The sequence below is a fragment of the Drosophila sulfurigaster genome, chromosome X, assembly GCF_023558435.1.
Source record: "Drosophila sulfurigaster albostrigata strain 15112-1811.04 chromosome X, ASM2355843v2, whole genome shotgun sequence".
Lineage (NCBI taxonomy): Eukaryota > Metazoa > Arthropoda > Insecta > Diptera > Drosophilidae > Drosophila > Drosophila sulfurigaster.
This window is the reverse complement of record NC_084885.1, coordinates 10,181,073-10,284,529: the sequence shown is the minus strand read 5'-3', so window position 1 is coordinate 10,284,529 and position 103,457 is coordinate 10,181,073. Positions and strand designations below refer to the sequence as shown.

General features: G+C 40.3%; 15 protein-coding genes across 25 annotated transcripts in view; 6 read left to right on the top strand and 9 right to left on the bottom strand.

Moving 5' to 3' along the window:
- Positions 1-3,801: 3,801 nt before the first annotated feature.
- Positions 3,802-41,463, top strand: LOC133849355 (mucin-2). Of its 4 annotated transcripts, none has more exons than XM_062285380.1 (4): positions 3,802-4,316; positions 32,583-32,883; positions 32,973-33,290; positions 37,073-41,463. In XM_062285380.1, the coding sequence occupies exons 2-4, from the start codon at positions 32,826-32,828 to the stop codon at positions 40,645-40,647; spliced, it is 3,951 nt and encodes a 1,316-aa protein (XP_062141364.1). In that variant the 5' UTR covers positions 3,802-4,316; positions 32,583-32,825; the 3' UTR covers positions 40,648-41,463. The 4 variants fall into 4 exon arrangements, with proteins under 4 accessions (XP_062141364.1, XP_062141367.1, XP_062141366.1 ...); XM_062285383.1 differs by lacking the exon at positions 3,802-4,316 and adding an exon at positions 25,138-25,252; XM_062285382.1 differs by lacking the exon at positions 3,802-4,316 and adding an exon at positions 25,766-25,908.
- LOC133848951 (probable protein phosphatase 2C T23F11.1) lies at positions 34,457-35,706 on the bottom strand. The gene is made up of 3 exons (XM_062284711.1): positions 35,574-35,706; positions 35,232-35,513; positions 34,457-35,170 (listed from the first exon to the last, which is right to left on the bottom strand). The coding sequence occupies exons 2-3, from the start codon at positions 35,511-35,513 to the stop codon at positions 34,574-34,576; spliced, it is 879 nt and encodes a 292-aa protein (XP_062140695.1). The 5' UTR covers positions 35,574-35,706; the 3' UTR covers positions 34,457-34,573.
- Positions 41,464-41,848: 385 nt separating the features above from the next.
- On the top strand, positions 41,849-43,631 carry LOC133849358 (large ribosomal subunit protein uL14m). The gene has a single exon (XM_062285386.1). It carries the CDS (start codon positions 41,909-41,911, stop codon positions 42,434-42,436), a length of 528 nt encoding a protein of 175 aa, XP_062141370.1. The 5' UTR covers positions 41,849-41,908; the 3' UTR covers positions 42,437-43,631.
- On the bottom strand, positions 42,491-46,537 carry LOC133849357 (raf homolog serine/threonine-protein kinase Raf). The gene is made up of 5 exons (XM_062285384.1): positions 45,849-46,537; positions 44,738-45,765; positions 44,181-44,321; positions 43,737-44,110; positions 42,491-43,667 (listed from the first exon to the last, which is right to left on the bottom strand). The coding sequence occupies exons 1-5, from the start codon at positions 46,009-46,011 to the stop codon at positions 43,085-43,087; spliced, it is 2,289 nt and encodes a 762-aa protein (XP_062141368.1). The 5' UTR covers positions 46,012-46,537; the 3' UTR covers positions 42,491-43,084.
- A 901-nt stretch (positions 46,538-47,438) lies between these two features.
- Positions 47,439-50,678, top strand: LOC133848133 (pre-mRNA-splicing factor 38B). 5 transcript variants are annotated; one of them, XM_062283560.1, is made up of 6 exons: positions 47,439-47,600; positions 47,772-47,924; positions 48,003-48,127; positions 48,223-48,358; positions 49,282-49,399; positions 49,511-49,686. In XM_062283560.1, the coding sequence occupies exons 1-6, from the start codon at positions 47,591-47,593 to the stop codon at positions 49,545-49,547; spliced, it is 579 nt and encodes a 192-aa protein (XP_062139544.1). In that variant the 5' UTR covers positions 47,439-47,590; the 3' UTR covers positions 49,548-49,686. The 5 variants fall into 5 exon arrangements, with proteins under 5 accessions (XP_062139544.1, XP_062139540.1, XP_062139542.1 ...); XM_062283556.1 differs by having other exon boundaries at positions 47,440-47,600; positions 49,282-49,388; positions 49,511-50,678; XM_062283558.1 differs by lacking the exons at positions 47,439-47,600; positions 47,772-47,924 and having other exon boundaries at positions 48,025-48,142; positions 48,223-48,368; positions 49,282-49,388; positions 49,511-50,678.
- Positions 50,679-51,558: 880 nt separating this feature from the next.
- LOC133847282 (putative vitellogenin receptor) lies at positions 51,559-59,525 on the bottom strand. 2 transcript variants are annotated; one of them, XM_062282218.1, is made up of 7 exons: positions 59,384-59,525; positions 59,032-59,282; positions 58,368-58,766; positions 55,733-58,303; positions 52,677-54,837; positions 52,406-52,618; positions 51,559-52,349 (listed from the first exon to the last, which is right to left on the bottom strand). In XM_062282218.1, the coding sequence occupies exons 1-7, from the start codon at positions 59,440-59,442 to the stop codon at positions 52,196-52,198; spliced, it is 5,808 nt and encodes a 1,935-aa protein (XP_062138202.1). In that variant the 5' UTR covers positions 59,443-59,525; the 3' UTR covers positions 51,559-52,195. The 2 variants fall into 2 exon arrangements, with proteins under 2 accessions (XP_062138202.1, XP_062138201.1); XM_062282217.1 differs by having other exon boundaries at positions 52,406-54,837.
- Positions 59,526-59,702: 177 nt separating this feature from the next.
- On the bottom strand, positions 59,703-60,322 carry LOC133847283 (moonshiner). The gene has a single exon (XM_062282219.1). The coding sequence runs from the start codon at positions 60,247-60,249 to the stop codon at positions 59,722-59,724; it is 528 nt and encodes a 175-aa protein (XP_062138203.1). The 5' UTR covers positions 60,250-60,322; the 3' UTR covers positions 59,703-59,721.
- A 920-nt stretch (positions 60,323-61,242) lies between these two features.
- Positions 61,243-62,441, top strand: LOC133848109 (heterogeneous nuclear ribonucleoprotein A/B). The gene is made up of 2 exons (XM_062283504.1): positions 61,243-61,353; positions 61,889-62,441. The coding sequence occupies exons 1-2, from the start codon at positions 61,351-61,353 to the stop codon at positions 62,246-62,248; spliced, it is 363 nt and encodes a 120-aa protein (XP_062139488.1). The 5' UTR covers positions 61,243-61,350; the 3' UTR covers positions 62,249-62,441.
- Positions 62,442-63,344: 903 nt separating this feature from the next.
- LOC133847779 (ice-structuring glycoprotein) lies at positions 63,345-70,034 on the bottom strand. Its single transcript, XM_062283000.1, has 4 exons — positions 69,934-70,034; positions 68,911-69,856; positions 64,555-64,607; positions 63,345-64,474 (listed from the first exon to the last, which is right to left on the bottom strand). The coding sequence occupies exons 1-4, from the start codon at positions 69,934-69,936 to the stop codon at positions 63,482-63,484; spliced, it is 1,995 nt and encodes a 664-aa protein (XP_062138984.1). The 5' UTR covers positions 69,937-70,034; the 3' UTR covers positions 63,345-63,481.
- Positions 67,837-68,441, top strand: LOC133847206 (uncharacterized). The gene has a single exon (XM_062282086.1). The coding sequence runs from the start codon at positions 67,919-67,921 to the stop codon at positions 68,267-68,269; it is 351 nt and encodes a 116-aa protein (XP_062138070.1). The 5' UTR covers positions 67,837-67,918; the 3' UTR covers positions 68,270-68,441.
- A 1,156-nt stretch (positions 70,035-71,190) lies between the features above and the next one.
- On the bottom strand, positions 71,191-97,743 carry LOC133847203 (calphotin). 3 transcript variants are annotated; one of them, XM_062282082.1, is made up of 5 exons: positions 97,632-97,743; positions 73,562-73,855; positions 73,055-73,426; positions 72,802-73,002; positions 71,191-72,752 (listed from the first exon to the last, which is right to left on the bottom strand). In XM_062282082.1, exons 2-5 carry the CDS (start codon positions 73,646-73,648, stop codon positions 71,361-71,363), a joined length of 2,052 nt encoding a protein of 683 aa, XP_062138066.1. In that variant the 5' UTR covers positions 73,649-73,855; positions 97,632-97,743; the 3' UTR covers positions 71,191-71,360. The 3 variants fall into 3 exon arrangements, with proteins under 3 accessions (XP_062138066.1, XP_062138063.1, XP_062138064.1); XM_062282079.1 differs by lacking the exon at positions 97,632-97,743 and adding an exon at positions 74,411-74,503 and having other exon boundaries at positions 71,770-73,426; XM_062282080.1 differs by lacking the exon at positions 97,632-97,743 and adding an exon at positions 74,006-74,333 and having other exon boundaries at positions 71,770-73,426.
- LOC133847202 (basic proline-rich protein) lies at positions 77,922-79,554 on the bottom strand. The gene has a single exon (XM_062282078.1). The coding sequence runs from the start codon at positions 79,287-79,289 to the stop codon at positions 78,006-78,008; it is 1,284 nt and encodes a 427-aa protein (XP_062138062.1). The 5' UTR covers positions 79,290-79,554; the 3' UTR covers positions 77,922-78,005.
- LOC133847204 (cuticle protein 16.5-like) lies at positions 80,690-82,287 on the bottom strand. The gene is made up of 2 exons (XM_062282083.1): positions 82,182-82,287; positions 80,690-81,995 (listed from the first exon to the last, which is right to left on the bottom strand). The coding sequence occupies exons 1-2, from the start codon at positions 82,182-82,184 to the stop codon at positions 81,210-81,212; spliced, it is 789 nt and encodes a 262-aa protein (XP_062138067.1). The 5' UTR covers positions 82,185-82,287; the 3' UTR covers positions 80,690-81,209.
- Positions 84,523-86,241, bottom strand: LOC133847200 (uncharacterized). The gene is made up of 2 exons (XM_062282077.1): positions 85,959-86,241; positions 84,523-85,890 (listed from the first exon to the last, which is right to left on the bottom strand). Exons 1-2 carry the CDS (start codon positions 85,959-85,961, stop codon positions 84,583-84,585), a joined length of 1,311 nt encoding a protein of 436 aa, XP_062138061.1. The 5' UTR covers positions 85,962-86,241; the 3' UTR covers positions 84,523-84,582.
- Positions 97,744-103,158: 5,415 nt separating the features above from the next.
- LOC133848850 (MICOS complex subunit Mic10) overlaps positions 103,159-103,457 on the top strand; it is a 685-nt gene continuing 386 nt past the window's right edge. The window contains exon 1 of the mRNA XM_062284550.1: positions 103,159-103,457. This exon is cut by the window's right edge and continues 386 nt beyond it. Within this exon, the coding sequence (XP_062140534.1) occupies positions 103,333-103,457 (125 nt within the window). The 5' untranslated portion in view covers positions 103,159-103,332.

Genomic DNA, 103,457 nt, shown 5'->3' with positions numbered 1-103,457 from the left:
AATCAAATTGAAATTTTGACATTGACAACAACATTTAAAAACACACATCTAGGATGTTGGTTTTTTTTTTAATATTATATTTTTTTTATTAGTGCATTAGATTGTAAAATTAATAAACTTAGCAAAATGAATTTTCCTCTTGAAATTCAACACTAAATTCAATTATTTGAGTGAACAAAAAAAAAATAAACAAAACATCAAAAGAAAACACTAAATTCAAAATAAATTCAAGTCAGAAATTAACCAAAATTTTGTTTGCACTTAACAATCAATCTATTACATTTCAGCCAAAACGTCAACGAACTACAAAATATGATATACGACTATATAAATAGAATATCCTCAATTAATAATTAATTTCCCCAATAATTACCCGCGAAGGATATTATCCCTAGAGCAGGATTCCCAACGCCATTGCTCTCATAGCTTCTTTGTTTTTGTAATTGCTATTTGCTATACAACGAGCTATCGCCAGACATACATACATATGAACATACACATAGATATGTATACACACATGTAAGGCATGGAATGAATGCTTCTCCCTGAAAAAGCAAAAACAATTCTGCTGCTTACTGCCTGTACAAAGCAAACTACAAGAACAATTTTGCGCTTTCTTTCTTTACCTCTGCATATGGATTGAGCCAAGCAACAACACTTGCGTAGGTTTAACCGTTACTTCACAAATACGCATGCAAATTGTGGGTTTGTCGAAAAATTTGCAGTTGTGTCTTTAGTTATATTATATATGTATGTATGTATGTGTTTAGTTAGTGTTATGAGTTTGATTGCATTAATAATGAATTGCAATGGATCGATATTTGAAGTTCTTTAATCTAATAGTTATTGATAAAAAGAGTTAGAACAAGTTCAACAAACAGGCTAGTATTGAAATCCTTTCTAACTTCCCAAAGTCCAATCGCCACACATGCATACATACACACATATTTATATGTTTTTACATACAGTAGCGTGCAAGTGTGAGTACATGTTTGCAACTACTGACTTTGGGTTCGCATAAAAAAGTTATTAGTAAAGTAAATGAGTCCAAATTTTTTGTGTTTATTCTTTGAATATTTATTAACAAAATCTTATACAAAATATACCAAAAAAATCTAATTGGTTTATTTACGAAATAAAAACCAAAAAAAACTCGCATGTACTCAGTTATGCTCATTTTGAACACTTTTCACCAAACGTTTTTTTTTAATATTTGGTCCAAATTTGTAATTGTGATATTTATTCATTTTGGTATATTTTCTACCAAATTTGGTATAATTTATTTTAGAACAGCTCTCCATTCTTACTGGACTCGGCGCTGCATCTCGCGCTAGCTTGCTGGTACTGATTCGTAGAGTTCAATCGATTTTCATTATCGACCAAAATTTTCGATCGGATTGAGATCAGGACTCTGTGCTGGCCACTCCTTTAACTTAAAATGTTGTTTTGCGATCCATATTTTGAAGATTTTGGACGTGTGTTTTGGATCTCCGTTTTGTTGAAATGTGATGTCTCTCTCCTTATATGCACATTTGTCAACCAAATCGCAAATATGGGTTTGCAAAATATCTAGAAAGTCTTCCTTTTGCATAGTATCATCTATTTTCACAATTGGTCCAACGCTCTACCAAGTAGAACAGCTCCAGGCCATGACATTTCCACCTCAGTGTTTCGCAGTTCCTTGTACGTGGCGTCCCTGCAACGACTCTTCAGGCTTCTTCCAACAATATTGTTTACAATCCGACTGGAATCGATTCAATTTCGTTTCATCAGACCATATAAGTATTTTCCAGTCGTCCAGTTCCCAAGTTTTATGGAAGAAGCCTGAAAAGTCGTTGCAGATAGGCCACGTACAAGGAACTGCGAAACACTGAGGTGGAAATGTTCTACTTGGTAGAGCGTTGGACCAATTGTGAAAATAGATGATACTATGCAAAAGGAAGACTTTCTAGATATTTTGCAAACCTATATTTGCGATTTGGTTGACAAATGTGCATATAAGGAGAGAGACATCACATTTCAACAAAACGGAGATCCAAAACACACGTCCAAAATCTTCAAAATATGGATCGCAAAACAACATTTTAAGTTAAAGGAGTGGCCAGCACAGAGTCCTGATCTCAATCCGATCGAAAATTTTGGTCGATAATGAAAAATCGATTGAACTCTACGAATCAGTACCAGCAAGCTAGCGCGAGATGCAGCGCCGAGTCCAGTAAGAATGGAGAGCTGTTCTAAAATAAATTATACCAAATTTGGTAGAAAATATACCAAAATGAATAAATATCACAATTACAAATATCGGTCTTTGGACCAAATATTAAAAAAAAAACGTTTGGTGAAAAGTGTTCAAAATGAGCATAACTGAGTACATGCGAGTTTTTTTTGTTTTTTATTTCGTAAATAAACCAATTAGATTTTTTTGGTATATTTTGTATAAGATTTTGTTAATAAATATTCAAAGAATAAACACAAAAAATTTGGACTCATTTACTTTACTAATAACTTTTTTATGCGAACCCAAAGTCAGTAGTTGCAAACATGTACTCACACTTGCACGCCACTGTTTGTATGTATGTAAAAGATGGAATAAATGCTTCTCACCGAAAAACCAAAAACAATTTTGCTGCTCACTGCATTGACAAAGCAAAATACAAAAACAATTTTGTGTTTTCTTTCTTTCTCTTTGCCCATTTCATAGGCTTAACCGTTACTTCTCTAATACGCATGCAAATTGTTGGCTTGTCGAAAATTTGTATTTGCGTTTTCAGTTATGTGTAGTGGTGAGTGTTCTGATTTTGGCACCTAGTCTTGGAGAGAGAGTGAGAGAGACAGAGCTACAAATTGCATGTTTGAATTGGAAACTTTGCAACAACACACAGCATGTCGAAGGTAATGGGAATCAAACAATTTTTGCACACATTTAAGCTTTGTTGCTTCCATTGATCGATTGTGTCCCCCTTGTCACTCGAGTGCATTAATGATCGTATCCGGCTCCACATGCAAGTCAAATAAACAACAGTAAACTATGTACATAGACTCATATACATACATCTATGTTCACATGTATGTATTAAACGACTCACATACATGTATGTATGTTTGTATGTATGTATGTGTATAGTTCTGATTACACATCGCATGGATGGCTTCGAATAAAATAGCAGCAGCAACAACAACAATGCCAAAATGTGAAATGTAAATAATGTTCAACTGAAAAATTCTTTGTATGTATGTATATAACTCTCAGTATAAGCTAAAGGTGCCTTGAATGTTTATTAGCGAAAATAGACTTGAAAAAAGTGATATCATAAACATTTTAAATTAATGAAAGTAATGTGAAAATATTCGACATTGCAGTAAAGGTTTCAAATACATTTAAAATCAATGCCCTTTTAAACATTTTCCATCGTTGCTGCCCATAAAACAACAACAACAACAACCACAAGCAAATTAATTGCCAAGACCAAGCGCAGGCTGCAGCCTAGACCTCAGTCACTGTCGCAGTCGCAGTCGCAATCGCGGCCGTTGTCGTCGCAGCCAGCGTGTCGCTTTATAGCTGGCTGCGTGAGAAGAGTGAAATGCAGTTTCAAAAACCATGCCGAAATAGTGAGAGAGGGGAGAGAGAGTCAGAGTCTACCATTTAGTAGCGGGCGCTCTCTTTGGGGTGTCGCTCAGCTGCTGGCGCAGTAGCTGTGTTGTTGCTGCGCGCTTTGAGAGCAGCTGTTTTGGCTACTGAGCTTTGGCCGGCTCAAAGCTGTAGCTCCCGCTGTCGCTCAGCTGTGCACGACGCGCTCAGTGTGTAAACGAGTTTCGTGGCGAACGGTCGATCAGCGCCAGTCGTTGTCGTAGTCGTAGTCGCAGTCCGTGGCCCTAAAGAATTTCGACGCAGCCTCTTGCTGTGTGTGTGTGTGCGAGTGTGCATTTGCATTCGTATGTGTGTGTCTGCATTGTTTATTTACATACCTACCGAGTACATTACATATTTTCCATTTGGCGTTTTTAATTGGGCAGCAAGTGCAAGTGTATGTGTGCCGTGTGTGCTGTGGGCAGCCGCTTAGTAAATATTAGTTTCTTTTCGTCTCCGTCTTTTACTATTTTTTTTTTTTATTTTTTTTGTGCTTTCCCAAAAAATCAAATAAAAGAGAAACAAAACTGCACTTGTGTGTCTGTGTGTGTGTATGTGCTTGTGAACTAACAGGAAACAACGAGCAATTAAACAAACGACGCCGTCGCCATCGTCGTCGTCGTCGTCGCAGTTGCAGTTGCAGTTAGAACCATGGAGCCCAAGACACGCTAATTGAGGTCGTTGCTAGGTAAGTTGTGATCTGGCCCATTGTTGTTGCTGGCGCTGCTTCCGTTTGGCAGCGCCGCAACATTGAAATTCACTTACAGCGCCAAACATAACTAAGATAGCCAAGTGCGCCTCACTTACACAGAGATACTGCGATGCGAAGATAGAAAGATACGCAGATATGTATTCCATACATACATAGATAGTTATATACGCAGATGTGAGCTGGCTCTCTGCACCACGTACAACATACAAACGGTAAATAATGCCGGTGCTCGCACTCGCATTCGCATTCGCACTCCGCCCCGTATCCCCCTCCCCCTCTTACCGATACAACTTGCTGCGAAATTGCACCACGCACAGTGGCACAAATGCAGTTGTTTCCCCATTGTCATTATCACTAGCGAGAAGAATTCATCTAATCAATATTTTAGAAAGAAACTTGCCATCTTTAATTTAAAGTTGTTTTTACATATATTCTTTGTTTTCATTTCAAAGTCAGTGAATCAGTTTTTTATCACTAAACAAAACAACAAACGACAAAAATTCATTGTTAAATATATCAATATTGAGCTGGGAGCAAAAAACAATTTATTTTGTATATTTCTGCCCATATTTAATATACTTTCTTAATATTATCTATTTAATTATAAAATTTTCCAATTTGACTCAAAAGTTGTTTCGTCATTTGATATTACTAATGAAAATAGCATTCTCTAATTCAAAAACAGTTCGTTGAAATTTTATTTTCATGCAACTGCAAATGTTGAAAGCCTAATTACTGATTGCTCAATATTTTAGTAAATTACAAACAAAATTTGTCATTTTTTATTTCTTTGACAATGTTTTATATTCTCCAAGTAAGCATAATTCAATAAAATTGACTTGTAGAATTGCTAGATCATAAACAAAATTATTTCAAATATTTTATAGTGCACTTTCATTTCAACGGTTTACACAAAATGCAAAAAAAACGGCTTACAAATTTTGTTTTTTTTTCTGTTAATTTTGTACGTTTTTCGAAAGGTATTTCTATTAAAGTTACAACAAAATATGACACAATTCTCTTAATACTATTTTGGCTAAAAAGTTGTAGTTCTTTTATGTGTTAAATATGAAAAATATAGAACTCATTCTATACTTTTCTTATGGTTTTGGCTACTCCTTTGCCTTAATTTAATGTTGCCCCACTGTGCGTGGCAAATGCGGCAAATCAAAATGACAGATAGACGTTGCAACTGCAGCTGTGTCTAGTGTGAGTTGTTGCAAGTATGCATGTAAAGCTTTTTGTAGCTACCGCTGAAACGCCAGTGAAAGCAGCATCGAATCTCAGTATCTGTATCTGTATCTGTATCTCCATCTATATCTGTTTCTGTTTCTGTTTGCTGTTTGCTGTGTCTGTGTTTCTGTAACTATAGCTGTTGCTGTAGCTGTAGCTGTATCAACAGCTGTATCTGTATATTTATATCTATTATAGTTGTTGCCAGCTGAAGTTTTAGCTGAGAACTTGGCCGCTGGCATTCCATCATTCCTCATCATCGGAGAGTCATCAACGATAATAATTATCTAACAATCTGGCCGCATAACAATCTATCTATCCATCTATCTATCCAGTTGAGGCTGAGCGTTGAGGCTGTTGCTGTTGCTGATGCTGATGCTGTGGTGTGTGGTTATTATGATGCCTCACAAAAACCGCAACGGAAACGCGCCACTTGCTTTCAGATCGTTTTGGGCTTTATCTTTTTGCTGTTTTGCTGACTGATTTTTTGCCGTTTTGTATCTCTAACACTCAATCAGCTGGCTTAAGGTCAAAATACAGCTGCTGAAATGCATATTAAGCATTAATCTATGCCGCCGAAAGATACACGCGCTACACTTGCAGATACAAATGTATCTGCGAATGTATCTGTGTGTTTCCTTTGCGAAATAATTCACAACAAGTTTCGGCTCGAAACGGCAAGTGCAAAAATTTGTTGCGAAAATTGATTAACATCAAACTGGTTGGCTCTATAGAGCCCACCCTGCTCTCTCTCTCTCTTTTCCCCCTTCCTCCCCTCTCCACGCCTCCTCTTTAAGATGTTTAAATTTTATAAAATTGCTGCTCAACCATTTTTTTTATTATCATATCTTTTTCCTCGTTTTTTCTTTTAATTGAATCTCTTATAAAAATCAAACGCAAAAGGCAACGCAACGCAAAACGAAAACAACAACAAAAAAGTCGTGTAAAAAAGTGTGCTCGACTGTGAAATACCCGCTATGCATTTTTATTAAAAACAGAGCAGTATTGAATTAAAATAGTTCATAAATATTCAATATCATACTGTTATCCACTTTTAATAAAAACAAATGTTGAAATATAAATCTATCAAAAATACAAGAATATACCAAAAGCTATCGATCTTATATTTATAAACTGCTTTCAAAATTTAAAACAGAATTGAAATTGCAGTTCCGAATTAAAGTAAATAAAAATTAATCTACCAAAAAATACTAAATATATACCAAAACCTTTATTCCGTATATCAATGAAATGCTTTCAAAATATATACCACAGAGTATAAACATAGAAAACAACTTCCATCGTAATAGTTGATCAAGAATATATACACCAAAATATACCAAAAGCTATATTTCGCAATAAACAGCTTTCAAAATATACCACAGAATTCTAATATAGATTATCAACCAATTTTTCCAATGTAAAAAGATTTCTAAACTAACTTTCATCATTTCCGTTGATCAAGAATATATATAACAAAATACTTGATTGCCTGGTACAAAGATTTTTTGATAATACCCTTCAATTCAACTCGATGGATAGCGAGTATAAAAAGTGAAGAAAAAATGCGACCGACAAAACAATAATGATGATGATTATGATAGGGAGCTGTTGATGAGGATGATCATTGGAACTTGAAAAACCTGGGAATGGTAAATACGTTTTGCTGCTGTTGTTGTGTGTTGATTTGTTTTTATTTATTTCTTTTTTGCTTTTGGCAACATTTCACTCAACTCAACTGAACTGAACTGAACTGATAAACTGGTTTGTTGTCAGTTTATTATTGAATTTGATTTCTGTTTTTATCCATTTGCATCGGCACGCAAAAGCGCTTCAAATTGTCGCTGCTACTTTATTTTATACACTTTTATTATTATTTCTTTCTCATTTTTTCATTCGTTTTCGTTAAATACAAATATATTTCTTCATCGGGTTCTCGTTTTGTGTCAACAACAACAACAACAACAACAACAACGACAACAAAAAGATGCCCGCTTTATTCTCCGGGCATGCTCATAAAACTGCTCAAGGTATTTGACCCAACAGAATACGACGCAAAAGCTCACACACAATGTGCGTATTAGAGTAAGAATATGAATGCGAGGATTTAACGAGCTCGAGGTTCAACCCCCAACCCTAACCCTAACCCTAAAAGTGGCAGCTGTCGCAGAGCTTAAGATCCCCGACCAGGCAATTCATCTGCCGAGTTTCCTATGAGCTGACGATCTGCGTTTCAGTCTGTATTTGTATCTGTATCTTTGTGTCTTTGTATCTGTATCTTTGTATCTGTATCTGTATGAGTGTGTATTCTGGCTGAGGGCCATTCTGATTGCCCATTCACCTGGTGCCCAGTGCCGCATTTCCCATTCACATCAAGCAAAGCTCAGCCGCAGCCCAGTTCAGGTTGCCCGTTCACTCACTTTCATCAATCTGTCCACATGCAGTCCAACAGATATTTTGTTGTACCTTTCTAATTTGAATGAATCGCTGTTGTTGCTGTTGTTGTTGTTGCTGTTCCATTTGCTTCTGCTGCTGCTGTGTGATAACATTTTACAACTCATTCCAATTGGCGAGCATCCGCTAATTGATTGGGATTTTCCTCCTTAACCCAGAAATGCAGCAAAACACACACACACACACACAATGCGATTGTCTTAATCCCTCGCAACGACACAACTCAGTTGGCATTGTTCGACATTATTATCACTATTATGATTGTATATTATTACAATGATCTTTGCTCATTGTATACTTAAGTGTGTTTTGTCCACAGTTGGATCCAACATCGAATCTGTTTAAACTTTAAACACATTCATATTCAGTTTGTGCAATAACATTTGATTCATTTTCATTTGTTTAATTGTTTTCATGTTGTGTTTTTCTTTTATCAAACTGCAGTTGTGCCATGCTCTTGTAATCTGCCATCTTTATAAGCTTGATTAATCATTTGCTTTTGCCTTCCCAAACCCCGTTTTGAAGCAGATCAATCAACAAGATCGTTTATGGGAACTACTATATTCAGCTATATGTCGAAATATCTTTGGACTTATTTGAACAATTTATGTGTTTGTTATAGTCATACATACATATTTTCTGTTGCTTGGATTTATCTATTCATATTATCTATTATTTTATTCATATCGTATATATTGCAAATATCTGCTGCTGATAGATTAACGATCGCAGTTCTTATGAGCATAATCAAGAACAAGAAGTTGTAAATAAAACTTCACATATGTATGTGTGTGTGTGTGTGTGTGTGTGTGTGTATGTGTGTGTGTGGGTACGCTTCAGATCGCGCTTAATGCCTTTCAGGGTACTTGAACTTCTGTCTTGGCTCGCTCCCCCCGCTGCCACAGAGCTTGCTACCTCTGTTGCCCCTGCCACAGCAACACGAACAATGGAACCCCACAGCGGTGGTGACGATAGAAGAGCACAGACTGCTCTTTGCTTGTTTGCTCGCCTTGCTTCTTGCTTGCCCATGCTTCTGCATTGTCTCGAGCCACACAAAGCTTATGCCATACCATACATAATAATTAGAATCATGCATAGCTCTATCACTGTGTGCATGTGTGTGTGTGTGTGCGTGTGTGTGAGTTCGCTGACTGACTGACTGACTGAGTGTGACTGTGACGGTGACGGTGACTAGAACCGTAGCTAGTGGGCTGCAAAACTTAGAAGAGCTCAGCTGAGCAGGGCTGCCAACTTGCTCATAATCACATGCCACAGTCACAGCAGAAGAGTCGCCTCATACACTGGGCAAAAAAGTCGATACACTTTGTCAAAGAACAGCTGGCAAATACAATGAAGAGCATTTAACTCATAAATAATAGCAAATATGATAAATAATATCAAAAGTTCATAATTGACTTCATTTTTATCCCAAAATTTAGCTTCAGGTTAGATGAAGAATTCTTGAAGAGCATCTAACCCATATCAGTATTATTTTTATGACATAACATTTCCGATAATAAGAAAAATTACACTTCAAAAAGAAATATCACAATATTAATATTACTTGACATAATTTTCGTATATTTTGTTGAAAAGTTGTTCCCAAAATTTGATTTGCCCATTTCAATAATATTTTCATTTTAAATTAATGATGCAACATAATATTTAATACTTATGACTTTTTTTTTAATTTTTTCTATATATTCCATAAGTAACGATCGTTTCTAATTATTCAAATATAATTTTCTTTTAAAGAGAAATTCAAATTTGTAATGAGTTTTGTTTTTATTTTTAAAACATTAAATCAAATTTACCAAAAACTCAAATTTCAGTGAATTTGATTAATATATTATAAATACAATAAAATATTTTTAGAAGTCAGCACCGAAGTAAACAAATAATATTCGAAATTAATCTTCCTTATTCAAATTCAAATTGATTTACCATCAATTTTGTGCAGTGTAGCGAGTTTGACTCTTTGGCTCTTTGGGCTCATTAAACATGGCTGCGTTTGTGTTGGGCAATTACAGCAAAGATTAGAAGAGGCAAAGAATTAAAAGAACCTAAAGCCAAAAACAAATGATGCCAAAGTAAAAGAGTTCTTCTTGTCATTTTTGGCAACGAGCAAGGGAGAGGGAAACAGAAAGAGGGAGAGAGAGAGATCGTTACAAAATTGATTGCCGACAAAGCGGCGATTACTCTCGAAGCTCAGCGATCTCAGTAGTTTGATAGTCCGCAGTCCCAATCGAATGTCCGATTCTCGATTCTCAATTCCCGATGCCAGATGAGCGATGTCTGATGTCTGATGTCTGATGCCATTAATCACAGCTCGGCAAATTGAATTCTGTGCATGTATTGTCCAAAAGCAGCAAAAGTCGACAAATTAACGTGTTTTTAATTGGCCACAGCCATAACTGGGGAGCACTAAAAAAGTAACAGCTAAAAGCTAAAAGCTGAAAGCCAGCAGCAACTCGATGCGAAGCATGCCACGACAGCAGCAGCCACAGCCACAGCCACAGCTGAGAGTGGGGCAGACAGAGAGATGACAGCGGCAACAATGGGGCAATTGTCATGTGGAGTCATTGAACTCAGCAGCAGCAGCAGCAGCGGTAACTCTATTTGCCAAGTTAATTATGATAAAACGTTAAACGGTCACACTCTTTTTTGTTCTTCGTTTGAGATTCGAGAAGCGAAGAATCCATCTCGTAATTAATTCTTAATGAGATCTGCTTTGACAGCGTTCCCAATTGCAGCAGGCGTCGACACGTACTGCGCCCTGACCTTGACAAGGGCACACACTTCATGTGTATGTGTGTGTGTGATAAACGTGTTTCACAAAAAAACAGGTTAGAGATGCGTCTGCTCTTCTCCTCCCATCGGAAAGTGTCGCCTAACCAAACGCTGCGACTGCGACTGCGGCTGCTGTTATTTTAGACTCTCTGGCAACGCTTCACAGATTTCCATTTGACACTGTCAAATGTTGAATGTTGAATGTTCGTGACTGTTAAATGTGGAAATGTGGAAATGTTGGGCGTGCCACGTGCCGTGGGGAATTGAGTTGCGACGCGCCGCATCGCTGCCAACTTCATTCAATTGTTGTTCAACTCGAAACGCAGTCAACCAAATATGCGATCATATGCGATCATATGATCAACTTGACAAAGTTCTAGAGCATTTGGCGCTTAAATAAATCAAAGGTCGATCTGATAATGTTTCCTTCATTTCTCAATATTTTCTGAAGCATTACAAATTAGTTGCAACTTGATTTTTGAATTGAAATTTTTGTAAATTTTCGATTTCTACATCTCTTATAATATTATTTATGCTCGTTGAATTGTCAATTTATTATTCAGCTATTCATTTCGAAATGGAATTCATATCTTTGAAAATCAATTAATTTGTTGAGTAAATTCAAATTCATATTATTATACTGTTCAAATAAATACATATTAAGTTTGCTTATCTAGATTGCTAGAATATTTCATAATAAACAGTTTAAATCAAGAGAGAGAGAGAGAGAAGAGACTTAGAAGAAGATGAGAGATACATTAATTGAGAAGAGATTCTTTCCATGATTAATTCTTAAGCCCAAAGCCTGAATCGATTATAGCATTATCTTGCAATTTCGTTTATCTACTCGATTCTAAATTACAACGCGCAGCTCATTTGGCAGCACTTTTCAACAGCAAAATCACTTGGCAGCACTGGCCCAACACAACTTACACTGAGGCAACATTTCGAGTGTTGCGAATGCTCTTCAAATCACTGAGTTTGGCTTAAACGATGCATTTAAGCGGAATTATTGCCATGGCCCTATGCTAGGGGAGTTTTTGTGGTTGTATTTTACACTACTTTTATTTTTATTAGTTTTTTTGATATTGTTTTTTTTTTTCTGTTTTTTTGGTGCTCTGCGAGCCGTGGCGATTGTTGATCGTTGATTTCTTTTGTTGCTCTCTTGCATAATTTTTGTTGTGTTGTGGTTTTTTAGTCTGGAGTTTTGCTGTTTTGTCTGCCATTTGATTTGTATTATTACTTAATTGCTTTGAACCTGAAAACTATAGAAAAATCAAAAATAAATAACAACAGCAACAACAACAACCACAACACCCATTTACCATTTACCATTCAGTATTGTATCATTCACGGCCCATATGGAAATGAGCCGAAAATATTTACATAAATTTTGGTCTGTGTAAATTCTGTTTGTTTTTGTTGTTGACGGAACGAAACACGCGCCTCGAAACACAAAAAAAACCCAAATAAAGAAAGAGAAGAGAAAGAAAGAGAGAGAGAGAGAGAGAGAGAGAGAGAGAAAGAAGCAGAAGTCGAAAATAAAGCTTACAATTCAAGTTGACTTCAGTGTCACCCCAAAAGCGCTGACATTGAAAATTGGGCAGACGAAAAAAGGAAAAAAAAAAAAGCAGCTGGAACGAATGAACTAAACGTGTAACAAAAACACACAAAACAAAAAGCGGGTAAAGGTAGAGAAGATAGAAGAAGCAGTGAGAAAAATAAGAAGAAGAAGAAGAAGAAGAAGAAGAAGAAGAAGAAGAAGACGAGCATTTGTTGCTGAAATGTGAGCGGCATTCGCATTGAGGCAAATGGGTCAGAGACTCTGAGTACGCGATCGAGTTCGAGTTCGAGATCGAGTTCGAGTTCGACTTTCGAGTGTGTGAGTGTGAGTACTACGAGTGCGTCCATGTTGGGCAAGGGCCACTTGAAACGTGCGTGAAATACCCGCGACAGATGTGCCACAAAAAAGCACAAAAAAACACACGAAAACTCGACGACATCAATTCAATATCAAAACCAAAACCAAAACCAAAACATTGCGATCATTGTATAATCCCAGCGTCTGCTATGCTACGTGCTGTGATTGACAACTTTGCGGCGACAGGAATTCTAGATGCATAATTACAGAATGTACTCAAAGTACTCAAAGTACTCACATTCGCATTCGCAATTATTCGCAAAGTAGTTGTCGTAATCGCACTCATCTCTCATCTAGATGACATCAAATTTTAAACTGGTTTTATCTTAATATTATTAACCTAGCTTTGACGAGAACTTAACCTCCTTATAGCCACATATAACAGCTAAAGTGAGCTAAAGAAATGACAAACAACTGCTAGTTGATATCATTTATGAACTCTATGTAGAACGTTATACTTATTAAACGAATGTCAAAAAAGAGCAAGCTCTTCTTTAATAGTGCAATCAGAGTTTTTGTTTGCCAAGATCGAGCTACTTTATAACAGATATGGTTAAAAATTTGGTAATTTAGCGAAATGGGTAAAAAGTTGTTAATACCTCAGTGAAATGTTTTGTGGTGATTTATATTTCATATTAAAAGGTAGGTTGCGATCGAATAGAAATTGTATAAGTAATTAAAAAACAATTTTATATAACACAACAGCTGCTCTTAGTGGTTTTAGTTAGGGTTTAATTTCTAGTCTGGTATATTTGAAATGTATTAGTATATCGATATACCATATGTAGATTTTTGGGATATTGTATTGTATTTTTCAGCATATTAATTTGGTATATGTTAAGAATACATTAATTTGGTATATTTTAAGAATAATATCGCATTGTTTTGCTTTTATTAAAAATGATTCTGTTTTTATTTTGAATTTTACTTAATCGGTTTTTTCTTATTCCGTTTCAAAAAGCAAGTTGATATTGCAGTTAAATGCACAAATTTATTTCTTTAACAACATTTAAATTTTAATGTCTGTACAAATTATAAACATATTTTTTCGCATCCTTAATATCTTTTCAAATAAATAAAAAACCAATTACTCATTAAAGTTGACATTGCAATTGAATTAACACATTATTGACTTTTAATATTAAAAGAATAAAGAATTTCTTAAACAAGACTTTGATATTTGAGCAATTATAAACATATTTTTTGAAGTCTTCTATATGTTTTGATTTAAAAAAAAAGTGTACAACGTGTTTAAGATCAAAACATCTATTGATAAATTGTATATTTGTGCAAATTATAAAACTTTGTTTACTCGTTTTCAACATCTTTTAAATTCTTAAAAAAATTGTTAACGACTTAAAAAGTTCTATTGAATGCTTACATTTAATGTTTACATATCTAAGAAATTTAAGCACTAAATGACTTTTTACTTTTAAAGTTGAAACAACTGCTGTCAGATCAATCGAAAATGAAATTCAAGATTTAAATGATGTAATTAAAAACACCCACGCACGACAAGTGGAGAATAGAAATGATGTCAAATGGCAAACTTATTTTCAAAAGTCTTTAGGGTAAGGCAAATTTGTATAATCGACAACCTACATAAAGCAGATATATGTACATACAAGTATGTATATATTTTTTGAGGCTAATGTGAAGCTGCAACTGTAAGATTGTTGAGCAAGACGCCGCGTAGCCGTAGAAGACGTGCTTAAAATACGGATATATAATATTAAGCGAATATATCGAAGACGCACCCAAAATCGAGTTTACTTCAGTTTTGCTGTCTCCGGATGGGTTGTTGTATAATAATAGTCGGACTAATGAGCTCAATACGATACGATACAATACGATACGATACTTAACGACTGCTTACGATACTCTGCGATGCGATGGTCGACGTGACATGCCTGAGTTATGGGCTAAGTTAAAGCAATGCTAGAAGTGGGAGCTTCAGCTTCAGCGTCAGCTTCAGAGCTTAACTTGCATTGCTTTATATAAGTTTATAAGTTGAGTTTGCGGGTTGCGAATTCCATTAGCCGAATAGTCGAATAGTCGACTCAAATCATGCGGCTTGCGTGTTGCAAGTGCTTCCTGCTTCACATTCACATGCAACACGCACTGGACACACTGCAATGCAATAGATGCAGCCAAAGAGAGAGACGGACAGAGAGAGAGGGAGAGAGAGAGGCGGATAGAGGAAGACAGAGACAGAGAGAGAAGAGACTCGTTTGGCCAGTATATTTTATACTGCGATACTGGATAAACAAAAATTTTTGTTGTTTTTTTTCTTTTTTTTGGGGCAGCAGAAAGTAAAACTTGCAACTCGCCGTTTCGTTTCGTTTCGTTGTTGCAGCTGTTTTTTTCTGCTTGTTTTTTGTGGTGGTGTTGTTGTTGGGGAGGCAGCTTTTCGGCCAGCTGCAGGTGACATACTTTTTTCGGCAACATGTCCTAAAATAATTTTACTTTTTCCTCGCTTGGCAACTCGTTTGGCAGCGCAAAGCTCGCTGGCCACTTTCTCTGCCCTGGCCAAAAATGAAAAATGAAACAACAACAATAACAGCAACGATGAGAATAATCATCGTGAATTGGCTTCAGGTTTTTCTAGTTAGCATTTTAGCACTTTGTGGGGGTCCAATTCAAGGTCAACACAGCAAACATACACAAACATTTCACAGCTGTCAACCTACAACTCCCCCCTGCTCTCTCTCTCTCTCTCTCTTTCTGTGGTTCTCAATGAATAGCTTTGCTCTGGCCAGCTGACAGTTCTCAAGACACAATCCAACAATCAAGTGCTGAATAACAAATTTCCAATACACACTCGCTTGCCCATTTATTGTTGCTTCCAAATCCGATTTCAAATCCGTGTCCGTGTCCAAGTCCGGGACAGTCAATGACATTTGCATCCAAACGTATTCACACAATGCATTCACCTTCCCAAATGGATCGTCCAACGTGTTGTTGTTGTTGTTGTCTGATGATGTTTCCTCAGGCGAGTCCGAAGCTGAATCCAAGTAATGTGATATCCAGCAGCAAAAGCAAAGCACTTGTCCAGTATCAGGTGTACTTGCCACGTTTCGTGGCAGTTGCAGTTGCAGTTGTAGTTGTTGTTGGTAATCGATACAGCAGGGTCATCAGAGCAGAGCGCACAGCTCGCGGATGCAATTTCTTTTTAAAGACTAGTTCCGTTTTCAGATGTTTTAAAAACTTTGCTGAAGGATTAGATCGATTTCACTTCCATTTCTGTTTCTGAGTGCGATGCAAAATTGATGTCAATCTAAAATATAATAAATATTAAAATTCCAACCACTACATTTCCTTTAAAATATTTACATAGACATAGATTACTCCCACTTTTAGTATATCTTCAAAGCTAGTTCAAATTAAAAATATGTTATCGTATATTTTGAAAGCAATAGTATGTTCACATTATTCATTAATTTTATATGGCAACAAACTCAATCTACTCTACTTTGATTGACAATCTAGTATATTTTTAATACACAATGGTATATTTTGCAAGAAATAGTATATTTCATTCATTAAATTTATATGGCAAAAAAATAAAATCTGCTCTGCTTTGGTTGACAATCTGGTATATTTTGTATATTCAATGGCATATATTAGCAAGAAATACTATATTCACAAAATATATTTAGCTTTTGGTATATTTTAGTATTTTTCGGTTCATTTATTTGGTATATTATAAGGATAATACACATTAAAACATTTTAAGATGTGAAAAGAAATCGGAAATTAAAAGTAGATTAATTCAGAATAGACAAATATGGTAGATAAAAAAAAATGTTATGGGAAGAACTATGTCAAATTAATGATTTGTTATGGTATATTATGCAAGAAGTAGTATATTCATATAAGAAATAGAACCCTTAGTATGTGTTAGTATTCTTTAGTAGATTTTTAAGGTATATTATAACTGTGATCCACATTAAAACATTTTAGGATTTTGGTTTACTTAATTTCATTCGATGGTATAAATACAAAAAACTACATAACAAACTATAAATAAAGTTCATATTTGTGTTACACAATTCAACATTAATTTAATTTAATTTACTATAATGTATTTATATATTTCTAATATGCCTTTAGAAAAATGGAATCAAATTTGTTATTATTACTTGTGGCTTAAAATTTGTAAAGTATATGCTGATTTTCATAATTAGTTTCATTTGAAATCAACCACGATGTTTTATTTGCAATCATCTCTTGGCTTTGCCAGGGCTGGCTTGCCATCAGGGCTGACGAAGCTATTTGAACTAAGCCAGGCAAGCAGTGTGCAAACAAAGTAACTTCGAATTTGTAAACTTTAAGCTGATTTTCATGATTGCTTTCATTGAAAATCAAACACCAAGAGACGAGTGCATAACATTGCCAGGGCTGGCTGGCTATCAGGGCTGAAGCTATTTAAACTATGCCAGGCAAACAAAATAACTTCGAAGTTGTAAAGAAATTTGCAGGTTGTAGGTTTTCCTAATTGTTTTCACTGAAAATCAAACACAAAGTCATAACTTAACATTGCCAGGGCTGGCTTTGCCATCAGGGCTAACGCAGCTATTTAGAGTATTCAAGCAGGCAGAGTGCAAAGAGTAGGTTGGTCAGGTTAATCAACCCGAAGCCGAAGCCAAAGCCGAACCCGATGCCAGAATGCTTGTAGCATATTAATGCTAATTGATGTTTGGTATGCAATCAGCCAAGTGCCACCTGGCTGCCCATTCAGTTGTCCGTTTTCATTGATGAAGTTGCCGCTGTGCCCCACCCACCACAGAAGGCAAACAATTGCAGCAGCAGCAGCAACAGCAGCAACAACAACAACAACAGCCGCAGAAATTCATATCTGACTTGGCAGCCAAGGTGAGCCACATTTGGCGGCTCAAAAGATACAAAAAAAATAAAAATAAAAATAATGCACAGGCAAATGACCAAATCGCCAAATGAATTTGGGGGGGCTGCACATTTTTCGTGTTCATTTAGGTATTTTTTTGAGGGAGGGCAGACCCAATGCGACAGCAGCAGCAGCCACAGCCACAGATGCAGCGACAAGATACAGATACATTTGAAAAAGATACAAATACAAAGTATTTCTAAGGCTTGGAATGGCAATTGTTCAACTGTAGCTGTTGGCAACCGGTTGGCTGTGAGAGTGCGAGTGTGAGTACCCAGACGAGTACCCATTGCGAGTGTGAGTACCCAGACGAGTGTACTCACACTTGTAATTGTAATTGTAATTAAAAAGCGCGGCCAGGCAAAGCCAAAGACAAGCCACATAAATAAGGCGAAGCTGCTCATCTGTGTGTGGGACTTGGGATTGGATTTGATTTGATTGGATTGGATTGGATTGCTTTGGATTGGATTGGAATGGAATGGATTGCAATGAATTTGGATTGCTTTGACTTCGACTAGTCTTAGCTTTGCTTTGCTTTGCTTGGCTTGGATGAGCGCGCCACTTGTCGGCGATTTCCTGTCATTAGTTTTGCGCCATGTCAAGGTTGTGTGGCAAGCCCAGCAGCCAGCAGCCAACGACCATGAGCCGCATCTCTTATGTTACTTGCAGTTTCAACTTGTATCGTGTTGTTGTGTGTTGGCGCTGCCCAGTTTTCTAGTTTTCTAGTTTTCCACGCGCAATTAAGGCAACGCGCTAAACGTCTTTTCAAATGAAATGCAAGCCAGTTATTATCCACGTAAGTGCATAAGAAAGCAAGTGGCAACTGGCAACTGGCAAGCTGCAAGTGCCAAGTGGCAAGTGGCAGCAACATTTCATTTCTCTTCACTTTCTTCCATGGCAACACACACAACCCAACACAACACAACATGCAACAGCACACAAGCTGGCTAAACTTGTTGTGGAAAATGTGCGCTCTCTAACAAATTTATGAGCGCCACTTGCAACGCCGCTGCTGCAATTGATGTGGATGTTAGGTTGCAATTGCCAGTTGCAACACACACCAACCGCAGCTGCCGCCAAGCTCTTAACTTGTTTTTTTCGATTTTTGTGTCTGTATTTATTTTTTGGGAGGCTGTGACAGGTTGCCCCTGGTTGTCGTCGGATTGGGCGACATACCATGTGGCATGTGGCATGCCGCATGCGGCAAACGGAATTCGGAATTCAATGTTCAACACTCGCAGCTGGGTTGCAGCTTGTTTGCTCTGTTGCTTTGTTGCTTTGTTGCGTGCCCAACTTTTTCATTTCGCAATTGTTTTTGATCACACAATGAAAACCTTAATTGAAACGAAAACGAAAACGAAAACACAGCGAGATAAGAGATAACAAAAAAAATCCTAAATATGCAGACATTTAAAAGCGTATTTTTTTGTCGAATCAAGTTTCAAGACAACAAAGTTTGCAACGAAGCTTTAAAGCTTCTTAGAAATGTGCTTACAACCTTCAGATTTGCCAAGGTTTTAGGCAGAACTTTACTTCAAAGTAGCTTTCAACATTTCTAGCATTTATTTAGCTTGTTTTAAATTTTTTATGAATTCACAGAGAGAAAATAATTTAGATTGAAAAAATATTGATTTAAGTTTTTTTCGATTTTAAAAAGAACAATCTTGAAATAAGATTTTTAGGTTGAAACAATCTGAAGTCAAAATTTCTATGTTAAATTTGCATTTTAAGATTAAAAACATTTTATTTTAAGATTCAAATCTTGATTCAAAAATGTTTTTATTTATATTGAAAAGTCGATTGCAAATCTTGATTGAATATTTTTCGTTGTAAAAAGAAATAATTTTGTTTTTGGTTCTTTAAAATTAGAACCTATGTAATATGTTGTGTTTTTGCTGTTAGCTCAGTTTATAGAGATGCCACAAATCAAGTATATAAAATATATTCGAACAAGTTTTTAGCATTTCTTAATTTGTTTTCAATCTACAAACCTGAATTACAAAATATGTAAAATATATACAAAAAAGCTTACAACGAAGCTTTAAAGCTTCTTAGAAATGTGCTTAGAACCTTCAGAATAGCCAAGGTTTTAGGCTGAACTTTACTTAACATTTTTAGAAATTATTTTCTTTATTCTATAAATCTAAATTATAATCAAGTACGTACAATATATTTCAAAAAGTTTTAAATATTTCTTAATTCGTTTTCAATCTATAAATCTGAATTACAAAATATATTTGCTACTTTTATAAACAATTGTAAAATTGTTACACGTCATTAGCAACAAATCATCGACAATTATTAATATTGCATTGAGTGATATCGCTTTAGTCTCCTTGCATGTTTAAACAATAGAAACAAGTGCTTAACTGAGATAAAAGTATTAATAATCAAGTAGGTTCAAATTCCATTTGGCACTTCCATTGAGCAAAGTGCATTGTTAGGGTCTCGACTGCTGTTTGACTTACATTCATAACATTCATATAATATGATAACGATCTAACGATATAAATCGAAATACTTATGCAAACACTCTCTCTCACACACACACACACACAGCGGGTGCATTTGACCGTAATTGAATCTTAAACGCATGCAACTGTCTTCCACAGCACTGAGAAAAACAATTGGGTCGATAGTAAAATTTACAATTTGATGAGCCCATTGAAAAATATGTTATATAATATAAAGAAAAAAAAAAACAAGTAAGAAAGCTACTGACGAGTGTGCTTGATTTTGAGGTACAGTGGGGTATTAATTTAAAATATACCAAATTTCATAACCAAAAATACTAAAAATATGCTAAAAATATACTATGTTTGGTATATTGTTAGAGTGTTACATTCAAAATATAACAGAATGAAAAATGTACCAGGCTGTTAGCCAAAGAAACTTTGGTGTTTTTACCCATATAAAAATATTTCTTATATAATTACTTCTACGATCACAACTAAATGTTCAGGAATCGGAAAAATTGAAGCCATTATTGTCTTTACCAAAACTCGAGACTCTAGCTTGAAAAATTACGCTTGTTATTTGATTTTAATTTAGTATTTCAACCAATTATTGGCACTCCTCAGAATAACATTGAACTTGCTTAATCAACGTTGATATCATGAATTGATATAATATTTGCACTGCTCTTCTGAATCAGTAAAGGGTTTTCAAGCATTTGATGATATGTGGTATGTTTTGTTTTTAAATTGAATTATATCTTTCCAAAAACATCTTTTAATTTTTTTATTTTATTTTATTGTTAAATTGAATTATAAGTTCCCTAAAATATTTTTACCTTATTGATAAACTATATCTTCCCAAAAATAATTCTTAAATTTCCTCTTTCGTTTTTATTTTATTGTTAAAATGAATAATATCTTCTCAAAAATATTTTTTTTTTTTTGTATTTCTTTTTTAATTTGTATTTTATTTTATTGTTACATTAAATTATATCTTCCCAACAATATTTTTATTTTATATTTTTTTAAATTTTGTTTTATTTTTATGTTATTTTGTTGTTAAATTTAATAATATCTTCCTAAAAATATTTTTTTTTTTTTTAATTTAATTAAATCTTTCCAAAAAAAATTTTTTTAATTCTTCTTTAATTTTTATTTTATTTTATTGTTAAATTGAATTGAATATGTTCCCAAAAATATTTGCTCATATTCTTTTCTTAGTGTTTGTTTGCTTAAAATATTTGGCTGTTAAATTGAACAAAAAGTATAGGATGTGCTTAATAGGTGTTGACATAACGAATTAGTAGAGTTTTTCACATTCCTGTTTTGATCAGTGTAGGGCGGGGCTCAAAGACCTGTGGCTGTGGCTGTGACTGTAGCTGAGTCTGGGTCTGAGTCTGAGTCTGGCCTGCAATTGACCCAATTCTCTGCGCTGTTGTTGATATTTTTATTTTATTCTCTGGTATTTTTCTTCTCGCCGTTGTGCTGTGTATTTTTTATGAACTTTTTGCCATTGTATGCAGCACTGACAACTGGCAACTGGCAACTGACTGGGAGGCCAGTCATTAAGGCCTGACATCGACATCGAAAACATCGAGACATCGACGTGCGCTTGTCAGCGGTTCGTGTCTAGGCAAAGCAGGAGAGAGAGAGAGAGAGAGAGAGGTAGAGAGTGGAGAGTAGGCTACTAGGGCGCATACTTGCCGCTGGCATTGATTGAAGTCTAATTAAAGTAAAAGACAAGGCAAAGTTAAAGAGAAAGGGACAGAGACAGTGGAAGAGGAAGGGGAAGGGGGAAGAGGCGATGAGATGGCTTTAGATCTAACGGATCTAGCACTCGGTCTTAACGCTTATGTAGAGCAGCAAGTACACACACACACACACACACACACACACACACACACACACACACACACATTCGAGGCGTGTCGCGACGTTGCGAATATTTAAGCAACATTTTCGCCTAAGCGACAAGAAACTGAAAAATGTGGAGAAAGAAAAGAAAAGAAAAGAAAAAGTAAAACGTTTTTGGAGGCTGAGACATGAAATGTTTGTTGTATGTAGAAATCTCTTTGGCTGCTTGGCAAAGAACGGCAACAACTACGAGTAAGAGAGTAACAACAAACTGAGAGCCAATGATCATAACTATCATTACGCTGATCATATGGTTTTATTGTCGAAACTTGTTTATGTTGTTTTTGCTGGTTCTTTTTTCTGTTTTTTTTGTGTGGCTCGGAATGAGTTTGTGCCACTTTTTTCAAATTGCGCATAAAAAAAAGAAAAACAAAAAAGAATTTCCGTTAACGGGGTCAGAAGCGCGAGTACAAAACTTTTAGCCAATGAATCGCATTTTGGCCAGTGAAATGGTCGCAGTCGATGAATTCTCATCGTCATCGTCATCGTTGTCGATGTCGTGATCGAGATCGTCATCGTTGTTGTAGACTTTTTTTTGCATTCTCGTAGACAACGTGTTAACAGTGGAGAGTGAATCCCCTCCCTCTCTCTCTCTCCACCCACCGAAGCGATTTTCAATGTTCTATGTTAAGGTTGAGGTTATCAGTGCACGAAACGTGCCAAAGTAAACAATAGTTGTATGAAAGCAAAGCAAAGTAAAGTAAAGCAATGCAAAGACAAGGACAGGCCAAATAACAAATGTAAACACAATTGATAAACACAGTGGTGTGGTGGGTGGACGGAGGGGGGGTGAGTGTTGTCTGCTATCTTCGACATCATCATGTGGCATTTCGAGTGCTTTTTGATAAGCGGAAACACTCTCTCTCTCTCTCTCTCTCTCTCATACACACACTCTCCCCGTCATCGAATTTGCGTCGTTAATAAGTATGTGAGTTAAACAAGCGTTAAGTGATTTAGATACCAACTAATCGATAACACAAAACCCCCTACCTCTCTATCCCTCTATCCACTTTGATCAGTTATCGAACACCGCTTAAACAATTTACCAACTGCGTAGCGCGAGTTGACATCCGTGCAACAATCGATGGTTGTAATTTATTAACAAGACATTGCCTTTACGCCTTATCTGATTAATGGGCTACTGCCTGGCTTTATCTACTCTCCATATCGCTCTTGTAAAACATCCCATGTTACCTACATAAAGCGATCATGCATTCTATCGCAATCAACAAAGAATTTTAGATATGAAAAAGGTAGCAAAATTCTTGCTAAACCTTGCATTTGTAAAAGAAAATTTTAAGGTTTCGCTTTATAATGTATTATAAAGTAGATGCACACTAAAACAAAGAGCAAGTTCTAAGTTAGAACTTCTAAAATCTAGAACATTCGTCTTAAAAATTGTGTTCTTGAAATAAGATCACTTTAAGAATGAATTCTTAAATTTAAGAACATTAGAGTAAAAAATGACAAATTTTCAAAATAAAAGCAAAAATTCTAGATTTTAGTTACAAAATTCTGTAATCCTTCGAAATTTCTAGAAAAAATCGATGATTAATATTTCGTAAGTAAAGTGATCAACATACATACAACTGAATAACTGAATACAATTAACTAATTAAATCATAAAATGGTAAAATAATAAATAGGTATTAAAAACAAATTATAATATAATATTTTTTTGATGTTATTATAATTTATAATAATATTTTTGGTCTTAAAACTATAAGATTTATTCTTCTTATTGATAAGAACTTAGGTCTTATATTAAATATGTTTTTAAACATTAAAATGTTTATGTTATTGAGGCTCTTTTTAGACCAATATTCTTAGTACTTAGACCAAAATCTTGATTTGATAACTTTTTTTTTCCTTATACCTATAACCTGTGAATGTGAATGCAATATAAATTAAATATTTAATTTATATCTCTACTAGATAAAGTTAAAACTCTATTTAAAAAAATTCTACGTTGAGCCAATATCGGATTATTTTGAAACTTTGCCATTAAAAAATGAAAGATTTAGCAGTATCTTAGAAAGGACATTGGGTTACTATCAGTTACTTATAGACGATGTGTTAACTATATCATTTCTATTATAATTACATATTGTGAATAGAATTTGTATCTTTATTATCACATCAAGAATATTTGATAATTATAAATCTGGGTATATAAGTGCCTGGTAAACACAGTTTGATGTCAATATTAGCAGCATTTGCAGTAGTATTTATTCTAATTTTCCCAACAACAGCAATCGTAATATGTACATATTTGGTAATAGTAGATCTTAGATTAGTAACGTACAAGTTCTTTAATGAGTTCTTCACTTTGCCTCAAAGTACACTCCACTGTGCTGCCTACATAATCGCAGTTATAACTGTTAACTCATGCCTCAGATGAAGTTGTAAGTTTATTTTTTGTACTAAGTGTTGGAAGGGGGGCGAGGAGGAAGTGTGAGTAATTAAATAAATACAATGTGAATATGTGAAATCCCAGAAGAAGTAGAAGTAGAAGAAGAAGAAGTAGAAATAGCTGACATGAAGATTGACTGACAGTTAAACACATTTAAACATCTAAACGTCTAACATCGACATTGTCTAAGGCGTGCCCATCTTTGAGGGCAACAACATGGAGGCAATTTGGTGCGTGGCAGCAATTAATAAAGATGGTAGAGATGATGTCATGTGTGTGTGTGTGTGCGTGTGTGTGCATGTGTGTGTGTGTGTGGGGTGCGGCACGACCTCCTCTTCTTAGTCAATGCTAATCGATAGACTGGGCGATAAAAATGGTCACGCATGTGCCATGTAAGAAACTGAACTGGCTGACACTCCTCCTGACTCCGACTCTGACTCCCATGCAAAAGCTGACTGCTGCAGCGAGGAGCGCACCCAGCAATCACCCACCCACCAATCACCAGCACAGAGTAAGGCAAAGTTTTAACCCACGCCAACTAAGAAAAACAAAAATTAAAACTGAAGGTCGTCGCTGTCGCAGTCGCAGTCGCAGTCGCTGTCGACGTCGCAGTCAGAACAGGCAGACAAAAAAAAAGCTTGCGCAATTTGAATGAAGGCAGTAACAGTTAAAACAGTTAACAGTAGCAATCGCAGTCGCAGCGAGCAGCAGCTAACGACGACAAACAGCGTCGCGCCGTCACCTGTCTCTTATGCAACGCATACAACGCTTGAATTCTCAGTTCAGTTCGCTCGACTAGCGCGACAAGTGAAGATAGCACACACGGTAAACGCTTAAACGCAGCTACGACAAAAACCAAAAACAACAACTACTACATACAGCCACCATAGCTACAAAATCTGCAATTTGTTTTCGTTCCTTTCACCCTGCGCCGGCGCCAATTGCTCTCGTTGCTACTATTGTTTCTTTTTTTTGTTCTCTGATAAGATAAACCCCAAGCAGCAGCAGCAGCAACAACAACAACAACAATGACTGATGTGAGAGAGCGCAAGTGCGAGAGCTTTTGTGTGAGAAGAGAGCGCGCACACAGCTGAGCGCAGGCAAACAGGCCTCAACCTCAGCCTCAGCCTATCCTGCATTGTTGCTGGAGTTGTTGAGTTGTTGTTGCTGTTGTTGTTGTGTTTGTGGTCTGGCGCTATTATTAGAGAGTTACCGTTGCTTTATTATATTGCCTGCTACTATTATTATGCGCGCGTGTGTGCGCCTGTGTGAGTGTTAAGCTACTTGCTTGTATTGGTGTTGTGTATTCGTGTTCTGTGCATATTTTGCGCGTTTTTTGTTTTCAGTTTTGTTAACGTCGTCGTCGCCGCCGCCTCGCAACAGCGCTGTCGCCGTGTTGTGCTGCCTGCCAAAGCAAAAGCAACAACGAAAGCAAAGCAAAGCAAAGCCAAAGGCAAATACGCCGCTAGTCGCTAGCCGCAGTTAGTACGCAGTTCTAAGTACTTTTCAAGTTAACTTTAATGCGGGTTAGGCACATACATACATAAGTAGATAAGTGTGTGTGTGTGTGTGTGAATGTGAAAGTGTGGGTGTTTATTTTCGTTACTGACAACGTGCAAATCGCAAACTGTTCAACAATAACTGCAAAAAAAAAGCAACAACACCAACTGCAGCAGCTGTACAACAATGTAAAAATATGAATAACATTGCGATAAATAAAAGAAATATATAAAGAAAAGTGTCACGCGAAGTTCTAGCTAAAGCGACCCTCTCAAGGGCTCTCCATACGCATGCAATTGTGTACGTGAGTGTGTGGGTTGGAGTGTGGAGAGTGGAGAGATGTTAGAAAGAGCGCAAGAGAGAGAGAGAGCGAAGAAGTTGTTGTTGCTGATATTGCGACAGGCAATTGTCATTTTGACAGCTTCCACACAATGTGGAATGATGAATGACTGCCAATAATAACAGAGCAACAATAATAATAATAACAATAACAATAACAATAAAGTGGAGCAAACTCTCTGTGCAGCAGAATAAAAGAAACAAATTGTAAATCTTAATTATTTGTTATTTTTTTTCATGTTTACTGAAAGTGCAATCGAAATCAGGAATTTGCTAATCACCAAAAAAAAAAGGAAGAAAAAAAACAACAGTTTCAGTTTTTGGTAAGGGCAACAATTGGTATCCTCATTCCGATTGCGACCGGTTTGTAATTCTGTTTCCGTTTCCGTTTTGCAATTTGTAATTTGCGGAAACAAACTTGATTGCTGAGTTTGGCGATTTTTGTTGTTAAAGTTCAATATAATTGTCACATCAATTGCAAAAACACCCGATTGGGGTTTTTTTCGGTTCGCAATTCCGTTTCGGATCGGTGTAAAAACCAGATGGCCATGCCCTGAAAATTGTGGAATGTACGATAATTTCGATACAGTTCCTAAATCAATATTTAAATTCCATTGCAAAATCATCGATTACCTCTCACTGATGATTCACGCATTTCTTTATTTTCGCACTAAATACCATTACAGAGATTAATCATGCAAACTCTATATGTATGTACGTATATAAGGCGAAAAGTATTTCCTCTAGTAGCTGTGTTGATTCACGCATTTCAATAGTTACGCAAGACAAGATTTCTTCAGAAGCCAGCTCATTCAATTAACTTGGATATGGCCCAAAAAGAGTTTTAACACCTGACGTATTGACTGTCCGACTGATGGACAGTTGTGTGACCCACTCTCGCAGGTTTTTGGGGGAAAACGAGTTGGAAACAATGTGCTAAATGCCGTGGCATCCAATTCCATTCCAATCGTAATCGAGTGTCTCAAATTGCGGCACACACACACACACACACACACACACACACAACAAATGGTAAACACTTTTGATAACAAAAGCAGTCGACGTCGCATTATTTAGCATAAGTTCTAGCATTAGTCATTCCACTTACTATCTATCTATCTACTATATATATCAGTCTGCTTCTAGATAATACCAAGTCCAAGGCGCCCACTTGTTGTGTAAACTTTTCCATAGGTGTTTCTGTCTATTTCTTCAGCTTTTAGCTCATTTATCAGTCGAAGTCCCAGTTGGCCAGAATTTGCATAGTTGTCGGTTTAACTAGTTGCCTGACTGAGCTGAGCTGTGCACAATAAAATAAAATAACACAATGATGAGCACCAATAAAAATTCCCGCACGTTGTTGTTGTTGTCTCTCGTGTGATATCATCGCTTAACTTGGGATCAACCTCAAATGCAATGCCAATGCCAATGTCGCGTAATATCTGAAAACAATCGAAAACACTTTAACAACACATTTACTCACACACACACACATATATCTCTCTATCTTCATAAATATTAAGTGTTGTGCATTGCCACACAAAATTCCCAATATGATTCCCTCCTCCCAACGATTCCAAAGCTGTGATTAATCATCGTCTTTATTGTCTGGCACCCTGTAAACCCAAGGGCAAAAGCGTATCATAGAAAACTAACTGTAGATTGTGGATCTTCGTTGATTGAATTTAATTTCCCAATTCAAAGCAAGGGTATTTTGCTGTCGATCACGCTCGCTTTATACCTTTAAATGTTTGTACTTCTGATTCGCACTTATTACGCATATCTCTCTATGTTTATAAATATCAATTATTGTGCATAAAATTCCCATTATGATTCCCCCAAACGAGTCCAAAGCTGTGATTAATCATCATTTTTATCGTCTGGCACCCTGTAAACCCAAGGGCAAAAGCGTATCATAGAAAACTAACTGTAGATTGTGGATCTTCGTTGATTGAAGAGTTAAATTATCCAACTCAAAGTTTGTGGATCTTCATAGATTGAAGAATATACTTTCCCAAAGTATATGCAAAGTATTTTGCTGTCGATCACGCTCGCTTTATACCTTTAAATGTTTGTACTTCTGATTCGCACTTATTACGCATATCTCTCTATGTTTATAAATATCAATTATTGTGCATAAAATTCCCATTATGATTCCCCCAAACGAGTCCAAAGCTGTGATTAATCATCATTTTTATCGTCTGGCACCCTGTAAACCCAAGGGCAAAAGCGTATCATAGAAAACTAACTGTAGATTGTGGATCTTCGTTGATTGAAGAGTTAAATTATCCAACTCAAAGTTTGTGGATCTTCATTGATTGAAGATTTTATTTTCCCAAAGTATATGCAAAGTATTTTGCTGTCGATCACGCTCACTTTGTACTTCAAAATGTTTGTACTTCTGATTCGCACTTATTAGCGTGCAGCGGTACTTTGTGCGTCTCCCCAAAATTGGTTGTAATTGTTTAGCCAAACTCAGGCTATAAATGCATAACGGTAGAAAGTTGCCAATTTCGGGGGGAAGGCAAAGTTGATTAGCCGCAACGGTAAAACGGTTGCGTCAACAACAACAACAACCAAAACAATTGGCGCCCTTTATATGCATAAAGAAGAAAGGGACGTATACTATATTGACGTATTTATAGAATAACCACTTAAAATGCCATAAGTAATCCGATAACTTTCGAGATTACGAACAGTCATCGCGATAATCGGAATGATGATGAGCTTATATTTAGAATTTCTAATGAGATACGTGACTAAGAAGTTAATCGAAAAGACCTTTGTATAAATACAGAATTTATATTTATTCGATTTGTAATTGCGGTTTAAGTCGACACATAGAATGGGGGAATGTGGGAATATTAAGCTGAAATTCCAGGGATGAGATAACTTGTTCCATCCACAATTGAAACATCTTTTGCTGTCCCAATGTGCGTCATTCTTTAAAGTGTTGTATAATCATTAGTATAAATTTGGTATCGCTAAGTAGACGTGTCTCTGATTATAGACTACAGTATAGTTAGTAGATGGGTCAACGCTTGATACACTTTCGATTGTCTGAATGAGTGCTGGATTTATGATGTCAACTTGCAGTAGGCTATATAAAGTGCTATCTATCGTTACGATCGGAAATGAGTAACCGGCAAAAGGTAACCACATCACATCTGATTGAAGAGTGCATTATATAGATATAGAATACGTGTGGCACATATAATTTACTCCTCGCATTTGTTGAGTACGTGACCCGCTGCTGTTGGAGATACTTAGATATAGAGAAGAAGTTGATTTGAAAGAAATCCGCTTGAAATATTGGTTAAATGCATTTAAATGACAAATAAATTTGGTATATTTATACATAAGGGTATATTATAGAAGGGTATTGTAATTTTGTGTCTCCCGACATCTCCTTCGATCCTATAAATTATATATGTTCTTGATCAGCAATAAACTTCTGGGACGATATAACCGAGTCCGTTTGTTATAAGTTGTTTAAGAAGCCTTGACTGGAAATTTGGTATATTTTGTATTCTATGGTATATTTTGTATGTAGTAATATACCAAATATAGGTTTGGGTTTTTGTGGTATATTCATTTGGTATATTTTAAGAATAATACCGTACTCTTTTACTTTTATTCGATATGAGTAGCGAGTATTTTATAATCGAGCACACTCGACTGTAGCTTTCTTACTTTACTTGTTAGAAAATACTTTCAACAAAAATATGTTAAAGACTTGAACAAGAATCGAATGAAATGAAATTTGCACAATTTACGCATTAAGTTAAACATATTAGCAATAATCGAGAAATTGCAAAACAACAAAATGCAGTTTTACCAATTTGAATAATCCAAATCAACAATAGAGATAATTAATTTGCATACGATCACAATATATGTGATGTATAATATACAACTAATAAATTTCCGTAGTTGTTCGACCTTGACTTGGGATCTATGTCTCAACAATATATTATTAATATTATAATTATTATTATTGTGTTTTAAATGGAATGTGTGACAATCGTTTAAAACATAGCAGAAATGATTTCAAAATTAATAGTTTTGTTTTTCGTTTTTTATTGTTATTGATATTGTTGTGATTCATATTGAAATGTCAAATATTTGAACAATGCACGTGAGGTTTTGCTTGCTATTTGTTAATAATTTTAGTTCGACTTGTTTTGCCAGCTGCTTGTTATATCCACTTTTTAGTTTCTGATATCTCAACTCGCCACCTCCCCCTTTCCCCTCCCTCTCTCCCACTTTTTCCCCACCAATCAGTGTCAATAACTAAAGGCATGTGATCAACTATTTAAAGCGCCGTTCAGTTGTGTTTTACTTTTTATTTTCGCAGTTGTTGTGTGTTGTATTTTGGCAAGAACAATAACAATAACAAAAGCAACATGTTTATGGAACGTGATGATTTTGAACAACAACAACAAAAAATTGCTACGACTTTTGCCTCGTCGCTTGATAGTCGAGGAATTTTTACTTACTCATGTTTATTTCCAGTTTAACTAACCGTCTATAAAAGTAAACACACACATACTTAGAGACTTGGTCTTAATAGCCAAGAGTGTTAAAAACAACAAAAAATTGATAAGCAAAAAAAAAAGAGAATTCTTTGCGAGTTCCATTAGAATGCGAAAAGCTTTAATGACAAAACCAGCAAAAACAAAAAAGAAAAAAAAAAAAAACAGTGAGTAAAATTTAATTAGCCAAGCTAATAGCTAGGCTAATTAGTGTGGAAACTCGTTAAAAAAGAAGAGAACGAGAAAAACACAAAACGCCAAATCGATTTACAGACGCTTCATTTGTAAGAAGAGGGGCGAGGAGGCAGTTGCATGTGATAAAGTTCCACAGACTGAGTCGAACACGTGTCTCAATTACGCTATTCATAAATAGATAGATAGTTGGTTGGCTTTAACTGCTGCAATTGCGAGTAATTTGCATGGCCAATGAGGCAAACGAGCAACAAACTTGCACTCGCGCAGCCCTGATTTGTCTCCATCCCTGACGTGTGCCAATTGAACGAACACGCGACGAGCAACAACAACAACAAAAAACGCGTCTTCTTGTGTCGCGTCGTCTTGTGACGCGTTTTGTTGGCGTTACTTATCTATGTATGTACAATGTATGTGTTTAAGCTAAGAGGCCCTAAGCACAAATAGCGGCACACATAATGCCACCATAATGCGCTATATCCAGGTCGTTGTGCATGTGTGTGGGCGTCTATGTGTGTGTGTGTTTGCTCATTGTTGTTATTGCCGACAATCGGTGTTAAGCTTAGCGCAAATAGCAACAAAATTAACAGGTTAATTGTTAATAGAGGCGGCAGCGTGACACGACTATCGACAGCGTACTTGAGTAAACGATATAGAAGTGTTAACAAATATTACAAACAATAATAGTTAATCGATTACTCCAACTAATCACGACTAATGAAAGCAATTGCATCGATGCTCTTATCAATGCATTGATTGCTCGATAATTTCAGAGCGTGTAAACATTATGCAGAATTAAAAACTAATCATGGCATAAAATACGTATCATGTTTAAACAATGAGATGGCGTCTAAGTCATGTCATCTCCAGCTGCAAAGATTGCCAGCAAATTTACTATCTTATCTATCTACACAACAACGACAACGACAACAACAACAATTGAGTGTGACGTGCACAGAGATAACAGGGGAAAATACTTTAGACTTAAAACAACAATAAAACTGTTCAGATAATTGAAATAAAGATCGCACGTCATAGCAGGCAGCTTGTGTCAGGCACAAACTTCTTCAAAAGCTATCGACTCTGACTGCGAGAAGTTTATGATCCCCGTTTATGAACTGAGAACTGAGGGACTAATAAAATATAAATTGGCAAAACATGCAAATTGCGAGCTATAAATATTTAACTCGATCATTTATTGCGACAATTCATAAATACCTCTGTGTATAGAGTTGTTTATAATTTTATGGTTAACTTTTTAAGAGAGAGAAACGTTGGAAAAGCCCCATTTACCTACATGTATGTGTATGTGTGGTGTGAGTATTTTTCGATACGATAACGAGGGCCATTCATTACACAAGGAATGCGTATTGGAGCTGCCTTGAGCACTTCGCCCTTGCCCCTGTCTCTGGCCCTGTCTCTGTCCACCTGCTGTTTAGCTATCATCGTGGATGGGGAAGTGGGAATGGGAATATTATCAGTTTGTTCGTTCGCTCTCAGCCCGATAAGAGTGTGTTTGTGTGTGTGTGTGTGTGTGCTCATATTTCATTAATCGTCGTAATCAGCATTCGAATGCTTTTCACTTGCAGATTTCGCAGGGCACAAATCACACGCCATTTTGTAGTATGCTTCAGAAATATTACGAAACATTCTAGAGAGGGGCGTCAAAAAAGCGATCAACAACAACACATCACAAAACAGTTGCAACCAAAACAATTGCATAAACAAGGACAACAACAACACGAGTATACACTTGCAAAAGAGAAGACAAAGAGAGACAGAGAGAGAGAGAGAGAGAGACAAGGACAAAGCGCGCGTGCCACGCCCCAAACATGAGCAGCATGAAGGGCGGCTTCTCCACACTGAATCGCTGGTTTGGCCGCAAAAAGGGTGAGTGACAAAATTCTCGAGAGTGTGTATGTGTGTGACCATGCTATATCAATTAATCGATATCGTTATCGATATTCGATATTCGATAGATAAATCTGGCGTCGGCAGCGCGGCATCCAATGGCAAGCTATCGAAGTCAACGACACAGCTGCACCACATGTCCACCACGGACACGACGGGCATGCACATCAATGAGGCTAGTCAACTGGATTACAATCGGATCACCCCGCTCCCGGTGGCCACCAGCAACGCACCCTTCGAGCAGACCTTTCGCATCACCGTCCTCCTGCCCAGGGATCAGCTCTATGTGGCGCGTCTCGGCGCCCGAGTCCCGCTGAGCAAACTGTTGTCCCTCGTCTGCGACAACAAGCAGTTGGATGCCGATAAATACGAGTTCAGGAATCCAGGTGAGCCCCGACACTTGAGTGTGTCTTTATACATTCTTAATCTTTTGTTCTTATCCATATGCGCTAAAATATGGAGTTACTAAAAATATATACATTAGCTGTTATTATTAAATTATCTGCCAAAGCTATTATAAGCTTTTTAATTTTGAAGTAGATCGTAAGCACTGCTATTTCAATGTTCACAGCTGTATATATAATATATAGCAAATACTTCTCTTTCAAAATATGTCTTTAAATTCCAAAATATTTATTTACTATTTAGGTATTTCCATGGCGAAAATATCGCTTAACAAACATATACCAAAACCATTTCTTTCCAGTAAAGAATCTTATAACTTTTGAGCACTTTAATTAATGATTTTAGAACTATTTTGCTATCTAACGATAATTGCAAAAATAACGAATTTTTATATACAAATTTATCGAAAAACAAAAAAAAAAAAACATTTCTAAAATTAATCCTAGCTTTAACTATTGTTGAACTAAGAACAAAAGTTTACTTTTCTTAATGAAAAAACATGCTTTTCATAAAGTTAAAGTCTTATATTTACCTGCCATTTAATTCGCATAACAGAATCTAAAGTGATTCAAAAAGGAACTTTTTTTCTCTATATATATACACACATATATCGAATTTGCTTTTCTTGGGAAATGTGTTTATAAATTCCAAAATATATAAAATAGAGTTAAACATAACATAAAAAGTTGTTGTATGAAAAACTTTTCTATGCATAAAGCTAATTTCTCAATAAAGTAACAAAATCTAAGGCCATTAAAAAAAACCGTTATTTTCGGGATTATGTGTGAAGTTCATATATATATAATATAATATATATACTTACATATATAGAGCATTCTTTTCTTGAGAATTGCAAAATAAGACTTGGACTAAGAATAAGATTTTTTCAATTAATCAATCCACTTTGCAGAATCTAAAGCATTTAAAAAATAACGTTATTTTTGTGATTATGTTTACCGTTTGTCTGTTCGTCTGCCTTTCCTGTATCCTAAAAACTTTAAGAGCCCGATTCACCGAATCAAAAGAATAATCTTGTGTTGGGTTTATGTCTATTGCAATTCGGTTGTCATTCAATTTGAACGATTTATTGCAATACATACATGTTTTTTTCTTATTAAAATAATACTTAGTAAATTATATGTAATTATTTGGTGTACGGAGGTTGTCTTATTAAAAATACACAACGGGTGGGTTACAAAAAAAAAAAGAGTACAAATATTTGTAGTCGAGATCAACAGTTGAGAGATCGTCAGATTGTCAGTTGTTAGGCGCCCGGAAATCGGCAGCGGACAGCAAGTTGACTGTAAGGTCTGCCCTGCAGGAGGCAGATGATGATGACGGTCACATCCCCGGTCAAATGGGGTCTATTGTTGCCACAGTGAGTGAGCAGGTAATTGATGAGCTCGGTGATGATGTCCATGGGCTGCATGTTCTTAGCGATGTGCTGGCGACAAAAGCGCAGCACTTCCATATCGCTCATGGTGCTCCAGACGCCATCGCAGGCGAGCAGCATGAACTCCCAGTTGTGATTGATGTGGAATCTCTCGACACTCGGCATGGCGGTGAACAGTTCACCGCTCACCGGATTCCTGTTGGCCGACTTTAGCTCAAAGTCGCCGAGCATGCGATAAAGAATCGGATTGTGATCGCATGCCTCGGACTCGGAATCTCGCTCGGTCTCTGGATCCATGGACAGCAGCTGGAGGTGGCCACCGATGCTGGCGATGGCCTTGGTGTTGCCCACATTGGCGCAGTACAGTGTGTCCCCCTGGATGATGATCAGCACGGCTGCGGTGCCGCTGAGCGGAACTTCAGCTCCCACATTCTCCATCATCATGCGATAGTCAATGTCGAGGAAACTCTGTCGAAGCTCATCGAATGAAAATCGAATCAAGAGAAGAGCTTGCAAACAACATTTTTACCATTTTGAGGGCGTTCGCAATGTTGGCGTTGACCGTGTAATCGGGATGCTGGAGGATTGCGTCCATCAGATGTTCGTGTGCATAGCTAGACACCGCATCGCTGCCATGACCATCGAAGATGCCAAAGAAATACGTCACCGGATCCCTGAATGAGATCGCATACGTGTTGCCATCGGGACTGCAATCCTTCCAAGCCTTGCAACAGCCACTTGCCACCAGGAGGCGTCCCGGTTTGCTGTCGAGCACTTCCTTGGTCACCGCCTCGCCACCATATGTATCCATCTGTGTGGGTTTTTTTTTTGAAATTCCGTTACTCTTATTTAGCTATTAATGCGTACTTACAATTGTTATTGAAAGAGCGATATATTCCTTATCAAACTGATTCGAATTTGATTAAAAGTGCAGCGCCAAATTGTTTGGATTTGAATTATTTTTGAAATTGTGCAAGTTTTGTTAATCTGTTATACATATTTGCAAAGACAGCGAAAAGGAAACTTCAAAAAAAAAAACAAAAAAACAAAAAAAATATAAGCAATCGAAGTAGAAACTAATTAATTGCCAAATTTGATAAAGTCCGCATTTTTTTATAACACAAATTAATTCAATACTCAAATAAATAATAATAAACTCAATTAACGAAAGCAGACCGAATTCGTAGAAAATATAAACAACATAAATTATAGCAAACACGCAAGAAAACTGTTGAAAGCGGAAAGTGAATAACATGTGCCAAAAAGATCCAATTGGAAAACTAAAGAAGGGTTTTATTTTGATTCGAGAATAATCAAAATAATCGATTTCTTTCAGCTATTCTCCCGATTCGTTTACATGGAGCAATACTTCAAAATTACGCGAGATCACACAAATAAACTTTCAATTATTCAAGTTTTTAAACAAAGCCATATAAAATATGAATTTAATTCGTTTTTTATACTTACATATGAGGTGTCATTTGTTGAGTGTTTTATTGCTAATTTGCTAAATGGAAGTGGAATATTTTAAGTATAAACAGCAATACTTTCAAATTACTATTTTAGTATTTCCGTTACTTTTAAATAGTTTGTAGTATTGCATTATTTTAGTAGCTTTCTCAGTAACATTTTTAAGAGAAACTAAATTGAAAATCATTTACGATGTAACAATATTTTATTTCACATATTTTATATTTAACTTCATAAGATTTCGTTGCATTAATTTAAATGTAGCTAAATGAAGTTTTTTATATTTTGAATATTTGTGGTATATATTTTTTGTATTTTAAGTATATTAATTTTGTGTATTATTAACTCTATTGTTTATATTGAATGTAATAGTATGTAGATTGATATACCAAATATATCCTTTGGTATATTTTGAACTCTATTGTATATTTTCAATGTAATAGTATATCGATATACCAAATATATTCTTTCGTATATTTAAGAATACTAATTTGGTATATTTGTAACTTTGTCGTATATGTTGAATATAATGTATATTTTTATACCAAATATAGCAGTTGGTATATTTTTTTGGTATTTTTAGTATAATAATTGTATATTTCGAATGTAATAGCCTTTGCCATACTTTACTAGTATACTTTACTATATACAATATATTCGGTTATTTTTAAAAACAGTGTCTCCCTGTGGCAAATAGGTAGCGGGTATCTCACAGTCGAGAATACTCTTTTCTTATTTTGCTCGTATTTTAAGGTTAGGTTACTTCGTTGAAAAACTTTTATCAAACATTTTTGAATCAAGTTTAAACACCGTTACTGACTTACCTTCTCTCTCTCTCTCTCTCGCGTTTTCGTTCTCGTTCTCATTTTCGGTTCTCTGTTTTGTCTCCCGGTCCGACAGTGGATGCTAGTCAGGTGTACAGCTGCGAGTCGACCATCGGAGCAGTGGGCCTCTCGGAGATACGTCTGTGCCACAAGTCGGAGTCGTACGACAGCTTCAATGCGGACACGATGCTCAAGTTTCAGCGCACGGCCGCGACCCGGGATTCGTTGAGCAGCAGCTCGGACTTTAGCAGCAGCCGGCACTCGCAATCGAAGCTGACGGCCAAGACGCCCAGTCCGTACAGTTCGACCAACTCGCTCAACTCCATGGACTCCACGGGCATGAACTACACGCGCACCCCGGTGGTGGTGCCCAAGGCGATGGCTCCGCCGCCACGCAAGAAGCGTGTGGCGCCCCGACCTCCCAGTCAAGTGGTTATACCGGAGCAGTCGGTGCCGCAGTTCGAGACGGTGGCCACGAAAACGGCGTCGGAAGCAACGCCCACAGAGCCCGCCTATGCGGTGATTGTGAAGCGGCCACAGCTGTGCATGTCCACGCCCAATTTGGCCAGCACACCGGAACGGGAAACCCTCGAGTTGGACTGCAATGGCAACAGCGCCAAGACGCCAGATGCCAGCGATGCCGATGGCGGACATTATGCCACGGTCGATATCAAATCGAATGGCGGTCAGGTTTGGCCCGAGCCCACGCCTCGCAAGCGTCTCATTCAGCTGAAGAAGAAGACGGCGCCCGCTCCGCCGCCTGCAGATGGTTCCGCCGTCGCCGCCGACAGCATCTCGCTGGCCTCGACAACGGCCTCCATAACAGAAGTAGTGCTGGTCACCCCAACAGCTACCCCAACACCAACACCGACACCAACGGCAACGCCGCAGCCGGCGCCCCGCATAACCACGCCCACGCCCATACCCGTGACACCAGCTACAACGGCGGCAGCCATCCCGACTCCAACTCCGACGACTCCGCCACCGACGAAACCCAGTCCAATCGCAGAGGACTTGCCACAGACGCCGCCGCCGCCATTGCCGGCAAGTGCAGCGCCTCAGCTGTCGCCCAATGGCAATCAGAACGTGTCCAAGGTGCTGCTGAATCGCACGCCAACACCGGAGCCACGCTCCTTAAGCAGCGCCACCGAGGGCGAGGGCGAGGACGAAGAGGAGGACAACAACGATGCGGCCTCGAAGCAGGCAGACTCTGGCATTGGGGAGCCTGTGCCCACGCCTACGCCCTCGCCGCAGCCTAGCTCCACATCGCCATCACCATCACCCGAGCCGGAGCCGGAGCCGGAGCAACGAGTGCGCGGCAAGTCGGCAATTGAGTCGAGCTCGGAGGATGAGGAGGCCATCAAGGTGTACAATTTCAAGACCTCATGCCAGACATCCGTGAAGACAATCGAGACGGAAACCGAGTTGAAAAAGGAGTTGCCTAAGCCGCCGACAACGCTGGCCGAACTGACAGTCCTGACAGCAGCGCAACCAGAAGAGGACCCCGCATCCGATGAGCAACCCTCGCCGGTGAATGGAGCTCTGACGACGCCCAGCAGCGCTAGCGAGCTGACATCGTTGTCGTCATGGAATTATGCGGTGCCCATATCACCGCCACCAGATTTCTCCGATACGCGACCGCGCAGCAGCGGCTCGCCGCTGAACGAGATTGTTGATGAGCTGTCGACGATCATACAACAACAGCGTCTGGACACGTTGATCAAACAGGCGCCGGAGCAGCCGCAGATCGAGGCCGCCAAGCCGAATCGTCTGGCCAACTTTAGCATCGCGGCCATCGGAAATGTTGCCAATGGCACAGCAACCAAATCGAACAGCTCCAGCTCGAGCTCGAGCTCTAGCTCCAGTCCAGCCACAACACCCACAACAATCACACGCGCCGATTCGTTTCATCAGTCGCCACGAAGCAGCAGCTTGGGATTGGGACTGCGACTGCGCAGCTCATCGCAGCTGTCGCTGAACAAGCTCGAGCAGAACGGACTGCAGCAGCAACAGCGACGCTCCTCGAGCGAACTGAGCATTGCCGAATCACCGTCGCTGCAGAGTCTCGAGCTGATCAAGACCATACTGAGCAACTCGCGCAAGAACAGCCTCGCCAGTCCGGACAGTCCGGATGCGCCACCGCTGGAGACGACGACGACGACGACGACGCTTGTGAAACCAAAGAGCAGCAGTCCGTTGCCAGCCATTGTCACCCCCGCTCCACTCCCAACAGCAACACCATCCCCAACCCCATCCCCAGTCCAGTCCAGTCCAGCAGCATCTAAGGCGGCTTCTCCACCGGCCACACCAGCAGCTGCTCGGACTCCCCACGCCGTGGAGGAACAGCTGACACCAACAAGCCCCATCCCCGCCAGTCCCGCTACATCCCCGAAGCCAGCAGCGAAAGCAGCTCCCGCTCCCGTTCCCGTTCCCGCAGCCAAGCCGCTGCCACCAACCTATCGCTACTCTGGACCACCCAGCATCAACTTTGCCACATGGAGCGAGCGTCCCAAGTCGCAGGTGGCGATCAAGAATGAAGGCGATTACATATTCGGCGGTGCCACAGCCGCAGCGGCGAATGCGTCCGCCACCTCGCCGCCACCGCCAACAGCTGCGAAGCCAGCAGCTCCGGTCAAGCTGAGCATCGAGGTGGCCTCGCCCATACTGCGCATGGGAATACCACGCAAGGAGTACCATGTGCCCATCACAGTCAAGCCACTGCGTGATGCCAGCCAAGAGCGCGAGCAGCAGCAACAGCAGCAGACGGAGTTGTCCCGCGAAACAAAGCGGGAATCGCTGAGGGAGCCGCTTAGGGAGCCACAGCGTGACCTGGTTAAACCCTCGACGCTGCCGCGTCCGGCAAAGAGTAATCGCTTTACGCTGCCCGCCCAAGCGCACAGCTCGCTGACAACATTCTCGTCATCTTCGACATCATCCTCAACGATATCGACAACGTCGTCGACGACGACGACGACGACAACGCTACTGATGAACGGCAGCGGCAGTGGAAGTGGTGGATCATCAACCAATTCATTGCCGCGTCCCGTGTCAACGCTGGAGAAGCGCAAGACGCTGCCAGCAGCTGCTGTCGCAGCGGAGCCAGTGGCGGCGCCATTTGGCCAAAACACTTTGCGTCGCACCGGCTTCAAGGAGCGCATGCTGGCCAAGGAGCAGGAGGAGAAGGAGCAGGCACTGCGCGTGCGTGTCTCCGTCAATGGTGGCCCAGTGGCCACAACACCCGCTGCTTCAGTCGCAGCTACAGTTACAGCCACGCCTACACCGACACCCACAGTCACGGCCACGCCCACATCCACAGTGACAGTCATAGCCACATCGCCGCCTCCGCCGCCTGTGAAACCAACGCCAGCCGCAAAGACAATCATTCGCAGCAGCAAGCTGGAGTTGAAGCTGCAGCAGGAGCCGGAGCCAGCGCAGGAGCCAGTTGTGCTGCAGGTCAAACTGCGTCCCGTCAGTCAAGTGAAGCCAGCTCCAGCTGCAGCAGCGTCGCCATCGCCGCCACCACCGCCGGCACCTCCAGCCTTGGCCAAGGCGAAGCCCATGCGAAATGTGACACCCACAGCTGCCGATCCGAGGGATCAACTGCTCGAGGCGATACGCAACTTTAAGCGGGAGGAGCTCAATAGAGCCTGAAGTAGAGAAGAGGAAGCGGAAGTGGAAGCGGAAGCGGAAGTGGAAACGAAATGCACAAAGCTATTGCGCAAATTTTAAGTTTGATTATTTTTGTCTCCCAATTTGCTTTGCTTTTATTTAATTTTCATTTTTTTTTTTAATTTTGTAAATAATTAACAAGTGTTGTAAATGAAATATTAGTAACAATTTGCTGTTAAGCGTGTGCTTAAACATTTTAAACCTAAACATAAACATATATGAATATATATACACACATTTTTTTTAACTATTATTAATTTTTTTTGTTATGAACCATGTTTTTTTTTTGCGAATGAAGAAAAGAAACGTTGTTTTAGTCGTAAGGTCACAAGAACCCAAAAAAAACCAAAAAACAATATATCTACGTATAAAACTAAAAAACAAAGCAAAACAAAAAGGTAAAAAAAAATTAATTTCTATATACAACGTCATATGCTTACATCATATATTCTGTATGTTATAGTGAATTATAGTAACCAATTTTCTAACCAATGGGACTGGTCTACTTAGTCGTGTCAAAACAAAAAACATAAACCAAGCAAGAAACTAATTCTATGTTAAACAAAAACAAAAAATCTAATTAACTAATAGCACAAACAAACAAAAACCAAAAAAAGCAAAGCAAGCGATTAGCGAACGAATAGAAGCGTTACATTGAGCGCTAATAAATTATTATAAATAATTACACACACACCCATACACACGCACACACAAGCGAGTATGTAAATTGTGTGCTGCAACTAGTTGCATATTGTATTGATACATTGATAAATAAAATCCAAAAACTGACAAAAAAAATTACTCGACGAGCGTTTAATATTTAAAAATTCGGTTTGGCGCCTAAGTGCTATGACTTAAAATTGTTTATGATAGGGCATCACTGTTCACAAATGATAAGCAAATATCGATACTTTCAAATTACGCAATACCCATTTCGTTTATTATTGACTTATTGCTATTTATTTATCAGCAATTATGTTAATATTGTGCTGTGCATTTGTGTATTAAATAAAAGTAATTGTTTGACACTTTAAAGTGTGCACTTTAATTCATAATTTTCGCGAAAAAATAAATTAAAATGTCAATTGTGACGTCACGAATAAGCCATCGCATGAGAGTTTAATCTATCGATAGCAGCGCACATTGATGGAAGCATGTTCTCGATGTATCGATAGACATTGTATAATTGCATTTGTTGTGTTAAAATCAGCCGCTAGAAAACGAGCAACGAGCCTTGGACCAAATGGCACAAATCCTGCTGAGAAACATCACGAGGGCCAGTAATTCTACTCTGCTGACTACGAGTAGGATTGGCCCAAGTCCATTGACAATCCCCGCCGTCGCCGCCGCTAACTCTTTAAGTCAACAACTACACACAACGTCGCCGTGCTGCGAGATACGGAAACTTGCTCGATTGCGCGTTGTGGATAACAGTGATCTGGGCAAACGGGCGATGGCTGAAGGCCGGCCACCCCGCTGCATACATGTGTACAATAAACGTGGAGTCGGTCTGATTGGTGACAAAGTGCTGGTGGCCATCAAAGGCCAAATGAAGAAGGGCATCTTGGTGGGCCTGAAGCAGAAGCAGCGACTGAAGCAGCCACAATTTGATAGCAACAACCTGGTGCTCATCGATGACAATGGCAGTCCGCTGGGCACACGCATCCACGTTCCGATACCAACAGTGCTGCGCACGATACTCAAGGAGAAAACGTTATCGAAGGGTGCCGACTACACAAAGGTGCTGGCCATTGCCAGTCGTTATGTTTAGTTGTTGCTGTTGTGGTGAAAGCCGGTAAAGATAAATAAAGAGAACACCTATTCATTGTTATAGTAATAAAGTAGTATATTTTTGTTTTGTTTTATAATGTAATTTCTCGATCAGCTAGTTTAGTAGATGCCTAACGTATGTGTATGCGTGTAAGTGTGTGTGTGTGTCTGTGTATGTGTGTATATATTTAAATGTTTGTACATATGCGCGTTATTTTTGTAATTAGTATTTATGTAGTTTACAGTAATAGTTGTTGCAATTGTTTGTAGTTGGTAGTCGATGATGACGATGATAACAGAAATGCACACTGAAGTTTCTCCAGGCTGAGGTCACAATGCAGGCAACAGTCAAGGAGCAGAGAGCGAACGAAAGAAAGAGACAGCATTCTATGCACATGCTTTGTGTAAGCATCTCGCTCTGATTCGCCGCTGCTCATCGCGCGCTCTCGCTTCAACTTGTTTACATAAAAAAAAATCAAATAAAATAAAAACAACAAGTTGGAGAAGCCAAAGACGCTTCTCCCTCTATCCAATGGGGTAGTAAGTACAGGTACAGCCTCCTCCTTCTTCTCCTTCACATTCACCTTCACCTTCACCACATCCTCTTAGTTCTCACTTCTCTACTTATCCAGGTCGATCCAGGCATCTTTTAGATATTGCCGGCACTGTTGTAGAATTGAAAGTTGTTGTAGTTAACCGGCGTCTTGGGACTGGGGCACATGTAAAGGAAGTCGTCGTTTTGCAGCTGCGATTGGGTTAAGTTTGGCTCGCTGGCGCTACGATGAATCTTGGGCAGCGTGCGCAGCATATTCTCCAGCATGTTCAACAGCGGCCGGAACAGGGGACGCTCCTTGGGATTGTATTTGATGCAATCCTCGGCGAGACGTTTGAGCGCCTGTGGCGCATCGGAGCGCACCTGGCTCATGTCCGGGCGCAACAATCCGCGTCCGACCATAAACAGTATTTGATCCTTGTTGCTAATGTTGCGATATGGCAGACACTCGGCCAACAGTTCGTACATCACAATGCCGAACGCATAGACATCCGATTGGAACGAGTAGGGATTAAGCTCCTGCATGCGTATCACCTCCGGTGCCATCCACAGAATGCTGCCAGTTGGCTGATTCGCCTGCTTCTCACCCGACCAGCGTGTCTTGGCTGTGGCCAGACCGAAGTCACCGATCTTCACCGACAGATCCTCGTGCAGAAAAATGTTGTTTGTCTTGAGATCCCTAAAGGGGAGAACAAGAAGCAAGCAATGAAGCAAAACTCACTTTATCATTTGGATTTGCGATCCTCACCTGTGGATTATATTCTTGGCATGCAGATAATCCATGCCTTGGGCCACCTGCCGTCCAATATCGATGAGTGTGTTGAGCGAGAACTTTGTCTCGCTGACATGGACATGCTTATAGAGGCTGCTGCCCTCGCACCATTGCGTCACAATGGCCAGCGATGGCTTCGACACGCACCCCATGAAGAGCAGAATGTTGCAGTGGCGCGTCTTCTTCAGCATGGCCACTTCGTTCTTGAACGCCTGCAGCTGTGCCGGACTCGGTGTCTTCACCTTGAGCGTCTTCACTGCCACCGAGCCGTGCCAATGGGCGCGATAAACGGTGCCAAAGGAACCGGATCCAATCAGTGGCCCAATCAAAATCTCCTCCGCTTGAATATTCTACAGAAAGGAGGAACATTGAACTTCAAGTTGTGTGGAAGTGAAGAAAAAGAAGAACTAATGTACTTACCCAGTTCTCCTCGGAGTTTTTGGCATCGCGCGACAGCAGATTCTTGTTGCTCTCGTCCGCTGAGCGAGCGCGAGGTCGATTGTGCTTCATGGTGCTAGTTGGCGAGGATTGCGTCGAATTGGAGTGATCAGTGCAGGGATGCTGGACAGATTCAGAGAGAGAGAATGAAAGATAGTCGGATAAAGTGATTAAACCTGTTTAAATTTAACGATATTCTGATGTTAACTACTTGAAAACAGCTTAAAACTCTCATTAACAGAACTGTTAACATTAAGATTCAGTTAACAGCAATAGCGCTGTTAAATTTAACAATTCAACTACTTTATCAAGTCAGCAATCATTTCCGTTATCGTTTTGCCGTAATTTACCATTCTAGCTTTAAAGTTGAGGTATTTATTTTATCTAACTTTCATAATCTCGCTATTCTAATTCAACAAGTTGGTTATCCCCGATCGTAGTGAAAACGTCATTTAAAATTCTAGCCTAAAACGTTTTACTAACTCTCTCAATTTCTGATAAATGGTATATAAATATACTAAACGGTGCCTTCCACTTACTGGCAATGGGGGCCTCGCCTGCATGAGACTGCGCTGCGACTCCGTGGTGATCGGCCTTATGCTATTGATGCAGACATTGGGCGCCGAATTGGATCGATCATCCTGGCTAATGCGCGGCGGACGTCCTTGTCGGTTGGCCGATGCCTTTGCACTGCTGCTGCTGTTGATGTTTGAGGCGGTGTTTGTGGTTGTGATGCTGCTGCTGCCGCTGCTGCTGCATCTTCGACTGCCGCCCACATTGAAGCGCACCGCATTGCCACGCCCAGCCACTGGCATGCCGAGAGCATTGTCCGGGCAGGAAGACAAGAGTCGCTCGTAGTAGCTGTCGACGGAGAAGGGCTGGCACAGCAGAGGCACCCAGCCAACGCAGCGCTGATGGAAGCGAAAGTTGCACTGGCTGCAATAGAAGCCGGTGAAGAGCAGGCGACGGCAGCCCTCGCAGAAGACGAGCGAGAAGAAGGTTTTGCGTATGAACTGATGCTTGATGTGTGGCCCCAATGGGAACTTGTCGAGCAGCCGCACATAGATCTCCTCCACGTGCAGTGTGCCAATGTCCGTGTTCCACGGTATGATATGCTGTCGTCCGCTATGCGGCGTTGTGCTCACCTCGCACATCGATGGCTCCAGCTGTCGCAGCTTGAGGGCCTTCTGTAGCGCATCGCAGAGACGTGTGCCGGCCACCACCTCAACGGATGTGCGCTGTTGATTGGGCAAATGGGCGCGCAACAACACCTTCGGTTGTCGCGTCAATGTGCCGCATTGACTGGCGGTCCCAGAGCCGGTTCCTGACCCCGAATTGGGCACAAATGACATGTAGTTGGAGTTGTTGATCAGCTGCTCCTGATAGATTTGCGTTTGATTCTGATAATGCGGCTGATGATCCACATGATCCATCACGGCAGCCATTTGATTTAGATGCTGGACATCGCTCTGACTCTCGTCGTCCTGCTGCAGGGCATTCAATTGATCCATTAGCTCATGCTCCTTGGCCTCCAGCACATGCAGCTTGGAGGTCAGCTCTTGGTATTCTATAGGAAGATAAGATAATGATTATCAATATATATATATATGTGTGTGTGTGTATGTTTTCTGTTGTGCTCTTGTTGCCGACCTGTTAAGTACATGGCTGGCGGCTCCTGCAGGTTGGCAAACTTGGCATTGAGCGCATCGATGTTCTCGCGCGTCACATGCTTCACCAGCTGCACATTGTGCAGCTCATCCGCGAGCGGATCGTAGAGTTCGCTGTCGCTCTCTGTTGACGATTCACTCGACATGTTTGTCGTTCGTGTTTGTTTGTTTGCTGGGTTTGTGTAGCAGGCAGCTTCTGTTTGGCTTCAACTCGATTAAACACTGCCACTCGAAAGCTGCCCGACCATGACCCTGAACTTTGTTTTTGCTGCCTTTTGCTTTGCTTGCGCTTGATGCACTGGTTTTGCTGTTTTGTTGTTTGTTGCTTGTGCTCGCTTTGCTAGTGGTTTTCCTTTTTGTTGCTCGCTGCTTGCCGTGTTGCGATTGCTGCTATTTTTGCCACTTCGTTTATGCTTGTTTGCGCTTGCGTTTAAAATTTGCTCGCTTGACACTGGATACCACCCACGTCCATATCCACTGCTCTAGTAATAACACAACCACATCCAGTAACAACAGCAGTGAAGCGACGGCTGCTGTTGGCAGCCAGAGGCTGCATTTTTTTAACTCGCCCGATTTTTAATTGATTAAAAACGCAGCCTGCGGACACTGTATTTCTATTTCCAAATTACTGCTACTGCTGCCTGCCTGCGCTGCTGCTGCTGCTCCTGCTTCTGCATAGAGGTGGAGGAACATCGATAGCATTATCGATGTTTTACAGCTATCGATGTTTGACATACCAATGTTTCACCAAAAAATTAAAAACTCATTAAATTTTTAAAAAAAATCTTGAATCTTTTGATTAATTATCAACATTCGAATGTCCTTATCAAAATGATTTTAAAATATAAAATGTTTACATGAATATCGCCATTTTTCATATGAGCAGCGGCAATAACAGTTTGAAACTTAAAAACTATCGAAATAACATTCTTTGTAGTTTTTAGTATTTTTTGACAAAATAGCTGCAGCTATATACCAGTTACTCAATGAAAAAGTTGTCAATCTACTGAACGGAGCAGTGACTGATTCCGAAACAGGGCATCATTTTCTACATAACGGTTATTTTTGTAATTTTTATGGCTTTTTATTTAAAGGTCTTTAAAATTATTTTATTTAAGCTGTACAGTAAATTAAATCAGAAATCAAAGAAGATAAAAATATATTCGCTCTGCACAACTCACTTTTGCCTTATCGACGTAACTTTATCGATATTATTATTATGTAGCCCGATATCGACAACTTATTTATCATACAATATTATGTGGTATTACTAAATAGTATTGGTTTAATATAACGATGAATACAAATACAATACAAAAAGCACTCGTATTTTATTAAAAGCAAACAAATTTTTGCCTGATATAAAAAAGCAGCGCACATTGCTCAAAAGTTCATTCGTTAAGTTTTATTTTGATAATTCGATAAATAGCAGACGCGATAATTGAATGCATATGATAACATGGTTGCATGACAACAGTGTAGATAAGTAATATCAACGAATTCATTCAAGATTTCGCGAAATACAGAACACTTTCGTTCCTATTGGCTATCGTGAACAAGTTCAGAAGAATTGAGCTTGTTCTGAACGAAACGTCACAACTACACATTGGCATTTTCGCTGCAGCGCACGGTAAACGTTTGCAAATTGTGTTTGCGGTCCACAAAAGTAACAGAAAAGTATAGTTGAATGCACAACGCAAATACCGGCAATTGAGAAGCGGAGTCATGGACGAAGGTAAGGTAGTGTGCGCCCCACCGCGGGCAATCCAAATTCCAATAAATATGTGTATTAAAAACTAATACCGCTGCGTGTGTGTGTGTGTGTGATTGTATGCTGCCTGCTGCCTTAATGTGTTTGTGTGTTCATTGTGCTTTTTATTTATCGCGCGGCATTTTTTTGATACAGAATATTCGGCAGCGTCTTCGGTCGGTGGCGGCGGAAAAAAAGCTGGCGTGGGTGGCAAACAGCACAATACACTGCCATTCTGGGGCAATGAGACGTCCATGAACCTGAATCCCCTCATTCTCGCTAACATACAGAGTTCCAGCTACTTCAAAGGTAAACGAATCACGAAAAAGTCCCGCCAAAAAAAAAAGACGCTAAAAACGCATCTCCCTCTCTGTCTCCCTCATGCAGTGCATCTTTTCAAGCTGAAAACCTATCATGAGGTGGTCGACGAGATCTACTACCAGGTGAAGCATATGGAGCCATGGGAGCGGGGGTCACGCAAAACATCCGGCCAAACAGGAATGTGCGGCGGTGTGAGTTTATGAAATGTAGCGCTTATCGTTGGCGATCATCCCACACTTGGTATATATAATGGTCCGTATACTAAATGTGCGTGTCTTATTTGCAGGTGCGTGGCGTTGGCGCCGGCGGCATCGTGTCCACCGCCTACTGTTTGCTCTACAAGCTGTATACGCTGCGGCTGACGAGAAAGCAAGTGAATGGACTGCTCAACCACACAGACTCGGCCTACATACGGGCACTAGGTAGGTGTTGGTAAGTCGCATGAGTTCATGAGCCGTCTCAGTACCGTTGCTTGCTCCTGCTCCTGCTCCTCCCGCGAATCCGCCGCGTCTCCGCGTCTACATCTGTCTCCAAGGCAAGCATGCAGCAAGATACCACAATCACAATTGCTTGGCATCAACATTTGCATCCTTATTGTCGATTGCAAAATGGCGGCAAGGAACGATGCAAAAGGGGGTGTCTTGAAAAGCATCCTTAAATGAATGCAGTGTTATATCGTTATGATGGCAACCGCGATAAAGTAGAGCAAATTGCATTCAAATTAATTTCAATTCAATTTTGTGAACAAATGCCTTAGACACATTTTAAACAGTTCCAATTAACTTAATTTCAATTTAATGTTCTGAAACTATTTTAATATGGATTGCAACTATCTCATTTATAATTTGCATTCAAAACGTTTTAAGATCCAATAGATGATCTCAATTAGTTGACTTATATTTGTTATAGAGCAAACGCGTTAGCATTTTTGAATCCATTCTAAACCAGTTTAATATGTATAAAAATATCGTGAATTTATATTAAAAAAAAAGTGCCGACGCAATCATAATAAATTAGTACAGTACGATCATAAAAAATGTAAGATATGCAATTATCGATATTACAGTGGTAGCTATTTATTATGATACAAAATTAAGTTAACGCAAATGTATAATAATGAAATGTCGTATAACCGAAATCAGTGATATATGACATATAGATAGTAGTTGCCCTCGCTTTGAACCTTAATCAATTTTGTTCACTTTATGATTGAAATAATCGCAGTTAATCTCGTTGTGCTACTGCCTGCTTGCCTTGATTGTTTGTTTGTAAATTTCCAAGTTACTAATTAGTTATTGTTTTTCTTTCATTGTCGTCGACACATCACCCAATTGACATCTCACAGGATTTATGTACTTACGTTACACACAGCCGCCGGGCGATTTATATGACTGGTATGAGGATTATCTGCAGGACGAGGAGGAGATTGATGTGAAGGCGGGCGGCGGCCAGGTGAGTCAACTGTATGAGCCACCAATCTATCAAATACCATAATAATCATAATAATATAGCATGCCAGTCAAACAGTAGCAAATGATGCACTAACTCCTCCCCTCTTTATTGCTTCTGTGCAGGTGCAAACCATTGGCCAAATGGTGTATCAGTTCATGACAAAGCTGGATTGGTTCTCCACACTGTTCCCGCGGATACCGGTGCCCATTCAGAAGCAGATCGAGAAGAAGATTGAACAATATTGCCGCGAGCAGGGCATCACGGTCAATCAGCTGAGCACGGGACGAGGCGCAGCAGCTGCGGCCACAACGGCGACGCCCAACACAATGACAGCCTCTGTGGGCACCAGCTGTGATGACTACGACGGTGGACGAGGCGGTGGCCCAGCGCATGCCAACTCCCGCCAAGGAGGCGGAGGAGGAGGAGGTAGCGGCGGTTATCCGCCGGCAAACTATCGCAACGATCATGATGATCGCGACTACTATGCAGCGCAGGCTTCGGGTTCGTCCTATGGACGCAGTCGTGGCTATGACGATTACCCACCGCCGCCGCCCATGTCATCGATGCTGCCATACGGCAGTTCAGATCGCGACAAAGATTATGGCGGTGAGCGTGGCACGGAGCGGGCCGAGCGTGGAGAGCGCGGCGGTGAACGCAGCGAGCGACGTCGCAGCAGTAAGCACAAGAAGAAACATAAGCACAGGCAATACTCGCGCAGCCGGAGTCGCAGTCCCAGCAAAAGTCGCAGTAGTCGCAGCGATAGTCGTGGTCGCCATCGGCACGATCGAAAGCGGGACGAGAGGAGCAGCAGACATCGGCACAACGATCACTACGACGAGCGGGAACGGGAAAGGGAGCGAGACCGTGATCGTGATCGTGACAGAGAAAGAGAGAGGGAGAGAGAGCGACGCTATCGATGAACACGATGAAGTGGGCCGCAATTGTTTGTTCAGCATTGTTTCCATTGAACGTATTCTTAATATTCTTATCCACCTTTCCCCCCCCACTCCCCAACCCCCAAACTTACATTTTTTTTTGTCTCCCACTTAACGTACTCCATTGTTGATCACTTTCACAAGCAACTACAGAGTTCAATCCGCCTGGATTGGGCGCCTACTCAGGTTATAACTACACACACATACATGCACACACACTCACACACAACACAATACACAAGCAGACGAAACAGCAGCAGTATGGCTATATATTATGAAATTCTTAGCTCTTAGTGCTACTGATAACATTTTTCAAGTTGTGTTTTATGCAGAATAAAATTAACATTTGTTTAAATTCAAATTGTTTGTAATCCCAACGAAAGCTGGGCAAATGCCAACAACAAAAGCAATAACTAAATTTGAGTATCGAGAAATTCTTTGAAAACTGCCACTGGGAGCAAGTGAAATACCAGGCGAACATAAGTGAGCAGCAAGTTGACGTCTATCTAAATTTACGCACCCCTAAAGTATGCCACAAAAAATGTTTGGTCTCGCTTTTGACTGAGTTTGGTGTGAATCCCATAGATGGCGCTACTAATTGTATTAGTAATTAATCTGCTTGCTACTTTATTATGTTCGCCTGGTATTTCAACTGCTCAGCAAGTCAATTTCCCAGTGATTTGGTGTAGATTTATTAAATCGTTGTTGTTGGCCACTTGATGTGCTCACGAACGACTCAAAAGTGCCAATCAGCAAATGAAATACCAGGCGAACATAATCAGCAGCAAGCAGCGTACAATTAGTAGCGCCATCTATGGGTCACTGTCGAAATGATGATCTGAATTGGTGCCCCTCAAAGTATGTGATAAAAAATTATTTGTAGAAAATTAGATCATTAAGAGATTTGGCCAAGATGTGTTCTTTTTCGACAAAAAAATATACTTTCCATACTTACCTTTGCGAGGATTTCAATAATCCTTTTCAATACTTACTTGCAGATGGCCAAATATGTAGGTTTTGTATTTGTCAATCATTTCTTGGGCTTGAGTGCACTAATGTACATCCCCAAAATTATGTTTTTAACATTTTTTGTAAGCAGTTCACTGCTTGCATAGCGAATTTAACAAAAACAAAACATAAAATTATAATACTGCAAACATCTCAATAATTAAACACAATCCGTACAATAATCAGTCCCTGAACTAGCAGGCACCGTTGGCGATGGAATCACAATCATGACAATGACCTGCATACTTTGGTTTTTTTTTTGTTCAAATCTGAATAATAGTTGATTTATCTTACCACTTAAATTATCTTTGCGGAATCATCATCACGTAATATAATTTAATTTAATTTGCTTACTTGCGTTTAAATTCGCTCACATTATTCAAACCGACAACACCTGAAACCGCTTAGAATTCTGTGGTTGTTGTTGCTCTTGAAGATTTTACTGTTTACTGCTGTTGTCACTTAGCGGATTCCACGATCCCAATCAGTGTGCTCGACACCCAAGTTTATAGGGGGGGACTTGGAAAACCCATTTGGGTGTGAGATATAACTCGAAGTTGTGCAAATTGCGTTTTGTTAGTTTTGTAGTGGTAGCAGCTTGCAAAAGACTCGTTTGTGAATCATTTGCTATAACTTTAGAGATGCGCAAACGATAATACAAGTTTTGCTCTTAAATTATTGCGATTTTAATTACATATGATTGTATAAATATTTCGGCGCATCTCTAAAAGTATGCTACATATTGTATAACAGCAATTGCCTCAACACGACACTTTCTCGTTGACATATAAATAAATAAGTAGTATAGACATAGATAATAGCAATAAATGTGTACATAATAAATAATGAGAGATGCTATAGCATCTATCTATGGGACAAGTCGTGCATGCACATCATCGCTTCCGAAATCTCCGCCGTAGAATCCGGGCGTGGCGACATCATCGCCAGCGCCTGCCACCACGATATTTGGGATTCTCGTGTCCCGCCGTTCGTTGACCAGCGATTGTAGTTCGCTCGCCTGCAAAGCAAAACGAAGTTAATATAAATGGATTAACTATACTATACAATACTTACTCTTCCGTTTTCGAGCGACATTTCCGTAGCCAGTTCGACGTTTTGCGAGTTTTTGTGGCGCATAAATTTCTGTAGGACATCAAATTGTATGGTTTTCCGCTTGGTCGAGAATGTGGCATCTGCGGCTTGTGGTCGACTATTGTTGCCGTCATCCAATTCGTTGGGACCGTCGGATTCCGTGATCGCTTTGCCGCCGTGTGTTGCCAGAGGATTCTGGAAATGCAGGGTAATGTTGAGATCACGATGGCCGCGTGCCCGATACCGATAGTACCCGATGCCCAATACGATGAGTATGCCTCCGATTATTATGCAGACAAATGCAAAGATGATTCCACTGCTGCTGCTGTTGCTTTGCTCACTTTGATCTCCAGAGATCAGGGCATCGATGTCCAGCTCATTGGTGGTGCCATGTGGACACGGATGCGACTCGGACACAATCTCACTGCCGCACATGCATTCATAGCCATAATCGGCGAGCACACACATGCCGGAGCAGTGCGCATGCTCGCAGGGATTCGATGGGGCTGCCGGCTGCCGCGATTGTCCAGCGACAACAATGTCCTGGGCATTCGTTACGCTCAACGGAATCGCAGTGGCGGTGAGCTGGCCATAGAGACGATAGCGCACCAGCTCGTTGGCGCCCATGTTGACAATGTACGCATGATTCTCGTAGATGCTCAGTCCAGTTGGTCGTCTCAATGCATTGCTCTTCTGCAGCAGAATACGCGACTGTCGATTGCCGCGCGCCTTGTAACTGATCACCTCCAGCGTACGCGTGTGCAGATCGACAAAGTAGAGCAGTTGCTGGTGCGGATCAATGGCAATGGAGGTCACATAACTGCGCTCCTTGCGCAGCAGCAACTCGCGTCGACTGCCATCGAGTCGGGCCACATACAGCTCCGTCTCCGGCTGGCCAAAGCTCTCTTGCCGCATCACAGCATAGAAGAGGCGGGCATGATGCCCATCCACGGCGAGTGACTTGAGTGTCGCGTGTCCGCGTCCATGTGGCAGCTGCAGCACACGTCCGCACATCTTTGCCGCAAAGCTGCAGACACTGATCTGCTGCGCAGCATTGCCACTGATCACATACACATTGCCCGTTGTCCACTCCACTGCCAGTTTGGTGGGCGCATTAAGCGAGAGCGCAGCGAGTGGTCGACGATCGCGCATATCCAGCTGATAGACAACGTGCTGCTCATCGCTGCTAAAGTAGCCCAGTTGCCGTCGCATATCCACATCGATACCGCTGATCCGTGTGTCGTTAGCTGACCACGCCACCGAGAGCATGGCGTGACGTTCGCTCAGATTGCGCACCTCGTCGTAGCTGCTGAAGAGGAAACTGGGTCCGCCGTCCTGTGTGTCGATGCTCTTGCAACTGCTGCGATCCTGGCGGAGCATAAAGTCCGGATAGCACTGGCACTGATAGCTGCCCGGCGTGTTCTCGCAAATCTGGGCACACGGCGACTGTTCGTTGCCGCTGGCTGGCGGAGCACACTCATCAATGTCGAGGCAGCTGCGCTGATCGATGCCCAAGCGATAGCCATCGCGGCAGGTGCAAACGGCGCCCGCTGGCGTGGCGCGACACATGTGCTGGCAAATGTGTTTGCTGCACGCGCTGCTGCACTTCGGTCCCTCATCGCTGCCATTGGCGCAGTCCTCAAAGCCGTCGCACACCCGCGACATGTCCACACACTCGCCATCGTGGCAGTCAAACAAATGCGGTTTACACGCACGTCGTCCACTCGTCATCGCCGTCGTTCCATTGCCATTTGCTGTGGATGAAGCATCGCATTGCGCTTCGTCGCTGCCGTCGCGACAATCGCGTTCCTTGTCGCAGCGAAACTCGAGGCGAATGCACTCCTTGCTCTCACGACACTGGAACTCTGTGATGCCGCACATGTCACCGCAATCGGCTTCATCCTCGCCCCGCGGACACTCGGCGGTGCCATTGCAACGCACCGCAGTTGGCAAACAGAGCTGCAGATTGCTGGCACACTGATACATCGGTTGCTCAACGCTGCCACAGCTGATGTTAATCCCAGCCGCCCCCGCGCCCGCATTGGGGCCGCAGTTGAGCTCATCGCTGCGATCGCCGCAATCGTTGTGACCATCGCAGACCAGCTGACGATCGATACACTGTCCCAGAAGACAGCGATGCATGTTCTCCGGACACTCACGCTTGCCGCACTTGTCATGCTCGTCGGAAGCATCGCTGCAATCGATCTTGCCATCGCACTCCCAGCCACTGGCAATGCACGACCCGCTGCTGCACTGGAACATGCCCACACCGCACTTGGCGGGTCGGGCACAGCTCGCTGCCAGCTCATCAGAGTTGTCGCCGCAGTCGTCGGTGCCATCGCACATCAGGCTGTAGTCCACGCATTTCCCGTTGTCGCACGCATGCTGATGGTCATGACAGAGCTTCGTTCGATCTGCAAGAGCAACAAGGATTCGATTATTTTCGAAGAGAATGTAATGTAGGTATATGTAGTATAGGTAGTATAGAATGTAATGTAACGTAATGCAACTTATGTTGGGACTAATGCTTTGACTATGACTATGTCGAACAACATTCCCCAAAAACCTACATTCTACAGGGAAAGTTTCTTCATAGTTTACATAAATAAATATATTTTAGTTATTGGTACAAATTATATTATTTTTGCCTGTGATGCGTTTGATAATTAGCTAACTATGATTAATTTGAAGTAACTTTACAAATGGGAGTTTAAACAAACAGAAAAGTTACTTCACAAATAATGATTATGATTTGAATTTTACATCTAAGTAAAACTCAAGTTAAAAAAAAAAAAACAAAAGAACAGATTTGGCAATTTGTTTTGTGATCCTTTAAGAAAGTTTTAAAGTTACATAGACCCTTAAAGAATTATTAAACAAATTGCCCAATCTGATTTACAAACAAAATTGATGTTAGAAATTATGCACTAACATCAATTTTGTTTGTAAGAATTGTGTATGATGACTGCAAAATAAATTGCTAACAAATTTAATCTTAAGGAATTTGTATATGCTTGAGCTATGAGGAAACCGTTGAAATTTCTTCAAATATCAAGTTTATACATTAAATTTGTTTGTAATATTATTCTTGTGAAAGTTTTACATACTTGAAAGATGATGAATTTCTAATGTTTTCCTCATCTTGCAAGATACAACTTTCACGAGAATAATGCGAGTACCTTTTCAAGTATTTGGAGAACTTTCTTGAGGAATTTTGGAAATATAGTTGAAAGATGAGAGAACCGTTGAAATTTCGTCATCTTTCAAGTATACAAAACATTTTCGAGATTAAGCATTTCAAGTACATACCGAACTGAGCGCAGTGATCCTCGTCTGAGCCATCGCTGCATTCCTTTTGTCCATTGCAACGCTTGCTCTTCTCCAGGCACTGTTCGCCATTGTGGCACGTGAACTCATCAATGGCACACTTGATGTTAATGCGCGTCTTGGTGGCACCACCATTGACCAGCTCACAGTTGGCTTCGTCCGAGGCGTCGGCACAATCCTTGCGGCCATTGCAGCGATGCGCCATCGTCAGGCATTCGCCAGAGGTGCGACAACGGAACTCGCAGTCCAAAGCCTCGATGCAGGTGCGGTTGTGGACATCACGATACACGAATCCAGCGGGGCACAAGCAGGCACTGCCAAATTGTCCAGCACTGACGCACACATGCGAGCAGCCGCCATTCGCCTGCTGGCAGGGATGCGATCTGGCCTCCAGAGGGACGCGAACACTGGCTGTCAATGGAATGTGACGAGGTGGCGGCGGAACAGAGGCAATCCTCTGATTGCCTGTGTCGAACTCGAAGCGTTTGTGTGTGCCCATGTTGCTCTTGTGCGTCCACATGACGGCTGGAGTGCCCAGCTCGGTCCAGAACAGATCCTGACCAACCAGAGCGAGCGAATATGGTCGCCGAAAGCGGCCACTGAAGGTCTGCTGATGTGCCTGGCGGTAGTTGGTGAAACTGATGCGATTCACATCGCTATCCGCCCAGTACATGGTGTGGGAATCGTAGTCGACGGCAAACTTGATGTCATCATCGCCCAGATCATCCTCGAAGACATGCGTCTGGCTGCCCAGTCCACTCAATGCCAAGTGATCGATGTGCGTATGGCGACGCGCCTTCAGCGCCACAAACATGTAACCCTCGGCGGGCATCACGCTGATCCCAATGGGCATCTCTTCGCCGGCAAAGAAACGCACCAGCGCCCGTTGTCCCGTCTGCAGCGAGAGCAGCTCAATCACATGCCTTTCGGTGTCCGTCCAGTACAGATTGTGGGCCAAATGATCGAAGGCCAGCGAGCTGACGTTGCCCAGATTGCTGTAGATGAGCGTGACCAATCGCTGACCCGACTCATGGGGATCGTAGAGCAGCAGGGCACGCTGCACATTGTCCGCAATGAAGATGGTGCCGTTGATGGGATTGTAGACCAATTCACTGATGTAGCAGGGCAGCACATGCGATGCACTGACCACATGCCGGCCAAACGACGTGTGCTCAATCTCCAGCAGCACCGAACGCAGTCCAATGTACAGAAGTTGCTTCTTCTGCACCTGTCTACAACTTCGCTGATCGATGGGCGACAACTGCATGCCCTCGGGACAGGCGCAACTGTAGCCGCCAGCATCCTTCTCGGCGAGCAGACAGAGATGCGAACAACGGGCCGTTTCGCAGGCATGCGGCAGCTGCGGCTGCTTCGATGGATGGTAGACGTGAACGGCATAAATGTTGCGATCTCGGGCCAATATGCGATGTCCTTTGCCGGTGAACTTGTGGCACGCATGCACGCTCTTGGTGCCCCAATCCGACCAGTACAACTGATCCTCGAACACGGCCATGCCATACGGATGCTTCAGCATGCCATCGAGCACAATGCGACGCGCTGTGCCATCGGTTCGAGCCGTCTCAATGGTGCCCAGCTTCGCGTCCACCCAATAGACGCGCTCCTGATGCATGTCCAGGGCAATGCCGTTGGGCCAATGGATGTTGTCGCTGACAATGGGTCGCGAGCGAGTGCCATCCATTGAGGCACGCGCTATCATTGGCTTGCTGCCCCAATCGGTCCAGAACATTTGGCCACGCTGTGGCCAGAGGGCCAGACCACGCGGCTGATGCACATCCTGGGTGACGAGTACGACACAGGTGACGGCATCCGGCGAACAGACTGCAATGTGTCGCATCACATTGTCTGAGATGTAAATGTTGTCCGTCAGCCAATCGACGGCCAAATCCTCGGGAGCATCGAGGCCAGACGTGAGCAGTATTTCGGCATTGGAGCCATCGGCACTAGCCCGCACAATGCTCTCCACCTCGTGCTGAATGTTTGTCCAATACACGTGCTCGCCATCGTAGGCCACGCCAATCACTTTACTCAAATTGCTGGCCACGGTGAAGACATGATTTCGCAGCTTCGATTGCTGCTGATGCAATCGCATTCCCACCACCGACACTTGGGTAGTGTAGAGCAGCAGTGGCTCACGATTGTCCTTGTCGACGGCATAACAGGTGCGGTTATTGCTGGGGTCGAGTTGATAGCCATCGTCGCAGGCACAGCTAAAGCCACCCGAGTGATTCTCGCAACGCTGGCTACACAAATCATCGTGTTCATCACACTCATTGATGTCCTCGCACTTCTGCTGTAACGTCATCATGCGAAAGCCAGCGGGACAATAGCATTCGGGTCCAGTTGTGGGCATCATTTGACAGCTGGCACCTGGCGCACATTTTGTACTGTTGCAATCGGGTTTCACGTGGCAGCTCTCGCTCTCATCGCTGCCATCCGAGCAATCTGCTCGGCCATCGCACACCTGGGACAGATTTAAGCAGAGCTCACGATTGCGGCATAAGAATTTGCCTAGCGTTGGCTTGCAGAGATTCGCTATGAGTGAGGAATATTTGGTTAAGATTGATGATCACCAAGATTCGAATAGTGGGTGACTTACGGCAATTACGTTCATCGCTGCCGTCGCCGCAGTCATCGATGCCATCGCATTGCCATTGCTTGCGCTGCAGACAGCGTCCATTGTTGCACAGATGGCCAGTGGAGCAGCTGGCAGCCGATTGCTTGCAACCGGCATTTTCATCTGAGTTATCTTCACAGTCCGGTTTACCGTCACACATAAAGTCAAGCGGTATGCAGCTGTGATCCTGGCACATATATTCGTATTGGCTGCAATTGCGGGGAGCATAGTCCATAAATATGCGATCACCAGTGCTACAGTGGCGTTCATCCTCGCCGCCGGGACAATTTTCGATGCCATTGCATTTTAGTTCCTTGGCCAGGCAGGCACCGTGTGGCTGAGCACACGGGAACCAATGCGGCTCCCGGCACAGCTTGTAGTCTAATGAGAAAATGTATGTTGACATTCCAATTAGATATTCCGATGCGTTGAACAGACACATGATTCCAATCGATTATATATAATTAATAGGTGCCGTTAAAAGTTTATCTCAAATTTAAGGTACTATTTTGATTTGAATATTTGTCAAATTAGACAACGATTATGCAATTTCGATTGGAATCAGATCTACGCGTTGCACTTGAATTATATTCTAATTGAATTCTGTTCACATATTAGAATACATTCTCATTAGATCAACACTTGCCGCATTCCAATTCATCCGAGTTGTCTGTGCAGTCGCTACGTCCGTCGCACATCTTCGCCTGTAAGATGCAGCCTCCGTTTCTGCACTGGAATTGGTCTGCATTGCACCGCATGTGCGCTGATCCCGGCGAGGGGGCAGCAGACGCACCGCAAATGAGCAGCAACACTGCAGCACACTGGCACAGGTACAGGCAGAGAGACCACCAGCAGCTCCACTGTGTTCGCACATGATTTGTCCGCAGTTTTGCGGCCCTACACATCAAAAAGAAAAATTGATCCACGTGTGTATATTTGAGGTTATGTGGCACACACACACGCACACGCATATTTTATTTTGCCAAATTGTTACTCACATTTGATTATTAATTGGAGACCAGGCGTTTGTGGTTTCAATCACCTTGTTTTGTTTCATAAATTAACACACATTAAACATAAAAGAAAAGTTTATTACGGTTAACAAGAAAAAATACAAATACAAAGATCTGTAGCAAACTCAACTCCAATGTTGAATTGCAAAAAGCAAACTGAACGATGTCCAATTGCGCTTTACTGCAGTTTTCTTCTGCTTGCCGAAAATACACACACATATGTATGTACATTTATATGAAATTCGAGTAAATGCCGTTATATCGAATGTGACCAGTCACTTATGAAAATAAAATACTTAATTTAATTGGCATCTAATGGGATTTTAGTGCAAATCCTTTTCAAGCATCTCGTCAACATGTTTCTGGAATATTGAAGTGCCTTCATCCAGCGGCACCTCCATAATGGTATCTAGCAGTTGCCAATTGATGAGCGGTTCCACTAAATTGTTTTTGCATACATGGGCTTTCACTTTCAGCTTGAAGCTTCGACATTGCCAATTGGGACGAAGAGGAGGAATATTAATCCCATAAACTACGTCACAATTGTCCTCCAATGTGGTAGCATCCACGTACTCATCGTCCTTAAGTACTTTTTTACTGGCTGCTGTTGCTCTTTTTCTGGGTCGTGGCTTTCGCTTGGGTTTTGGCGGTAGTGGTACGGGGTTTGAAAGTGGTTGACGATCCTTGGGTTTATAGTTGGCCACCCATAACTTCTTCAATTTGGAGAGTCCCAATTTTTCTGCTGCACTTATTGCTTGACTGCCACCACGCAGTTGCGCAATTGTATCGTCGATCACGTTCTTGGAAAAGCTGTGTGAATTGGGTATCCAAACTGATTCCTCATTCGACATTTTGCTGCTTGATATTTTACTTTAGCTAGAGCTTGAATACTCCTGGTGTCTTTAACGATATTATCTACGTTTCTGAAATAAGTCGATACATCGAATTTTTGCCAACATCGTACAAGTGCATTTAGAATGATCAATGTGTCCACACCACATGAGTGCAAATAATTAGCTGGTATTATTGATATACATATTTGATTACTTTTAGGACAATCGATACCATTTTCGATATTATATGAAAATTTGAATGAAACTTAACTGACTCATCATCAATTAACAAATGATCGTACATTTTAGCTATGTATTTGGTATCAATTAATAAGCCATGGTGGGGGTCAAAAAGAGAGCAGCTAAGTCAAGGTAGAGGAAAAAAACACCAACTGCACTTTGTTTAAGCAACAATTAATAACGGGCAGATTTATGAGCAGCGATTCATTCGCTAAACCGACAACCGCAAAATGTCATAAAAAACCAACAGCAGAGTTAGATTTAAAAACATATACATACATGTATGTGTATATAAATGGTATAATTAAAGAAAGAGCGCGCGACGATGTTTACCCTAAAAAAAAAACATGACAAAGAGCAGAGTAAGTGCCTATGTATAGAAGAGGGGAGGTTGGTTCAGGGCGTGGTGAGACCATAAAAATGAAATAAAATAAAATAAGCCACAAGCAAAACTACCAAAATGCATGTGTTTAGGTTTTCCAAGTTTTTGAGTTTAAAGCGACTGATGAGTCGTGGGATCGTGGGATCCGTTAAGCAACAATAACAACAACTACATGCATAGTATGTATTTCTAAGCGATTTGAGTTCAGTTCAGTTGTTTGTTGTTGTTATTGTTGTTGTTGTTGTTGTGCCGGTGTGAGTAATGAGCATTGTCTGTCACCGTTCGTGGGGAGTAAAGGCGTTTCAAATTAGTTGTAAAATTTGCTGTGCACAATATATTTAATTTAACAACAAAGTTTCGAAGTTTCTTAAGAAGAGTATAAAATGTCGCGTTAAATCCGTAACGAGCAACAGTCATCACACAGCGTTGTTCCAGTGTTTAACTTCACTGCACCCAATTCCACTCTCAGGACTAACAAAAAATTTGAATACAAAAATATGGTAAGTATAATCAGCTATGAACTGTGCAATGAGCAAATAAAGTGTTTGTGCATATAACTGAAAAGTGATTAAAACTAAAAGTCCAATTTGTTGTGCCTCAATAAATGTTTAATCACATAAACTTTTGTCGTTTTTTTTTTCAAGAATTTTATAACGCACATAAGAATTAAACGCTACTTTAAGTGTTAAGTTAAAAAAAACTTTCAATCGAAAACAAAAGTGTTTAAGAATGTGGAAAAGTGAATATTCAGAGATTTGAATTGAAATTAATTTAAAATAATTAGTTTTACGTTACTATCAGTGAGCTTCTAATTCAAAGCGTTGCAGAAACTTATTTGACGGTTGGAAAAATTAAATTGCATATGACACACAGATGGCGCCCCTAAAATCAAATCCTGATGATTTCAAGTTTGTCCCAACCTTTAAAAGACGTGTGTCTGAATAAATGTTAAATATATTTTTTTTTGAGTGAATATTATTTGTGTAATATTTTGTTTTTGACAATATTTTGACGATCTTTGTTTTTCATGTGCAGAACTGCGTTGCCGTTTTAGTTTTCATCGCATCCCTGGCCGCCTGCTCCGCAGATGTTTCCCATTTGTCGTTATCCCGCGGTTATTTGCCACCCCTGAGCGGTGCCAGCGGCTATGCCTACTCATCGTATCCCTCGTATTCGGGTAGCGCATATTCCGGTAGCAACTACTACTCGGGATCAGGAGGTGTCGGGTCTGGCTATGGTGCTCCACTAGCCACGTCCGGATACAACAGCTATGCTTATAACAACGGGTATAACAACTATGCCACGCCCTCTCGCGCCTATCTGCCAGTTGCCACAAACTATGGCTACAATGGACTGGACACCAAATACGCTGCCAATGGTGGCTATATCTATTAGGCACTGGTCGAAAATATTGGATCAGCACTGTCGAAGAAATCCTTAACCTACAAGAAGTGCCACAAATAATACGTTCGCATGTAATTTAACATTTTTTTTTTGTATAACTGTAGATATGAACATTTACCTTTGTATATTAACTAATTGCCAATATTATTATCAAATATATTCGACAAATTCAATAACAAAAAAATTCATGGGTATTTTATGTATCTCAATGTCTGAGCATTGGAATAATTGGTTGCATATTGAAGAAATGTCTTTATAGAGCTCAGATAATGCGCTTGGTTCTATCTATAAGTTAACTCTTTAACTTTCAGTTAGTCATGTGATCTGATAAAGACAGAGGAGAATTTCTAGTGGATATTTTGCATCTATCTTTTAATTCATTTATGAATTTCGCCTCAACTATTAAGCGGATTAAAGAGATGTAAAGTATTCACCCAGATAAAGCGCTTGATCTTATCTATAAGTTAACTTTTAAACATTCAGTCAGTCATCTGATCAATAAGGTTAAGCATACGGAAAAGATTTTCGGGTGTTTATTTTGCATCTTATCATCTATTTATAAATTTTGTCTTAACTATTAAACAGATATCAGCTAATTAAAAAGTTATTATATTTTATGACATTTGCAAACCAATCGTAAACAACAGATGCATTGACATTGTTTTTATGTGGACAATAAATTAAGGCGAGTGACAGCTAACTAACAGCTTGAACATGAGAAACCCGCCCGTAAAGTATTAATTGCTATGATTTTAACATAAAGAAATATTTCCAGTTTCAGTTAGATGAGTTCCCAGAATACTTAAATGCTAAACTGCAAACATATTCATTCCGAAATTCGGTAGCTTGTTGGCAATCATTAAGCTTAAACAATTCTCTGTCAATAGAAATAATATGATTGAACATTTGGGAATCTTTTTCAAATTCTACACTTACAAACGTTGCTTTCCAATTAAGTTGTAGGTGATTAGTAATTTGAATTTTAAGGCGAAACAAGTTTGTCGCAATTATGACACAATAAACCACTTAAAAAGTCAAAGTTCCAAAGTTCGTGATTAATTCTATTGGGATTTTGCTTAAAATTGATTTAAGAATAATGTTTCGGAGTATTTCGCATTTATTGCACACTTTGCTTTCGATTATTTATATTATTAAAAAAACAAACAAAAAAAAAAAGTATTGATTGAATTCGAGTTGTTTTGCCTTCAGAGATCAGGGATCAGATTAATGCTTGTAACGATATTGATAACCTCCATTAGCTGCATAGCGAGTGCCAGCTGCACCCTGAGCATAGCCACCTCCGAAGGAAGCAGGTGCGGAATATCCATAGCCCTGACCCTGGCTACGCGCTGAGCCAGAAGAAGCCGCCGAAAGGCTGCCATAACCCTGGCCATGAGACGACGCTGCATAGCGAGCTGGAGCGGAGTAGCTGTTGCTGCGGGAGACGGCTGGAGCAGAGTAGCTGGAGTGGGAAATAGCTGGAGCAGAGTAGCTGCTGCTGCGGGAGACAGCTGGAGCAGAGTAGCTGCTCGTATGAGAAGCGGCAGGAGCCAGATACTGACGCGATGGAGCTGCGACGGGGGCATATGATGAAGCCGATGCGGAGTAGCTGGAGTGGGAAACAGCTGGAGCGGAGTAACTGCTGCGAGCGGGAGCAGAGTAGCTGCTGTGTGAGGGTGCTGAGTAACTGCTGTGAGATGCAGCTGGAGCGGAGTAGCTGCTGTGAGCAGCAGGTGCGAGATACTGGCGCGAAGGAGCTGCAGCTGCAGATGACGAGTGGCTGCTGTACGAGGTCCTTGGAGCCGAGTAGCTCGTGGCACCCGAGGTGGAGTAGCTGCTTACGGATGTCGCTGGCGCCAGATATTGGCGAGATGGAGCTGCCACTGGGGCGACGCTGTAGCTGCTGCGCGAGGCGGCTGGCGTTGAGGCATAACCCGAGTTGTATCCCGCCGAGTAGCTCTGTTGAGAATGGACAGCGGGTGCCAGGTACTGACGAGATGGCGCAGCTGCCGACGGAGCATATCCATGAGAACGGCTAGCAGCATAGTGACCACCAGTTGCCGCTGGTGGAGCAGCATACGAGCTGGCGCTGCTCGAGGCAGCCGTGTTGTAGCTGCTGTACGCATTGGCCTGAGGTGGCAGGTAGGTGCTGCCCAAAGGACTGGCCACGCCCAGGGCGGCAAGTGCGAGCAACGCAGTGCAAATGGTGAAGGGACGCTGCAACATTAAGGATTAGAATTAGAATTAGAGTGTGTATTAAATAGTTGCCGTTTTGTTGTGTGTAGCCCATCACTTACCATGTCGAATTCAGAGTTGTGCTTGGGTGATGACCGAGCGATTACTGATGCCACTGGAGCCGTGAGGCAACACTTTTATAGCAGCCACACACAAAAGAATTGCGAGTACAAATTCTTTGGCCGCATAGCCAAAAAATGGTAGAAGTATGATGCTCAGCTCGTAGTGCGAGTACAAGTTGTTGAAGAACAAAACGGAACCCAAATTTACCTTTAACTCTGCCTCTGCTCCGTCATTCTGGTTTCAACTAATCTATCCAACATGATATTGGGACCAAAGCGAGCTGGAATTCAATCAGAGAAACAGTTGAAAGAGAAAAATATGATTAAATTAACTATAATAATTACTAATTAGTATTGATAGTATTAAATAATTGTAGATTGAATCAATATTTAGAATATCATTACATTCTTATAACAAGAATCAATCACAAATATATAACAATCCATAATTAGATGTAAAATACCATATTATAGAATTACTGAATTACATGTTTAAAATACCAAAACATTAAAAATTCCCTACAAAGAAATGCATTAAAAAATAACTGGAGGTGAACTTATAAGTTAACTTTAAGTTTTATTTGAATACATTTTTTATTAGCGAATTATTTTGTACTTTGGGAATTTAAACTTGCATTTAGTTTACTAATTGTATAATATGATATATTACACTTATTTGCTAAATAAGATAATAATAATTTAATATTAAATTTCGAAATTGAAAAGTATCCTAAAGATGATATAAGAATAGTATTTGCTAAAGATGATTTAAATTTTAAAAATATATATATACTTATAAAGACTGAATTCGATTTGTTTTCTAAGTTACAAATATTTCATTTTAATTAAGATCTTTAAACCTCGCTTTGAATATGATTTGTTTTTATGTCGAGTTTCTAAGTTAACAATATTTTAGTTTAATTTCAATCTTTAAACTCAGCTTTGTAGCACAGTGTTGGCGCCGAATTGTGCGCGATTGGAGGATGCCGTGGAATCTATTTATTTGATCGTTTATTTTTAGCCATGTCCATTTCGGAAGTCACCGAGACAAACACAAACGCGCAAACGCAAAATACCTCGAAAGTTTAATTAATGATGCGTTTTTTTTTAGTTTATTTAATTTAATTTTTTTTTTTTGGGTGCTGGTTTTGTTTTTTGTTTGTGTTTGTGACCCGCGTTTGGGGCTCAACCAGTCCAGAGAAGTTCGAAGTGACAGCGACGCGAAATGAACGTGAGATAAGTAATCCAATATTGGATTGTGGATGGGATCGGCTTGAAAATTAGAATCCGACGAGTAGCAATAGCTGCGGGCCGTGCACTTGGAACTTGGATCGCGCCACTTCATCTTGGGCCAATGTTTTGGTTTTGGTTTTAGTTATAATGCCAGATTTTTAATTTTTTTGGTTTTTTGGGTTATTTTTGGGGCCCGCGTCGCCGTCGCTGGCTAAAAGCGACGATTACTCATAAACGGACATTAATTATAATACGTATACTTATGTACCTAATGGTCTGGCAGTGTTTATTTCTTTGCACGCAAAGAAGCAAATGAGCAAAGCACCGAAGAAAAAGAAAAGAAAAAAAAAAAAAAAAAAAATGAACATACTATTAGAACGACAAAAAAGCAGAAAATCAAATGAAAACAAAGTGGATAATTTGTTTATGGGTGCGTGTACTTGAATTATGCGCTCAACATTTGCAGATCGTTATCTCATCAACATCTCCGATCTGTTTATTGTTTCGTCTGTTTTAGCACCCATCTCAGATCTCCGCTTAACGGACGACAGTTCCTCTTTGCATTTTGAACGGAAAGCACTGAAACGCAGCTATTAAAACTTCAGATGATTATCACATCTACCTCAAAGTTATATCCTGAAAGTGTGTTCTCTTTTTAAAGATTTGTCAGGTTAGATATTCGCAGTTTAATAACTTTTAACATTTTTGCATCTAACGAGACAATCTCGTAGCTTGTTAAAGAGCTTGATTTATGCGTTATTCAAATCCATATGCCCGAAAATAAAATAATAACTTTGCTGTTGAGAGCTGCGGAGAAGTGATTGATAATTTTTCAAAAATTAGAACCATAGCATCGGTGCTTAATTCAATTAATAAATAACGGTTACCTAAGAGCCAATTAAATTAACAGCATTCGATGAGCTAATGATTAAATGAATCTATCAAAAATTGCATAATTTATCACCACGAAGATGTTCAAATTACTTCTTTGGTGTATTCTTTGTCGATAATTATTTATTTCGAGCTAACATTCGCTGCTTGGGTTTTCAAATGAAATCGAATTAAGTCCGCCTTCATAAGATGATAGAAATTAATTAGCGATTTTTGCGTTGTGTTCATAAATTATATTTCAAAGATTTGCAGTCAATTTGCTGCCTTAATGGCCACATTAATTGCTGCGAAATATTTGATAAATTAATTAATTGATGCAACTAACGCACGCACGTCGAAATCCGATTATGTATGTGAATGGTAAAATAATGTCATCCATATTCGAATATAAATATGTATATTCAATTATTATTTATTTATTCGACCATTTTTTCGCTACTCACTTCTCATTTCATTTCTACACTGTCATCGGAGGCCACTAAGACACCAACAATCCTACAGACATTTATTTATAAATCGCGAAATCGCGACACAAACGAAATTTGCAAACATTATTTATTTATCATTGTTGTTGTTGCGTGAGTTTGCTTTTACATTTGTGAATACCCTGGACTGTTCTTCATTAATAGGGTATGCTTCTCAGCTAAGAAAGGTGTTAAGTGAAGGTACTTTGAACTTTCTATACTTTTTTAGTAAGTGAATTTATGCAGTAGATATATGAAAAGGACTCTAAGCTAAGCTCTAATCAAATTAAAATGACCGATATGCTTATGTAGTATCCTAAAGTTGAGCAAATTTCTCAATCTTGCTGTCCGTACCTGACTTTTTCTTGCTTCCTTCGAGAACTGTGTGCATTTATAATTAATTGTCAGCATTTCTGCCGCCTCGATATGTAAATTGGATCACAAACTTATGTACTCACATGCATACAAGGCACACACATGCATTTTACGAGTATTTTGCGTTGCATTGAAATCGGGTTAATGTTAATGAGCCTTCCAGAAACTTGTTATTTCCTCAGCAAGTTGGCCAGCAATTGAGAGAGTTGTTGAGAATCGCATAGAAGGGCCGCACCACGAGAACGGTACTCAGCAAGCGCGTTGCCCTCTGGATTCAAGGAGCATGCATATGTATAAAAGAATGATGCTGTCACTCAGAACTGTCCAAGTTGATCCCAGCCAGCATTCGCAACGGATCGTTTTGTCGTAATCTCGTCGTGCTGTTGTCATTCGCATAAGTCATGCATTTGTGTTGCAGTTCCACATTGTTGGTCGCCTGTTCGCTGGCGATGTTGCGGCACGTTGTAGCAATGCCCACAACCACCGCTTCAATGACAACATTGAAACCAAAGCTGGTTGTCGACGGTGAGGAGGAGGCGCCGCGGCCCATGACATATCACTTCATTGTGGATCATCGTCCCAGCACGTTGGGGCAGAATTATTACATCAAGCCCGGTCAAGTTGTGGGCTCGTTCAGTTTGGATTCGAAAGCGTTGCAGGTGCGGCACGAGGGCAGCAAGCGCAACATTAGTAACAAGTTAAACATTCTCTTCGTGGCCAGTCCCAAGGAAGAAGAAGCAACGCAGAGCTAAAACTGATTATTTATGAAAAGCACTTATTTTTTTTTAACGTTATGTATGACGATATTTAAATCAATTTCCGGTAATTAATTGAGTTGTTTGTTTGTTACATATTCTCACTGTAATGTTATTGTCAACGCATAGCTAAGTTTGATATCACAATTAAACAAAACAAAAGCTTTAATTGATTTTCAGGATCAAAATGGCTGCCGCTTAGAGTGACCGTAGTTGTATTTTCCATTTTTATCATTGATCTTTGGTTGCACAATATTAGTATATTTCAATAACAATAAAAATAAAGTGGAATATTTTTAAAAATTTGCATGTGGTCTAGAATAATTATTGCTTTTGACATAAATCGCAAGAATTGTGTGAGTTTAACCGATGTTTACACAATTATAAAGCAGAGCTGGTATTTTTTCAATGATTTTTGCAATTTGGCAATTGCAAGCAGCGTTGTTGCCAGATAAACACACAAAAAGCACCGCACAAGCCTAAAATAATCGATATGGCAACGCTGTGTAACTAAAACGACATAATCTTTGAAATCGAATTGAAAACTTGGTTAATTTTGTTTATACAACAATTGGGTTTTTATTCGTAAGCAATTAAAAAAAAAAAATGTGTTTCTATCGCGTTGCTGATAACTTAACGACGTCTGGCATAGACGTAACCACCGTTGGATCCGTAAACGGTGTCGATGCCAGAGCTGGAGTAGGAAGGAGCTGTGTAGGAGGCAGCGGCAACTGGAGCTGGAGCGGCATAGGACTCGCTGGTGAAGGTGGCAGCAGCAGGAGCCTCATAAGTGGTGGCCTTGAAGGTGGCTGCGGCTGGGGCAGTGTATGACACAGTCTGGGTGGCAGCTGGGGCAACATATGAGGACTCGAAGCTGGCAGCAGGTGCGGCATAGGTCTTGGCAGCGGGAGCTGTGTATGAGACGGTCTGGGTGGCAGCAGGGGCAACGTATGAGGACTCGCTGACGAAGCTGGCAGCAGGAGCAGCATAAGACTTGGCGGCGAAGGTGGCAACTGGAGCGGTGTAGGCAACAGTCTGGGAGGCAGCTGGGGCAACATATGAGGACTCGAAGCTAGCAGCAGGAGCGGCGGCATAGGTCTTGGCAACTGGAGCAGTGTAGGACACGGTCTGTGTGGCAGCTGGGGCAACATACGAGGACTCGAAGCTGGCAGCGGGAGCAGCAGCATAGGTCTTGGCAGCTGGAGCGGTGTAAGAGACAGTCTGGGTGGCAGCTGGAGCTACGTATGACGACTCGAAGCTAGCGGCAGCGGGGGCGGCATAAGTCTTGGCCACTGGAGCGGTGTAGGAGACAGTCTGGGTGGCAGCAGGAGCCACATAGGACGACTCGCTGGCGAAGCTCTCAACAGCAGGAGCTGGAGCGGCAAAAGATGCGCTCTGGTAGCTGGCAGCTGGAGCAACATATTGCTGGCTGGCGACGAAGGAGGGAGCGGGAGCGGCACTGACCACAGGTGCGGTGTAGGTGGCAGCAGCAACCTGACGAGGAGGCAGATAAGTCTTGCTCAGGTGGGCGACATCACCGGCAACCAGAGCCACGAGGGCGAACGAAACGATGGCGAAGAATTTCTGGAATACAAATGATGTTAGCCGAGGGAATTGATACAAATCAAATCGAATGAATTCCAATTTGAAGTACTACTAACCATGATGAGATTGTTGTTCTGCTGACAAAGCTGACTATAGAACTAATTTGATACCCGAGCATCCCAACATATTTATAGCCCAAACATCGGAACGGATCGGATACAAATGTCAAAAGGAAACAACGAGAAGAACAAGAAAGTGAGAACTTGAATCTGTTTTAACAATCATCATAAAATATCGCTCATTATAAGCTTTCTATGCATGAATAGCAAAAAAACACAGAGACAAACAAATGAAATAAAATCAAATCAACAATGAATAAGAAACGAAACTAAACTCAATACAATAACTAATAAAATCAGAGTTCACAACAAGATGAGAGAACACAGAACAAGCTTTTTTGGCCTGTGTGTTCTGAGATATCGATGACGTTCATGCCTTTGATGACTGGCCATTCATTAGCCCAACTCCGTGTGCGAATTTTATTTAAGACATGTTTCTTTTTGCTGTTGTACATACATTATTTTTGATTTTGATTTCGGCGTATAGCAACGTCCATTTAAATGGCATTGTTATGATTGGAAACTCCATTCATAAGGCGAGATACGAGGGGTCTTGGTTCCGGTAATCGACACTCGACACCCGACACCCGACTCTCGACACTTGGTACTCGCTACTATCAATCAACGAGAGAGTTCTATGCCCTGCAATCAGTCAAGGCGGAGCAATCAATCCATCAAAACGAAAGCATCGAGTTTTGCCCCGCAGGGAATATTGCAAATCATTTCGGGATTTTTCAGACACCATCCGAGACACTCGCAGTACAATTAATCAACCGCAGGTAGCTATTGAATAATAACATATCTACAACTTCTTCATGTCTGGATGTTTGTTAGCAATTTAATTTTCAACTCTTAATTGAGAACGTAAACCTAAAGCATTTTTGAATCTGCTTGGTGACTTATAGCGTTGAATTAAAAATTGCATATAACATATAAATTGCCCAAAAACTGAGATATATGTAAAAGTTAAGAATTACTCTATCTATTGATATTAGACTTCATTGGAATAGTGAAATCTTAATCCAGAATTAATTTCTATGTTATATGTTATTCTGTTATATGTTATTCCAAATATGCTTTTTTTTAATGTATTGTTCCAGCTATTTTCCTATTCACTGAAAATAATTAACTAGACCTTTCAATATTAAACTTAAGGTGTAATCAACACAGTGTGGCTCTAAAGAAGGGCTCTAACTGAGCCTTTATTAGAGCTCTTTTAATAATCATACGACAAATTGGTTTTTTGTAAAATTTATTGTAAAAAATTTGTTTAGGCTGTATAAAAAAAAACACTGTATATAACAAGACTAGGGCTACAATTTGGCTAATTAAATGAAACAATTAACGATAACGAACGTCAAGCTGGACGCGAGTTCGGGCCTCTCTTGAGGGGAGGGCAACCCGTTCAAACGCATCTCGCATGCTTAGTAGACGTAGCCGCCGTTGGAGCCGTAGTTGGTGCCAATCTGGCTGCCGCTGGACGTGGCTGTGGCCGTGCTGCTGATCACTGAGGTGGTGGCTGGTGCCGAAACCGCAATGGGAAGTGGAGCTGGTGCTGGAGCGGCTTGCTGAATGATCTCGGTTTTCTGCACAACAGGAGCGGGAATGGAGACGGGGGCGGGAGCAGGAGCAGGAGCGGACTGAGTGTAGGTGATTTGCTGCTGTTGCTGCTGAACAGCGGGTTGGGTGTAGCTATAAGTAGGGGTGAACTGCTGGAAGATCTGCTGGGGAGCAATGGGTGCTGGAGCCGGGCTGCTGTACTGCTGCACAATGGGTTGGGCTGGGGGGGCAGGCACAAAGGATTGCTGCAACACTGGAACCGGAGCTGGTGCGGGAACTGGCACTGGAGCTGGAGCGGCTTGAACCTGAGTCTGAGCCTGAGCTTGTGTTGTAGTGGTGATGACCTGCTGTTGAGTCTGGATCTCAACGGGAGCGGCAACTGGTGCGGGAGCTGGAGCGGGAGCAGACACTATCTCGGGGGCGCTATAGGTAGTGGTAGTTTGCTGCACAATTGGAGCGGGTGCTTGGTAGTTGTAGCCGCTGTATTGGGCAACTGGAGCAGCCTGTTGAATGGTCTCCTGGACGATGGGAGCGGGTGCTGTGTAAGTCTGTTGAACCACTGGAGCGGGAGCTGAGTAGGTCGTCGTCTGTTGAACAACTGGAGCAGGAGCTGTGTAAGTCGTCTGTTGAACAACTGGAGCAGGAGCTGTGTAGGTCGTCTGTTGTACCACTGGAGCGGGAGCGGGAGCTGGAGCAGAGTAGCTCTCCTGGACCACGGGAGCAGTGTAGGTCTGTTGCACCACTGGAGCGGGAGCGGGAGCTGGAGCAGAGTAAGTTTCCTGGACAACTGGAGCTGGAGCTGAAATCACTTGAGTTTCCTGAACCACTGGAGCGGGAGCTGTGTAGGTCTGCTGAACCACAGGAGCGGGAGCCTGAACTGTTTGGATCTCCTGAACAACGGGGGCTGGAGCGGTGTAGGTTTGCTGCACAACTGGAGCTGGAGCGGGTGCCTGGACGGTGATTTGTTCCTGAACCACCTGGGTGGGTGCAGGGTAAGAGTAGCTCTCCTGCACCACAGGAGCGGGAGCTGGAGCGGAATAGGTTTGCTGAACCACTGGAGCAGGAGCGTTGACAGTGTAGGTCTCTTGAACCACAGGAGCGGGAGCAGGAGCTGGAGCCGAGTATGTCTGTTGAACCACTGGAGCGGGAGCGGAGTAAGTTTGCTGAACAACTGGAGCAGGAGCATTCACAGTGTAAGTCTCTTGAACCACAGGAGCGGGAGCAGAGTAGGTCTGTTGAACCACTGGAGCGGGGAGCTGGGGCAGAGTAACTCTCCTGGACAACCTGGGTGGTGGTCTGAACCACTGGGGTGGAGTAAGTCTGCTGCTGAACCACTGGAGCGGGAGCTGGAGCAGAGTATGTCTGCTGCTGAACCACTGGAGCGGGGGCAACATAGCTCTCCTGGACAACTGGAGCGGGAGCAGCAACTGGAACTGGAGCTGGAGCAGGAGCAGGTGCAGAGTAAGTCTGCTGCTGAACCACTGGAGCTGGTGCAGTGTAGGTTTGCTCAATAACAACTGGTGCGGTTTCCTGCACAGTCACTACGGGAGCGGGGAGCTGGAACGGACACGGGTGGCAAGTAGGTGTTCTTGACAGGCGTCTGGACGGCCACAATGGGAGTGGGTGCCTCATAGGTGATGGGAGCAGGAGCAGGAGCAGAAACCGAAACTGGAGCAGGCGATTGCTGAATGGTTGTGGTTGTCTGACCACCCGATTGAATCGAGAAGCTGCCCAACGAGATCGATGGACGGATCGATTCAACCTGAGCAATTGGCTGCTGCTGGGGCTGCTGGAAGATCGTCTGAATATTGTGGGTGGTCACATCCTTGATGGGCAGAGGTGGCAAGTAGCGATTGCCCAACGCCTGCGGACGAGCTTGAGCCAATCCCACAAGGGCAACGGCGACAACGACGGCACAAACAATGGATTTCTGGTACAGTCAACACAGTAAAGCACACATGGCAAGCACATATAAAAAAAGGAAAAAAAAAACAACAGAAGAAACAAGATGAGACATGTTGTAACAAGTAACAACAAGTCAAGAGAGGGCGCCTCGCTTGCTTACCATCTTGAGTGGAGTTACAGATGCGCGTGGTAAACCAAACGAACGAAACCGTAAAACTGATAACTGTCCAAGAGATGCGTCGCGCATTTATAGTTGAAACGCCACCAGCTTTTGGACATTGTCCAAATCGCAAGCGCCATCTACATCTCTGCGTCTTGATCTCGATCTCTCAGTTTCAGTATCAACCTCAGTCATTGTGGCAGTTGGTGGCGGGTCTTTGGTTTGTTGGGCTTTGCGATTCCATAATTGGTTCAGCCTCAGTTTCAGTTTCAGTCTCTCATCTCACCATCGCATCTATGGAATACGTGAATATGTTAATGCAAAATGCTAACAACAAAAGCGTGCAACATGGCTATAACTTGGTGCTGATTAATAAATGTCCAAAACACACTCACACACAAGGCAAAACAAAACAAAACACAACACACAAACACAAACACTAACCAGCTAAAGAAAGAAATGAAACAATGCCCACAAGCTGTGTGAACATAAACTGTTGCCCAGTTGCCCAGATAAATGTGATAATAACTGCCGTCTGCTGTCCGTCGACTGCCACTGCCACCATCTGTTGATAAGCATCTGGATTTGAATCGGGGGCGTCGCTACACATACATATGTATGTGCATAAGAAACACTTTTGAGAAATTTCTTTTTTTGATATGCAAATTTTTGGCAGTGTGACCGCAGTTCGAATTCAACTTGCCCCACAGTGGCTAGCGAAAATGTGTCGCTGTGTCGATATGTGTGACTGCTTGTGTACAATTATTTGCCGTTTTGCATGCACAACTCCGACACTTGTGTTTATCCAAGCCGCACCATCAATTGACGCCTTGCATTGCCCTGCCTTACCTTGCCGCATATGGCTAAAGTCCGTTGACACCCTGCGGCGAGATTATGCAAGCACAAATACACACATGCCAATGCATATGTATGTACACATAAGCCATGCCCATGCCCAAGATCTGACATTGATAGTTATCGGCGATTACACATGTCGATAACAAACAAGGCCTAGCCTTGTTTAGCTTAATTAGTGACGTCACACATGTGGGCAGACTGCAAGTTATGCGACTAGGTGGCAACGCTGGCAGCAGTTACGCATGCGCTCAACCTGCACCTGAAGGTTTCTAGATCTACTCACATTTAAATTATTCGTTTTATTTGATTATAATTTATTGCCATTTATTCTTGTTGGGAGGTGTTCTCATATTGTTAGCCATGTCAATAACAAACAAAAGCCTAGCATTGTGTAGTCTAGCTTTATCAATTAATGATGTCACCAGCATAATCAAGAACAACGCTGCGTATGCGTATCCTGTTCATTGAATTTTGAGATTTTTAAAGCGAAACAATTATTAATTTAGTATGTACATATATAGTTATGTATTTCAGTTTTGAACTTTAATTCCATTCTCATTTTTTACTTGTATTTATTAGCATTTATTCTTCGCACCCTTCAAACTATTGAAAAGATTAATTATTAATTATTCGGTACGTAGTACATAGCCTTCAAATTGGTACAATTGGTCATAACTTGTTGTTCGATAAGGTTAAATTTGATATGCACACGTTTGGTGGGTGCGTTTGTTTAGAAAATTATGCTTATTATTATTATGAAAATGAAGGCCCGTCCACCAGATCTTGATAGATAATGCCTTATCCATAAACAAGCGTGTATCCAAAAACGCAGAGTGATAAAAGGCAAAAAAAAATAAATGACAAAAAAAAAATGTTCGCACCCGGGGCTTTGCACGCGCCAAACAAAATGAAACAGCACGATACGAAACGAAACCAAATCAATGAAATGCAGTAAAAATCAAGAGAAAAATGTTAAATCAAAATCAAGTTGAGGGCCTCTGGTGGCCCGAGGCACAGTTGCCTTAATTATGACTAATAGCCGGATCAAACAACCTTAAGAGGGCCTCAGCATTTGATCAACAGGTGGATGTGGATGTACAATGCGATTACAAATGTACATCATAATAATGCAGAGATGTCTGTTGACAAAGTTGAATTAACTTGTTTTACAAAGCGATTAAAATTAATCATCGACAAGCGAATGAAAAATCAGCACAAGCAAGACAGTTGGAGACCGACTATGAAATACCCGTAACAGGGAATATTTTATTTATATATATATATTTTTTTTTAGAATAATCAAATATTTAGTGTGACCAGAGCAGTCAAAGTGCTATGACTCTGTAACGTATTTGCGAATTTACTTTAATGTTTATTTTCTGTTTTCAAAGTATCTCCAGAGGATGTTGATCAATGTATACTTTTAAAAAGTTGCTATTGCTATAATTATATATAATTTTCATATTCTAGATCCTTCAGCATACATACAATATAGTATATTATTTAAATTATAGTATTTTCGATTTCCGCTTATCAGGAATACTCCTCTTTCGTTCATTCACATTTAAAGATATAAAACGTTTGAAAACTAAACCTCAAAAAAACCCAAATAAAAGTCACGAATTGAATGTCGATTGACAATAGGGTCGAGAAGAAACAAAACGTGAAAGAAATGTTTGCGGTTTGCGATACGCCGAATTTTAAATACTTTTGCAAAAGTCAACTTAAATAATGAGCTTGTAAACTTTTCAAAAAACGACAATTTTTCATGCGGACAGTTTCATTTCGATAATCGAATCGAATATTCAGATAGAATATCTTCAACAATACCAAATAATTTTTTTTTTTTACTTTCTTGTGATCATACTATGACATAGTATATAATATATAAACCGAATTTGGTCAAGCAAATTGAATGAGATGTTTATAATATCGATGCCGATTGAAATGATAATATTGTCTGGTAGTGTATAAAAATAGAAATTAATAACAATGCAATCACAAATAAAACAAAAAAACCACAAAATGTTTTTGTTAAATACAATTCAAAATTTGCATAGACACTGAAGAAACCAGTTGAAAACTGGTGGAAATATAATCTCATGTGGGCGACTCAATGGGTGTGTTTGCAATATTTGCGAAATTGGGAACAAGTTTCTTAATCCTTCCATAAGCATATCAAATTGGTTGACGCCCTTGCGAGGGTGTGCAGACATAATACGATTGACGTCATCAAATATTACACAATTACAATAGATTTGATTATCGAAGCGATTATACATATTCTTTATCTTTTTATTGCTTTACATATTAAACAAAATCATTTTTAAATTATTCCCAAAATATGCCTTTCCTTCTTTCTTTAAATCTGTCGGACGTAGACACATTAAAAAAAAGATGAATAAACTGGTTTTCACTAACTAATTTACGGTGGAGAGTTTCCTCAACACAACAAAAGCGGAATAATTTGAACTAATTTAAGTTTTTTTCACAACCCAGACAAATTCGCATTTCCATAGTATAATATATTCCTAGTTTAAGTGATTGCGAATGTCGAAATTAGTATAAAAACCTATTGTGAAAATGCATGGCAAAAATCATAAAAATGTTGTTTATTATTCGAGTTATTCGAGTAGTTTTGCCAAATAAGATTTTCATGCTAAATATGCTCTCGACTACCTGAACACTTAAACATTGCTTACTTTTAGCTGTAAAGTTTCATTTAATTGGCTATATCACATAATGTTTAAGTGTGACATTCTGTTCATATATTGGTTTATTGGTTGCAATTTCCCTATCATCAGTTCGATTCCAGCTTTATCTAACATTATAACATTTTTTATTGAATAGGTTTCGAGAGCGTTTTACGATAGTAATGAAATCAATGTTTGTTCACAATGTTTAACGCTTTAATATTTAAATTTGAAGGGGACTTATATATCACTTTGTCCTCACATTTTATGTCTTCATCTCTTATATCTAGTTCCTGAGATCAGAGAGGATTATCTCTATTTTTCTAATATGCGTCTTTTACTGGAAATATTTAAATTTAAAGGGGTACCTGGGATTATATTGTGCTCAAATTTTATGTCTTCATCACATTAGTTCCAAAGATCATTGAGAGTTATCTCTTATTTTCGGATATGCGTTTGATATAGGGAACGCAATGAAAATCGTCCCTGTAAGCTGGGACTTTTCCCAAAACTCCTTTTCTTATCGCCGTGCTCAGCTAAAATTGCCTATCGAGTATCTAAATTAGCTCAAAACGTAAACTGGCACTCGAAAAGCGTTTCTTGATCTCATAACTCATGTGGCGAAGCTCTTCCCATTGCGACTTGTTTCACTCATTTAAAATCCGCCAAGCGATTTGCATAGAGACAAACAAACAATTCGTGTGTGTGCTCATCGTTTATGGTCACACATTCATAAAAGCCAACACGAGTGAGGAAAAAAAATAAGAAATAAACACAAGGTGATGGGCGATGAATATACATACATACTATTTGAAAAAAAAAAGATTGTTTAATAATTTATTAGACGTTCGAGCGTCGTGAGCTCGTTACTGGGCTATAAAATCGCTTGTAACTCATTTGGCACGCTGATAGATGTAGCCACCGTTGGGCGCATAAACCGTGTCCCTGTTGCGGCTCTTGGGCGCAACCGTTGTGCTTGTTGCCGCCGAGCTGCTGCTGCTGCTGCTGCTCTTTGGTTTGGCATTCGCCTCTGGTTCGGGCTCATCAGCGAACGGTTGTGGCTGCTGCTGCGGCTGATAATACTGCCCTGGTACACCAAAGCTGGGCGAGAAAGGCTGATAGGGATATGTGGGACCGGGGCCAGCGAAGCCGGGTGGCATACCGAAGGGCAGTTGCATGCCCGCCGCGGGTAATCCCTGTGTGGTTAGGTAGTCGGGTGCAAAGGGATTCTGTGGCGTGGGTCCCACTGGGAAGGGTCCAACGCCCTGTGGTCCTGTCTGAGGTACCGCTGGGAACGCACTAATTTGTGGTCCAGCGGGAAATGGTCCGCTTTCGGGTCCAGCGGGGAAAGGACCGCTCTGAGGTCCGACGGGGAAGGGACCGCTTTGAGGTCCGACGGGAAAAGGACCACCCTGAGGTCCGACGGGGAATGGACCCGTTTGAGGTCCAGTTGGGAAAGAACCACCCTGAGGTGCAACTGGAAAAGCGCCGCCCTGAGGAACAACGGGGAAAGCGCCGCCCTGAGGAGCAACGGGGAAAGCACCACCCTGAGGAGCAACGGGGAAAGCACCACCCTGAGGAGCAATAGGGAAAGCACCTCCCTCAGGTCCAACGGGGAAGGCACCGCCTTGAGGTGCTACAGGGAATGCACCGCCCTGTGCTCCGCCGGCGAAATTGCCATTTTGCAAGGCAGCCGAAAACTGTCCAGCTTGTGGTCCAGCCGCGAATGCACCGCCCTGTGGCCCAGTTGGGAACTGTCCGCCCTGAGCCGCAATGGGGAAAGCGCCACCTGCAAATTGTGCTGGATTGGCAAAGCCGGGCGGCACTTGGGCGCCCGCTAAGCCGTCAGGTCCGACGCCGAATCCAAAGAATGGTGGGTAGATGGGTAACGGAAAATTGGGTGGTGACATGGGCGGGGCAGCCACATTGCCACCTGTTGGTATCGCATAGCCTAGGGGCAGCATTAGACCCGCTGTGGGGAAGTAGGCGCCATCGTTGGCTTGCATGGCTTGCTCCACCGGAGCGGGTTCGTCGGCTAGCGGCTGCTTGACGGCGGGTTGCTCCACATCTGGGGGTAAGTATTCCTTGGCTAGATGGCTGACATCAGCGATGACTTGCGATAGGAGCAGCAGCTGCAACATCAGTGGCCACGAGGTGGCCTTTGGCTTGGCTAGCATCTTTTGTGGATGTGGTTGACGTTGGTTTTCCGATTCGTTTCGATTCGATTTGCGTGGCGCTTCAACCTCGACTGTGGACTGTGCGGCGTTGGCGTTGGATGTGGCCACTTATAAGAGGCAAACACCACACATTGTGATCATTGTGATCTGTGGCGAATCTTACGTAAATGATACCGCACACTGTCCACTGTAAATTCGGCATTTCACTTTCGATCACTTTGCATCATAATGCAGAGCGATTTCTGGAGTTCCGTTCCGATTGAAAGTGTTCCCAACACTGACTGAACTACAAAAACTAATTAGGCAGGCAAATTTATTAAAAGCGTCACATCGATTTTGCATACAAAAACTATTCACAATCATTTCTTTCCGCCGCATTCTCTGCGCTCATCAACTGGTTTGCTACTTCGATGACAATGCAACAATGCAGACAACAGATTGGGCAAAATTAACCTTTCGTCGGATTGCTTTCTATCGTCTGTTCGTTTCAAATCGATCAGGGAATCAGTTCACTAAAAGGAATATTATCAGTTATGGTTCTGAAATTTGCATCTTTTCATGTGATTTGGTTTTGTTTTTCGTTTCGATTAAGAAAATAGGCATTAAAACAGAAAGAAGACATCGTTTTGATGTCGATTAGCGGAATATTTTAACATTTTTTAAACATTATATTTAATTTATAACTTCATCGATAGTCGAACTAGGCAATTCACTTAGCTTGTAACTAAAACTTATCGATTTGGAATGCGGTTGGACAAATGTGGCATTTGCTACATTTATTCCGATTTTGTTTTTACTGAATGTAACATTTTTAATATTAGTAATTATTTAATTCAGTAAGGAATCTCATATTATATTAAAACATTTAGCTTGTGTGGAATTAATTGATTATATATTTAGATTACCACCTCAAAGCAAATAAAATTCAAAAATATAAAATTAAAAGAAAAACAAAAAAGCTAAAGTCGAGTGTGCCCGACTGTGAAATACCCGCTTCCCATTTTGAACAAAAGCATAATTATGTAACATACCGTGAAAATACTAAGAATATACCAAAGGATAGTGGAAGGTGGGCAAAAATTTGAAACAAAAAAAAATATATCTCTACCTTTTATAGTCTCTGAGATCTAGGTGTTCATACATGCGGACAGACAGGCAGGCAGACATTATTATATCGTCTCAGCTGATTAAGAATATAAATACTTTATGGGGTTGGAGATGCCTCCTTCTGCCTGTTAATATGTTATAATACCCTTTTATCCCATGGGTAGCGGGTGTAAAAAAGTAGTTGAAGTAAATAAAAAAAAACCTACTCTAATTGTATTTACAGTTTTCCTAATATCTCTGTCAATTTCTTTTTTTTCATTTGATTCTTATTTCATAATTCTTACTGATAAATCGAATTTGGCAACCTAATAATTATATAGACATATGTACGTAGATATGTCTATTTGCAAAAGCTGTTGATTTGTAGCATAGCCAATGCTGAAAAGCTTTTTTAGCGAAGCTACGCATAAAAGCTAATGCTGGCTTGCAAAGCTCGGACGGCAGCTCAGCGAAGAGTGGCACCTGCGACATCATGCGAAAAGCTTTGCGAAAGCTTTATCCAACATGATTTGATTTGAGATTTCGCAGCTTAAGTCAAAGTTTAAATTTCAAACTGTGTTTTGTAACGGTCACAAATACATAAATTGTAAAATTGCAAATTGCAAAATTGAATTTACAGTAGAGTGTAATAAAAGTCATTTTGAATTTGTTGCATTTTATGTTTAATTATCGGGTACACAAAACCAAAAAAAAAAGGTATTAAATGAATAGAATATGTGATGCAAATGAACAATGTGAAATGCTCATTGCATTTTGTATTTTTGATTAGATTAGATTAGAGTTGTGTGAACAGTTTGCAGCACGCTCTAGCTCTTACTTCTTCCTGTAGACATAGCCACCGTTGGAGGCATACTGAGTGCCGACATCAGCACCGGACGAGTAGCTGCCCGACGACGACGACGCTGTGGAGTAGCTCTGCTGGACAGCTGGGGCCGAGTAGCTGACCGATGGAGCCGAGTACGACTGCTGGACAGCTGGGGCGGAGTAGGTGGCAGCTGGGGCAGAGTAGGTCTGCTGGACAGCGGGAGCGGAGTAGCTGACCGATGGAGCCGAGTAGGTGGCAGCTGGTGCGGAGTAAGTCTGCTGGACAGCTGGGGCAGAGTAAGTCTGCTGAACAGATGGGGCAGAGTACGACTGCTGAACGGGAGGCAGATACTCGTTGCTGGGTGCGCTGTAGCTCACCGAGGGAGCAGTGTAAGACTGGACGGCAGGAGCGGAGTAAGACTGGACAGCTGGGGCAGAGTAAGACTGGACAGCTGGAGCAGAGTAAGACTGGACAGCTGGAGCAGAGTAAGACTGGACAGCTGGGGCAGAGTAAGACTGGACAGCTGGGGCAGAGTAGCTGGTCTGGACGGCAGGAGCGGAGTAGCTAGTCTGGACAGCGGGAGCAGCGTAGCTGGTCTGGACGGCAGGAGCGGAGTAGGTCTGCTGGACAGCCGGGGCAGAGTAGCTGACCGATGGAGCCGAGTACGACTGCTGCACGGGGGGCAGATACTCGTTGCTTGGCTGCCTGTAGCTCTGGGCTGGGGGCAGGTACTTGCTCAGGTGGCTGACATCGGCGGCCGCGAAGGCGAACAGAGCGAACACAATGAGGAATTTCTGCAAATGGACACGATATAAGTGGGGGATTAGGCACGGCACTAAAAAACGCACAACACTTGCTTGCACACACACACAACAAAAAAAATAGGTAAATGAGTTTTTTTTTTTTGGATTTGTTTATGAAATGTACAAAAAAAAAGTGAAGAAATATTGTTTCAACCCGTTGATTGTTGTAGTACTAACCATTTTGGAATTGATAGCTACAACTACGACTGTGCTGGACGAGCTAGACGCTGAAACTGATGCTGATCCCTAAAGCAAGCCGGCAATTTATAGCGGAAAAAAATCACTCAACTTGCAGCACATTTTCGAGAAGAAGAAGCAGCAGCAGCAGCAGCGGCAGCGCAGTTCGCTGCTCGAGGCAGCGCGGCGTCTGCAGCTTCCACTTAAAATACATCAGCGAGCAACAAACGAACAAACAAAAACAACAACAAAAACAAAAACTACACCGCGAATAAAATACAAGAAAACGAAAAAAAATAAATAAATAAAAAAAGCCGTCAGAAAAGAAGATAAAATACACGCACACGCTCTTAAACAAGTTTTACTCAAAATTTACAAATTTTTCCGCAACATTCGTGGACAACATTTTGTGGGCAGAGCATCGAGCATCGAGCATCGAGCATTCAAGCATTGAGCATCAGGCATCGGGGATCCCAAAATCCGAATCGACTAATAGATATTTTAATGCGAGACTTTCGGCTAATTTTCATAAAGCTCATTAACACAACGTCTATAACGTCTGTGACCTGCCTTGTGTCTTCTTTTCGGACTAAAAAGGGGGCAGGGCACACCCGCCGCAATTTGGCGTTGAAGGTCATGGATGGATCTTTGATTTGATTATTGGCCTTTTAGATGGGGGCTTTTCGATTAGTTTCGATTTAACCAATTAAGTGTAGTCTTCAAGAAAAGGGGTCAACGAAAATGAAGACATAAGTTATGTACAACTGTTGCCACAAGACTTCGAGACTTCAAGACATCGAAACTTCGAATTCGATGCTGTCAAGAATGCAAAAAGTGATTCACAGGTTGCGAATCACTTTCTAAAATAACAACTAAAGCAATGGCAAAGAAGACAATCGGCCTTGAGAACCCCGTAGGTTTTACGATCGCTACGTACAGCTTTACATAATAAACTCTTGACTCTGACTGACAATCTGACCGGACTTTATGCAGTGCGGGAGTTACAGATCAACTTTTACTTTGGACAAAAAATGTTCATGAACTTGAAAACTCGAAAACGCATCAACCGAACGCATAGCAACGCAACGCAACACAATGCGATTAAATTCCTGTTATGTTGATATTTTGCTTTTTATTTTTTTCTTTTTGAGGGGTATATCAAATGGCTGACAAGTTCATTAAGGGATTCCGCCGTCGAATAGCTGATTAATGACACGTGCATTTGATTTGAAATTTATGCTAATCCATGCAAAAGTTTACGGAAATTAAATGCAAGCACTAATTGTCACACTTATTTCATTTAACTAATTGCACATTTATTTAATGTTTCGCTATTTACATGCTCAATTAATGGCACCTTTATGTTGGGCTTTTATGCGGCTTTCCATGTATACTTCAAATCATTAATTTCTTTAAGTAGAGTAGCTGTAAAATTGGTCTGTAATCTTATTTAGTAGTATTTAGAAAAGCATATTTTTAAATTTTCTTGTTTTTTTTTTCAATAAAATTAATCATATTTTAGGTTGTCTTAGCAGTTAATAGCTACTTTTAACAGTGTTTACAATATAATCTATATAAATCTGTTCTGTATGTTAACAGTTAACAAAAACTTTTAACAGTGTTTACCATTAAAATATGTAAATCAATGTCCTGCTTTTACATATGTTAACAGTTAACATAAGCATCTGTTAACATAACACCTACTTTTAAGTGCTTACAAATAAAATACTTAAAATACTTTACAGACACTTTTATCAGTGTTCACAAATAAAATCTGTAATAAAAATAAAATCAATATTATGTGTCTGCTTATGTTAACAGTTAACAGCAACCGTTAACATCGACTTTACAGCGCTGTTGCTGCTAAATACGAGTGTCACATTTGGCATATTTTGTCCAAAACAAAACAAGCACATTTTTTACTGTTGTAGTATACTTTTTTTTGTGCAAAACTAGACTAGACCAAAACTAGTCTAGACTCATATGAATTATGATAAATTTAATTTATGGTTTTTTGTTTTTATTTGGAATTAGGTATTAGGTGAAGTTTTGAAATGTCTGATTTATGCTTTCGCACTCTATTGTCGACCCAAAATATACACACATAATTATTTTCACGCAATAATCTGCACAAATATCGTTTGTTCTCACAACAAATAGAGTAGTTAGTCTTCGTCTAAAGCCTCCGCTGTTTAACAACAAGACTGGAAGCTAATTATTCACTTGCTTGAGTGGATTTTAGTGTGAGCAATGTTTTGAGTTCTGATGACACGCTGAGAACACTAATGCGACACTCATAAGTTTTTAATACCCTGTAAATTACAGACGCGAAGCGAAAAGCTTGAATCTAAAAGGTCATTGAACATATATTTTAATTAAGCTTAATGCAAATGCAATTGAATTAATAAATATAGCCGCCATTCGATCCGTACTGCGTATCAGCAGATGATGCACTCGAAGAGGAGGATGAGGAAGAGGCGCCAGCTGAGTACTTGGGCAGCAGGTGGGCGGGTGTAATTGTGTCGGCACCAATGACAACGGGCACATGCGTCTCGGCATTGAACTCTTCGATGCCATTGGACACGGGTTCCTGGTAGACAACCGGCGACTGAGATTGCTCCTGCTCCACATACTTGGCGTGCGCAATGCGATCGGCTTCGGGTATGAATTGCTCGGGAGTTTGGGTATCAGCGCCCAAATTATACGAAGCAGTCTCCACCTGAGCTGCCTGAAGTTCCTGCGATGGCACAGCCGGCTGCGATTGCGTCAGCGTCTGCGATTGCGTGTAGGCGTAGTGAGCAACGCGATCCGCTTCAGGAATGAACTGCTCGGGAGTCTGAGTGTCAGCTCCAATGTTGTAGGTGCCATGGGAAGCCTTCAAGTGCTGGGGAATCAGATCAGCGGGCTGATAGCTGCTAGAATCTCCACCAGGAATGACCTCAGTTTCAGTCTGAAGTTGCTGAGGAATCAGATGAGCTGGTTGATAGCTGCTGGAATCGCCACCAGGCACAACAACCTGTGCTTGTTGCTGTTGCTCCTGTTCCTGCACATACTGAGCATGTGCAACGCGATCAGCCTCGGGAATGAACTGCTCGGGAGTCTGTGTATCAGCGCCCAGATTAAATGACTGCTGCTCGATCACTTGAGCAGGTTGATAACTGCTGGAATCTCCACCGGGAATGATTTCAGTTTCAGTCTGAAGTTGCTGAGGAATCAAATGAGCAGGTTGATAACTGCTGGAATCTCCACCGGGAATAACTTCAGCTGAAGCGACTTCCGACTGCAGTTGCTGAGGAATCAAATGAGCAGGTTGATAGCTGCTGGAATCTCCACCGGGAATGATTTCAGTTTCAGTCTGAAGTTGCTGAGGAATCAGATGAGCTGGCTGATAGCTGCTGGAATCTCCACCGGGAATAACTTCAGCTGAGGCAACTTCCGACTGCAATTGCTGAGGAATCAGATGAGCTGGCTGATAGCTGCTAGAATCTCCGCCAGGCACAATCTCAGCTGAAGCAGTCTCGACGTGCGATGCTTTCAGGTGCTGGGGAATCAAGTCCTCAGGCTGATAGCTGCTGGAGTCGCCGCCAGGTAAAGCCGAGGAGGAGGAAGATGAGGCGCTGTAGCTGTAGCCAGCATTTTGATCAAGCAGCAGATGACTGACATCGGCAGCCACGAAGCCAACGAGGGCCAATGCGATCACAAAGAATTGCTGTTGATAGAAGAGAAAAATAAGTTTTAAATCGGGCGGATTAAAGTTGGGATAAACGTAGAACTTACCATGTTTTGGGGTTTGGACTTGCGGTTGATCTGTTGTTGGTGGCACAAAAGTATCTAGTTTTTATACGAAATTATGGATACATCGGGTTCCACTTGCGACTGTCTATGCTAATTGGAGGTTTATTTTGATTTTCGTATCTTTTGTTTTAATGAACATCACATCTAACGTCACATCGACATCCAAATCCAAAAGCAATAACAAATCCCATCATGGATTGTCTCATCAACAGCAAATATACAATCAAGAGACTCGCCAATCTGTCCAGCAAATCTTTGATTAGAACTTCTCTGGACTGAACGGCCTCCATTAATTATGATCTTTAGCTCTCGCTCTCGCTCTCTCACTCTCTATCGGTCTCAAGACTTCATTTATTTATAATAAGTCGCTAAACAACACAAATTAGCGCACACTAACTTTATTTGTTAGTCTCTTCACATATATATTTTTATTATTATTATTTCTGTTCATATTTCTTGAACATTCACATAGTTTGTGTAGTGTCATAATCGGCTTGCCCCAAACCAGTTTCGAGTAGTTGAGTAGTAGCCTGAATCGGAATCGAAATCGCTATCGGAATCTAAATCTGTCGTCTCAAAAAGCAATAATCGTCTTCAAAAAGACATTATGGCTTATTAAGTGATATTCAATCACAAAATTAATATTTTCAAATTAACTTGTTTAGCTTTTTGTACCCTCGAATACAAAAAAAAAAGTTCATTTCGAAGTTGGTCCAACTGAATTCTGAATTGTCTACAAAATTTACGAATTCCTTTTTCTATTCTCTACAATCTATTCCAATTACTTTAAAATAATCTCGAATGCAACTCTTTTGTTGTTAGCTTTTACAGGGTATCTCCATAGCGACCACTTCTTGAAGACTTGAAACTAGTTTCACACATTATAACCACGTTATGTGGAGATGCATCATTAAAATATCGTTTTATGTTTTCTATACATCTGAAATATGATATTATGTGAGCAAAACATGAACGAGTTTCGAGTGACAACTATCATCAAAAACATTATTACGGATGACAATAGATCTTTTAAGAAAAATAAAATATGTTCACCTGTTGATATCAGGTAATTACGGAATACGAATATTATGGCAGTTAAACTAAATGAAATACAAAAAGAAATCTTTAATCTTCACAAGAAACTTCTTTTTGTGAAATCGGATTAGTTTTTGTTTTTTTTTATTTGGCTAATCAACAAAAAATGTTGAATGTAGTTATATGATTTTTTTATTATTAATATTCTGTCTTTCTTTTATGGCTTTACTAGATTATTAGCTATGGTCAAAGATTTTATTTTGCAAAGAGCCAATCGATAATGTTGATTATCATATGATTATATGGTTGTCATTAATTTCTTTCATATGGAAAACCTATAATAATTCGTTTATATCAAACGTAAGTTGTTTTAGTCCATGAATATTAATTAGCGTTTGTTTTTTTTTACTTTTGATTTTTGTTGCCCCTTAACTGGTTTTTGGCCCAATAAGTGTTACATAAATATGTTAATTTATGCGCTTCATTTTATATACACGTTATATTTATAGATGCTAGATCCAACATTAACAAAGAGTTTCATTCAATTAGCCTAAACTGGCGACCTCTTCGGCTAGAATTCGGCTAGTTATGTGATTGACTGACTCATCAAAAAGTCTGCGATTTGATCGGATGGTTGTAAGAATTCTGTTGGAATTAATATGCGATATGCTGGATGACAAAAAGGGGATTTTTTCCACAAAAAATATTTTTTTTTTTAATTTGATTTTTTATTCCAGACATATAAAAATATACATATTTTTGTAATTTTAATATTTATTTATGTCTATCGGAATAATTTGTTGATTTGCGCTAGGTTGAAACAAAATAAAAAGTTCCAAAAATGGGAATTGAATTTTATATTAACTAGCCGAATAATTGGTTTATAGTATTTTTCCCAGCAAAATAAAAAGTAGAACAATTGTGAATTGAAATTGATATTATTATCTATCTTAATATTTTTTCCCTCCCTCGACAAAATAAAAATTCCTTTATCAGCTACCGATTTAAGAGTGAAATAATGCCAGTAAATAAAATTACTAGTAAATTTTATTTAATAGATTAATGAGGTAACCTATTCAAGAAGAGTATTCACGCATCGCATTTGCAATCAAAAGAAAGTTATTTCTTTATAGTTAAAGCTAATTATGAAACCCGAGTTCAATGTAGCATCCCAGACGCCTTAACCGGTTATTAAAAGTTATGTTGTTTTCGCTTTTCTTTGAGCTTTTGTAAATATAACTTTTGTATGTTAATGAGGATGTAAGAATTCCCAAATAAAAAAATGCAAAAATGTTCTGGCGATTTTTATTACTTTGCTATGATTTGCATAAATTATGCAGTTTAGTTATTTATTTATTTGCCACAGATGTTTTTCTAGGCGTGTTTTTCATTTCAGAGATAGAAAGACCAGTTTTGTTTTGTATGTTTTTTGAAAACAACCAAAACGAATTATCTAGTTGCAGCGCCCAAGAAATCGACTGGTTCTAATAAATCTACTATTCAAATCAAGCCAAGTTATAAAAGAAGATGAAACGTGATTCAAGTTATTTGAAAGATTTATCGACATGTGCTCGCAATTCAGTTCCGTAATAATGTCCAGTTTAAGCATAAAGCATAATAAAACAGTAACCCGATATTCATCTGGTTTTTTATGAACCCAACACTTAAGTGAGCCCTTGAAGGTGTCGAATTTGGTAGGCAAAACCAAAAACATTTTGTTTTTTTTTGTTTTTTATCGATATACCTAATATAGCTTTCGGTAAATATTTGTATATTTTCGCTATACTAATTTGGTATATTTTAAGAAGAATATTGCAATGTTTTGTTTTTATATAAAATGCCATTCTCAGTTGCTTTTTTATGAAAGTGTAGTTCTCCCTTATAATGCAGTCCTATCCATCTACAAGTCAGAAAGCTAAGTCGAGTATGCTCGACTGCAGGATATCCGCTACGTATTTTCTATAAATTAAAAAAATATACCGAATTAATATGCTGAAAACATACTAAAATATGTTAAAGGCGATATAGTACTACATTAAAAATATACCATAAAGTACAAAATATACTAGATTGCCAGCTAAAGCAACTAAGACTTATTATTGCGAAATTATACCATATTAATATACAGGAAAAATACTACCGAATGCTATATTTGGTATATTGATATAGTACCGCATTAAAAATTATTGAAATTTGTATCTGATCACAACTAAATTTTCAGAAATCATAAATACTGCATTTATTATTATTATGTACTAGCTTTAAGAAGGCTCCATTCTCGGCTGTTGATGCTTATCAAGAATATTTAATATATTGTTTGGGGTCGGAGATGCTTCCTTCTGCCTGTTACATATATATTTTGTAGCGGGTATAAAAATCTTAATACTAAAGACTACAGCAGCTTAAGAGCTGTTGTTTGCCACACGCAGTTCAAGATTATTTTGCATCTTTAAAAAACCACACCCCTTCAGGCAATATTAAAGCTTTGGGCTAAGACTTAACATCTCGCCGGATGTGTCGTAAGTGCGGCAGACTCTCAAGCAATGGAATTGAATGAAGCTCGGTCCCACACATTTCCCCTATTTTTCCAATATGCCATCAGAGAGCTTAGCTTATGTCATGCATCGTTTGAGTACTTAACGTTATTTGTTATGCGTTGATTGGCAATCGTTGGCGTTGTGAGTCAGTCAGTTAGTCGATCAGTCAATCGGTCAGCTTTTAAAGACGTTTTGGGACAAGCTCCAGCAATATTGATTGTAAGTATCAAGACGACAAAGCACAGACATATTTGCAAGCGTAATATATTTATTGTATTTACATAGATAGCAACAATAAAGTAGCAGCGCTTTTTCATTTCAATTTTGTTGTCTTTCCATATGCATAATGAATTGAAACAAAAGAAATCAGTATTTGGTTTTCAATAAAAACACACACAAAACCCGTTGCAAAGTCTCACACAAGACAAAACAAAACACGATGCGATGGGAGTGAGATATGGTGGCGGCTAATAGATTAAAACTGCCGCAGACATATATCAAACATCGAAACAATTTTAACAGCTGTTGTCATACTCTAACTGAGAGTCTTAAGTCTTACCTATAGTCGAAACAGTCTGAGGCCAAGCTAAACTGTTCCCACTGACCTCTTTACGAGCGACCTACAAAATATTTGCAGCTGAAAACAGTTTTCATAGTTTTATGAAAAAGTTTCAAGCCAAACTAAACTGTTGCCACTGACTTCTTTAGAGTGGCCTACAAAACTCTCGCAGCCAGAGCAGTGCTCTAAGGCAAGAGAACAGAAGAACTAAGCGCATGAGAACAGTTCTGATTTTTAGCCTAAGTAGTTCTAAACAATACTAAACTGTTCCCACTGACCTGCAAAAGTTCTGCACAAAAACATGCAGCTAGAGCAGTGTTTTTGGTGGCATGAGAACAGTTTTAAGCCATGCTAAACTGTTCCCACTAACCTCGTTAGAGTGGCCTACAAAATAGTAGCAGCTAGAGCATGAGAACAGTTTTGACCTTTTGTCGTTGCATCTAGAGCAGTACTTGAGAACAGTTCCGATCTTCAGTAGGAGCAGTCTTAAACCATGCGAGACTGTTCCCACTGACCTCTATGAGTTCTCTATAAACACTTGCAGCTAGAGCAGTGCTTTTAGAGTCACGAGAACAGTGTTAAACAATACTAAACTGTTCCCACTGACCTCTAAAGTGTGGCCCACAAACAGTTACAGCTAGAGCGGAGCTTTTAGGGTATCTAATAATCGTTATGCGGGGCATAAAACGACGTCACAATGTGTTTGCATTGATTAGTGTCAGTTTGCAATAGTAGACAACGGACAACAGACAAACTGGCAACTGACAACTGACAAACTGCCAACTGGTAGCCGGCATTTGAATGCGGTTTGTGTGTCTGTTGGCTAAATTTACTAACTGTCCGGTTGTCTAGTTTGTCCATTGAGCTGCGTTCGTTGGCTGTTGTGCTTGTGTTTGTGTTTGACAAACGCTGCCAAAAACGAGCTGAGGTCAAAGCAAAAGCAATAGCAATGCGGTGTTTAGCACAACCACACATAAAAAAACAATTGCGGAACAGCCTCACATTATTCGCGATATTTGCGAATGTGCAAAATTGTTGTTAGAGGCTGTCAACTTATTACATATGAACTAATGTACGGTACTTCCCAGCAGCTTCTCCTCCCTTCTCTCCCATTCAATAGTGTCCCATAATGCGATCGACAGCGAATGACGAAGACAAAGTCGAATGTGTCACTCGCACTTTTGCTGCGATTTGTCGCACTCTTGCGAACCGGGAACACACACACACACACACACACACATACACTGAAGTGTTGTTTAGGCCAATGCGTGTCGCATTGTCATTGTTGTCTCTGGCAACTGACGTTGGCAACAGCAACGCAGCAACCAACAACAGCAACCAGCAACTGCAGCAGCAACCAGCTGAAGCGTCGTCGACAACAATCCAAATAACATGCGGCGAATTTGCAAACAAACTTCGCATACGCTTTTCGCACACACTTTACGGCTATTTCCACATGTCACTCAGTGTGTGCATATTACGAGCATCTCCAGCACATACTTTTTTCCATCTTTTTTCGTCTTTTCGAAATTGCGCCACCTTCTCTACTCCTCCCTTTTTAGCCATGCGCTATTTAGTACATAAGATTATCTATGTTTTCTCATCTCGCTAAATCATAAATATCAAACAAATTGAGCTGAATTAATGAGAACAGCTTAAAAAGCTTTAAATCACCTTCGATGTTGTTGTAGTTTTGCTTTTTTACAACCTATCAACCTGAACACGCAAATAAGCAGCATAAGTTAGTATTTTCATTTTACAGTATTTTTTTTTTTACTATGTTCAGTATTTTTAGTGCTTATGCGTACAGCAAAAGAAAAACATTTATTTTGTAAAACAAAAGTGCATGTAACTATTATCATTTACTAAATAAAGATGAAGCTACTAATGTTCGTTTTTAGACTCTTTTTTTTTGAAAAGTAAAAATGGGTCTATTGAGTTTGTCAGGAGTTGAAATATCCGTAGCAGACTGAAGAATATATTACTGACCACATAAAGCATAAAACTTATATTCTATATCAATTTCAATAGCCATGATTAGAAGCTTTAAATTACCTTCGATTTTATTGTAGTTTTATTTTTACGACCTATCAACACAAACAAAAAATGCAGTGGAAGGTAATGTTTTCATTTTACAGTATTTTAAGAGCAACAGCCAAAAAGAACATTTATTTTGCAAAATAAAAATATTTGTAACTATTATCATTTACTAAATAACTATGAAGCTATTGAATGTTTTTTTAGACTCTTTTAATTTAAAATGGGTCTATTAAGTTTGTCGAGAGTTGAAATTTCCATTGCAGTCAGAAACAAATATCTCATACGTATCTCAGATCCCATAAAACATAAACTTATATTATGAATAAACTTTTGAACAACTAGATCGCAACGTCTCTATCAGATACATACACCAAACTTAATACAAATGCTTAGCTAAACATCATACTGCCCAAGTTTATTTTAGATATTTGATATCTGTTCGCCAAATTCCGTAAGAGAACTACTAGGAAATCTAAATCGGATTTGTTTTGCCTATGTTCTTTATTCTACTCGAATTTATTTTATCGGGTATGATGATGATTTTTTTAGTGTAGTATTTGATATGGTTTTTATTTTTTCCAGTTGTTATTTTTTAGTTGTAGTGCGCTTTGCTTCAAGCAAAGTTCAACGTTTAATGTTGTTTTTAGTTTTAGTTAATTTAGAGTTGATTTTTAGTGATCCTAACAATATATTCGTTGACTCATCACTTTACTTGTGTGCAACTCCCAAATTTTGTTTAACGTTTTAATAAACAATAAAAAGGCTTCAAAGTGAAGGGTCTATTACAGTCCAAAAGACTGTAGCTTTCTTACTTATTTTAATCTATGCGTATATGTAAATGTCATTGAAACCAATTTGATCATCTGCTGCTGCACTGAACGACATGAGAATCGCAGAGAGAGGCGCTAGCTGAGTGACAAAAGCAAACAAACATTCGCATAAGCCGCTCGCTATCTCCCTCTCCCTCTCTATACTAACTGTGCCCTGCCTTGTTCGCAAGTGGAATGCAAACGCGTAGCTTGAAAATTGACGAGGCTAAAGCCAACAACCGACAACCAACAGCCACAACAAGCCGTAAGTTTACGGGCCAGTTAGTTAGTTGGCCTGGTCTTCATCGCTTAATTCAATGGGTAAACATTGAAACTGAAAGTTGGCCGTCGCCAGACAATTTTTATTTACTTAATTAACGCCCAAAAACGCAGCAGCTACAGAATCAAGCGATTCGAATCTAGTATCCATATTTCTATCACTGCTAATGCGTTAAAAACGCTACAAAACAAACGCTTTACACCCCAAGGTTCCAATCTACATAGACAGAAGTTGTCATGTAGATGTTTGGGTAATTAATTTGATATAATTAAAGAGACTCTTAGGCAACCTTAACAATAATATCGTGTGGCCGAAGAATAAAGTTATTAAATATACAAGATCGCATTCAACATTTTGTAGTTAACAGGAAAACCTTTGCAAGGGGGATTTTTAATGATGTTTGTTTGTTTTTTCTCTTTTTGTTTTTGTTTTTTTTTTTTTAGCCGCTTAAATTACGCTGCATCATTTTGAGTTTAATAGCAAACTGGAATACAAAATCAACCTGAAACTGAACTACGTTTCTTTTAGCTGCGGTTTTCAAGCGTCATTGTAAAAAGAGTTTCGTGTGTTTTGCTAATGGAAGCGGCGACCTTGCTCAAATCTATCTACACACATTTTTATACATTACTCTACTCTATTTTTCTATTTTTTGCCGGGTCACGGCTGACATTAGTCAAAGGATTGAACTACAAATTCAAATAAAGAGAAATTACATTCAATTTCAATTTGTTGAAATTCGTTGCAGCTTCCAAAATGTGAAGGGCAAACGCAATAGGCAAAGCAAAAAAATATTAATAGATTTCTCACTGCAAAAGCGATTGTTAAATCTACCATCAATTTTAATGAAGATTAAAACGAAGAATTTACGAATAAATTAAAAACAAAGATGAAGAAAATGACTTCAAAATTTGTAGTGCATAAAGATTTTACAATGGAAAATAAAACGTTTTTCAATTACAGTTCAATTTAAATAAGCGATTATCAAAATATGCGAAAGAAACTATTCAACTATTTTTTTTTTTTACCCGCTACCCATAGGGTAAAAAGGGTATTATAACTTTGTGATAGCTTGTTTCCAGAAAATTTGGTTGCGATCAGAAAAAAGTTTTGGAAGTAATTTAGGAAATAATTTTGTATGGCAAAAAAACGTTTAATGCAATAGTAGCTATGGTTGACAATCTAATATATTTCATACTCTGTGGTATATTTTAATGTAATACTATATACCAAATATATCAATATACCAAATATACCATTAGGTATATTTTTGTATTTTTGTGGTATGTTATTCCGGCATGTTTTTAAAAAATACCATAATAACTTTATACCAAATACAACCTGTGGTATATTTTGAATGTAATACTATATCTATATACCAAACATAGTTCTCAGTAGTTTTTGGTATATTTTAAGAATACCACAAAATCGATTTATCTAATATAGCATTCGGTATTTTTAGTATATTATTTTGGTATATTTTAAGTGTAATACCGCACTGTTTTTTTCTTAATCTTATTCAAAATAGGTAGCTAATGTCTCGCAGTAGCTTTCTGTTTTTTTGTTATAAATTCCTCATAGTAAGAATTATAATGTACATTTGGTATCTGTGATGTTATAATACTATTTTGTTTGTTCGGATGGTTCACTGAATAAATAAGAAAACAAATTCAACTACTTTTGGAACACATTCTTGTGGAGCTTCTTCCAAGGCTGATTGCAGGCAATTCAAAGATTTAGTTCTAAACACTTGCAACACTAGTCTAATGCGATGGCCATTTGCATAATAATGCCATTGACTATATATACAGTTGGCTTCAATTTCGCTGACATCTTCAATAAATTAAGAGCCGGCTGGCTAGTGGAGCTGACCGCTCCCCTGCGAATCTGCCGGTAAACCAGTTTCGATGTCAATGAATGAGATCCAACTTTAGCTTCAGCTTCAGCCTAACCAGGCAACATTTTTTTCTTCTCATTTTTGCCTCGACTGTTGAACGCGTAATTTGCTAGCAATTACAGAATCAAGTTCCATTTCAGGTTTCAGATAGTTTCGATTACTCAGGTGCTGTCCACCGTCCTCCGTCCGTCCGTCCGTCTGTCCGTCTTTACGTATGTTTGTCCCGCTGTCCGCGTGTAAATAACACTTGTTTTCCGCGGTGGCATTCAGATAAATTAATTGACAAACTGCGATTGGCATAATTAGCGAGCGTTTTGAGATCTGCGCCAGCGGCATGCCATCAATTTGTCAAATGATTTCACGATCATCATCACCAGAAGCAACAGCAGCAACAATTGCACTCGATTGATCGAATCGTTAATTCGTTTTCAATCAATCTATTATTGATGAGCAATATTGATTGCATTTGGTTGCACTTTATTGGACACAATTTATCTTCACATCTGCTAACTATCTTTGTGATTTATCCAATTATATTCACATTAATAATCTTATTAGATATTCATTTATTATTTTAATTCACCGGCGAGGGATTCCCATGAATAAGCTATTCAAATCTGCGGCTTCATATGCAAATATGAATTTTTGTATACTGACGATCGAATATTTTAAGAACATAATTTTATTATTTATTTACTTAATATTTTTTTCGAGCTCGATTGCGTAATCAAAAAGCTGCTTAGCTGCACGAAATTTGTGGGGTAATTTTTAATTAAAGCGGAGACATGTTTTGCCGGCATTCCCGCAATCGCAATTAAACAATAAATGCGAAGAGATATTTGAATATGGGTAAATCCAAAAGGGGGAAATCAAGTGATTAGAGATTCACAGTTAGTTACTACATTTAAATATACACTGTTAATTATCGATAAATACATCGACAATCGGTTTGCTCTTTTTCTTAAGTGACTAATTCGCAAGCACCAAAAAGTATGCAATAGTTTTTTTCTATAGCCTACAGCTCGTCGAATGGATGAATGGTTAGGATGGCTTTTCTATTTGCTCTGTCTAAATAATTAGGCTAATAAGCTGCTAGTCATGATCTGCTCAGATTGCTGTTGAAGGTATTGTGATGATTGCTGTGTCGCTGTTGCTCTGTGCTGTGTCTCTTAGTTTTGCGCCGTCTTTTGCCCACTTTAATTAGCACAAGTGGCAGGCAGTCGTAAAAGCGAAAAACGTTGCCTACTTTCAGGCGACCATTAAAAATTAAATGCATATCAAAGAAACAACTGCCGCCACCGGGCAGAGAGCGGGAGCGGAGTGAGGGTAAGGCAAGTGCAGAAGACGACAGCAAGCACAAGGCTTTTGCTCTGGCTTAAGTAAAAGAGACACTAAAATATTACGTGCACACACATGCCAAGACCTCGATGATGCGACAACCAAAGATGATGATGGGCAGCAAGCAGCAGCAGCAGCATCAGCAGCAGACGACATCGCCCCGAAGCCATAAGAGCTCAGCGGAGCAATCAAGCAAAATGAGGTGCATTTTTCGAGGCAGGGCAGAATAAAATAATGCCCAAAAATAATCAGAAGGCGACAAAATGTTGCATATAATGCGGCGACGACTCCCTCAATCCCTCAAGGCAGGCAGTGGAAGGATGGATTGGATGGATGGTTGAAGAATGTCTGGCTTGGTTTTCGGTCTCGTGTTAATTATTTTGCTAAAATATCAACGACAACAACAACAACAACAACGACGTCGACGACAACGACAACGGCAGCCAAATTTGACAAAATTTGATGTGCGCGCCCCCGAAAACTGAAATGAAAAATCGCAATCGCAATTTCCGGCGCTCCGATAACCGCTGGCTATATATTGTGTGCATATAATATATGTATACATCTAGATATTTAGATATATTTTGTGTATATTTATAACAATGCAAGCACAGGCGAAGGCGGACGGACAAGCTAGCTGGCTGACAAGGCGGCTTAATGAGTGACGTCTGGTCATATTAGATCCGATGCATGACATTTTCTAGCTGCTGCTGCTTCTGTGTGAGTTATGGCGCATTAAGCTGAGTTGCTGCCAAAGGGATGAGAAGGGGAGCGGCAGCATTTTTGTTGTTTTATGGGGAGACTTGGCCTAGGGTTGAGTTTGCGGGGCGGGGGGGAAAGGTTTTGGTACCATCTTCTACTTGGCATTTGCATTATTCATGTGCTCTCTGCCTCTCACTCTCTTTCTCTCTCTCTCTGTGACGCTGTAGTTTTATTTTAAAGCCCAAGCGTTCATAAAAACCCAACTGACAAGTGCATTGCCAGGTCGATGGGTGAGCGCAACTAAGACATACCCTATAGAGAGAAGTAGTCCTCTCATAGTAAAGGAAAATATGGCTAAGCTTAAGCTGATTCTCTAGACAATTTAACGATAATACCGAACTAAACGAAGCCCAAGGAATATACATGATTGATTCGCATTGATCGACATCTTTTCAGCTCACCTGATGCACAGAGCGCATTGGCGTTTCGTTGTTCCTAGAGTGTTGAGTGTTGAGGTTACTACATTTCTCCATTTCTTGTTGCATTTTACGTTCCTCCAACGCTTTTGATGGCTTTTTCGAGGCGTCGTGTGTTGATGCTGATGCTGATGACAGCGCGGCTACCATGATGAAGTTGTCGTTCATAGCAATGAGTACGCTGTTGATGATAATCACCACGATGATGATGATGATGATGAGGCGAGCAGCCAACATCGCTCGTTAACTTGCCTTTAAGTCAAGTTGTTTGACAATCTGCCCAGCGACGGCAACGGCAACGGCAACGACAACGTCAACTGCAACAAAAACAAGAAGGAAAGAAGTGTTATAAATTGCATTTAGTGTCGGGCCAAGTCATTGGTGATTTGTTATGGCTGCCAGCCATGAAGAGAGTGAAGAGGCAAAAGGTCAGGCCTAGCCCAAAACCGAAAGTCCGCCGCAAGACTGAAATGCACACATTGATGAAATGCCAGTGGCAAGAGCACAAGTTTCCTTGCGCATATGTAAATTGGGGGTGAATGCGTTTCGAGTGCCAACTGGGCAACAGAGCCCGAGCCCGGGAATTGTTTACAAATTTCATACAAAATGCTCAAAGGGAGGCACAGAGAGTGAGAGAGGGGAGGGAGGAGATAGAGCCCGAGCCCGAGCCGAGGCCTAGATGTGGATATGCTAAAATAACGCGGCAGTCATAAACTAAAGACTTTGTTTACAAATTAAATGCAACATGCAACAAGCGACAGCGACAGCGACATCGACATCTTCATCCAATGGAGACCGACCAAAGCCCCCGAAACGAAAAGCTCCAAGCAAAGAGATATGCACACACAGATACACCGCAGAGACCAGGCGAGAGGAGATCCCGGGCTGCTTATGAATGCGCCAAGCTGCCCAGATGGACGACAGAGGCCTGGATATGCATTGCACCCGGACCTAGGTGCGCTCCTGGCGCTTGGGTGTGATGTCTGTGTTCTTGTTGTTGTTGCTGTTGTTTCTTCGACTCGCAAGTCGAAGTCGAAGTCAGAGTCTGACTGTGGCTCATGCCCCATGTACTTTATGCCCACGGTATGCAAAGCAGGGCGGCCCGCTCTCTACAGCTACATGTGTTTTACATGAATTTTAAATGATATGTTAAATAAAATGCGCAGCTAAACAGCCGACGGGCCCAACGATGACGACGACGACGACGACGAATGCGTGGACAACACGCAGCGAACGGCCAAAACGGTTCGACGGACGCTTGTGGGTTGCGGTCGAGGACGAAGATGAAGATGAAGAAGTCGGGGAATTGAGAAAGCGCCAGCGCAGGCGAGAGACAAGACACAGTCAACAGTGGGTCAAACTGCGGAAAGTAAGACATTATTAGTAACTTTAAGATAGAAATTATATAAATTATCTTTAAAATGAAGCATTTCATCTTACTCTTTTATGCTAAAGCTAGCTCTTAAAACCAACGCAACAATTTAGACTGTCAGCTGCAAGTTTGGTTTTATAGAGCTGATATTTAGAATGTTGCAAATACTAACTTATAAATTAAGTAGTGTTCAGTTTGTTGTCTAATGTATTTGAAATATATTAACTATAATTTAGTTAGGCCCCAACTTTTAAAGAGTTTCTTTAATTAAATAAAGCACGTTTTGCTTTCAATACTTTTAAGGAAACTACTTAGCTGATGTCATTGATATTATTAAATTCAAAATTTATGAGTATTGTTATTTAATTTAAAGAAATTTCATAACTGTAACTTTTAAATTAAGCCCGAGTTTTTTTATAACAACTTTAATATATGTTAAATTTAATTAAAAAAAACCTGAAAGATAAAATATTGAAGTTTGACTTTGCAAAATGATTTTACACAGCTGACTGTGTATTCTAACAATAATATTGTAGTTTTCAAAAGGAAACAACTGCTGAATTGCTTGAATGATTCGAGACCAATGTGCGGGGGAATCTAAAACTATGCAAAGTTTATGCGAATCTAAAATATTTGCGCTGCACATGCGCATGAACTCAAGACTCAATTGTTCAGATACATTTATATCTTAAATGCAGGCAAAACTGGGCGCTGCTGATGCCGCTGCCGCTGCTGCTGCATGGTGCATGGTGCATGCGGCATGTGGCATGCTGCACCCGCTGGCTGCAGTCGCATTTGTGTTGTTGTTGCAGTTGTTTTTGCAGCTGAACTTGAAGTTGTTGCGACTCGGAGAGTCGAAGTCGAAGTTTTGCCGGCTGCTGCTTCAGCCTGATGCTATCAATTCAAAGTCAAATGGGGGGACAACAAAACAAATCGGCGCTGCATCTATAATGAGCCAGGCCAGGCCAGGCCTAGCCAGACCAGACCAGACCGGGGCAGAGCAGAGCAGAGCAAGCGTAGCTTGGCCAAAAGCCTGACATCAGTCCCCAGCAGTTTGAATCTAAAACGTTGGCCATATGGCTTTCGGGCCTGTTGTTTTCATTTTTGACTTGCATGCGCGCTCATTGAGTTGTTGTTGCTGTTGTTGTTGCACGATGTCTGACTAGGGACACCCACCCAACACACACACACACACACTCACACGCAACGTTGTGCGTTGCCGCAAGGAAATCTGTGTCCAACTTCAACTTCAACTCCAACTCCAACTCCTGGTACAAGTCGCATTTTTTTTGCTGCTCTCCGTACTCCTTCTATAGATTGGAAAATTGTTGAATGCCGCACAATTGAATCGCCCAGGACCATAAATGTCTTTATTATGAGCCAAGTGCCTTAGCCAATTTGCTCAACTTAGCGAACTGTTGATTCCAAACTGTCAGCATAGATCTCAATTTTCAGCTGAAACAATAAGAGAGCTTTATTAGTATAAAAGTTTATTTTGATATGTCAACTGTACTTACATTATCTATATGAATTCCGAAGCTGATTATTAGCAAAATTGACCTCATTTCTTTTAGAGGGAAGGCATAGCATTTAATTGACAGCATTATCAAGCAAGCTCCAATAACTGTGCCAAAGTGCAAAACGCGCAACACCCACAAAACACCCAATCATGCAACACCTACAACAAACGGCAACTTCAACTGCAACACAACTGCACACAACTCAATGCTGGGCATTAAATTGCTGATGCCGCAAATGCAGGCAACAATTTCATTAAACACAGAGCGCGGTCATCGCAACTGGCAAAGTGGCAACTGCCAACTGGCAGCAGCAGTAATAGAAAAGGATCCGTCCAAAACTCGTCTATTGAACACCCGAATTTGCAATTTTCGAGTTAGGCTTCGTTTTGGCCAGGCCCACAAATGGTGGGCGAACAAATTACAGCCTTGCTGCAACAGCAATAAAATACACTCGGAGAAAAAGTGAATAGAAAACGAGTAAGAATGTGGGATATCAAATAAAAACAAAACAGTGCTGTATTATTAAAATATACCGAATTATTATACCGCAAAATGGTAGTATATATAAATACACAGTTATAATTGGTAGTAACTATGTACATTCAAAATATACCAGATTATTAGCCAAAGCTACTTAGACCCGTAGTAAGTAGACGTTAAAAACCCTTCTACCCTACAGAGACTGGCTATAATCAGTAGATTAAACAAATGGAATCTTTGAATCGATATTCTTAACATATTATTGAAAAAGAACAAAATTTGTATTATAAAAAACCCACACCATATGTAAATATATGTAGATTATCATATTTAGTTTGACGACACAAGGTTCTTCAAGCAAGAAGTAAAAATGCTATAGAACATCTCAACAGATCATTTCGATAAGCAAAAGTAGCCTATAACATAAGAAATTGTATTCGTTATTTAAATAATATAACCATAACAATAATAAATTAATCCATAGCGATGACGTTTCCTGATAAGTTTTAGATATAAACTTCATACAAACGGAGATGCCGCCTTCTGCTTGTTACATAACAAGTTATACTAAGGGGATCCATATTAAAAACAAATTATTGGAACATCCTCAGATCTTTCCCTACAAATTGTAAAAGAATGGAGTAGATTTTCTCTAGCAGTGCATGTTTAAGACCGCAGCATTGTGTTTTTGGGGCAAAAGAATCTCTTTAACACTTAACACGTCAACACACGGCTCGTCACGGCTCATTGACTTGAGTTTCCCATCGAGCCAAAACGAGAATTGTGATTCGAAATGAAAATACAAAAACAAAAAGAATGCTGCGGTGTTTTCCTTTTACTGACATGATTATCCGACTCGCCGCTGGATCGATCAATGCGAATACACATGTGTGTGTGTGTGTGTGTGTGTCGATGATGTGGATATCATAGATGGATGGTTAGATAAGATTGCACATGATTGTGCCCCGCATTGCAACTTGCAACTTTCAACAAGCAAAGAGGCAAGCAGACGGGCAGGCAGGCACTTGCTTGGCGTGCTAAGCTTGTTGTGCTGCATGCAGCATCTATCGATCGATCGATCGATCGATTATTATCTATTTTGGCAGAAATCGATCGTGATCGATTTAGGGCTGCTGCTGCCACGACGACGCACGCTCCACGCTGTTGCTACAAAGGTTAAGTGGCAAAATGCCTCAAAACCAAAAAACAAAAAACGAAAAAAGTAACGAAAAATCTTGTCCAGTCGCCATCGCCGTTGCGCCGCCAGCATGCGTGCTGTGAACAAGACCAACAGACCGCCCATTGCCCAATTTCCCATTTCCCCCATTTGCCGTCTTCCTCGCTACAACTGTACAATATTCCACATTCATTCACATCCGCAAAGTTGTTAATGTGGCATCAACAACTCCCGCCTTGGGGGCAGGCCACAACTTGCACACGAATTCGCCACAACTATTTTCTTGCCTTTCTTTTTTTTTCGTATTTTTGGGCGCGGCAAGTGGCAAAAGTCGAATGAAAAGATTTAAGCAGATTCACACACACACACACATAAATTCTTACTTGCAGAAAGATCCGAAATCAACCAAAGTCTGTTAGCACTTTCCGCTTGGTTCCGCTTTATTTCCATGGCGAATCGCACCGTTTGTTGCACTTTCATAATAATCTCATAGATTATGTTTAAAAATTCACAATTATTTCACTACACTTTGAGCACAATTAGTTTTTTCTTAGCTTTTCACTCGCGTCACTTCATATAAGCAGTTACGGCCAGGGCTACATAGATAGTATAATTACGCGATATCTTAGCAGATTATATCGATACTGACATGTTATGTAATAATTTATCGATTTACTCATTGTAGGCGTAAGGCTTAATAATACTTTATATTCATTTAGTGTAAATATTTAAGATTTTTTTAGTTAATATTCTTTTCACATATTACGTTTTCAACATTTGGTCAAGCCACTCTTCCTCCACTCAAAATCTAACGATAGCGATAGACAAGGACAATATCGTATAAAATTCAAAATCAATCAATATCGTTTGCAAAACCAAGCAAGCGAAAATATCGATATAAAGAACAAATATAAAGAGAACGAAAACAAATTAAAGATGGCGTTGCCTTTTCGATTTATCTATCAACGGGCACAAATGTTTTTGTTGGAAGTCAACATTTTTCTGCTCTCATACAAGGTGTGATAAACAAAAATTTTCGTTTTTATGTCAAGGCTGTGTGTGTAAACCAAAAAACAGAGATAATTAATCTGGACGTGAATTCATATAGAACGAGCCGAAAAAGAAGACTCAATCAAAATGCCAGTGGATGAGAAAGCATATTTCGAGGACCAGCCGGGCAAAAAGTTTGATCGCTGCTTGGCCAATGGGATTGTTAAGGGCGGCGGTGGCTTTGTCGTTGGAGCTGTCATTTCATTGTTGTT

What these genes read in the sequence shown, in the direction of transcription:
- LOC133848951 (XM_062284711.1), bottom strand. Translation starts at nt 35,513, where the DNA reads ATGGATACATATGGTGGCGAGGCGGTGACCAAGGAAGTGCTCGACAGC. An exon ending in TTGCGAACGCCCTCAAAATG is followed by an intron (nt 35,171 to 35,231) that starts GTAAAAATGTTG and finishes GAGCTTCGACAG; the next exon opens with AGTTTCCTCGACATTGACTA.
- LOC133849358 (XM_062285386.1), top strand. Translation starts at nt 41,909, where the DNA reads ATGGCACAAATCCTGCTGAGAAACATCACGAGGGCCAGTAATTCTACT.
- LOC133847206 (XM_062282086.1), top strand. Translation starts at nt 67,919, where the DNA reads ATGCATTTGTGTTGCAGTTCCACATTGTTGGTCGCCTGTTCGCTGGCG.
- LOC133849357 (XM_062285384.1), bottom strand. Translation starts at nt 46,011, where the DNA reads ATGTCGAGTGAATCGTCAACAGAGAGCGACAGCGAACTCTACGATCCG. An exon ending in GCCAGCCATGTACTTAACAG is followed by an intron (nt 45,766 to 45,848) that starts GTCGGCAACAAG and finishes ATCTTCCTATAG; the next exon opens with AATACCAAGAGCTGACCTCC. An exon ending in AGGCGAGGCCCCCATTGCCA is followed by an intron (nt 44,322 to 44,737) that starts GTAAGTGGAAGG and finishes GAATCTGTCCAG; the next exon opens with CATCCCTGCACTGATCACTC.
- LOC133847282 (XM_062282217.1), bottom strand. Translation starts at nt 59,442, where the DNA reads ATGAAACAAAACAAGGTGATTGAAACCACAAACGCCTGGTCTCCAATT. An exon ending in CTCGGATGAATTGGAATGCG is followed by an intron (nt 58,767 to 59,031) that starts GCAAGTGTTGAT and finishes TTTTCTCATTAG; the next exon opens with ACTACAAGCTGTGCCGGGAG. An exon ending in GGATCACTGCGCTCAGTTCG is followed by an intron (nt 54,838 to 55,732) that starts GTATGTACTTGA and finishes TTGCTCTTGCAG; the next exon opens with ATCGAACGAAGCTCTGTCAT.
- LOC133847203 (XM_062282082.1), bottom strand. Translation starts at nt 73,648, where the DNA reads ATGCGCGACGCATCTCTTGGACAGTTATCAGTTTTACGGTTTCGTTCG. An exon ending in CTGTAACTCCACTCAAGATG is followed by an intron (nt 73,427 to 73,561) that starts GTAAGCAAGCGA and finishes TGACTGTACCAG; the next exon opens with AAATCCATTGTTTGTGCCGT. An exon ending in TGCCACCCGTGTCCGTTCCA is followed by an intron (nt 73,003 to 73,054) that starts GCTCCCCGCTCC and finishes GTTGTTATTGAG; the next exon opens with CAAACCTACACTGCACCAGC.
- LOC133849355 (XM_062285380.1), top strand. Translation starts at nt 32,826, where the DNA reads ATGAGCAGCATGAAGGGCGGCTTCTCCACACTGAATCGCTGGTTTGGC. An exon ending in CTGGTTTGGCCGCAAAAAGG is followed by an intron (nt 32,884 to 32,972) that starts GTGAGTGACAAA and finishes GATATTCGATAG; the next exon opens with ATAAATCTGGCGTCGGCAGC. An exon ending in ATACGAGTTCAGGAATCCAG is followed by an intron (nt 33,291 to 37,072) that starts GTGAGCCCCGAC and finishes CCGGTCCGACAG; the next exon opens with TGGATGCTAGTCAGGTGTAC.
- LOC133847283 (XM_062282219.1), bottom strand. Translation starts at nt 60,249, where the DNA reads ATGTCGAATGAGGAATCAGTTTGGATACCCAATTCACACAGCTTTTCC.
- LOC133847779 (XM_062283000.1), bottom strand. An exon ending in TTACGTCTATGCCAGACGTC is followed by an intron (nt 64,608 to 68,910) that starts GTTAAGTTATCA and finishes TCACGGCTCCAG; the next exon opens with TGGCATCAGTAATCGCTCGG. An exon ending in ACAACTCTGAATTCGACATG is followed by an intron (nt 64,475 to 64,554) that starts GTAAGTGATGGG and finishes TTAATGTTGCAG; the next exon opens with CGTCCCTTCACCATTTGCAC.
- LOC133848133 (XM_062283556.1), top strand. An exon ending in GAGTTCCAGCTACTTCAAAG is followed by an intron (nt 47,925 to 48,002) that starts GTAAACGAATCA and finishes TCCCTCATGCAG; the next exon opens with TGCATCTTTTCAAGCTGAAA. An exon ending in AAACAGGAATGTGCGGCGGT is followed by an intron (nt 48,128 to 48,222) that starts GTGAGTTTATGA and finishes TCTTATTTGCAG; the next exon opens with GTGCGTGGCGTTGGCGCCGG.
- LOC133847202 (XM_062282078.1), bottom strand. Translation starts at nt 79,289, where the DNA reads ATGCTAGCCAAGCCAAAGGCCACCTCGTGGCCACTGATGTTGCAGCTG.